The sequence below is a fragment of the Danio rerio genome, chromosome 12, assembly GCF_052040795.2.
Source record: "Danio rerio strain M-AB ecotype USA chromosome 12, GRCz13ab, whole genome shotgun sequence".
NCBI classification, from domain to species: domain Eukaryota; kingdom Metazoa; phylum Chordata; class Actinopteri; order Cypriniformes; family Danionidae; genus Danio; species Danio rerio.
The window spans coordinates 13,928,320-14,072,498 of NC_141032.1; the positions used below are offsets into that span (position 1 = coordinate 13,928,320).

General features: G+C 36.3%; 6 protein-coding genes and 1 long non-coding RNA gene across 15 annotated transcripts in view; 5 read left to right on the top strand and 2 right to left on the bottom strand.

Moving 5' to 3' along the window:
* Window positions 1–2,625: 2,625 nt before the first annotated feature.
* Window positions 2,626–59,294, bottom strand: pelo (pelota mRNA surveillance and ribosome rescue factor). 2 transcript variants are annotated; one of them, NM_201136.1, is given in 13 exon segments: window positions 3,215–3,414; window positions 3,490–3,521; window positions 3,610–3,684; window positions 6,771–6,842; window positions 6,990–7,063; window positions 7,163–7,209; window positions 11,055–11,216; window positions 11,303–11,363; window positions 12,515–12,678; window positions 13,435–13,525; window positions 14,378–14,528; window positions 14,646–14,738; window positions 17,509–17,658. In NM_201136.1, coding segments are annotated over 13 exon segments (1,158 nt in total). In that variant the 5' UTR covers window positions 17,550–17,658; the 3' UTR covers window positions 3,215–3,319.
* Window positions 18,051–33,511, top strand: ppp1cab (protein phosphatase 1, catalytic subunit, alpha isozyme b). Of its 3 annotated transcripts, NM_212710.2 has the most exon segments (8): window positions 18,051–18,373; window positions 19,535–19,666; window positions 19,759–19,989; window positions 21,062–21,166; window positions 22,010–22,233; window positions 24,762–24,896; window positions 32,413–32,636; window positions 32,663–33,511. In NM_212710.2, coding segments are annotated over 7 exon segments (999 nt in total). In that variant the 5' UTR covers window positions 18,051–18,318; the 3' UTR covers window positions 32,530–32,636; window positions 32,663–33,511.
* LOC147841328 (uncharacterized) lies at window positions 37,390–40,540 on the top strand. Its single transcript, XR_015503964.2, has 4 exons — window positions 37,390–37,540; window positions 37,896–37,965; window positions 38,261–38,374; window positions 39,335–40,540. It is a non-coding gene; the product is annotated as an uncharacterized LOC147841328 (long non-coding RNA).
* A 1,765-nt stretch (window positions 59,295–61,059) lies between the features above and the next one.
* Window positions 61,060–79,131, top strand: atp2a1l (ATPase sarcoplasmic/endoplasmic reticulum Ca2+ transporting 1, like). Of its 2 annotated transcripts, NM_001077533.1 has the most exon segments (24): window positions 61,071–61,327; window positions 62,247–62,264; window positions 62,389–62,471; window positions 64,609–64,713; window positions 65,039–65,177; window positions 65,966–66,046; window positions 66,677–66,762; window positions 67,883–68,180; window positions 68,383–68,549; window positions 69,993–70,081; window positions 70,181–70,283; window positions 70,370–70,501; window positions 70,590–70,706; window positions 70,846–71,064; window positions 72,104–72,215; window positions 72,315–72,538; window positions 72,631–72,851; window positions 73,016–73,218; window positions 73,297–73,382; window positions 74,186–74,319; window positions 75,577–75,694; window positions 75,777–75,894; window positions 76,176–76,219; window positions 78,825–79,117. In NM_001077533.1, coding segments are annotated over 23 exon segments (2,976 nt in total). In that variant the 5' UTR covers window positions 61,071–61,209; the 3' UTR covers window positions 76,181–76,219; window positions 78,825–79,117.
* Window positions 79,132–97,881: 18,750 nt separating this feature from the next.
* On the top strand, window positions 97,882–122,083 carry irf9 (interferon regulatory factor 9). 2 transcript variants are annotated; one of them, NM_205710.2, is given in 10 exon segments: window positions 97,882–97,962; window positions 98,899–99,003; window positions 99,880–100,002; window positions 103,037–103,217; window positions 107,041–107,180; window positions 107,332–107,404; window positions 107,500–107,559; window positions 109,863–110,267; window positions 118,396–118,508; window positions 121,561–122,083. In NM_205710.2, coding segments are annotated over 9 exon segments (1,287 nt in total). In that variant the 5' UTR covers window positions 97,882–97,962; window positions 98,899–98,946; the 3' UTR covers window positions 121,696–122,083.
* Window positions 122,084–127,123: 5,040 nt separating this feature from the next.
* emc9 (ER membrane protein complex subunit 9) lies at window positions 127,124–134,163 on the bottom strand. Its single transcript, NM_200126.1, is given in 6 exon segments — window positions 127,124–127,486; window positions 127,560–127,654; window positions 127,734–127,803; window positions 127,887–127,963; window positions 131,743–131,937; window positions 134,016–134,163. Coding segments are annotated over 5 exon segments (618 nt in total). The 5' UTR covers window positions 134,016–134,163; the 3' UTR covers window positions 127,124–127,305.
* A 477-nt stretch (window positions 134,164–134,640) lies between these two features.
* psme2 (proteasome activator subunit 2) overlaps window positions 134,641–144,179 on the top strand; it is a 13,927-nt gene continuing 4,388 nt past the window's right edge. The window contains exons 1-9 of one of the 4 annotated variants that reach the window (XR_015503271.1): window positions 134,641–134,778; window positions 135,085–135,117; window positions 135,212–135,274; window positions 135,443–135,529; window positions 135,622–135,667; window positions 139,816–139,913; window positions 140,000–140,068; window positions 142,227–143,906; window positions 144,076–144,179. The exon at window positions 144,076–144,179 is cut by the window's right edge and continues 1,127 nt beyond it. Coding sequence is in view for 2 of the 4 variants with exons in the window: in NM_131374.1 (NP_571449.1) it covers window positions 134,731–134,778; window positions 135,085–135,117; window positions 135,212–135,274; window positions 135,443–135,529; window positions 135,622–135,667; window positions 139,816–139,913; window positions 140,000–140,068; window positions 142,227–142,294 (512 nt within the window). In the remaining 2 variants the exon portion in view is untranslated. 4 annotated transcript variants of the gene reach the window in all.

The window sequence follows — 144,179 nt, forward strand, 5'->3', positions numbered from 1 at the left end:
GTAATGTCCAGATTCATCAAGATTATATCATTGCTGACACTCATGTACACATACCAATGGTGACTTTTTCTTTGTTTGTGTGCTGAGATCTGAGGTTTGCTGAGAGGAGTAAATGCAGAGGTCCACTGCTGTCACAAATGAGAAATCTGCCTGTCCATTCTCTTTATAAAACTTACCATCAGATTAAAACATAATACATTTAAGACACCTTATCTTTTGAGGGGAGACAAACAGTTTTACACGATCTTCACTAAAAAGATTAGATTTTTCTCATATTTATTTCATTTTTTTTAAATATTTTTTTTCTGTGGGAAGCATTATGATGCATCAGTTAGACAAAATAAAATAAATAGAAAACTGCACATGGATTCCTGGGAGTATAAAACCATCATGATTTCTAACACCTTATGTGCCTTTTGTGGTTCAACTGTAATCATATGAAGCTCCAAGAACACAAAAAACCCAGCCTAATCTCACAAGAAAACGTAAGTGTTTTACGTTTTGTCAGTTTAGTGGCTAATTCGTATGAATATACGATTTTTAAAAGGTGTGGCACCCAACCCTACCTTCACTGGTTGATGAGCAAATCATAACAAATTGTACAAATTAGATCGTACGGATTCCAACGAATTAGCCACTAAATCAAAAAGTTTCGAACTGCAGCAAGATTGGTTTGAATAAACCCTGTAAAAATCACTTTGTTGTTCAACTATGCCTTCTGTATCAAATAGGAGAGTGTTCATTATGTGCATTATGATGCTTGTTGCACTGCCAACCTCATAGAAATATGTAGTATTGACTATAAAACACATATGCTGACCTGACATCTTATCTTTTTTTTTTTTACTTTGATTATATATGATACTCAGCTAACATGAAAACAACTGTTATATTTTTTATTTCCTTCGAAAGGCCCGCCCGACAGAGGCTCTGGATCAGGAATGTCAAACTCAATTCCTGGAGGGCCGCCGCCCAGCACAGTTTAGTTCCAACCCTAATTAAACATAGCTGATCAAACTAATTGAGTCCTTCAGGCTTGTTTGAAACCTACAGGTAAGTATGTTGAAGCAGGGTCACACTAAACTGTGCAGGGCTGCGGCCCTCCAGGAATTGAGTTTCACATCCCTGCTCTGGATGGTCAGCTATCACCATGTGCTGTGATTAGCGGATCGGCTCCACATGACCAGGAAAAGAATCACATGCTTTTGCGCCTTGTAAATACTATGTCAGAGTAGCTGTTAGCCGTATCAGTTTGAGCCTTAATCAAACAGAAAATGAAAAGGACACAACTGAACCTCACTTCTGCTCTCTATAGTAAAATGTGACAAATGTCTTTGACATATATTTGGAATAAATAGGTATAAGAAATGACGTTCACATACCTTTCGAGAGTTCATTATTTGAGATGTAGAACGTAAGGAAAGCAGCTGCTTAGAGAGACACTGCAGAGCTGGTAAAGATTGTGAGTGTTTGCAGGGGTTTGCCTGATAAATATGAAAGCTAAATTGTTAGCGGTGCCAAACAGCATTTCCTGTAGTTTACGTCCTTGCTAAAATATACTATTAACGCTAGACACTACACATGTAATAGATTCTTTTTAACAAATAAAAATTCTTACAGGTTGGGGCTCACAATCTACAGCTTTGTCTATCATAGCTGGAGCTGCTCCTTTATTGAGGAGTTTTCGCAGAAATCAGCACTGAACTGGGAGAGATTCCGCAAGCAATTCTGTCAAATTATGGCTATTTACATTTTTATTATTTTCTGGAACATAATTCAAATTAGGGCAAAGCAGTGGCGCAGTAGGTAGTGCAGTCGCCTCACAGCAAGAAAGTCGCTGGTTCGAGCCTTGGCTCAGTTGGCTTTTCTGTGTGGAGTTTGCATGTTCTCCCTGCGTTCGCGTGGGTTTCCACTGGGTGCTCCGGTTTCCCCCACAGTCCAAAGACATGCGGTACAAGTGAATTTGGTAGGCTAAATTGCCCGTAGTGTGTGTGTGTGTGGATATTTCCCAGAGATGGGTTGCGGCTGGAAGGGCATCCACTGCGTAAAAACTTGCTGGATAAGTTGGCGGTTCATTCTGCTGTGGCGACCCCGGATTAATAAAGGAATTAAGCCGACAAGAAAATGAATGAATTAAAATTTAACTGTAAGCACGTCTCTCTTTGTGTCATGTCCTTTTGGAACCCCAAATACAGAAACAGGACAAGCTTCATGGAAATAGCAGCATTTGGACGGCATTTTAGCTTTCTCTGCTATAACCATAGTGCCTCTTTTCTGTCCGGGGTATATGCGTGTGGTGAATGCACATAACCCAAAGCATTTGTGATCTCCCTAGCTTGGATGTATTTTTTTGTAGTCCCCTAACTTTGTTCACTGTAAGCTAACTCTGTAAAAGCCAAGTCTCTCCCTTTGCATTGAATGTTAAGCAAATGACATTTAGAGATGTTTGTTCACACAGCTACATTACACATTAAATAAAATTTTAAATATGACATCATAGTGGACCACCCTTTTAAGTGTTTTATTGATTTGGCTCATGTCCAACTTATCTTCATTCAGAGGACAATCTACTTGTTAACTCTGACGTCATGCATCAGTTTCTGGGTGCAAATGAGCAACAAGGGGAACTAATATATGCTTTTATTTATGCAATGACTGGGCACTATAATAAAGTTATTGTTTTGTTTGAAATACATGCAACATGTATGCAAATGAAAAAGTGAATCTGACTTGTATAAACAAACTTTATCCGAAATCATTAATGAAATCATACTAAATCCATTCTGATTGGCAAAGAAAAGTATCTTCTGAAACTTTGTTGCGATTATGTACACTTAAATATTGTTTCTAAGTCACTTTTTCTGTGTGGATTTATGCATCTTTAATGATATAACTATTTAAGGTATCACACTATAAAGGTTCAGCATGTTTAATAGTCAAAGTTTTGGCCAGCTTTAGTTTAAGGACTACTCTAAATCAGTGTTTCTCAGCCACATTCCTGAAGGACCACCAGCTCTGCACATTTTGTATGTCTTCTTAACCAAACACACCTGATTCAGAATATCAGCTCGTTTGCAGTGACTAAAATACCTGTAACAGATGTGAGAGGCAAAGGAGATGTCTAAAACATGCAGTGTTGATGGTCCTCCAGGAACGTGGATGAGAAACACTGCTCTAAATAACCATATCTATTAATTTCCTGTAAAGTTTAAACTGGTTTTAAATCCTTTATTAAGACCATGATGCATTTTCATTTCGTTTAGTCCAAAATGTGAAGCACTTGTGACCTTTCTTCTCAAATCCTTGCGCACATTTAGTGTCAGTCTTCGTCAGAGCTGCTGTTCTCTTCAGGCTCAGATGCGTCAGCGATGGGAAACCTCAAGATGGCTGCCACTCCACTCAGCTGATTCAACTCTGAAGAGACAAATCCATGTCAGTGATGATAACTGATACAACTCTCCGAAACAATACTCTGAAGAAGAAACTTACGTTCTCCAGACACGTGCAGGCTTGAGAATATTCTTAAACAGAAGGGAAAAAATAAATTTTACACAACAGAAATCATTCAAAAATGGACCTTTCTTGACCAAAAAAGTCATATGTTAATACCTGACAGTTCCTCCATTTTCTTTCACGTTGTCCACAAGCCGGACATACCGGCCACGGGTGGCAACATCTTGATGTCTGTCATAAACAAAACAAATATTTTTCTGTTTTAAGTACTACAGTCATGGCCAAAGGTTTTGAGAATGACACAAATATTAGTTTTCAAAAAGTTTGCTGCTAAACTGCTTTTAGATCTTTGTTTCAGTTGTTTCTGTGATGTACTGAAACATAATTACAAGCACTTCATATGTTTCAAAGGCTTTTATCAACAATTACATGACATTTATGCAAAGAGTCAGTATTTGCAGTGTTGGCCCTTCTTTTTCAGGACCTCTGTAATTCGACTGGGCTTGCTCTCAATCAACTTCTGGGCCAAATCCTGACTGATGGCAACCCATTCTTTCATAATTCCTTCTAGGAGTTTGTCAGAATTAGTGGGTTTTTGTTTGTCCTCCCGCCTCTTAAGGATTGACCACAAATTCTCAATGGGATTAGGATCTGGGGAGTTTCCAGGCTATGGACCCAAAATTTCAACGTTTTGGTCCCTGAGCTACTTAGATATCACTTTTGCCTTATGGCACGGTGCTCCATCGTGCTGAAAAATGCATTGTTCTTTACCAAACTGTTGTTGGATTGTTGGAAGAAGTTGCTTTTGGAGGGTGTTTTGGTACTATTATTTATTCATGGCTGTGTTTTTGGGCAAAAATGCGAGTCAGCCCACTTCCTTGGATGAGAAGCAACCCCACACGATTGGTCTCGGGATGCTTTACTGTTGGCATGACACAGGACTGATGGTAGCGTTCACCTTTTCTTCTCCGGACAAGCGTTTTTCCAGATGCCCCAAACTATTTTAAAGGGGCTTCATCAGAGAATATGACTTTGCCCCAGTCCTCAGCAGTCCATTCTCCATACTTTTTTGCAAAAGATTAATCTGTCCCTGATGTTTTCTTGGAGAGAAGTGGCTTCTTTGCTGCCCTTCTTGACAACAGGCCATCTTCCAAAAGTCTTCGCCTCACTGTGCGTGCAGATGAGCTCACACCTGCATGCTGCCATTCCTGAGCAAGCTCTGCACTGGTGGCACTCCGATCCCGCAGCTGAATCCTCTTTAGGAGACGATCCTGGAACTTCCTGGACTTTCTTGGTCGCCTGAAGCCTTCTTTACAAGAATTAAACCTCTTTCCTTGAAGTTCTTGATGATTCTATAAATTGTTGATTCAGGTGCAATCTTAGTAGCCACAACATTCTTGCCTTTGAAGCCATTTTTATGCAACGCAATGATGGCTGCACGCGTTTCTTTGCAAGTCACATGGTTAACAATGGAAGAACAATGATTTCAAGCATCACCCTCCTTTTAACATGTCAAGTCTTCCATTTTAACCCAATCAGCCTGACATAATGATCTCTAGCCTTGTTCTTGTCAACATTCTCAAAGTTAAAAAGGCGATTACTGAAATGATCTCAGCAGGTCCTTTAATGACAGCAATAAAATGCAGTGGAAAGTTTTTTTCAGGATTAAGTTAATTTTCATGGCAAAGAAGGACTATGCAATTCATCTGATCACTCTTCATAACATTCTGGAGTATATGCAAATGGCTATTATAAAAACTTAAGCAGCAACTTTTCCAATTTCCAATATTTACGTAATTCTCAAAACTTTTGGCCATGACTGTAGACATACAGTGCTAAGCAAATATTTGAGTACATCCCATTTTGAAAATGAATATTTGTATCCATTTCTCGGTGAATGTAAGCAATGTATTGTCGTGCATTTAAACAAAACAGATTTTTAAAACAAATATATTTATACAAATTATATTTTAATCACCAAACATATTTAGAAATGAAAAGATAATACAATTCAATTCAAGCAAAATAACGTAAAAACAATTACAACTTACAAAATTTCAACTAAATTTTTACATTTTTCTTCTCTTGATTTTCCCTCTTTTTTTAATTTGTATTTAATATTTTTCTATAACATAAATGTGGGTGTACTAGTTTTTGGACTGTTATCATAAGTTATTTTGTTAGATAAGCTCCAGATTTGGCTTCAGTACTGACTAATCTAGTATATATACAATTATAATATTGTATAGATTCCTATTAAAAATATGAATTTAAAAGATAGATTTGGGAGTTGTGTATTTGTATATGCTGAACACTGTACGCTGATATTCATATATTCAATATATCGTGTTTATGAACTTGCGTGATATTAATATTGTGGGCACAAACTACTCTACCAAGTAATTATTTGAGATTTCAATTTTTAGAGTGCTTTAAAGAATAGTCAGATTCTATTTGCAGTGGTTGTTTTTCACACCACCAAATGCTGGAAGACTTAATAGAAGATTTATTTTCAAACATTAACATGTTTATGTTAATCTGACCAACGAAATTGAAAATTCATTGACTTTTTATAGGCTTTTTGTTCATTAACTCTGTACAGTACAGTTAAATGTTTTAACATCAGTTAATTTAAAGTCAATGCAATGACAACTACAAAAACATTTATTAATCTTAGGTGATCTTAGTTTAAACTAAGAAAATAAAGTGAGAAATTCTAGTTTTAATAAATGAAGTTAATAACTAATTAAGTTATATTTATTATTAACTTTAACATATAACTATAATACGGCCATTTCTTATTGTTGATTGTAGTGCATTACCTAATGATTACCAATGAAACTGTGTTACCTATAGTACTTTATCATCCTTTTGCAATTAAATATAACCAAGTATATGCAATAAATCAAAACACTAGGTAATGTTTGGTAATTATACCTTTCAACGTAGTTGCGATAAGTATTGTAAGGTATAGTGATAATATCATTTATTATGATAAAAGCTTTAGCAATTAATTGCAAATTCACCCACCATAGTTTAACCAAAAAAGAATGTTTACTTTCTATTTACTCATGCTCAAGTGGTAAAAAACCCGTAACCACTGACCTCTATAGTAGGAAAAAGAAATATGAAAGTCAATGGTTACATGTTTTTAGTTTTCTTCCAAATTTCTTTTTTTGTGTACCAGATTTGAAACCACTTGAGGGTGTGTAAATAGAGAGTACATTTTCATTTTGGGTGTACTATCCCTTTAAGTACACAATAAACAAGACAATACATTTATAAACAGAACATTTAATAGGGATTTTTAAAAGTACCTGAATAGTGTGTCACTGATCAGCAGGATATCAATGGCCAAAGCTTCACTTGCTCTTTCCACATGAGCCAACCTGTAGAAAACCAAAATGAATGCAAATATCTCATAAATAATAAGTTACACCGATTAAAAAAAACACACACACAAAAGTTTTTATCCTTATTAAGGTTGAGTGTACTACTGATAAGAGTTGCTCATTTAAATGATAGATTGTGATCACCCGTAGAAAGCTCGATCAGGCTCCTGTTGAAGCATCTTGTAAAAGTCCTCCAAAGCCTTGACCTCTCCAGCTGCCTAATACAGAAAACAAATATCACACAGCAATAAACCCCACCCTGTGCTTGCAGAATGCCAGAAGTTATATTTGCAATTGTACAAACTAAACCTAGTCACCTTGGTGTCAGATAATCGAGCCGTGACTGCTGGATCACACAGCACCTCTATAAAAGCAAACATCTCACATTGAAACTTTATAAAATATGTTTCTAAAAATAAACTTTCAGCATTCATTTATTTTCTTATCGGCATAGTCCCTTTATTAATCAGGGGTCGCCACAGCAGAATGAACCGCCAACTAATCCAGCATGTGTTTTACGCAGCGGATGCCCTTCCAGCTGCAACCCATCACTGGGAAACAACCATACACACTCATTCACACACATATACTATGGACAATTTAGCACATGCTTCTGAACTTGTGAGCAAACCGACAGGAACACGTGGAGAACAAGCAAACTCCACACAGAAATGCCAACTGAACCAGCCGAGGCTCAAACCAGTGGCCTTCTTGCTGTGAGGTAATCATGCTACCCACTGCGCCATCGTGCTGTCCCATAAACCTTAAACTGATTCATAAATGGAAACACAAATAAACATATAAGTTAATACACTTTTAAAATGTATTTCTTAATAAAGATAATATTTAAAATCCATGTGAACTGGAAGATGCTGAGACTTCTTTATGTGGATGCACTCAAAACTAATGAAATAATAAAGTAGGGGGCGGGGTTTTCTTTTGTGCATCATTCCCTCATAACAAACTAACGGTAAAAGTTATTGCACACTGATGCCTCATTCACACTAGCAGGTCTGTGTAGGTCTCCAGCACGGAGAATACAAACGGCCTCTAAGCGAGCTGAAGGAAGATGACATGAGCTCTACTGGTGCTCCTACTGGTTGTCGCTCAAAAAAAGTCGCTCTTCATTTGCATAAAGTTGAAGGATTCTCAACTTTGTTTTGTCACTAGACACGCCCACCTGTTTGCCAGCGGTCACTCGCGTAGACGAAGGTCGCCGGAAGTCGCTCACTCTCCGTTGAAATAAACGGTTGCTTGTTCCTCGTCATGTAAATGAGGCTTGAATCGGTTTTTGTACGTTAAAAAATTAATTGGTAACACTTGATGGCCCATTTGAGTATTAGAAGATACAGTTGATACAGTTTTGATACAGATATTCAACAGACATTTGACTGACTATAAGAAAGTTTGCAAGTACATGTCAACTTACACTAACTCTAACCCCAACCTTACAGTCTACTTGTAATTTAATGAGAATTAGTTAGCATGTAGATGCAATGTAACTTAAAGTTAACAAACTGACCATCAAAATAAAGGATGACCAATTAATTCAACCTCATGTTGTGTGAATCGTATTGACACAATGCCTCCAAAACTTTTGTCCATTATAAAATCGAACCGGGTTTGATTTTTTTCCACTTTTCGCATCCGAAAAAGCACTTTGAGAGTGTTTTGACAGTTCAGAGCCACCAGCTATGTTTCCATCCAAATATTCAAATCAATTTCATGAGCAAAACTGGAATTTCACAACAAAGACGTGTGAATAAAGCAGTGTTTCTATCCAAACAGTCAAAGAGAACAAAAATTGTCACTTCCAGATTAACTGGAGGCAAATATCTACAGTAAAAACGATATTTGCTACGGTAGAAGCTGCGTCAATCTTTTACTAATTTAATAAATGGCTTGCGCTTCAGAAGACGATGCCGACGCGCATTGAACAAATGGTGGTGTTTGAATGCGTGAAATTGGGGGCACAGACACTTTTGACAGTTCTGGAGGTAATTAATAATGTAATAACACTAATACTGAAATGGTTACGACAATTTAGAACAAACAAAACAACTTTTCAAATGATTTGTCTATTTACACACTTTTTTATCAACACATGATCTCTTATAACAATAATCACATGCGCATACTGAAATTTGTGCGGTAAAAGTGTTTCCATCATAGTTTATGCACATATTTTCTTATCGAATAAAATGTTTATCCTACTCACTTATGCGCATATGTTTTGTATGCACATTTTCAAAATTTATGCGCATCTTGCCGTTTCCATCAACCTTTTTTTTTTTATGCGCATATCCAAAATGCACATAAAAATAGGTGGATGAAAACAGCTACTCTACAAGCAAAAAGCTAAATACAGACTGCTGTCATTTGAGTAACAGATAACTTTATGACAAACACAGTGCATAAAATGACAAAATGTAGCAGATAGTTCAGAACCCCTATATCAGGGATCACCAAACTTGTTCCTGGAGGTTCGGTATCCTGCAGATTTTAGCTCCAACCCTAATCAAACATACCTGAACAAGCTAATCAAGGTCTTACTAGGTATACTTGAAACACCTAGGCAGCTGTGTTGAGGCAAGTTGGAGCTAAACCCTGCAGGGCACCGGACCTCCATATACAAGATTTGTGACCCCTGGCCTATATGCTGGATTCAGTGACTGGCGCACCTCTGCCCTGCTGCTGTTTGGCGTGTGTGCGTGTATGTCCATACATTTGAAGTATTGCCCTAAGATATAATATAATATATCCACTTTCCGGTCCGTTGCTTCAACACGTCAATGTGCCATCTATTATAATTTCCAAGCATACTGCCAATCTCTGTTCAGGATCTGTTTATGTATGTGAATGTGTGAAGAATCACAAGCAATCTATCAAAATTCCACTGATTTCAAGAAATAAACTTTGCATTTCGGGATAATTCAGCGCAGCTCTTTGATAATGGGCTGAACTCTCCTTCCTTTCCATCCAATATTAGATGAACACAATATGCTGCCAATTCCTTTTTCTACTTTGGAGAAGAGAGAGAAAAAAAAGTATCACTGCTAAAACTGACTCCGAAAATGTTTAAAATGTTTTCATAATGGATTAATTAATACGTATCAGGCTCAGTGTGCAAGGAATTTTTCGCTTTTAAATACGAAAAAAAACACATACTAAAATTTTGGACTTCAGTGTGCAAAAATCTTTAGAGAGGGTATTAATATGTAGTTGCTATGGAGACCCTCAGGTTGAAGTGAACTGAAGGACCGCAACTCCATAAGCGAAAGGGTCAAACTTTCATTGAATATTACCAAAAAACAAAATAAAAAATTTCAGTGTATTAACTTGCACAGATTAATGATTTACCTTAAAAAATAATAATGTGAGCTAGCCAAATATACACAGTAAACTTTGATTTCACACAGACATTAATCATTTATATTTTATATCAATATAAAATAAAAACAGGCGGTGCTGAGGCGCAGTGGGCAGGGCTGTCGCCTCACAGCAAGAAGGCTCTCTTATATTTGTTCAACCTACACTTTAGGACTCTATATCTCCTACCAGACGGAAGTAGTTCATAATGTGGAAACAAAACAATGAATTGGATCATTCAGAATCCTTTCCACCAAACTGAGGACACAATTCTCATATAAAACTTGAGAATTAAAATATTCATCATGCCCAACAATTTTCCATCCTGTCCTTAAGAAATCCATAAACTTAGATTTACACTGTACAGATAGATCTGTACACAGATCTCACACTGTGATACCATATCTAACAATGCTTTCCAGAACAGCTTCATAAAACAGCATCATAAGCTTCTTTTAACTCCAAAAAAAGATGTAACCTCTGTAAAAAAAAATACAATCTACACACTCTGTGTGTTTTTCATGTAAAAGAACTATCAAGGTAAATGCCCAAGTGCTTATAGGTCTCTGACTGAGTGATAAGAAGGTCATGTACAATCACTTGATGATGGTCACCTATACTTTGGGTCAAATACCATCTCTTCAGTTTTCTTAGTATTTATTTTTAGCTTATTTTTATCACACAAATCAACAAACCGGCTAATTTCTTACTGGTAGATAACACTAATATCTTCATTCTTATAAAGTTGTCATCTTCTTTCAGCCCTGATTAATAAAGGGACTTAGCCGAAAAGAAAATGAATCAATCAATCAATCAATTTAAAACGAAATTTGAATATACCTTTGAGAGAATACTTGTGTCCGGACGAGGAATGAACCACCATGAACTTGGATCTGTTCTCCAAAAGAAGCTTGCAGTCTTGTCTCACAGCCTCTTTAAAGAGGTACGAGATGAACTGATCTTTCACAAAACCTGGACTGGCCACCAGAATACACTTCACCACTGAAAAACACAAATACAGTCAAATGCCCGTGTTTGTTTATCCACTTTCTATCTTCATTATTAATAAGTTATAATAATAATGATACCATCAAAGTTGAAGTGTCTCAGAATGCCCTGCATTACAGCCTCATAAAATCGCTCCAATGCCTGGAAGAGAACACAGTGTTAGTATGCAACAAGCATCTTATTTTGAGATATGCAAATACTGAGAGACATCTTTTGTAACAAGAACTGTTTCATAAAAGCAAGTAACATCTTATTGATTAAAGAAAAACTTGGACTTAAAAAACATCATAATAATGCAGTAGCATTAATAGAGTAAGGAGGTCTGAGTAAGGTTATAAATATCTGAAAAAATGAAAATGTTCAGCAATGAGGACCCTTCATTGGTCAATGTGACCGGATTGACATTAGAACAGCTAATGTGTAGAATTGAGACCTTACAGTTGGGCTGCACAATTCTGGCTAAAATTAGAATCACATTTTTTTTTTTTTGCTTAAAATCAAGAATCACAATTTTCTCACGATTGTGTAGACATTAAAATAAAGGTTAATACGAATAGGCTATTATTTTTGTTATTTGTGAAACATATGGTAAAACAACAATATAAGGCCTATGTGTAGGTCTAATGTTGGTTAAAATGCTTAATTCGGTATAGACTTGGAATGGTGGACTTAAACAGACATAAATATGTCCTGGTCATTAATGCACAGTGTGATGACATCAGAATACAACCATTCATAATTCTAAAGTTGGATTATAATATTCAAAAAAAAAAAAAACATACAATCTAATCATACCTTCTCCGCAGCTCCCAAATGACCACTCTGTGCAACAAACTGAACGCTGTTTACAACTTTATTACCTGTTATTCACACTCTATGCAGGTTTTGTTCACTAAAGTTAACATCATTGGCGGGCTAGTGTCCTATCAGTAGTAAACATCAGATTCGTCAGATTAGGGGTCATTTCTTAGCCGCAAATACGTCATTGCATTATGACAGTAACAACATTTTTGGGTGAATTATACCTTGTAGATACAGTGTGTGACACATTTATGCCATTTGGAGGTGTCCATGTTGCTGAGCAAAGTATGTAAAACAATATGAAGATTTGTGCAACTGCCTTTAAGCTTCTCTCCTCACCATGAAAATATAACTGGTAGAAAAGCTGAATTGAGATTGTGTGTAGGATCGAGATCGCAATCTTTTTTCAATTAATTGTGCAGCCCTGCCTGTAAAAAAATTATGAAATACATAAAAACTATTTATGACACAGAAAAAGAAGTTTGGTTCACCTTGTCATGTTGAGTGCAACTGCCTTTCCTCTTGCGAGGGATGGTGACCTCAACCTTCGCCCTTAGTAAGGTCATGGCTGGAGTCACAAGAACCAGATTGGCCAGACCTTCCTGCATCACGACAGCGGCTACATCTGCTTTCTGAGCAGGATCACATGCCTGCTCTGTTGATTAAATAAAGGTAAGTTTAGAAATTATTAAGGCTGGGCGTTAATTTAATGTATTTCACGTAAAAATAAAAATTTAAGAAATAGGCTTTGTTCACCCCCCAAAAAAACTCGAATGACTTTGTTCACCAATGTTTCCAAGGTGCGCATATAATACAGGCAGTATGATGTTTTGGCATTAGAGTCGGCAGAGCAACACACAAGCATTTGGAACCACAGTAAATAATGAGTAAATTAAAAAATTTTGGATGAACTTTGCCTTTAGGTCATAGGTCTCAATCTCAATTCCTGGAGGGCCGCAGCTCTGCACAGTTTTCTTCAACCCTAATCAAACACAGCTGATCTAGTAGTGTCTGCTAGTCTTGAACAGCTTGATTTGTTGGATCAGCTGTGTTTGATTAGGGTTGGAGCAAAACTGTGCAGAGCTGCGGCCCTTCAGGAATCGAGTTTGAGACCTATGCTTTAAGTAAATGTAAAGAGCAAAGACAAATTGTTTTTAAAGCTTGATAGATCTGATTGCTCTGCATTTTTATGTGCCCAAAAGAAAGCTGAACGACTTTACAAAACACTCTTTGTTTACCAGAAGTAAAATAAACTAATTATTTGAGCCACTAAATATTATATAATTTTTTTTTTAAACAAAATAATTCTACTTTTTATTTATTGAAATTTTCACAAAGTACGCAAAATTTGTACAAGCAAAACTAGTTTAATTCAGTCAGAAAATGCAGCAAAAACACACCAACACATTACCAATTCTGTCCAACACCACGCTGTCCCAGACTTTTTTGGCGAGGGTAAACTTCCTGTTGAGCTCCAGCTCTATGGTATGATAGGCACCCATCTACATATGACACAATAGAAGCAACAAGTCTCATTTTAAAGCAACGTTCACATTTCTACTATGACAACATAAGATAAGTGAGGGTGAATATTAGCTATAAATATATTTTCTCAGTTATTTAAAACTTTATTTTTTGCCAAGTTCAACAAGTTTTTACTACCAGCCATGTCACTGACAATTAATTTGTGCACTCCCTTAGAAAAAAATAATAAATAATTTCTGGAAAAATGACAATCATTTCAGACAAAATTAGACAAAAATGTCTGCAATATGCATATAAAACTTAATTATAAATAATAATATTATTATTAAATCATATATTTAAGTTGTAAGTGTAATTTAAAACTTAAATGACTAAAAAACGACATCCAAACTTAAATAAAACAAGGCATAAGTATGAGTGAAGCCTACACTTGCATTTGCAGATAAGAACAAAAAGAACATAACCGAACGAACTGTCATTTTAGATCATATAAACACGAGCAAGACTGTATAAACATAATTCAAAACTGTAATCTTTTATTTGTGCTATACCTACAATTACAACAAAAGATTGCGGTATTGCTAAATATAGAAAGCAAATGGTGACATTTCGGTAATCCAAGTCCCCATGATCAATTTTGAAAGCAATTTTTGGATAAGAATAGACTATACATTACCTAATTTGTTTGCAATTTTCAGGTTCATGTAAAAAAATGTATATTTATGTATCTATATGGTGTTTTTTTTTTTTAGGTAGGACAAAGAGTGGAGCAAAATATTGATTGTATGATTGGTCAGGACTGCAATCAAATGCTGGGAGAGCTAAAGTTAATTACAAAGTCACGAAAACAAATCTAAATGCATACTGACCTTAACATACTGGTTCTCCTGGATGTTTGTTCCTTTGACTCTGAGCTGGCAGGCTTGGGAATCAAAGTCTATGGTTTCCACACAAAGAGTCAATGTGGTGCGCACACGTGAACTGCCCACACTGCCAGTGGAAGACTCTGTCTGCACTTTCCTGTTTGTGACATCGAAATATTTTTATTAAGTAAACAAGTGAAATCTCTGATACTAAATGTGCTAAACCAAAACCAAAAAAATAAATAAAATACAGTGTGATACAATTAAGACCGACCTGATGGTTGAAGCTCTGAGGCTGTCGCCCACCTGCAGTAGGTTGTAGGTGTGCCACATATCCTCTGCTTCGTCAGGTATTAGTGTCACCTGACTAAAAAAAACATAAAAATAGAAGAAATTACAACTAGGAGCCTCGGACTGACTGAAAAGGGAAATACTGAAATCTTGAACACCGGTTTTGCAACTTAAACGAAAACTAATTAAATCTAATCTGAATGGTATTATAAATGTATATTTGTGTATTATACTCTATATACATATATTAGTACTATAGATGCTTAAAGAATTGTATAATAACTATTTATTCTAATTTAACAGACTATTGTCGTTTAATAAAAGAAACAAACTCTGAAACAAACAGTTATCATTAGCCCATTTCCGCCAATATTGTTTAGAAGAAAAACAAACTTAAGAAAAACTCTATCTATCTGAGACTAGGCATGGGCCAGTATTAGATTCTGATGGTATAACCTTGGATCAAAATATCACGGTTTCACTGTATTGTGATTATTGCTCTAAAACATATTCTTTTCAAATGTCTGAGTAAAAAAACAAACATTTTCCCCCTTTAAACAATGTATTTATTTTGAAAAACTTTTCAAATATTTTAGGAAAGTAAACATATTAGGCTGAATAATTCAAGTGAATCGTGGACTTCTGCTATCGTCATTAGTTTCAAAAACACTGATATATTGACAATTTATAAAGCATCTTTGGATGTGTGGAGTTTGCATGTTCGCCCTGCGTTCGCGTGGGTTTCCTCCGGATGCTCCGGTTTCCCCCACAGTCCAAAGACATGCGGTACAGGTGAATTGGGTAGGCTAAATTGTCCGTAGTGTAGAAGTATGTGAGTGGATGTTTCCCAGAGATGGGTTGGGGCTGGAAGGGCATCCGCTGCGCAAAAACGTGCTATTTCATAACTGTAACAAGAGACAATTCAATCATAACCTAATGTTAAAATACCCATCAAAACAATATTTATCAATATGTATGGGTCCTCGGAAGCTGTAGAAATTATGTTTACATCCCTCAAAATGGTTAGGATTAGGTTGGCTCGGAAGACACACCCCTTACTAACGAAGGCCCCGAATTTACCCCATACATGAATATAATATAATATAATATAATATAATATAATATAATATAATATAATATAATGTGTATTTATATACACTCTAAGTGCTTCACAATCATGAGGGTGTCTCTCCACACCACCACCAGTTTGTAACATCCACTTGGATGATGCGATGGCACCCACAGGACAACGTCGATATTTTACACTGCCGATATTTTAAATGACAATATATTTACTAAATATTAATGCAAGAAACCAATCCAAAACTAAAACATTACTTGTATACTAAATAAAAATCTATTAAATCTAGCTAATTCAGCAGCCTATAGAACAACAAAAATAATAGTGTTGCCTTGGTTACTGCAGTAAACAAAGCAGCATGATGTAAAATCTAGCAGAATTTTATCGATTTCACAAACTACACAGAATCCTGGTATTCGCAGATTTAATTCAGGCACAATTTATCATACAATCATATATTGCTTAATCAAAAATGATATAAAATTTAATACCTTGCAAAATAGCATTTAAGACTTTATTACTTTTTAAGGGCCTAAATTTTCTGTAAATTGATTTATCAACTTCTAATACTTTTAAGACCCCGTGGACAGCCTGAACAATCTGCTTTAAGAGAAGTCATCATTTGCTACTTCATTGTTTTTAAAATAAAGAAAGCATTTTACAGGTAACGTTTATTCTAAACCTTGGAGCTTATTCTTGAAAAAAAAAGCAATAAAAGTATGTAAAGCTCCAAAAGTGGACCATATTACAATTGATTTGAATACTATTTTGGCTATTGTTGTCATCCATGAATTTTCAAATGTACTTTTTTTTTTACAAGAGAGGCAAGACAACTTGTGAAGCTCTAGGTTAAAATCTATAATATAATTATTATTATGTTTTAATTCATTTTTTTATTATTATTCAAATGGCCAAATTCTAACTAAGGACTGTTTAATGTGCTGAGCAGTTTGTTATGTGCCTAATAAATGACAATAGACTACAGCTTTTAAATTAAAAACTTAAACAGATTCCTATTTTTTTCTAGTAATATACGATGTGATAAATATGTAAATACAAATATTAAAAAAATATATTATTTTACATTTCTTTATTCCAAATCTTTAGCAAATATTTTTGGTATATCAAAAAGTGTGGTAACCATCCTAAAAAATAATGCTTAAATGTTAAAATGCCGTATTTAAATATTATAATTAAACAGAAAACGAGAAGCATAACTGCAAAAAAATGAAAAAAGACCCCTTTACCAGACTGGCTACGGGCCTGTTATATATCAATTATTTATATTACACTAGTCCGTGTGTTTATCTTAAAATGGTCATTTACTTTAAGCATATTATTTCATTAACTATATTATCTTATCTTTTCCATTTTCCAAACAAAATTACACATCCTTCTTTGTCCTCGTAAAGACCCCAGTTTGAAAACACCGGACTATAAAAGCGCAGGTGGTCAAAGGGGGGCGCTACAAGCAAGGCAAACGCAATTTTGGGGCTGTGGCAATGTGAAACAATCCTGCCAAGTTTGAAAACACAACACTGGGTAAGCAATACAGCCAGCATTTTGGGTTATAATGGTGTCGGTTCTACAAACAGAAAAGCTCAGTTATTACGCCACCATGTTTCATTTATACAAAAGTATCAGATTATTATATTGTATTGTCATATAATACCAACATCGCATCATGGCACTACAACCCCACTCAACTGGTAAATATAATGCCCAAAAGTGGTGTACATGTAGACTCGTGTTCACAAACACTCACCCGGCATTATCCTTCTCGATGTCTTTATGAACCAACTTCATGGTCAATGAGGTTAACTATTAAAAAACAAAATACATCTTTGATAATGAGTAATCTACTCTTTCTAATAGTCTGTTTTTGGTAACGTTTCCGCCTCAGCAATAGCACATTCTGCTACTTTAGAATGAATCAGACGATTCGCAATGTCGCTCTCTGATCACGTCATTTGGCCGATAGATTGCGTCACCACGTCATTTCTATCTATGGTTACTTCCGTGGGTTGAAAGAACGTATTCCTTTATATTTCGAATATTGTTTAAACGCGACATTTTCTGAATTGATTTCAATCGTTGCTAATGAAGTATGTTAACTATCCAGCCTAAGAAGATTTAGCATGTCCATCATGACGAGGATTACAGTTTCAAAAAGATTATCCTGTGAATCTGAGATTATACACCGTGTTTAGTTCGACGAATTATATAGAAAAAGATTGACACATTAAATATCCTATTGGCTCTTCAGATCTCATGTTTGAAGGCTCGTCATGAGACGAGAATAACCAATCAGACACGCGCTTAATGTCTACCCCCACCCCTTTACCGTTTCCTTCAACCGTAAACGGTCGTGGTGCTAGTTTACCTCACACAACGAACTACCGGAGGGACCATTCGCGGCAATAACATTGTAAAGTACACTCAGGAATACCAACAGTAGTATGACTCTTTTGTAACGACGTTTTTATAAAGTATTGTCGTGAATTTGTATTGGGCGGGTTCCCCAGCGGTCTCGTTACTGGCACTGTTAGCCGGCTAATCTCCAGCGCGCGACAAAATGGCCGAATCGGACAAAATAAACATCGATTCGATCATCCAGCGCCTTTTGGAAGGTAATAAACTTGAATTCTTGTTGATGTATATTGCATAATGTTAAATAAGTGTTTGAACGAGTAACGTTATATAGTTTTACTTGTGGTCGTTGTCGTCTCCAGTCAAGTCTATATATGACTGTGTATTGTTATATATATAAGTTAAATGCATATCTCCGTTGATGTAATTAAAATACTGTTGTATAATTGGCATATTTATTACATATAATCCGAATTATATTTAAGCGCATGCGCATTTCGTTTGTCGTCGCGTTTAAAATCCCACTAAGATGTCGTCATAGGTCTTTATGCCAAATTTTGACTAGGATATTCAGGTAAAAGAAATAGTTGTATTGTAGAAATTAGATTATATACAACTCATTTGCCTTCTTCATACTTTCCAGTGAATATTAGCGTTAGTTAACCTTAAAGTGAACAGCAGTAAACCTAAAAATAAATATCTATCTATCTAACTCTATCTAACTCTATCTATCTATCTATCTATCTATCTATCTATCTATCTATCTATCTATCTATCTATCTGTCTATCTGTCTGTCTGTCCAAATGAATTGTGATGAAACGGTAAAATGTATAAAGGTAAATGTCTGAGCCTTGCTATTGTTACTGTAAATGAATATGCTGCCCCGCAGTAAATGATTGTTGTTTCTGATGCAAGCTTCAGTAAAATTAGATTTCACTGCATTTGGATCACAGACAGGTCTATATTTACTTTTAACTCTTTAAATATCTGTTTGTTATCTGCAACCTGCATTTGGATAATGCATTTGCCCTTTAAATCAGGTGGTTTAAGACTGCCTACTAAATGTGAAACAACCAAAGAGCTGGTTAATAAAAAAAAAAATACTTGCAAGGTGTAGCATAAATGATTATTTTCTCATCTTTTCGATTTTTACTTGCCTTTGAGGCTTTTTATTTATTTAAGCTCAATATGGCTGTGGAGTAAATTTACTTGGTTAGAAAACAATACTTGCATTTTCAAATCAATAAGCATTGCTGTATGAATAAAGACATAAGGAATTAAAGATCCTCTAATACGTGAAAATTAACATCCAATAATGTTTTAATTGTTAATTCATTGTCAAAAATATAATTTTTAATAATAATAATTAAAAATACAAATTTTTAATTTTATAATAATTTTTCACTTTCTTTTTTTCTAGTGAAGGGCTCAAGACCTGGTAAAAATGTTCAGTTAACTGAGCAAGAGATTCGAGGATTGTGTCTAAAATCTCGAGAAATCTTTCTTAGTCAGCCAATACTACTGGAGCTGGAGGCACCCCTCAAGATTTGTGGTAAAGATCTGATAGCCTTTACACTCAGATTTTAATTTTTCAGTTGAGCAAAACAAGCTTAACTAACTGAAATCTATCTATCTTCACTGCAGGTGATGTTCATGGTCAGTACTATGACCTGCTCAGGCTTTTTGAGTATGGAGGATATCCACCAGAGAGTAACTACCTATTTCTGGGAGACTATGTTGACAGAGGCAAGCAGTCACTGGAGACCATCTGCCTGCTGCTTGCTTACAAGATCAAATATCCAGAGAACTTCTTTCTTCTCAGAGGAAACCATGAATGTGCCTCAATCAACAGGATATATGGATTTTATGATGAATGTGAGTATGGTTATTTTGGGCTGGGTGGTATCTTAATATAATTAATTATAATTAATCTTAATATAATATAACATATTCTAACATAACCTTTATTTAAAAAAGAAATTGCTCTTTAGTAAAAAAAAAACAAACAAACTTGGAAACAGTTTGAGTTTTGTGTTGTACAATTGGGTTCAATAGCCAACGTAAGGAACATCAATTATTGTGTAATATTTATTAGGGTAGTTCACAAATGAACACATTTAATAATAATGTTTGTTTATTAGAAATGTAGTTGACAGGACCTGTATCCTTAATTGGAGATGTGTATCAAACAGATTAAATTATTGAACTAGGCCTGTCACAATAAACGTTTTTTGTTGTCCAACATATTGTCACTGAAATGATTAACTGTAGGTCATCATAATGTTTCGTAATCCATACTAGATAATTGGATTTTGCTAGTTAGCTACGATTAGTCTTATTGTAGTAGCATCTTGTTCGATATCAACAACATTTGGTAAATTATCTTTAACAATGTTATCTCAACATTGTTTAAACAGAAATGACTTTACAGTCAAGAAGTGGATTAAATAACTACTTACTGCTTGCTATTGTTGGTTTTAATAGCAATTTATTGTTATTATTCCTTTTATTTCAGACTTCTAGGTCCATATCCAAAAACATAACACATCACCAAAAAACATATAATACAATTATAAATTCACATATTGCAACACATTAAAAAAAAAAAAAAAAAAAAAAAAATATATATATATATATATATATATATATATATATATCCACACACACACATTACAATTTACAAACTAATTTGCTTGACCTTACAATTTACAACATTGGTGCTCTACATCATCATCATCATTGAAATAATCTTAAAAGATGTGATACAAATATTCAACTTCACTCACCATTAAGGCTGGGCGATTAAGGTAATTACTTTTATAGTAGGTGTTGTCCCTTTCTTCAAAATCAGATTGGGTTGTAGATTAAATATTACCATTAGAAATTATCATTAAATGTTATCATTTTGCAGTCCTAATATGCAAGTTTTCTTTTTCTTTTTTTACAGGTAAAAGACGTTATAACATCAAGCTCTGGAAAACATTCACAGACTGTTTCAACTGCTTGCCAGTAGCTGCTATTGTGGATGAAAAGATTTTTTGTTGTCATGGAGGTAAGTTTTATTTATTTTTTATTTATTCATCTTTTTCCCTCTTTACCCTAAGACTAGATCTAGTCAAAGGTTAACCTGTACACTAGATCTGCATAATGAAGAATTTGTTTTACTTTAGGCGAATAATCTAATTGAATGTTTAAATTGGAGAAACACTTTTAACTGTTTATCTGGAAGGTGTAATTTGTCATTCTAAAAATGGATAAATGTAGTTTAGTGTTTTTTACACTAATGTTCATATTTACATTGGTTTTAAATTGTTGCAGAAATGATAGGAAATACCACACATAAACACTTATAAAGAAAAGTATTTTAACCTCAAAGGTTTTCTCCTTTAGGGGAGGCACTTTTAACCACTTCAGAGACAAACCCATGAACCACACACTAAACTGTTTAAAGAATCTGCTTTGCAATTTTTAGTGATTATTGTAGAAAAAAAGTTGTTGTTTTTTTATGGAAATGCGATGCTTACAATATGTATATTCAAAACACCTAGAAGCTAATGAGTTGAACCAGTTATTTTCATTAGTGAGATGACTGGAGTTGAAAAACAAGGTCACCCTTCTGCTCCAGCCCTATTTAAATGCATTTAAACCAGCTAATTAAGGGCAGTGTCTTATTCAGTCTTGCCGTCATGTGCTCTCATTATACGTCATCAAGTTCCGTTCCATTACTTAAAGAACTTGCAGACAAAAGAAAGACCTTTGTGTTTTTGATATGAATGATTTATCACATGGATGTAAATGTGAAACATCCAGGCTAGGAATTTTGGAGTTGTGTTCCTTGATGTGCTAGATATCAAAACATCGAATTCGTAATATTAAACAATGTTCTTTCACTCAGGTCTTTCTCCAGACCTGCAATCAATGGAACAGATTCGGCGTGTGATGAGGCCTACGGATGTCCCTGACCAGGGTTTGCTGTGTGATCTGCTCTGGGCTGACCCTGATAAAGATGTCATGGGCTGGGGAGAGAATGATCGTGGTGTTTCCTTCACCTTTGGGTCTGATGTCGTGGCCAAGTTTTTGCACAAACATGACATGGATCTCATATGCAGAGCCCACCAGGTAAATAATTTACTGAATGTATTCTGATCATTGTCTAGACCATGGGTCACCAAACTTGTTCCTGGAGGGCCGGTGTCCTACAGATTTTAGCTCCAACTCTAAACAAACACACCTGAACAAGCTAATCAAGTTCTTACTGGGTATACTTGAAACATTCAGAAAGATGTGTTGAGGCAGGTTGGAGCTAAACCCTGCTGGGACACCGGCCCTCTAGGACCGAGAATGGTGACCCCTGGTCTAGACACTTACATAAGTGTGTGCGTAAATTTAAAACAGTCAAAATAAAAGTCTTTTTATTCAGCAAGGCTGCATTTACTTGGTCAACATATAAAATTGATGTATTGTGACATTTTTAATTGTTTACGGTGTGTAAATGTTCAAATGTAATCAAGGTTTGCCATTCAACCACCTGTGGGGACTCTGTAGAATAGGTCCCTAGCATCCATTTCATGATCACAAAAGTCGACTAATGAGGGTGACTACTTTACCACATGTTGCCACATAATGCAAAAGACTTTTGATGATTCAGACATAGGCTATACATTCCCTTCAAAATACGAAAGTTGCCGTTTTGCCATTTTCTTCCTAGCTTAAATTAAATTACATTTTAAACTAGGGATACACCGATGTAGATTTTTTGGCCAATACTCATAACCAATAATTCTTCAGACTTGGAGGTCGATAGCCGATATGTATAGGCCGATAATTATACATATTTTAAATTGTTATATTTTTACACAGCAAACTTCATAAAAGATTGAACAGCTCTTATGAAATGAATAGTCTATACTTAAAGCAAAAAAGCTATACCTTCAAAATTGCAAGGTGATAATAGACCTATATTCACAATTTCACATAAATCAGCATGCAAAAAATTATTTCCTTTTCTTCATAGCAATTTAACATGCAAGTAGATTGTTGCATAAAAATAACAGTTTAAATAACAAAATGGTATTTAATCAACAAGCAAGTTAAATATATTTAAATAAGATGAAAATAAAAGAGATAAGGACTGAAACCAGCTCAAATGGTCATGAATAAAACGTGTTACAGTGATGTACACATGTACAAATATGTCATGTCCAAAAAGCCTTTTTAGAGGTGTTTTGACAGTGTAGAGCCACCGTACAAGCCAACAGCTAAATAGTACGTTTTAGTACGTTTAGAAAACGTGGCACAGATTAATCCTATTTGGCGTTTTGACATGTCACATGTAAGTGCTGCTTGTCAATCAGACAACTCTTCTGTGCTCGTTCTTGCCGTCAATCGTGGGAAAATGTTCGATGAAAATTTTATGATAAACCGCTGAGAGTTTTACTCAACTGTAGAGCAAAGTTGCCATCAGTCAGCTTTTGATACAAAACCTGCATTGAGCTGACTATGACAAACAGAGCAGAATGTAAAGATGGAATGAGCGGCTAGTTAAGAGCCCCTTTGATTGGATTTATCTCTCACCTCTCTCCCGTGCTACAGTGTGTGTGTGTGTGCGGTGAGCTCTCACGCGAGCTCGTTATAATCAATATGAATATTCCGATCAAACTGAATACAATCTTACATCAACAACAAATGACCAGCAACGCGTTGATAATAACAAATAATCAGATTACAAACAACCGTTATGTTTACACGTGTTGTAAAATGTTGGGCTGCAGTTTGGGGTGTGTGAAGCAGAGGGAGAGAGAAAAGAGGAACGTTTTTTTTTCGCAATGAGACCATTTTCTGTGATGTTCCCTCTTTGGTAACTTATTTGTTGTACCACACGGAAAGTAATAAATATTTTGGACCAAGTTACATGTGTCCTCTTTCATTCACCAGCTGCAACTAAAAGAGTTCACCCCGAAACTAATATTATTCGGCCCTGGAGTAATAAGTGAATCTCCCCTGCTATCTCTAACACTACAAAGAGACAGAGCAGGCAGGTCTGTAAAATTACGTTATTTATCGGCTTAAATATATCGGCCTAATTAAGACATCGGATCGATAATGATAATCTTAAAAATAACATTTATCGGCCGATAACGATATGGGCGCCGATATATTGTGCATCCCTATTTTAAACCATTTAACTGCTGGTATTAATCGGTCAAAATTAATTTGTCAAAATGAGCATCGCTAACCTGAAGCACAGTGGTTGACTTAAGCGCAGAGAAATTTCTGTTGATGCTTCATTTGGTCTGTGTTTTTTCACTCTTGCTGCCTCCACAGAGATGACATGATATCATGCGGCTGTAATAGTGTGAGCAGGATAGTCACTATAATGTCTTGAAAAGAGTGTTTTGTATGTTTATGTTTTATGCCTTTGTCTATCTGTTGTTCTTAGTGTGCGTGTGTGCGTTGCGTTGTGTGCTTGCGTTTGTGTGCGTGTGTGGGCGTGTGCGTGTGTGTGTGTGCGTGTGCGTGTGTGTGTTTGAATCATTGCAATAGATCATTGCATTTCTAAAATTCAGTTCTGTCCTCAGCTTTAGTGATAATAGGATGGACATATATTGCAGAATTTGTAAAGCATAGATCGTCTGCTCTCTGAACAGGTGGTGGAGGATGGCTACGAGTTCTTTGCGAAGAGGCAGTTAGTCACGCTTTTCTCTGCTCCCAACTACTGCGGCGAGTTTGACAATGCAGGTGCCATGATGAGTGTTGATGAGACCCTTATGTGCTCATTTCAGGTTAGTATGTGCCTATTCTTTGTTTTTGTTTTATTCTAATTCTTAAAATCTAAAATTTATTTAAATGTTACATAACGTACTTTTAAATGCGTTAGAGTTTAAAGAGCACTTTAACTGATGAGAATTGATTGAATATTTGTAATATTTGCATCTTAACACTAATTGTGAACAGGGTATCTACAGGGTAGAGCTGCGCTATTCTGGCTAAAATGAGAATCACTATTTTTTTGCTTTAAATAAAGATCACGATTTTTTTCACGGTTCTGTAGATTTAAAATAAAGGTTAATATGAGTGGGCTTTTATTTTTGTTATTTCTCAAACATACAGTAAAAAAATTATGTAAAAAATATTATAATAATATTATGTGTGGGTCTACTGTTGGTTAAAATGCTACATTTTGTATAGACTTAGAATGGTGGACTTAAACAGACATTAAATTTGTCCTGGTCAAGAATGCACAGTAAAGTGATGACCACAAAACATTTTCCTATTTCAGATGTTGAATTATTATGTTTGAGACATATGTTTAAAATCTGTCATTGACAACAATATTAGACAATTTTTTTTTCTACTGGTAAAATCAGATTCCCTCTTGCATTTTATTCAACATGATAGGCTACAGTGGTTATACTGACACTGTTAACACTTTTTGTTCACTAAGAAAGAAAAAACATATCAAATGCTTAACGCAATCATAACTCTATAATGAGATATGATTATTTAAATGACGTGCTCGCTTTCGGTTTCATTTTCACTGCTAAGTCCAGTTCATATTTCCCATGTGGTTGCCCAAATGATCACTCTGTTCCACAACCTGAATGTTGTTTACAACTGTATTACCTGTTATTCACAGCCTCTGCAGGTTCTGTTCACTTAAGTAGACTTTATCTACATGCGCGCGCTCACCCTCTCTGTGGTAACAGGTCACGGTCAGGTCATGTCACGTGTGATTTCATGGCCGCGAATACATCATTACATGAAGACAGAAATGGCATTTTGTTTGGTGAATTATACCTTGTATATACTGTATGTAACTCTTTCAACACCATCGGTGTCCACGTTGCTAAACGAACGTATGTAAAATAATGTGAAGATCTTGAAGTTGAAAATGTGATTGGCAGAATCATAGAAATGCTGGATTAAGATCGTCCAAGGTGTCGAAACAAGATCAGGATTTTTTTTCCGATTAATTGTGCAACTCTACTACAGGGTTTTAAAAAGTGTTATTGTCTTAAATCTCTAAAGGTAATTTTAGGCCTCAAAAATCTTAAATCTACTGAAATATTGTTGCCGTTAAATACAAAGACATAAACTTATTATTTTTAATTTGTGCACAATAATGGGTTATATTTCTGTCTTAGTGATCGCAAACAGATCTTTCCTCCAGTAAGCACCCTTATCCACAAACTACTTTTTAAACATGCCTTATACCCCCCCTGACTCGAAATAAACCAATGTATACTGTTATTCAGTTATTAAAACTAGGGTTGGGCTTATAGAAGGTGCCATTGTCCATAGATGATGACCAATAGACAACACGATGATGAGCCGGCATCGGCGATCCTCTGCCCCGCTCCCGTCGCAAACCTGCTCGCTAAAAATACACACTTAGGCCCCGTTTACACTAATACGTCTATTTTATAGTTTTAAAATGCCATTTTAGAACAAAAATTATCCACATCCACTCCATGTTTTAACAAGCATTTCTGAACAGCCCTCCATCTGCTGAAAACGCACATCATGTGACCACACACACAGCCATAGCCACACACACTGTCTGAGCAGTGCACGTCGGACAGTTTATCAAGGATGTTCTGCTGGATCGCGTCTCATTATAGTTGTTAAACATGATATTTAATCTTTTCTCGACTTAATCTTCAAACGACTCTTTGGTCTTTTGAATTTATCAGGTAATGTGTCACAGCATCAGTACACTGCTTTAATCTTTCACTTTCACGCTTGTCACTTTTTTACCAACCAACCTCCCACGGAAAAAGTGATTGACAGGTGGTATTTTGTCTGCAACTTATCTTTATTTATTTATTTATGATTCGTTTATGGGTAAAACAAAGACCATACTGGTCAGATAGTTGAAAGTGTAGCATACAAATAATACATTTTTTTATGAGTTAATTATTCATAAATAATGAACTCACCTCCACTTATGACGACGATGCCATCGTCCATCGCGCAACCCTAATTAGAGCAGTACACTGAGATCAGATTCGAGAAACAATGAACCAATAATACTGCACATGTGTGATTTAGTGAACCGAACACAAACAGTACATGACAGCCTGCTGTGACTAAACTAAACTTTGTACTTGTATGGTGAAATGTAAGTTTATTCCATAAAGTCGAAATGGAATTTAATTAAGTTAATCATGCTTCAGTTGGGTTGCTAAACTTAACTGAGAAATGTTTCAGATTATAGTGATGTTTTAAAGGTGCAGTAGGTGATCTTCCACAATGCTTACAGCTTAGAATGAATCTCTGAATCACAGTCCCTCCCCTGCTGTCTAGAGCCACGCCTCATTAAACACGAGCACAGCAAAAGAACCCTCTCTCATGTGTTAAAAGCGACTAGTGCTTGTCCTGCGGCGTGCAAGCCAAACAGACATGCGATTTCAGAGTGAATATTAGAGTTGCATGGTAAACAATATAGGGAGAGACTAGGCGGAATATCAGTACTTTACTTGTTTCAACAATTAGTTTTGTTGTTAAACTAATTAAAATCTGTATTATCGATGCTGTAAAAGGTCCTTTATGAAACTGAAAATAGTCTTGGCAATCTTTCATCGGACGATTTTAGTGGCTGAACTTCACACTTCTGTGAAGATATAACCCATTTGTAATAGCAACATCTAACGTTACTTCAGCTTTGCGTGAAGCTACTCAGTTTTAAAACAGAACATTACCTGTCTAAGAGAAATCCTTCAGCCATTGTGTCATCCTTTCTCCAGCGTGCAAAGGTAACTCCAATATTGCTTCAGGTTTTTAAAAATTTTTGATTCAGCAGGTGTTTACCGATCGCGCGCATGCTCTCTCCCTCTCTTGTAAACGCGCAGCACAAACGGCGGTCGGCGAAGCTGCCTACAAATGACTGCGCAGTTGTTCAAATCTGCATTTGCTGACAGACAGTTTAAGCTACTTATCAGAATTATGAGAGATGTCAGTCCGACTCTATTCAATTGGATGAACATTTTTTTAGTTTTATGCCTTACCCAAAATTTCAAAATACATATAAATACATTTAGATCATTTACTGTAATCATCGCTATTGGACTGTGAAGAGACTTTCAACCAACACAACAAAAACTGCTTTTGAAGACAATCACCTACTGCACCTTTAACTGACTGAAATTATGATTGCTGGCTAAGTTTATTTAGTATGTTGAGTCCTAACATAGAAAGATTGTTACAAAAGATTTCGTTTGCACTAAAGATCTGAACTTCTAATCTTTACTGTGTATCTAACCTTAGAAGCAGCCTTGCATAGGTACAGTATTTTACTTAAGGCTGCTGTCTTGTGGGCTGTTGTATGTGAATTTGAGGAAGGGTAGATGATAGTGGTCATGCTTCAATACATGTTTCAAACAATGTATGAAGTTTTTTTTATACAATAGTTATTCAGATGATTTCGAATCTTGCACCTAACAAATATCCTTATTTAGAAAAAAAACGCAACTAAAACTGAGCAATTTCAAAATATGGAAAATAGTAAATCTGCCTTTAAAAGCTAATTAAAACCAGAGGTGGAAAGAGTAATAAAATCTTTTACTCTAGTAAAAGTACTGTTACTTACAAAATTTTTTACTCAAGTAAAGGTAGTTACATGTCTATAAATCTTAAATCGGAAACCCATACACACTCATTCACACACTACAGACAATTTTTAGCATACCCAATTCACCTGTACCGCATGTCTTTGGACTGTGGGAGAAACCAGAGCACCCGGAGGAAACCCACGCATACATGCAAACTCCACACAGAAATGCCAACTGACCCAGCTGAGGCTCGAATCAGTGACCTTCTTGCTGTGAGGAGACAGCACTACCTACTTTGCCACCGCGTTGCCTGTTGTTATAAAGTGTCATAAAAATGCTGCTATATTGATGTACATAGCTCATATTCTTATAAAGCTTGATGAGCTTACAGTTCTTCATGATATATCATGATATATATATATATATATCATGATATATATTTATTTGTAAAATAAAGAGTTGCAGGTTAAGGAAACTCTAAACAACATGTGATAAAGTTACCGCAGATCCTGGTGCAGATGAAAAGAAACATAGAAAGATAGTAGAGCTGTGAACCTACACTAGTCTCACGGTTTGGTTACGATTATCATGCCATCGATTCGGTTCAATTCGAGATTTCTGTGCATCACGGTGCATTGACGGTGCTTTCCATACACAGTTTTATATTTTCTTCACAGCAGCATTTCTTGTATTAAAATGTATGAATATATTTATATTTATATACTATTTGTAATACAATTTTGTCATTTAATACAGTCAGATATATAAACTGTAACTTTAAACAAAACGAGGATTTAGCAAATAATATAAACAAATATAAATATCCAGTTTAATTTCTGATCCTTGTCTATTTCTCTTACACCGCTTTGATTGGTCACACCCTCAAAAAAAACGGTTGCGATTGGCTTTTGCGCACTGCGTTCTTCACAGATGAGTGATACTGATAAGCGGCAGGCGGCAGCGACGATCTCACAGCTGATGTATGATAGACACGGTGGAGAAAACTCTGCAGACATGCGCTCGTTTCTGTATGCAAAAGTAACGCTTTAAAATAGCTGAGAAGAGATGAAAAGCCACGCCAGCAGGTCAAATGGGCCTCTGTGTGTGTGAGAGAAAGAGAGAGAGAGACAGAGCGAGAGAGAGAGAGAGAGAAATGGAGTAGGCTACTTTCATTCTCTCGATCTCAGTGAAATAGGGGCTATTGTTGTATATGTCAGTGAAAGACTGATCCAGCAAACACACACAGTGAGAAGTAGTTAAAGCGCTGTAAATACTCGCGATCGCCTCCCTCGCGACAGAGCGCATATGAGGTAAATGACATCAGTAATAACCGGTTATGATTATTACTAAACCGATACCGAATTGTCCGCGTCTGCATCGCAGTGCACCGAAGAAACTATTAATTTTGACACCCCTAGGAGATAGGCAACTAGAACAGACAGAGTTTAGGTGCGCTGGATATTATTGGATGCAGCCAGTAGGCAAAAGCAAGATTCATAGTCTAACAAGTGCAAACATTACATTAAACAATGGACTGGAGATGCTTTTATACTAAGCGGTCTAAACTTTCCCTGAGTTATTTATTTATTTTCTGCGTCATTAAGTCATAAAGTTCCATATCACACCAATAAGGGCACAGGCATGACTAAAATTATCAATGAGGCATACAGTAGCTTACCTTGTCATTTCTGGGGTTGACAGGTCTTTTGCTAATAAACTGATACACAAATCCAGCTCCAGCAACAGTAAATAGTAGGGATGTAACGGTATTGTAAATACCGTCATACCGCAATATTAATTTTTTTCGATATTACCGAAGTCGCATGACTCGGTAAAACTATAGGTCTTCTGAGAAAATTTGCTCAGGCGAATGAAGCGAACGGGAGGTAGCTTAAACTACATTTCCCATCAGCCCAGGCGTGGCCATAATCCTTTGCGGTCTGTTGTCGCTACAGATCCAGTAATGCGGAAATGGAGTGTGCTTCTAGTAGCAGAGATGAAAAAAAGATGGAAATGATCGAACCTAAAGCGGGTGTTGTCGCCGCGCGCATACTGAATAGCAGTGTTGTTGCGCGCGTTCTGATCAGCTGTGTTGTCGCGCGCGTTCTGATCAGCTGTGTTGTCGCGCGCGTTCTGATCAGCTGTGTTGTCGCGCGCGTATTGTAAAGCGCCGAGGGGGGGTTGAGCGCGCATACGCAAGAGCGGTGTTGTCTACTGAAGGGCTGGACGGAGGTTGTGTCGCGTCGCGGGGGCACTTTTGATCGTTTTGGAAGGGCATTTTCTATCCAAGACTAAAAAGGGCATGTGCACTGCACAGGTTGAGCCCTATGTGTGCACATGCCTGCAAGTTGGGGAATATGACTAATAGCAGTCATGGGGACTGCACAAACACAGCACACTGTTCAGATTGATGCAGACATTGACTTGTACCGCAAAGAGCCCTCTATCTCACTCATGGTTTGTCTTCTCAAGTGGGGGAAAGACAATGCACAACGTTACCCCACTGCTGTCAACATGGGCCAAGTCATATCTCTGTCCCAGAAACCTCAGTCCCAAATGAGAGGGGTTTTTTCTGTTGCAGGGGACATTGTAAATGCCCAGAGATACCAGCTTTTACCAGATTATAGTTATATGATAATTTTCCTTTAAACCCATCTCTATCTAAGTAAGTGAGTGAGTGATTAAATGTTGAATGTGATGAGTTGTCAACAATACTTAATTGAAACTTTATTTTTTTTTTACATGGTTTAATAATTTTTTGTTATTAAAATTGAAGTTCCAGTTTCAAAGCATACAGATAGATGGCTAATTTGTATGTCATTGACACTTTTGGCACTTTTTTGGAGTATTTTCATTAGTTTTGTTTTTCCTGTAAATGGTTCAATAAATACCGTACCGTGACATTCATAACGAGGTATTACCGTACCGTGAAATTCTGATACCGTTACATCCCTAGTAAATAGGCAAGTTTACCGCAGATTTTTCTCACACTGCGGCTGCAGTGACGTGGTTTCCAGGCGTGATTTCCTTTTTCCGTTGCATTTCCTTGTATATTTATTTTTTTACTCCGTAACGCATGTGATTTAAAATGTAGCAAAGTACAATACTTTAGGCAAATCATACTTGAGTAAAAGTAAAATGACAGATTTTAAACACTACTTTAAAAAGTACAAATTCTCAAAAAAACTACTTACAGTAACGTGAGAATGTAATTCGTTACTTTCCACCTCTGATTAAAACAAACTGAATTTGAAATCAAAAAGTCAAAACAAAATTTAAACTAATTAAAAAATCTAAAACTATTATAAGTAACCTTGATTGCTACTCAATCCTCGATTGATTGATTGCTACTCCATCTGTCTCCTACAATCACCAACAATTCCAATCTCAAACGTTTAACTCTTAATTTAAAAATAACCTTAAATACTTTCCTTACAGTAACATTTGTTTAAAGTTTCTCCATTTATGTACTGCTAAAAATACTGACCTGACCTAGATTTTTTTTATTATTACATTATTATTGTATTATTAAATGTATTGAATTATAATTATATTTTGATAGGACAAGTGAAAATCTTTTCCTACTGGCATATTCAAATAAAATCCTTAGCATTTAGCCCTGTATAAGTCTAACATTTAATTTATAAGGGTCTTAAAAATGTCTTTGAAACCCTTCAATTTAACTTAGTAAAGAAGTTAGTGCCTCATAATACATTTTACCTAAAGAATTGTTTCTCTGTTTCTGCAGATTCTGAAACCAGCAGAGAAGAAGGTGCTGTCGTATGGCGGCGCTGGAGGATTTGGGAACAGCAGACCTGTAACTCCTCCTCGGAACACAGCCAAGGGTGGCAAAGTCAAGAAATAACATCAACTACTGCAGCATGCCTGAATATCCTGTCCATCATTCTACCTCTCCTTTTCTTTCTCCTCTTCTACTCCAAACACCAAACTAGTGCAGTGCTTTTTTTTTTTTTTTTTTTTTTTTTTTTTTTAAGGTGTCTCTCATCAAGACAAGAATGCTGGGAATCTGAATGGTCATCTGCGTGAATGAAATGCTTTTGTGGAGTTTGTGGGTTTCTATGTGAAACAGCATTGTGTGTGTATTTGTTGAAAGTGAGTTTGTTGTGAGATTGTATGCAAGGTTTTTTTTTTCTTCTTTAGTAATTACGCACCTTTTACTGCGTTTAATATTTTTTTTAAAGCTGTTCTGGTTGAGTTTTTTGTAATACGCATCTTCACACATAACGTTCTATTGCTTTTTAGGCCATCTATTGGACCTGCGCTTTGCCCTTTTCTTCAGACCAAGCCTCAGGGTCCAGATTTCTATGAACATTTTCATTCCCCTTCAGCTCTAAAGCAATCTGAACAGAGGTGATTGTGCTCTTGAATTGTGTGCAAATCACTGCCAGTCTCTTCAATGTGAAACTTTGTCCAAGTGCGTGTCTGTTTACAGTAGTTATTGACGGCGCCCTGCACATTTTGTCATATACTTTTATTTTGACACATCATTTGCTTATTAAAACTCACACTCGGGTAGTGTTTAGCCTGGCCTGTGGAAATGCTCTGTTTCTTTGAATTTTTGGCTTGAACAAATTGTAGTAAGTTTTTTTTTTTTTTTCCGATTTATATAAAAACGATGCATGCTGTGCAAAAACACCAAGTGTGAATGTCTACAAAGAGGGTGCCATCGCTGTTTCAGTTTGCACAGGAATGCACTGTTTTTTTTTTTTCTGATTGTGGCTTTGTGCCACTTTGTAAACTGCAAACCTCACTTTTTCCTGTAAAAAGGACTTTTTTTAGTAGTCATGAATTTAGCCAATAAAGTCAGAATCTGGTGCAATTTTTTACTTTGTGTGTCAGTCAATGATTTCATTGTATTTAAGTGTTTACTGTGGCTGCATTCCATTCCAAGGCTTAACTCTGTTATCCATTTGAAGAGTTCAAAGGCAAAGGGAACTATAAAGGGTGTAATGTTTTGTTTCCATTGAGTGGTCTGGTTCTGTTCAGGTCGCCCTGATCAGGCTTGCGTTTCAACTGACAACCTTTACTTGGTAGACATGCTGTACAGCTGAAAGCTGTAATCAACCTCATTCTTAGCTGTGTATTTAAAAATGTCACTTTGTGTTTTCATTCTACTGGCTTGTATGCGCAAGTGGTGATTCTTTTTTAACCGGTAGCTATTGGTAGCTATTAGCTATATGGTTTGCTATTTTGGTATCTTTTACAGTAGAAATGGACATTCACTTTATTAAGTACACCTTACTAGTACAGGGTTTGAACCTCCTTTGCCATCAGAAGTGCATTATTTATTGTGGCTTTGATTTAACAAGGTACTGGAAATATTCCTCAGAGATTCTGGTCCATATTGGCGTGATAGCGTCACACAATTGCTGCCGATTTATCAATGATGTGAATCATCGTTCCACCAAAGGTGCTCTATTGGATTGAAAAACCAGTCTGAGATAATTCTTGCTTCATGACATAGCGTGTTATCCTGCTGGAAGTAGCCATCAGAAGATGGGTACACTGTGGTCATAAAGGGATGTACATGTCAGCAACAATACCCAGGTAGGCTGTGGCATTGACACGATGCACAATTGGTACTAATGAGCCCAGAAGTGCAATAGTATCTGGATGCAGCCTTTATGATGCAAGCTGAGATTGCATCACTCAGCGATGCAATGTCAGACACAATGGACTCAATGGAGTGAGTGACGTTACTGTGACGCTTAGGAGTGGGGGTTAGGTGGGCACATTAAAAAGCATTGGATGCAGCTCAGATTGCACTGCACCAGGTCTGCATCCAGACCCCTCTCCAGAAGCGTGCCAAGAAAAATCCCCCACACCATTACACCACCAGCAGCCTGAACCATTCAGGGGTGATAGCGTTCCGGCACCACGCCGGATTTCCGGCGTACTGTGGCTGCGGGGAAAAAAAAAATCAGGTTCACGGATATTGATCTGTCATTTCTCTAGATTCACAGAATTCACTCACTGCTGAATGCGCCGGATTGGTTTTTATTAAGTGCCATTTTGTGTGCTCGTGAATCATCTTTTGAGTGTAGACGCCATGTAAATAAAAGATTAATTGTGTAATTTAGAGAGCTTTATAAATTATAACGGATCTTTGTAAGATCTCTATGAACTAAGATTAGTGACGCTTTTTAGTGATAATAAGAGGAGCGTGCTTTGCACTTTCCAGGCTATAATCTATTCAGAATTTGTATGAAACTTTCGTTTTCAGCACATATACGCTGATATGTTTTGGGAATGACATCTGCATATTTACGCTGGGTTTATTCTCGAAATAACGGTGAAGCGATAGACGGGACAAAAATATATTTCCCCCTTCTCCTTAAACAACTTAGTGTTTCAGCTATGAAATAGTTCAGTTTTGTATGTATCTTAATGGTAAAGTGTTTATATTTAGTTTCGTTTTTTATTCAGCTTATTTAGAAAAACGTTTGGGGCATTTTTTATTCGTTAAAAATAAGTTTTTTAACGAACAGCGCCCAGCGGAGGACCATCATTGTCTGTTTGATCAGTTTGCCTTCTCAGATCTCCACGACTTGCCTAAAATAAAAGATATAACAGTTCAAGTATAAAACAATGGTAGCTTAAACGTTAAAGAATGTGTGCTATTAGGCGCATAGTTTGCTTATAAAAAGCTTGCAGGACATCGAGGCGCCAGAGCAATCACTTGCATTTTTTTCAGTGGGAGCAATTTAAAGTTATCCGTCATTTTTGCTCACAAAGTACAAGTAATACATCAAAAAACGTTACAGCGTTTTTATAAAATAAAGAAAACCAAAATTATGCGCTTTCTGTCGTCTGGTTTTTGAACAGGAGCGCTTAACAAAATGAAGCAAAATGTATATGCCTCACAGACATCATAAATATATTTATAGAAAGCTTTAAATTATTACTTAACGAAATAAAACAAATCGAAAACAAAAAAACTCCTTCATGTAATCCGTAAAGATGATTTTCTTTCTAAAGGCGAGTCCAAGAGGAGATTGCCAGTCAGGATCTTTGCGACACTGACTCAGAATATGTAAATAATAAATTAAAATAATAAAATAAAAAAATAAAATAAAATAATAAATAATTAAGATATGTCCTTTCTCTTTCCTCGACACATTCATTGTTATTTGTTTTTGCCGGTGCTTGGGGCGAGTTTTAGCTTATTGTGTGCGCTTGAACGCGGATTTACAGTAGCAGTTTTAACATGGAGTGACACGACATCTGGCGTACAGATGACACTGGCACAGTCCGGTTTTCCACTGTCATGTGTCACTTGCTAGTGGCATGTGTAGTGACCTGTGCAGGGCTCGAAATTGCGACCATTTTAGTCGCATATGCGCCCGAAATTTAAGCTATGCGACTCATAATATATATTGGGAGCATTCGTGCGACTGCATATTATGGTTATAGTGCGATCTGTTTTTTTTTTTCTAAAAACGTGGTAAATTCGCTCTTCCCTGCCGCTATATTGGTTATTAGCCGTCAATCACTCAAGACTTTCCGCTGTCAGATGACAGGGAGGGAGCTTTTGTGACCGCGGGGATTGCAAACGGCTGAAGAGTGAAAAGTACACTGAATCTCGATGCGTTGTATGCACAGCGTTCAGCCAACACAATCTCACGGCAATTCATAACTTTTTCATACGTTTCCTCGTGAGCAGGCTGCAACAGCGCAAATGTCCGCTAAAACACCATCGCCAAAGAAGCTTGCCTTTACTAAGTTTGATCTGATGCGGGTTATAACAAAGAACAGTATTGCGCCGGTGGGCATCGGGAGAATCCTGCTCTGCCCCCCTCATATATTGGGTCGGCTGACTCGCATGCTTTTCCACAAACACAGAAAAATGTAATTCAGCGCATAACGAGGCTGAGCATTAAAACGACACGAACCGAAACCAAAACTTTTAAAAGTGAGACTTTTCTTCCTTTCTTTTGTCCGTTCTTTCTTGAGGTCTATATTATTTTTCTATTTAATTACTGATGACTGCTTTGCAGCTTTCAGCATTGGATTAAATTATTTATTATATTATTTCGTTTGTTTTGTAGCAGAAATATTATTTATTAAATTGGCATGCATATAAAAACAATAGTACAAAATAAATATTTCTTACTACAATGCTTCATTTGTGTTTGATGCAAACCATCAATTTATTTTTCATTTTTCATAAATTAACAGTAGGACTTTATATAGCAGATAACTTGCATTAAAGCACATTCAAGGCATCATGATGATGAGAAATATTATTCATTATTAGTATTATTGTCATCATCATCATCATTAATATTTTATAATTATTCAACATTCATTTTGGAATTATTGCACAAATATTAAGTCATCACAGCATTAGTTAGTTGTTTCTGGGTTTTGTTAGTCCCAATTGATGTTATTTTCAAATACAATAAATCCCTTAATATACAACTTGTCAAATATATAAGTAACCCAGCCGGCACACGACCGACCTTCAACGTTGAAATATGGTTGAAATAAGGTCAGATGTGTTTTGAACGTTGAAATAATGTTGATAGAACGTTTAATGTTGAACGGTTGAAAAACAGCCTGCATATGACAAGGCTTCAACGTTGAAATGTGGATGAAAATACGTCAGTTGTTGCTTTAATGTTGAAACAATGTTGAATGATAAATGGTTGAAAAAAGTTACAGAAATCCTTGTACAAATCAACGTTGACATTTTTTTTATCATGGTCTGTATGTTGAATTAACGTCATGGCTTCACCCAATATTCAACATGTTTGGTTACCATGGTATCGGAGGACTCGGCGCACGCGACCACGCGCAGCGCTTCACTTCACTTAATTACGAACACCTGACCTGCAGTGCAGCAGAATTCAGAGGTAAGCGTGTTTTTAGATGCTTTAATGTTTTATTTACCCCCCGATTTTGTTTTACACACATCTTAAATGTGACTTGGTGTAGTGTTTCGAATTTTGAAGCATTTAAAACTTTCCAGTTTGTTTTTAGTCTTGTTTGCGCTCCGGTGACGCAGCTAACCTCGAGGTAATGTCACATGTTTAACGTTAGTCTAAATGAGCGTTTTTATGGCAAATTCAAAGCGATAAACTCCAAACGCAGTTTAAAGTTACTGAGCAACGTTATAAAACAATATCAATTTTATACGCTGTATTATTAGTGTTATTATTACAAAGTGAACTGCTGTCGTTTCACTGTTGTTGTTGTTTTTGCTTTTAGACATGTAACGTTAACTTACTCCAGAGACGCACTAACTTGCACAGCATTGAATGGAAAAGGCTTTGTCCATGTAAGTTTACTTTACCTTTAACTAAGCTATCTGTTAAATCTTCTTAGTGCTTTGGTTAACCAAAAGCATGGTGATATTCTCTTTCTAATATGTTTGTTTATTGATTGTTAGGCTATGTTGTGATATTATATTGTTATATTGATATTATTATTGTGAAATCATGTTGTGATGTTATACTATGTGACAGTGTTGGGGAACAAATATGTATTTAGTGAGAAATTAATGCTTAAATTACACTTTGTATAGTAGCAGATAAAAGGTGTAATGGGTTTTAACTTTCTGAGTTTTCTGGAAGGTCCAGTTGAGGGGCATCAAGAACACGCAGATAGCCTACCTGGACACTGCAGTTCTGCTACTCCATGCCAAGGCTTTTGTATGGATGTCTTGACTACTACTGTGTTCTCTAAAGGTATTACTGGAGCAAAACAACAGCACCTGTTACAGTGAAATTTGTATTAAAAAAAATAGTGATACATGTGTAGCAGGTCCAGTACATGTGATGTCATTGAGAAGTTGTTTTTATTAAATGTCATTAAAACAAATAAATAAACATGCTATTTAAATAAATCTAAATATTAAAAACTTGAGGATTAAGATGACAAATGAAATGCATCATCTGTCTTGCGAAAAGGGTCTACTTAAGAATTCTGGTGTTTTCCAACTGAAAGGGATAGTTCACCCAAGAATGAAAATTTACTCACATTTTACTCCCCAAATGGTTTAAAACCATTATGAGTTTATTTTGTTGAACACAAAAGAGGCTATTCTGAAAAAAAAAAAACTAAAAACCTGTAAACATTGACCTCCATAGTAGAAAAAATACTATAGAAGTCAATGGTTAAATAGATTTGCAGCTTTCTTCAAAATATCTTCTTTTGTGTTCAATGTGGTCAGTAAATGACGACAGAATACAAATTTTGAACTATCCCTTTACTTCTCTGTCCTACATGCAGACTTTTGCAGAAGTGCTACTCCTTCTAGAGTTTTTCTCAACCATGTCTAAAAAGCTTTAAACAGCTTTTACAGTACATGTAATGGTTTACAACAACTTGTAATTATTAGATGTGTTGAATGTTTCATGATTCTTTACTGCAGCCTTGGTTAAAAAAAAAAAAAGCAATTTTTTCGAGAATCTGAAATTTGAATTCTGGAAATGTTGGCACCAGTAGTGGCGAAGGGCTTCCTGACGACATCACACCTAATTCTTCACTTCTCTTAGTTAGGAATATTCAGATGGATGAGTCAAAATTATTGAGTGTGGCGATATTATAGGACAAATTTGGATTCAATAAAAAATAAATATTTGAATTTCACTTTGTATAATAGCTGATACCAACTTAGTTGTAACCTCATATTTCATTTATTGCAGGTTTTCTGGAAGCTCCATTTGAGGGCATCAAGGACATACTGATGGCCTAAACCAGTGTCAGCCTAGACAGACAGACATCTATTGCAGTTCTGCTACACAAGACCAAACTCTCTGCTTTTGTATGGATGTCTGACTAGTACGGTGTTCTCTAAAGGTATAACTGGAGCAAAACAATAGCATCCGTTACAGTGAAATTTGTGTTCATAAAAGATAGTGATATGTGTAACAGGTCCAGTACATTTGTCATAAAGGTTAAATCACAGTAAGTACTGTAAAAATAACTTGTTTGCCTTTGCCACAACAGGTCATGGTGTGTGCTTACTGCTCGTAGTAAACACACATGCTGATCTGATGCGGGAGAGATATACGCAAACACATTTGTATTTACTGTTTTGTTTTGCCTCACTAAAGTGTTGTTGGAGCTTGGTATGTTCACAGTGGAAATCACTGAAGTCACATGGAACGTTTTGACAATGTGTTTTGTGCCTTATCTTGACAATGACCATCTTGGGACCATTGCTGTCTGTAGAGGATGAGGCATTTAATCTAAAATATTTTAGTTTGTGTTCTGAAGATTAACAAGTCTCTGGGATGACACAAGTAATTAATTACAGAACCTATATGAAAACTTAATGTGACATGTAATAGTGAAATAGTGGTCCTACATTCACAAATGTGAGCCATTATTATAAGACCCATGTGAACATGCAATTTTTATGATACTAATAATAATGGAATAACAAATTGCTATTACTCTTATGTTTGTGAGAGAGAATCAAACCATATATTCTACACATTTTCTTGATGATTTACTGAAATATTTGTCTATGTTCCACTGTCACAGGTGCTCAGTTTTGCTGCAGTAATGCTAAACACAATAGATGTACTTTATACAAAAAAAAAAAAAAAAACTACTAAATATTTAGCATGCAGACCTGCAAAGTGAAGGAGTAATGTCAGGATTAGATTATAGCATGAGTTTTCACTATTGTGAAAGTAAAGCCATTCATTCACAATGAATTGGAATAGCAAACCTCATTATTGATTTTGTAGGAAACTCACCTGGTGTTTGAGAAATAAATATGTATTTAAGTGCTAGACTGATATAGATGTTTTAGTGTTTTACACTTGATTCTTTGTCCCCAGTGCCATCTTTTACCTCAAGTGTTTCTCTCAACCTATAAAACCTCAAACAGATGTAATGTATTTCACTTGTGATTCTTAGTTGTGAGTGATGTTTTTTATTTTATTTTTTTACTGCAGCCACTTTAAAAATGGGTATTTTGTAAACTTTGTAAACAGAATTGAAGCGTAGTTTAGTTACTTAGTTTAATTTAGTTAGTATCTGTCTTTCTGAAGACAGTAACACTTTACAATAAGGTTGTATTAGTAAGTGTTAATGTATTTACTAACATGAACAAAGAGCAATGAAGCATCTTTCATATAAAGAAAGTACAGTTCATGTCAGCTCAGTGCATTATGTTAACAAGCACACATTTTGATTTTAATAGCATCGGGACATATTTCAATTAATTAAATGATTAATAAATGCTGTACAAGTATTTGTTCTTTGTTCATGTTAGTAAACATTAACTTTAATTCATGAAACCTAATTAAAAAGTGACTTTAATTGTATGCCTTTTTTCTGTATTTGAGTGTACAGCATGTATAGTAACCTGCATGGTTTTAATGAACTATGTATGCTGTAAATGTTGCTGTATATTTAGAATAATTGAAATAATGAGGTGTGTATTAAATAAATTAATACACAGACTAAGTTGTGTATTTGTGTCGTGTATTTTTTATTAGTAAAAATTGTTTGCTATAATTATGGACTTTGCGTTGTATGTAGTTTCTATTTAACTTACGTTGAAATGTATGACGGTGAAACAACGTCACGGTATCAACGTTGATCCAATTTGCAAAATCGAAAGGTAATTCAACCTTCATTCAACGTCTACAAAACGACCACAATTCACCCATGAAGAAGGTAAGAGTGAAACAACGTTGTGATTTCAACGGTGAATCACCGGTGGTGGTCCGACGGTGAAACAACGTCACTATATAAACGTTGATCCAATTTGCAAAATCGAAAGGTAATTCAACGTTGATCCAACCATAGACCTGACGTTGATTCAACGTTGAATCACCGTTGAAATGCCGGCTGGGTAAGAAAGTTAATTTCGAGCCCTGCTGTGTCACTCAGAGTGTCGCGCTGCATGTCACTGCAGTGACATCGACACCCGGCGAAGCTTATGACATTAATTAACACGAGCAAAACCATATTTAATCATTACGCGACTTTTAACCTAATTTATCGCGTCGCAAGTTAGTTTATTTGCTGAGCTACTCCACGATGTTTTAATTTAAACGCATTTATTTTATGTATTCGTAGTCATACTTCCGTACGTAATATAGTCATTTGACAGTACATGTCAGTCAAATTTATTGTGGCATGCTTATGTATGGGAGGGGTTACACTTATCTGTTGTACTGTATATTATTGCATCCTGGCAGTTCCTTTGTTCCCTACAATATGGACTTCTCTATGTTTTTAATTCATTCATTTATTTTATTATTTAACTTATTTTCATTTTAAGGTATTTTAAAAAATATCCTTTAAAAAGTTATAATAAAATGCATGTTGAAAACTCATAACATATATGCATGTAAGATAACAGGTTTCATTTGCCTAATGATTTTTAAATATTAAAGCAAAGAGACTTATAAGATTAAGGTGCTTATAACGTGCTTATACTGACACCTACTGGCACATGTCACAAGATCACTGACACTGGCATGTGTCACTGACATTACTGGCATGTGTCTAAAAAGAGCCACTTGACAATAATGATGATTAGGGTTACACATAGGCTGTTAATATATTTGGGCCCAGGGGCCCACAAGTTATGTGTTAAAAGTGCGTTGCATACATAGTACCCCCACCCCTACTCACCTCAGGGGCAAGGAAAAAAAGTTCAGGCTCAGGAATTTTTTCCACTATCAGCCCTGACCATTTCAACTGACACAAGGCAGGATAGATCCATGCTTTCATGTTGTTGGCACCAAATTCTGACCCAACCATCCGAATGTTGCGGCAGAAATCGAGACTCGTCAGACCAGGCAACATTTTTCTATTTTTTATTTTTTTATTTTTAAATATAACACTGATAATGAACAGTATTCTTTCAAGCACAGCTCGTGTATTTACTCTTTTCATTCTTTCATTTTCTTTTTTGCTTAGTCCGTTTATTAATTCGGGGCCCCACGGCGGAATGAACCGCCAACTTATTCAGCTGGTTTTTATGCAGCGGATGCCTTTCCAGCAGCAACCCATCTCTGAAAAAAATATTTACTCTTTTTAACTTGTGAAATTAACACATTTGTGAAAGTGACAACAATTATAGCACTAATGGAATTTATGGCTGCCTAAATTACTAATAATTATAGTACATGTTAACAAACATCAGTAAATTAACAGTTATAAACAATCTGAGCTAATTTACTCTACTAAGTGAAGCCTGCAGCCACTGATCTTTTGAGTAACTTTGTAAAAATAGCTGAAATTAGCCAAATGTATGTTAAAAATTGCTAAACTTGTGGCTAGGCTGGGTCCTTTTGAAAAAAAAAAAAAAGTTTCTAGGGTAGTATGAAAAGTTGCTAAAGCTAGCAACAAACTTGATAAGTTGGCAACACTGAGTGGGATCTTTAACCTGGAGATGGCGCTCTCGTGTTGTATTATAGTGGCCCAAAAATTACTTCATGCAATCTTACTGGAAGAGACGGCTGAAATGATGATATATTATAGGCCAACCAAGGTGGTAGAATCTGCCTTTTTTCCCCTCATGTTCCCAACCTGTCTGTGTGAGTTTCCTTTTTTTTCTTTTAACCAAACACCTGTAACCATTACCTTACATGGTATTTGTTTTCTTTATGGAAGAGCATATGGCTTATAAAGAAGGAAACCCATATAAAACCACTTGAGTCAAAGTAAATAGTGAGTAGATTTTCATTTTAGTGTGAACTATGCCTTTAAATCACCAACTTAAGCCATTCCTTTTCACAACTCTTAAAAGACCTTTAGGGACTAAATACACCACATGATGAAATGTTTCAGGTGTAATTTTATCCCATTCTTCATGCAAACAAGTTTTAAGGTAGGCAATAGTTGTCACATTTTATGTTTTAAATACACCATACATTTTCTATGGGGACAGGTAGAGACTGCAGGCAGGCCAGTCAAGTACCTGTGTCCTCTTCCTCCACAGCCAGGATATTGGAACGTGTATAGAATGTGGCTTTGCATTGTCTTGTTGAAATATGCATGGGCGGTGGAAAAGAAGGCAGCATATTGTGCTGCAAAATATCTATGTACCTTTCAGCATTAGTGGTGCCATCACAGAAGTGCAAGCTACTTTTGCCAAGGACAGTGACACAACACCATACCATGACAAAACCTGCCTTTTGGACTTGGACTCAGTGGAGTTGTTACTGGCATTTATGGATGTAACTATGTATTGTGGTAGTTGACAAAGGTTTGCCAAAGTAGTCCTGAGCCCATGTGGTGATATGGCTTGTGAATGACTGGAATAATCAAAGATCATGGTAGTTCAGCTTAGGCTTGCGCCCTTGTCCTTTAAACTCAGAAATTCCTCCAGATTCCCTGAATCTTTTAATTAAATTATGCACTGCTAAAGGGGAAATTTGCAAATGGCTTCCTGTCTTTCTTTAAGGAACATTGTTTTTAAACATTTCAATATATTTTTTTTAAATATTAGTTGACAAAGTAGTGATCATCGGCCCATCTTTGCTCCGATGGGACTAGACCTTTATTGGATGCTTCTTTTGTAGCAAATCATAAAATCAATCACCCTTTGACACCACCTGTTTCTAATCATATTACTATTTCAACCAATTTACCTGATTACTAGCTCTAAATTGCTCCTGTCCCAACCTTTTTTGGAATGTGTTGCAGGTCTAAATGACAGGAAAGGATGTATATTTATAATTCAAATGAATTTGACCAGACAAAACATAAAATATTTTGTTCATATTGTCTGCAATGAAATACAAGTCAAAAAATTTTTTTTTTTACTTTTCATGAGAAGTACTGCATCCAAGGACCAGGGGGCGATCAAAGTGTTTTGGCTTTACTTTTTAGAGTCACACTTGGAATCGCACCACTGTTGCATGACTTCTGTGTCACCACTATTAAGCGTCTGACCACTCTTTTAGTTTTCTTTTATCTTTTTCTTTTGCTTAATTTGTCACAAAATACTTTCTTTGGGGATCCAGAAAGTACATTTTTCCCTGCTCCTAAATTGCCAATGTTGTCTTCAGAAGAAGAATGATCTTTCTCAGTGAATACTTTAGCACACCAAAACATATTTTCCATTCATTATTATTTGGTATTTAATATAAATCATTGTAATATAATATTCATTAGTAATAATTTGCTAATTACTAATAAATATTAGCTGAAACTCACAAGGGGCCTTATAAAAATGTACAACTATGTCTGAAGTTTCAACTGTGTCTTATAACTGGTGTGGTCTTCAATGCTAGGTCTAGAGTACTCATATTTTTCTGCGCATTTTGTATGTTTCTTTAATAAAACGTGGCTGATTCGACTCATCAGTTCATTAGCAGGGGACCTAATGATCCAAAATTGTCTTTTTAACCTAGAGAAAGATTCAAAATGAGTACTAATGGGCACATTACAGGAACCGTCATTTGGGAACCACTTATCAAAATCAGTGGAAGTACATTTAAATTAAAAATTTAAAAGGGAAAGGGAACACAAGCCTGCCAAGCCCACACTGGGACAAGTTTCAATGCAATCCTCTGCTCAACAATCAAAAAGCAATTTTGCCACTGAAGCAATTAGTATTATTTACAAGAGGCTCAAGTTTTTTTTCATAGACCATTAAAACCCCAAATGTTGCTTTGATATTCACAATTTTCACAGTGATTCCTTAAACTATAATTTAGCAAGTTCAGTCTCACATTTCAAAGCAAGTGTTACTCCTAAATCATTTTAGAGTACATGTGGCTGTTAGCTCTTAGCAGAATGGAAAACAACTTTTATTCATATTGTAAATGGATTATATGCAACATAGGCTAATTCTGAAAACGTAGCACAATATACATTTCTGGAGATTGCGAATGTATGTATGTAATTATGTAGCTAAAAGTATTAATGGTCGCATTTTTTCTTTCAAACGAATGCTGTGGGGTGTTATGACCCCGTTCCTTTCCTTGCTAACCAGCTGACCTCTTACTTGTGGACGGCTTTCTCACTGTTACCAGTTTGTCAGGTAGTTTGACACGTACGTTGACAGACTTGAGATGCAGAGAGGAGTTGACCACGACGACAGGTTTCGAGTATGGTAAGGAACGGTTGCAGAAAGCAGGTAAGACAAAAACAGAAGCCAAAAATCAAACAATTAAATAGCACGGTGAAACTGTGGTAAAATCTGAAAACATGGCAAAAAATAAGGTGGCTTTCCTTTTCAAAACACTGCAGTTGGGTTTTTGGAAGAGGGTGGGCGGATCAATAAATGCTTTTCAAAATGGTATTGGTTGGGTTTAGGGAAGTGTTGGTCGGTTGGTCAGTGAGTTAGTCACCAGTGACTTCTGGGGAATTTATGTGAGAAGAGCAGGCGCAAATGGTACTTTGATAGAAATTTGAGATCTGAAAAAGCATACACAGCGGCCTCTGGTGGATTCGCAAAAACAAAAGCTGCACAAAAACATAGCTCCTGGGAAGTATTTTTCACTCTCCAGAAATGTATATGGGGTACGTAATTGAAATAAGCCTAGGCTGATTATATGCTGAAGATAAACTCTTACTGTAGCTCATGTTATAATGAATAAATTTGCCTACTCAGCACAATATCTCTCTTATTAGTGTTGATTGGAATTTGTAGACATTTACATGTAGAGCTCAAACTGATTTTTTATGCAATCTATCAACTGGGATACACATTAAAGCAATCTGGTGTGGTTCTGTGTTCTTTTCACACCTTGTCAGAGTAATAAAATCCTTTGGGTGTATTTCCTCTACTCATTTACTCAATTGAAAGAATTCTGATTGGCCATTGTGTGCTACCTATATGTGTTTATGCATAAATACAAAAAAGAAACAATCATCGTCATACAAAAAGTGACTGTTCACAGTTGGTGTTGACAAATATAATCATAATCAAGATTTTATTTTATTTAAATGCCCCAGGCAATTGATTTTGAGCCTAATCTTTTCCAAGCCAGGCTCAATGGAGAAATGCCTAAAGGCAAGATTTCTGCTAAATAAAACACTTAAAATATAAATCTTTAAAATATCTAATGCAATCTGACAGCACTTCAAAATTATTTTGCTTTAGTGGTTAATTCAAATTGATTTGCATGACCTTATTCCCAGAAGATTCATACATTTAAATATGAATTGGCCCCTTTTTACAATACATAAAACGGTTACATTTTCCCATGTGATTGCCTTGAAATAACAGAAGTAGTACTGGCAGCTTATTACCCGGGGTTTGTTCCATAATTCACATGACATCCCAGATAGTATAAACTACCAAAAAATCAATAAAAGTGCCTTTGTTCAAATTCAGACTGTCTGAGGTTGTCTAAGTTCAACATATGACGTGCTCCTCCATCATAACCTTCCACCAAACTATTACATTTCACCTACAACTTTCACCTCTAGACCTCTTTTCATATTTTTGGTTTAGTCTTTCTCCAGTTTGATGATGAGTGTAATGTTCCCCATCTGATACCTATTAAGTTATGCTTACTATAAATATTCCAGAACTAAGTGAACTTTGTGCTAGTTCTCTTTCCACACAACGTGCACCTTAGAAAAGGTTAGCCTGTTTGTTTGTTTGTCCACTTTGTTAACTGTTCACTTCAGTACAAATTCTTTCAAGTGGAAAGCAATTCCAGCTGCAGTGCCTATTCAGATTTTCTGCATTGTCCGGTCTTCATCCATCCAGTAATTCTAGGGGATTTTTTGGGGAATGACAGTTTCAGTTTCCTTTAAAACAGCTTACTATCTTTCAAAATCAGTGATAATTAAAAAGTTTATGCTGAGAGTTAAATAGGGTTTGTCAGATAGTTAAGAAAATTACCACCAGATAAACACTAACGTCTAGGACGTATCTGAAACTCTGTTCTCTACTTAATTAATGAACTTTTTCAAATATTTCATTGTTTTTCCTCCTCTTCAGAATATAAATAACTCATGAAATATGCTTAAAATTGACTTTTTTATTATAAGGTAACTTCAAGGATGGATCTCTTAGAAGTTTTAACAAAAAAATGTAGGTTGGGAAAGTTTTTTTAACCTAATAATAATAATAATAATAATAATAATAATAATAATAATAATTATTCTTATTATTATTATTATTATTGTTGTTGTTGTTGTTGTTATTGTTATTATTATTATATTATAGTATTATTATTATTATTATTATTATTATTATTATTATTATTATTAGTCTATGTTGCATTTTTCATACCAGATAACTAATTTCTCTATTAATATCTTGTGCATCAGTTGGGCTTAAATAGTTCCACACTCCTACTACAATACTCCTGTTTGCAGCCAATACATCAGTTTGTCTTGGGAATGACAAATACAAGCCCTGCTCAGAGGCCAGAGGGATTTTTAGCCATTCTTCTTGCAGAATAGTACCCAGGTCACTACATGATGCTGGTGGAGGGAAAAAAAATCCTGGCTCACTCCTCCAAAACACCCCTAAGTGACTGTGACTTCACTTTTATTGTCATCAAACCACTGTCACCAGTCTTGCTGTGTATATTGATGTAATATCATCTTGATACATGGCACAGCCTTCAGGATAAAATGTTTGAACCACTGGATGCACATAGTCCTTCAGAATGGTTCAGAAATTCTTGGAAGTTTTGCGTTTATAATTCACAAGTATTAGGCCTGAGGGAATGCCATAATATTGCAGCCTAAACCATCACTGATCCACCCCCATGCTTCCCTCTGGGCATGCAACAGTCTGGGTGATACGCTTTTTTGAGAGGGTCTGGCTGCAGACTCGGTGCAGATGCAATCTGAGCTGCATACAATGCTTTTGAATAGGCTCACCTAACCCGACCTCTAACCCTACCCGTCACAGTGACGTCACTAGCTTCTTTGAGTGCATTGTGTCTGACAATTTCATAAAGGCTGTATTCAGGTACTATTGGCTTTTTTGGGGTTTCTCCACACCATAACTCTCTCAGATCAGGGAAAAGACAGTAAAGGTGGACTCATTAGAGAACAATCCATGTTTCGCGTTGTCCACAGCCTAAAGCCCCTTTCACACATACAGACCTTTCCGGAAAATTACCGTTCTGGCTATTTTCCGGAAAGAGATGTTGTAACATTACCAGTAATTTGCCGGAATGCAGAAGGAAGATTGCTGGAAAGAGCGCGTCCACGTCTAGAACGTGCTGACGTGAGACACCTGCTTTAGCCAGTCAGACGCGATACGCGGTTTATGAGAATAAAAGCCTTTGAATATTTTCCAGACACCTTTAGCTGCTAGATGCTAGTCAGATAATGTTTCTATGTTCCTTCTTAATGCTAACTGTGTAAATAATTATCGATAAAGTGTTTATGATAATCCGTTGTTTGTTTACCTTCAAGCTTTGCCTGTGCCCGTGAGCGCCCATAGCGCCAGCACACACACATATCATGAACATCTCGACATGCGAAAGTGTTTTTTTATGTTTTCATTAGAGTTGTACTCAATACTGATCCATCCGAAGAGTTTGTAATGTAGTCAAATGTTTACAAACACAAGTGCAGCCGTTTAGAGGTCATTTCTGGTTAATGATGTCAGAATTTACCGGCATTTTGCGATGGATGTGTGAATGCTCTTTTCTGGAAAAATTCCGTAACGTCCTCGCCTGTGTGAACAGCGCTTTTTTGAATATACTGGTAAAGTTGTTCCGGAAATTTTCCGGATATTTACCGGTATCACTGTGTGAAAGGGGCTTAAGATGTTTGCTGCCGGCACCATTAACACTGACTTTTGACATTGGCATGAGTGAGCAAAGTTTCGGCCATAACAGCCCTTCCATGTATATTGACACTGCTCAGGACGAACAGTTTTGATGGTTGATCCAATAGTGTCTGGATACAGTCTTAGACTTGCAATGTCAGACTCAATGCACTTAATGGAGCAAGTGACATTACTGTGAGGGGTAGAGTAAAGGGTGGGGTTAGGGGTGCGCATTAAAACCGTTGCATGGGGCTCAGCTTGCATCTGCACCAGGTCTGCATCCAGACAACAGAAAAATACTGGGAAATCTCTGTAGACTGATGGCATTTCATGCTGTTCAGACTTATAAATCTAAAATGTAAGCAAAACCACCTGCTTTGTCATCACTTTACACATTACGCTATAGAGAATACTACCAGCTCTAAAGTGATGTTGGTGAAGTAGCATTGGTTTCTGCTGATGTCAGATGTACATGTAAATGAATGGCAGAAAAAAGTAGTTCCTTAAACAAAAGTTTTTAGACTCTCTGTGTTTGATTTTCTTTTTTATACTCACTATTATGGCATCAAACTGTTGTATAAATCGTACACTGGTAGCATATTGATATGGCTGTATATCGTCACTGGTGGGACTATAAGGCATGCCTCCCACCAGTGCAGATATCAGCCATATCACACTGCTACGACACTAAAGAAACCAGGTTGCTGGTTCGAGCCTTGGCTGGGTCAGTTGCAATGTCTGTGTGGAGTTTGCATCTTCTCCCCGTGTTCATGTGGGTTTCCACTGGGTGCTCCGGTTTCCACCACAAGTCCAAAGACAATTGGGTATGCTAAAATTGACTGTAGTGTGTGTGTGAAGGAGTGTGTATAGATGTTTCCAAGTGATGGGCTGTGTAAAACATATGCTGGATAAATTAGCAGTTTATTCCGCTGTGGCAACCCCAGATTAATAAAGGGACTAAGCTGAAAAGAAAAAATAATTAATTAATTTAATATGCTTGAGACATTCTGAGATTTGGTTTAAAACGCATTTTTAATGGCAATAGTAATTACACATTATACTTGTGTGACAAGTGAAATTACAATGTCATGTCAACAACCCATATATATCTGCCACTGCAATGTGGGGTTAAATCCACAAAAGCAGGGTCATAACCCTGGATTAAAAGAAGTATTAAGCCCCTTTGAAATCTGTAGTGTGAAACATTGACTTACCAAGGGGTAAACAGTTTAAAACACCATAGCATAAGGTTAAGCACAGTGTAAAAACCATTTGGAGTCTTTCATATGTGTCTATGCTTTCTATGATTATAAGCAGGCCCGTATGTAATTTTCCTCCGAGAACCCAGTGACATTTAACTCAATATGTCTCAGGATAGACTATCCTCTTCCCTGCCCAACATTCACAGCACAGGGGATTAGCTGTAACCAATCCATCAATCTTAGTTTACTCTTTCACACTTACAACCCATGATAAAGGTACACCGTATTCTTTCAAGTTTTTATCACAAGCTAAAACACATGCTAATTTGACAATTTATTCAACTCAAAATGTTTGAAATTATTACAATACATAAAAACAAAACATTTTTATACATTAAATATCACAATGCAAAACAATATAATATACATATATTATGTATAGAAGGCTTTGCTTTGTTTAAATGATCATTTATTCTTCTTTAATTCCTCATTTGTTTGTTTGGAAGTGAAACTTGTCATACATGTTCCTGACACGATTTTACATCGAGTAAGGACATCATGAACTGGTCTTGTTTCCTTTTGCACCTTCTACAGCTTGGCGCAGACACATTTAGAGTTGCTTAAGCCGGTGTTCCCTGTTTCTGCTGACTTAGAACAGCTGAGCTACATGTAATAGTTCATACCACCATCAGAACACAGAGCTATGCTATATGTCATTGATAATTTTTAACTCTCACCTCTTATAAACCTGATCGATTTACATTTGTAAATAGCGCTGTGACTTGTATCTGGCTGCTTCACTTGAGTATTATCATGAATGGAAGCTTTGAATCAGGGAAACTTCAGGGATAATTGGAATAGTGGTAATATACACATTTGTGACATTGGGCTTTATCTAAAAATAACCCAAGATTCACTTTACAGCCTCACTCGTCTTTGGCTATCTATTGCAGAATATGATATATGTATATAAGGGATAGTTCATCCAACAGAGTTAATTGTGGCATCCTTACTCCCCCTCCACATGGTCCAAACCTAATTGAGTTTCTGTTGTCTGATAAACACAAAAGAAGATATTTTAAAATATGCTGGAGACTAGATTTTTGTAGTATTATGTTTAAAGTTGATGTTAATGGCTACCAGTGCCCAACATTCTTTCAGATATCTTATTGTCAATCTTATAGAAAGAAAGAAAGAACGAAAGAAAGAAAGAAAGAAAAAAAGAAAGAAGGAAAAGAAAGAAAAACCCTTTTAAAGGGTTCACCTAGTAAATCATGAAAATTCTGTCATGATTTAAACACTCTCTACTGTTCCAAACCTGTTTGGCCTTCTTTTTTCTGTTGAAGTGTTTCTGGAGTAATTTTGTCCAATTCCTCTACAAACAAGTCTTAAGATGCACAACAGCACAGGGTCTTTGTTGTCGCATTTTGCATTTCAAAATTCACCACACGTTCTCCATTGTAGACAGGTCGGGACTGCAGGCAGGCCTGTATCCTCTTCCTCCACAGCCAGGACTTTGGAATGTTTACAGAACCAGGGTGGACTGGCCATAGGCAGCACTAAGACATTTCCCGGTGGCATAATGGTCAATGGTAAATCTGGCCTGCCCCACAACCCCATCACTCACCCACCCCCCTTTTCACTTACCAATCACACCCCGACCTCCCCCCAATGATCAACTATGATCGCCCAACAACTCCACCTCTTTACTTATTTGAACACACCTCACCCCCTATTCATCTATTTCCCTGGAAAAGAAAGCAGCATATTATGCTCCAAAATCTTTATGTACTTTTCAGCATTAATGGTGCCATCACAGAAGTGCAAGTTTGCTTTGCCAAGAGCACTGACACAACCCTATACAATGACAGACACTTGTTGAACATGAACTTGTTGCTGGTAACAGTCTGTAAAAGTAAAATTGGGAATCAATACTTTCTTTTTTATTTGAGTTTTCCATACTATCCCAACCTTTTCTGATTTGGATTTGTATCTTCTTTAGTGATCAACATAATACAGAAAGTCAAAAAGGTTGGGTACCACTTAAGGCTGAGTAAATAATGAGTTAATTTTCATTTTTGGGTGAATTATGCCTTTAAGACTTGCTACTGTACATGGGGGAAAGAAGCATTTCAAATAGTATGCTACATTTATTCTATAAATGTTAAATTGTTTATTATTTAATTATAATCTAATTTTGTTTAGGAAGTGAATTCATTTTAAAAACTAAACTCAAAAGTCAAGGTGAGTGTATTATACAGAAACAGTAATTTGTTGTGCAGAAACTGACTGTGAATAACTAAGCACTAACAGTTCCTTTGTACAATTAGCACTTCTTGAGTGTATTGCCTCTTCTTACTGAATCGCTGAATGCCTCCTCAATTTCAAGTTCTCACTTCTCACTCACTATCCCGAAGGTCTTTTGAAAATCAGGGGGTAATGTGAGCAAATATCACGTGCGGAGATGAATCTCTGACAACAAGAGGATCCAAGTCCAATTTAATAAGAGTATTGGTGTAAGCAGGCAATGGTAAAAAACGAGGTAAAAACAGGTACATACAGTGCATCCAAAGTATAGCCAAAAATAGGTATAAGGTCAAAAACTAGGCAGCGGTCAGAATATAACAAATTTAAGATGCGGAACACGGCAGGTAAAAACAAATAGCAAACAAAACTAACACATAATGACTGCAAACATGACTTTTGTGTTTTTGTGGAGTATAAGTAGTCCAGGGGATCAGAGTTGACGAGATTCAGCTGTGTGTGAGTCATTAGTGGTGAACAGCAACTGGTGTGTGTGAAACGGCATGATGGGAATTGTAGTGCGTTATTGCAGGGGTTCCCAAATGCTTCAGGCCACGACCCCTAAAATTACAGTGCCAGTGACTTGTGACCTCCAATATCCTCTGAGGTGGTTTTTAATATATAAACCTTGCACACAACGGCATGCACATACCAATAGGCCCAAGTCTATTCATCGTTAAATTTTGGTGATTGCCACTCAGAGACCATGTTCACATGTGGCCTATTTATTTTTAGGGTGCTTAACTAGTGTAAATGTGTCTTTTGAACTCGGGTGCGCACCCAAGAACTGTATCCAAGTTGACCTGAAAGAGGTGGTCTGGGTTGCGGTTCAAGCAAACTCTGGTACAGTTCACTTCTGGTATGAATGCAATCGTAGCAAATAACAGAAGTGAACTGCCAAAAGTAAAACATAACGTTAATTTGTGTGTGTCTGTGTGTCATGCACTGTACCTTGGTGACAAGCGGGACTGAGCCAGGGCAAGCACAGTGATAATGTCTGCTTGTCTCCTCCAAAAAACAGCTTCTGCAGACATCGCGTTATGTTCTGACTGTTTATAATATGTTTGCGGCAGATAGACGTGAATCGCTTTCTGTTTTTCCAAAAACAAAAGATTCTGTAAAAGCAGAATGACCACGATGTGCAGACATCTTTCCATTTTGCCGCTTTGCTTTCGTGTCCGTCACCTAGCAACATCAGTACACACAACAGCAACTCGATTACGCAAGTGTACCGGGGTTCAGAAGGAAAAAAGACCAACCAAACCAACCGAGAAGGTGGCAAGGGGAACAATCGAACTTGGTATGGTCCAGGCTATTGAACCAAGTGTGAAAGCACCCTTAATGTACGTCAGTGCCGTAAAGGTGTCAGATATATAACGTTAATATAACGTAATCAACCCAGGGGTCACAAAAAAAATAGAAAGGCTGATGTTTTTTATTTGCATGTTGTTGTTTTTAATATATCTATTAACTACTATACTTCTAATAGTTTAATAAAATGAATTAGACATTTGGAAATTATCAAGCGACATCAATTGGCGAAAGTGAATGATAAAAACCTCAAGAGAAACCAGGCTCAGTTGGGCACAACCATTTGTCCTATGCTCAAACGCCTTGTACAGAGTTGCAGTCTAGGCGCCGAAGGCTGGAGAACACTCGATGTCTGCGAAGACTTGGCTGTCCCTGTAGTGTCACAGGAATCAGACGCATGTTATCTACTCCTCCATGACCACCAAATGTATTTGAATTTTTATTACAATATATGTTCTTTTATATTTGATGTGTTTTTTGCTATATGTGCTTGTATTTTTAAAGTACCCGATGGGTGTCAAAACCACAACTCATGTCTTATTTTGTCTGACTTCACCTGTTGTGCTTCACGGGTCAAGTTGACATGACCTAGTCTTCACCCTGACCTAACTTAGGTGCTGGAAACATCTTGTAAGTTGCAGGCTATTAACCCAGTGCACACATTTGTTTGACCTTTACTAATCAGCATAAACATCTGGTGCTGACACAGGAAGATATAAGTTCTCCTGCCTACTGTACATAACTCATGAAATTCTGCCTGTCCTCTCTCTTGCTCTCTTACTTTTCAGCACATGCTGCGAAGGCCTAGGCTTTTATTTTCAATAGGATATTAAACTCAGATCTCAGAGTATAGTACTAATACTTTCTTAAACTGATTTGTTATTTCTACTTTTGAACCATTGCAGCATATCTGTTTTTGACAGTACAGTTATTGATTTTTAGATTGCTTTTTAAATTAATTAAAATTTTTGAATTGATTCAAAAAAGACTTCGACTGGATCTTATCGCATCAATCTCTTCTATCAGCCTACTACAATAATCTTGTTATCAGCACTGACTTCTATGGTGTTAGGATTAGTGTTAAGTTGCTTCACTAGCATTCACATATTCTGTCAAGTGGCCTAAAAGGGATAGTTATAGGTGTATTATATGTGCACTTAAGAATGTTTCATCATACAGTATATGCACTTCAAAATGTAGGTCATCTAAGTACTTTATGTGTTTTTTTACACAAAAACATACTACACATGAAAAAAAAAACAACTGAACTTTCAAAGCAAACTGGAGACCACATGTCCAGACAACAAACACAAGCTGAAAATTAGCCATGAGCCACAGTCTGGCTGTCACTGAGCACCTGCTAAGCTAATTTTTAACTCTCTTTAGTCAGGTTCATACTCTCTGCAGTTTACCCAGCTAAGGATGTTGAGAATTTTGACTCTGTAAAGCTGCATTGAAACAAGTTGCGTTGCATAAAGGTCTACAGGGTGATAAAGGTGACTTGATGTATTTTACTATTGATATGTACTGATATAGAATTGATAAAAGTACACTATATTATCAAACGTTTTGGGGCAACTCTCCAAATCATTGAATTCTAATCACTTCCATGGCCACAGGTGTGTACATTTAAGCACCTATAGGCATGCAGACTGCTTCTACAAGCTTTTGTAAAAGAAAGGGTTAGCTGTCTAAGAAGCTCAGTGAATTCCATTTTAGATAGTCTGGCATCTGTGCAGTAAGTCCCTTCATTAACTTTCCTTATCACTAAATATTGCTGAATTCTATTACTTTCTATTAGTGATATCTGCATAATCAGACCTATAAACTTTGTGTGGCCTTCAGATTAGCTCAAAATTCATGCATAGTGAGCTTCATGGAATAGGGTTTCCATCACTGAGTTCAATGCAAAGCATTAGAGGCAGTGGTGTAAAGCAGGCTGCCACTACAATCTAAAGATGTGTTCTCTGGAGTGACTGGAGTGCATTGTGTCTGAGATTGTGTCTCAGCTTGCAATTCTGCAGTTAGATACTATTGGATTGCCATGTTTGCAGACGCACTGTCTGGTCTTTTTAAACTTTGTTTCCATTGGATTCTATTAAATCAGGGATGCCCTTAATTAGTCCTGGTGGGCCGGTGTCTTGCAGAATTTACATCTGGCATGCTTCAACACATCTTGCAGGTAGTTTGTTGTATACCTTAAACTATGAATATGAAAATGAAACATTTTTGTTAACACTGGCTTTATCATAGATATTTACATTAGATGTCACCTATGGTATTGTTGTCTGTTGGAAGGAATGCGTCAATAAAGCTGTTTTAGTACAGGGTAGCGTCTTTTGAAGGCTCCTTTGTGATCAAGGTGTAGTGGAGGACTGGCCAAGTTTGTAACATACAAAATCGTAAAAAATGAAATGTTACCTATAAAATGTTTTGCCTTTATGCTTTATTTTTCTTGTTTGCTCATTACTACACCTGTACACAGTGCAAAAGTCTATCATCTTCAGATTGCCTTTAGTTTTGATTAGTGACATTTGTCCTGGGGGCACTGTACAAATGTGGCGGTGGTGTTGATGCATGTTCAGGGCCCATATGCGATAACTAGTGTATATATCTATAGGACGTTATGAAGTGCTCTCAATCAATCCCACAATGCAAAGCAATAGTGAGTCTGCAACCCATGTACACTCAAAAGCTAAACATGCAATGTCAGAGTTTGTGAGATGAGCTGCATGCAATGTTTTTTTAAGTGTACCCCAAACCCTACACCACACAGTGACGTCACTAGCTCCATTGAGTGCATTGTGTCTGACATTGCATCTTTGAGACATACAATTCTGCTTGCATATGCAAGTCTGCATCCAAATACTTTTGAACTTTGTGCACCGAAGAAGTTTCCACATCTGACCAAAAGATGACATCTAAAGCACAATCCTATCAGTGTGTAGTTAAAAATAAGTATTATTTAATCAAAGTAACCTTTGTATAAATTATATGAATTTAAAAAAACAATGTTTCATTACCAATAGACAGCTCGCTAAGTTTTATCACAGGGTCTGATCAAGAAGTTGATGATTTAATCTGTCTCAAAGATTTATTAAAAACCAAAACACAAACAAAACAGCATCCCTATCGGTTCACTGAGTGATTCATTTTCATTCACTCCTTCAAGTGGACTATATTAGTGGACTTTGTAGGGGTGATTTCAAATACAGCATAGGCTTCTTTACTTGCTTGCTGCAGGAAGTTTGCAATATTAGCTTCATTAGCATAAGTTCTCTGTGGAATACTTTAGGTAACCCAATATGGACTAGAATGCAGTGTTCAAACTAATGGGTCTTCTCTCAGACATTGTGGTCTTGATAGAATTTATGCAAAAAACAAATAAGCTGCTTTTGACCTGTCTAAGCTTATTTTTTTTCTATATCTATTTTATAGCTTGTGCATCAAAGTGTTAAAGTCATCGTAGAGAATTGATAATGGCAAGTAAACTCCACAGTTAGACATATCATTTTCAGCTTCGCCTCACAGCAAGTAGGTCACTAGTACTTACCTTATCTTGGCATTTCTGTGTGGAGTTTGAATGTTATTTTTGTGTTCAAGTGGGTTTCCTCCAGGTGCTCCAGTTTCCCCCACAGTCCAAAGACATGTGCTATAGGTGAATTAAATAAACTAAATTAGCCGTAGTATGTGTGTGTGAATGAGTATGTATGGGTTGCAGCTGGAAGGGCATCCACTGCATAAAACATAAGCTAGAATAGTTGGCAGTTAATTCCACTGTGACGACCCCTGATAAGGGATTTACAAGAAGTACAATGAATAAATAAAAGGTTACCAAGGCATCTGTCCATTCTATATATTTTAACTCTAGTCTGTTTTTGGTCTTGTTGATGGTGTTGGTCATGGTCTCAACTAGTCATGGTTTTGGTCTTGATACATTCTGGTCTCTGCAATGTCTTGGTCTTGATAGTCTCCAGACTTGGCAGTGCATTGTTTTACCTTGAGTGAGCCACTGGTATATTACAGCCTCTCACATCCACTACATTCAGTTCATTCTGGAAAATTGGTTATTCCTAGAATATCAAAATAAACTGTAGGTGGTAGATACTTCTCATATCTGGTGCCTAAACTATGGAACAGTCTTCCTAGAAAAGTTCAGAGACAGACACACTCTGCCAGTTTAAATTTAGACACATCTCTTTCCACAAGCATTCATATTAAACACAAACACAAATTTAAAATCCAAATCCTCTAAAGCAATGGTTGCAAACTCAATACCTGAAGGGTCGCAGCTCTGCATAGTTTAGCTCAACCCAAGCTCATTCTGGAAACGTAGCCCCGCGGACGTTTCTGGAGACCGCGATTTACGTGGCCGGAGGTACGTATGGACGCGTTTTGTTTTTTTCGAGCGAACGCTGCAGGGCGGTGTGGCACCACTCCGCCCCTCCTCTTCGCGCTCGCCGGCCGACGGCTCGCCTCCGAGTGGAGGACTTTCCCGATGTAACCAGTTTGTCCGCTTAGCTCACAGCGTTGCGTCGGCAGAGCGGAGGCCCCAGAGGAAGAGGAGGAGCCGGCCGTGGTGGACGACGACCGGGATTGAGTCCGGGGAACAGCGTTTCCGGAAATCAGGTAAGGCGAAAAACGGAATCCAAAAAATGAGGGCGAGAACGCGGCGGGATCCGAAAACGCGGTCGAAATCGGAGACAAGGGCTTTTGCTTTTTTTTTTTTTCTCGGGTTTAGGGAAGGAGGAGGAGGAAGAGGAGGGCGGCCGAGTCGGCCGATCCGGCAGCTTTTCGCTCGAGAATGGCGCGGACACGAACGGCGCGCGCTCCCGAGAGGTGCCTGAGACACAAAAAAGCGTGCACAGCGGCCTCTCGCGGATCCGCAAAAACAAAAACCGCTCGAATACATACCTCCCGGGACGTATCTCGCTGTCCGCAGAAACGTCTGTCTGGCTACGTTTCCACAATGAGCCCGGGTTGGTTTAGCTCCTACCAGCTCCAACTCACACCAGTATAATAGTCTAGTAATCTTCGACACCTTGATTAGTTGGATCAGCTGCGTTTGATTAGGGTTGGAGCAAAACTGTGCAGAGCTGCGGCCCTCCAGGAATTGAGTTTGAGACCAGTGATCTGAAGGATAATTTGGCATCATTAATAAGGGCAACCAGAACTGGAAACACCAAAAAGACACTGTAATTTGAAAGACATCCATGCAGAGTCTGTCTATTTTTCATTGTCAGGAGGATCGCATAATAGTGGATCTGACCTGTATTCAGAGAAGTTGGTTGTTGTGGTCATCATGAGTCAAGAGCACAAGAGTGATTCCTGCATAGACCCCAGTGACAGATCTCTGCATTGATCCCGTTGGCTCGTCTGAACACCCACTCGGTGACCTACTTGGCCCTGTACCTTCTCCAGGACAGATTGTTCTCAAGCCCTCTGATGTCCAGACTGGAGCTTAGCTGTTTATGTTTGGCCGGAGGAGAACTGGATGCTCTGGCATAGCCTGTTATCTTCCCAGGTGTGATCTCAATTTCCAACTATTGGTGGAGTTTTGGTTCCTTGTAACTGTCATTTCCTGCTTGCTTAGTTGGGGCTGGCAGAGCTGGAGCTGCTCTTCATTTGCATCATCATTCAATAGTGACATTTATATTAATCTGAAGTCAGTCAATTTTTAATCGACAAGAACAACAGTAGAATTCTACCACTACCTTCCTGCTTGCCTAGCATTCTGAAATGATCCTCGATCTGGACTAGCTATGGCTTTTTTATTATCTTTTGTTATCTATTTTAAACTGCTTTTGTACATTCTACATTGAAAAAAGCACCATATAAATTAAAATGAATTGAATTAATATGTTCTTGGACTAGCCCAAGGGTGTCAAACCCAGTTCCTGAAGGGCTGTAGCCCTGCAGAGTTTAGTTCCAACCATGCTTCAACACAGTAATGCTGCAGTCACTCTAGAGTTTAAGCTTGCGAAAGTCGTACGGCACTGCGAAAAGGGGCGGGATTAAACAAGATGATTAGACATTTCAAAAAGTAAGCGATTGGTCTATATTTTAAATGTCTGTCCAGAGAGGTCATGTTTTAATGCTCGATTGGTCTCAAACAGTCAAGTAATGTTATTTCACAGGTCAGAGTTCTGGTCTGACGCATTCGCGTGCATATGAATGGAAGTCTATGAGGAGAAAAGTACAGTGTGACCACAGCTTTACCTGTGGGTTTTAAACAAGCCTGAAGGACTAACATAGTATGATCAGGTGTATTTACACCTGTGGTCTAGTCGGTGTTAACTACAAAACTGTCCCATGCCTGAAGAGACCTAACTAATTAAGCTAACTAATTGAATTCCTTAAATCTAATGTAAAGCAAGATCTAAAAAGGATAACAGGAAATGATGATGTTCTTGTTCATACTACAGCAATGTGCGGATACCAGAGGGACGCTCTCTTATTTAAGTCACCCATGTAACCACACTCCTCTAATTCTTGAACCAAATTTACCTTCCAGCACTCCTCAAACTCCCCCCTCCCATCAGCGGCCATTTGGCCTATCACTCAATGTAACTCTCTCACCTTCTCCACTCTCCTTATTCCACTGACCATGCATGTTCCAAAAACAGATCAACTTTTGATTTCAGTGCTACCCCCTATGTACGCTACCCACTTTTTACCCACCAAGTAACCCCCCCCTCTCACACACACACACACACACACATCCTCAAGTCTGAGACGAAGAAGATGTTTGACCCCTAGACTATAACTCAGTACTGCAGAGCCAAACGCAACTGACTGGAATTTCGGGGTGTGCCAATGGGCGACTTTGACCAATAGGACAGCTGGCAGCAGTATAAAACGCTGCACATGTGTCAATTTATTCGCTCTTTCTGTCAGTCCATCACTCCTGCAAGGAGGGGGTCCAAGTAACAGGGGGCAGATTTTTTAGTTCAGACAGCAATCAAAAAAAGGAACGGACAGACCTGTTTAACTAAGCTTTTGCCACTCCTGAAGATCCTTCACCCCTGACAGGATGGAGGACGCACACACCAAGGGGCCGGCTGAATGTCTGGCCTACTTCTCAGTCAGTGAGACTACCGGTCTTAGCCCTGAACAGTTCAAGAAGAACTTGGCTAAATACGGCTACAATGGTGAGATTTTGAAGACGCATGCGGGTTTAGTAGAACAGCAACGACTAACTCTGAATGATGAAAACAAATCTTTTTAGGAAGGCACTGAGATAGTGTTAGAGTTTTTGAATTAAACTTTTACATAGTGAAACTGTATATGAAAGGCATAGGTTTTATACATTCTTGGCTTTGGGATGAATACATAATGGATGGTTTATGATATTCTAAAATAATTAGATGCTTCAGAGGCATTTCAAGTGACACTGATATGTTGTGGTGCAGAAGCGTAGAAGCTGGGATTGAAAATAGACTTTGGCAAACAGGGTGACAAAAAGAGAGTCTTGCTTGGATATCTGAGAGGTCTTGTTATATTAGCAGTATATCAGACAGATGGGGGAGTTGGATTCTTATGAATCATAAGGTCGGCCTGGGAGATCAGATATGTTACTGGCATTACCAGAACCATTTGTACAGAGAGCATGTGCAAGCACTTGTTCAATTCAAATATAATGTTTCTTAAAGTATCAAAATATCTCTTGTTAGAAAGCATGTTTCACATTTCTTTTAAGGGTTGTATTTTAATTTTTAATTTGTCTTGTTAATTTATGCAATTAAATTATCAATATTTAAGAATTTATGTCCATTGAAATATATTTGAACATTTGCATAAATACTGAAGCTACTCTTGAATACTGTTTATATTGTATAGTTAAAATATGCTCATCCGACGTTCAAAATGAAGTACAAAAATATCTGCACAGCAGTTCTCGTATGAGATATTGTTTATACTTTCTGTAACTTCTTAAAATACCCCAGGTTTCATATGAAATCAGAATTGAATAGCTTAGTGAAGAATTGTTCATGTATTGTTGTGCTTTCTGGTCAGATTTAAACTTACCATTTCTTTTTCTCTTTCTTTCTTCTCTTCCTATACTCTTAGAGCTGCCCGCTGAGGAGGGTATGTGTCATGCTAACTAAGAAATAACATGAAAAATGTTTTAAATCATAAATGATTGAATTATTTTGTTATGCTACAATCTCAAAATCTTTTAAGAATTCAACTATGTTCTTATTCCTTTTAGGTAAATCCATCTGGGAGCTGATCATTGAGCAGTTTGAAGATCTGTTGGTCAGAATTTTGCTGCTTGCCGCCTGCATCTCTTTCGTAAGTCACTAAAAAGTGATTCAAAAAAAACACTGCATCAGCAAACACTAAGAAGCATCTTTGTATTTCGAAGGCGATTTACATTTGCAACAAATTACTATGACCTTAAGTTAGTGCCTAAATGTTTTTTAAACATAAATGAAAAAGTCATTATTTTAATGACTGACTGTAGCTCATATATTTAGTTGGGAGTAAGTCGACACCTCAACATAATGGTTGTTGTCATAGTGATGTACATACACAACAAATCAGCCACTTTGATTGGTGTGATTTAATCAGATCTGTCAGCATATAGTTACAGAGTGTCACATACTTTTAAGCGTAACCTTTTAAACTTCAGTAGTGTGTCACATAAACAGCTGTTGTAACATAATGTAGGTTGCTATATCATACTTAACACTGTAACATACACCACTGCCATCTATGGCGTTATGCAACAAGGCACACATGCTAATTTGCTTATTATTTTAGTGGCATAGATCTGTTTAAAATTGTAGTACTGTAAGTACAGCGTCTTCATTATGATATGTGGCAGCTGGCAATGTTGCATCAAAAAGTTCCCCATGGACTTGATCAATCTTAATTTATTACCTATCATGCAGGTGGTGTTATTTATCCCAGATTTCTAAGCAGGAAAGACTCTGTAAGATGGATGTTTGGGGGTTCAGAGGAAGTTAGAAGTGAACATGGGGGGTATTAATGTCCAACCCCACCACACTCTATCGCAACCAGCTGTTCCAATGGCCTTAGAAGGAAAATACTGGGGAGCTCAGAAGACGTGTGAGAGGGAGATGGGGGTTATTTTAAGAAGGAGTCAAGTTGAAGACAGAAACTCTATCCTTTGAAAAGGTCAAGATAGATGCATGAGAGAAATCAAAGCGAGAGTAGATAGAACAGGGGGCCTGTTGTGCAACAATATTGTGAAATAATGTTTGGATGGGATTTTATGTATGGATGCACTGCACAAGTATGAAAATGAAGCAACCAGTTTAATGGCATCAGACTGTAAAAATAGCAATTCTCGTTTCTTAGGTTTCTCAAAACAACCTAAACCTGCCCCTGATCAATTTATTAAATTGATCAAAATATATTTTTTTAAACAGAGACAAGTATCTTCTAGAATATTTGCCACATTTTAATCCCAGATTAAATTTTTCCCATAAAAAAAGATTATAATGTACTGTACTGTTGAAAAATATTTTATTTGAGTATATTTCCTGCATGATATAAAACTACATATATATTATCATACTTACATAGCAAATTATCTCTGGCCCAGCTCTGGCCCACACAATCAGCTTTTTCTTGGCCCACATGCCACAGTGAATTACGGTACATGACTGGACCAGATCTGGCTTCCAGACAAGCGCCAAACAGGGACCATATCTGGGCCAAGTTAATAACCCATAACTGATGTTGAACTGGGCTAGACCACAATGAAATTGATAAACCCATGAATCATCAACTTCAGGCATGCTATGGGTGTGCTTTTTCTCAAAGTGACCTGATTGGTAGAACTTTTTTCTTTATTTGAAAATAATAAAAATATATATTTAAATGTGGATCAAGATAGACCAAACTTACATGGCCAACAAATCAATTATTAACATCTGGGCCAAATACTACATTTTACATCTGGCCCAAGTATTGTGTGCCACCTTAAAGATGGTGCCACCTCTTCCAAACCAGGGCTATGTTTGGCCCACATGCTGTATGCTAGTGCCGGATGAATGCTTGCTGTGCCAGATTTATGCCAAATCTAGGCCAGAATTCTTTGCTACCTGGATAGCAATAAATACATATATTTAATTTTAATGAATTTATTTAATGTCATTTTTCTTTTGGGAAATTAGCCGGGGATTACTTTACAGGTACACAGTGCATTAATCTATCCATAACTCAAGCACATATAATGGTGTGGTAATGAATGAAGAACTAAGTCATTCATTACTAAATGAAAAAGACTTGAGATTTAGCTGATTAAAAGTGATGAATGAATTGGTTTTTAAATGCCATTATGCATTAATTCTTTATCAATATCATTTGAACAAATTGTCAAATATTGTAATTTGAAAGTAAATCAAAATAAATAAGTATTAATAATGGCTTTAAATGTCTTTCTTTTTGTGTTTTGTAGGTTCTGGCCTGGTTTGAGGAGGGTGAAGAGACGATCACTGCCTTTGTTGAGCCTTTTGTCATCTTGCTTATTCTCATCGCCAATGCTGTCGTTGGTGTGTGGCAGGTAACGCAAAAACACACACCAATAATTTATCACAGAAACAGAGGTTGCACTTTATTTTGATGGTTCATTTGTTGAATTTAAGTTATATTGCATCTACATGCCAATTAATTCTCATAAGACTATAGGTAGACTGATAGGGTTGGGGTTAGGGTTAGTGTAAGTTGACATGTACTTGCAAAGTTTCTTATAGTCAGTTAAATGTCTGTTGAAGAAGCAGTGTCAACAGATTTTAAGCAGACAGTCTAGTAATGCTCAAATTGACCATCAAAATAAAGTGTTACCGCAACAGATACATGCAGATGATTGACAAATGTCTGCAACACAGGAGCGTAATGCAGAGAGCGCCATTGAGGCTCTGAAGGAGTATGAACCTGAGATGGGAAAGGTGTACCGCTCTGACAGGAAGAGTGTCCAGATGATCAAGGCCAGAGAGATTGTGCCTGGTGACATTGTGGAGGTGTCTGGTAAGACTCCTTTATGTCCTTCAGTCTTTGATTTGGAAAGGCGTTCTTATTATATTTTGAATACTTTTTGAAATTATTTATTACACCAAATCAACTTGAAATAATACATTTAGTGCTAAGGTTGATGTAGATGCGATACAACCGGGACGGATCCTAGCTGTTCAGATCAGTTGCTGTCTGTCTTGGTTATTGTAGAAAAAGAATAATTGTGGAGTAGTATCGTAAGATCTGATTTGCTTACTAAAACTATAATATTACTATATGACTATTAATATTGAATATGAACTATTAATCAAACTGGCCTTGCAAGATTTAAAGTCTTTGTGAAATTAAAATTTATTTAACGCACATTGTTTTTCTTTACAACAACAATTTATCTGTGCAAGTTAATCCAATAAAAAGTGGCAGTGGAATGGCAGTCTTTCTTTGTTGACATTAGTTTGATGGCTTTATCCACAGTATTCTAAACTATACCCCTCTTACTGTTAGTTTGCTACTCATTATTCCATCTCAGTTGGAAGCACATCAACATACTGAAATAAGTCTTAGCAGCTTCCATTCCACATAGATTGGCAGCATATATTTTTTATAACATAGTTCACCAAAAAGATATATTTGAAGCATATATATATATATATATATATATATATATATATATATATATATATATATATATATATATATATATATATATATATATATATATAGAAGCATTTATTTGATGTATTAATATTTACCAATTATCAGTATTTTGCCGTAATGAAAACTCTCTCTTTCATCTTCTCTAGTTGGTGACAAGGTTCCTGCTGACATCAGGATTACTCATATCCGTTCTACCACCCTTCGCGTTGACCAGTCCATTCTGACTGGTTAGTATCTTTAATAGTGTACACTTATGAATTTTGAATAATATACGGTCATTGTGGTTGTAAGTTATATTGCATTTACATGCCAACCGTGGGGTAATCGTCCCCCTAAAATTTCGAAACAGACCATTTAGAAGCAAGGTGATTATTAATTATATAAACATAAAGAGTAAACATAATTGGGTTGGGGTTAGAGTTAGTGTAAGTTGACATGTATTTGCAACATGTACTTGTACTTAGTCATTTAAATGTCTGTTGAAGAAGTAGTATCAACAGATATTAAGCAGTCAGTCTACTAATATTCAAATGGACCATCAAAATAAAGTGTTACCTAATATACTATTGCACTTCAGGCCAGCCAGTGAGTTTCTGAGGCATCATAGGTGTGATATTGTTGTGTTACAAGTGGTTTATTATGAATGGAAATTCATTCATAAAGATGCTTTACATATCTGTAATTACATTAAGATAATTATATCTTATAATTCTTAGGGCCACATATGCTCGGCAGAACTTTAAAAGTGTATCACAGAAACATTACTATTATTACACAGCTCAGGTCAACTGTCTTGGTTGTTTGAGATTAACTGTACTTGTAGACATGTGTTTGATTGTATATAACTCTTTGCATAGGTGAGTCTGTCAGTGTGATCAAGCACACCGAGCCTGTCCCCGACCCTAGAGCCGTGAACCAGGACAAAAAGAACATGCTTTTCTCTGTGAGTTTTTATACATTTATTCTTCCAACTATAATACCCTGCTGTACTGCACCAAAACAAGATTATGAATTGAAGTTTCTAACATGATAGCCCTATCCCGATGTTCAAAATGAACACCATGATATTACCCAGGAATATCTAGCCAATTCCACGCGTGTTCAATAGTGTCAAAAATATTTGTAATTTATTGGATACAAATAAATAATTCGATTCACCGAATTCTGGTATCCCTAATGCAGTGCAAGAATTACATTGAGGAAGTGTGCAACAATTTTAATTTCCTGATCCCCACTTTTATACGCAGCTGATATTAACAGGTGGAGCTTAGTGGAATTCGTCACTTGTCAATCTTTCTTCAGTTCTCTGTTGGCCGCACCCATACATACATCCTCTTTTTCCACAAATTCTCTACACAATGTAGACTTTTCAACTGCATTTATGCTGTGTTCAGTTTTAACCCATCTCTGCTCACAGGAAGTTTAGCTGCAGAGCTCAAGTTAATTTTAGAAAGTCAGGCCTTTGCAATTCTACTAGCTTCATCTACATCTGCAAAAGTGCTTCATTAGTATGCAAAGCATATCACACTCAATAGAATTTTGGTTAATATTACTTTAAGCAATACAAATACAATTGTTTAATAAAAAGAAAAAGAGATAAAAAGAATAAAAAATATATATATTTCCTTTTCCCAACACAACCCTAACCATAACAACCTTATCATTAACTGCCCGCAAAATCCAACACAATCTCATGGCAATTCTTAACTTTTTTAGTTACTGATTTAGTGGCTAATTCGTTTGAATTTATACGATTTCGTTCATACAATTTAGTATGATTTGCTCATCCCCCATTGACGGTTGGGTTTAGAGGTGGGGTTTGGTGCCCCCCTCCTTTTTAAAATCATACATTTTTATACAGTATAAGTTATCCACTTAACTGACAAAACATTAAATAGTTAAGTCTCATGGCATCAGTCTGCAAAATCTATACTAAAGATTGTTAACACAGTTGTTCAAACTTCAAATCCAAAATAATATCTTTCTGTGTGAAAGCAATATTGCTCCATGTGCAAAATTAGTAAAGAATTAGTAAAAAAACTAATTTCTACTTCCACCCACAGGGCACAAATATTGCTGCTGGCAAGGCTGTTGGAGTTGCTGTCGCTACTGGTGTGGCCACTGAGATCGGTAAGATCCGTGATCAGATGGCCGCCACAGAGCAGGAGAAGACCCCTCTGCAGCAGAAACTGGATGAGTTTGGTGAACAGCTCTCCAAGGTTATCTCTCTCATCTGTGTCGCTGTCTGGATGATCAACATTGGTCACTTCAATGACCCCGTTCATGGTGGATCCTGGATCCGTGGTGCTGTCTACTACTTTAAGATCGCTGTCGCTCTGGCTGTGGCTGCTATCCCTGAGGGTGAGCCTGATAAAACATGCAACATTTACCTTGAAACTGAAAACATTTTAAACCTTATGTTCACAACTGCACTAAAAGGTTTACCTTAATTCTACAATTCACATAATGGATTGCAAATATACTTGAATCTTGTGATATAATCATTATTATAAATGTTATCAACAGACATTTATCATTCCATAAACTCCTCTCCACCTGTCAGGTTTGCCCGCTGTCATCACTACCTGCCTGGCTCTTGGTACCAGACGTATGGCCAAGAAAAATGCCATTGTCCGTTCCCTGCCCTCTGTGGAGACCCTGGGCTGTACCTCTGTCATCTGCTCCGACAAAACTGGCACCTTGACCACCAACCAGATGTGTGTGACCAAAGTAGGTGTTGCATGTGTTTACATCCACTAAGACAAAAATACAACACAGACTCATTCTGAAAGCGTAGTCCTACGTACGTTTCTGGACACCGCAAATTATGTAGCCAAAGGTACGTATGGCTGCATTTCATTTTTTTTAAACAAATGCTATGGGGCGTTGACGCAGTTCCTTTTCATGCTTGCCAGCTAACCACTTACCTCCGTGTGGACAGCTTTCCCGCTGCAACCAGTTTGTCCAGTTAGCTTGTCATGTACGTTAGCGGACTTGAGATGCAAAGAGGAGTCGACCACAATGACTGGGTTCAAGTCGGTTTCAAAAATCAGGACAAAAACTCCAAAAAATTAAAAAAAACAAGTTAATAAGGGTGACAATGTGGTAAACGTAGTTTCGAAAAACGTATCGAAACAAAAGTATCGAAAACGTGGAAAAAAATCAGACGAGGGATTTTTTTCTGGATTGCTTTTGTAAATTGTTGGTTGGGTTTAGGGAAGTGGGTGGGCGGGTCAATCGATAAAATCGGTTTGATTTAGGGATGGAGGATGGTGGGTCAGTTGATTAGTCATCAGCCAGTCAGTCATTCAGTCAGTGAAACAGTCAGTCAACTGCGGCGTCTGATGGGTTTACATGAGAACAGCAGGCACACACAGCCTGTGGATTCGCAAAAAACTGCAAAATACGTACCTCCTGAGACATATTTTGCAGTCTCGAGAAACGTAAATAGGACTACGTTTTCAAAATGAGCATGGGTTGCAACAATATGCTATTTTTATTTCCTGCTATAATGAAATCAAAATTAAAGATCAAAATTTCAAAAACCAACTTTTGCCTCAGTTTAATCTACTGAGACTGTGTCCAATCCTGCTAAAAGGGGGCCACTATCTAGCAAAACTTAGCTCAGGCCCTAAATAAACATTCCCACAGATTTTCCTTCTTATTCAAGTCACTTTTAACAGCATATAGTGGTAATGTACATGCTTTAAATAAATGACAAGATACCCTAGGGTTTTTTACTCTATGGATAACCAGTACCTAAGGATAACCAGCACCAGTAACTAACGCTATAGATAACCAGTACCTAAGGATTCACATGAATTGCGTTATGTTACTGACAACCCCAATTATTTCTCACTCATAATAACTTTGTTGTGGCCTTTATATGCATTCAACTCATAAATACAATTTATGCGACATGCCTTGAATGCACCATGAGAGCAAAAATCTGCAGGATACCGGTTCACCAGAATCTATTCATCAACTAAAATTGAGAAGTTACCTACTTGCAGTTTGAAAAGTACATATTTCTACAGTTCCCTAAAGTGCATATTTTTTTGCTGAATGAGGCCAGTGGTGTAGGAATTTCCTCTTTAAACATGGATACTGTTCTCTCATGTATGCTTTCATGCTGAAACTCACAGACTAAGATGAAATTCTGTATCGTTACAGATGTTCGTTATTGACAGAATTGATGGTGATCACGTTGAACTTGATAGCTTTGATATCTCTGGCTCCAAGTACACACCTGAGGGTGAGGTGTAAGTACACAGTTAAACTTCCTCTAAAATGCTTTGTTTAATTATCAGGCTAGCAGCATGTTCAAGTCATAAATGTAATCTGTCATATCATTTCTTCAGCACAAAGTTGGGTGCCAAAGTTGACTGCAGTCAATATGACGGTTTAGTTGAGTTGGCCACCATCTGCGCCCTGTGCAATGATTCCTCCCTTGACTACAATGAGGTGAGAGATGTTCTTTCAAACTTCTATCAAAAGCTTTTATCCATATATGTCTAAAAAAAATGTATCATATTTCTCCACTGCTGCAGACCAAAAAGATCTATGAGAAGGTCGGTGAGGCCACTGAAACTGCTTTGTGCTGCTTGGTTGAGAAGATGAATGTTTTCAAGTCCAATGTCGGCAACCTGTCAAAGGTTGAGAGAGCAAATGCCTGCTGCAGTGTAAGTAGTGCTTTAAACCTTTCTAAACATCAGCAATGTAGCTTGGTGCTGATATCTCTGTAACTATTTCCATTTTCATCTTGTGCAGGTTGTGAAGCAGCTTATGAAGAAGAACTTTACTCTGGAGTTCTCCCGTGACAGGAAATCCATGTCCGTGTATTGCACCCCTGTCAAGGGCGATGCAGGCAGCAAAATGTTTGTGAAGGTATGTTTTTCATTAAATCATCCAGTAATTTCTAGTGATCTCCGAATTCCATGATTTATAAATATGGTAATTTTTTACAAAATGTTGAAGTTCCCTTAATAATGAAAGTATTTCCTTGCTTTTCATTTGGTTACCGTAGGGTGCTCCAGAGGGTGTGATTGACAGGTGTACCTATGTACGTGTTGGTTCAACTCGCGTGCCCCTGACTGGTGCTGTAAAGGATAAGATTATGAATGTCATCAAGGAGTGGGGTACAGGCCGTGACACTCTGCGTTGCCTGGCACTGGCCACCCGTGACTCTCCACTGAAGGTCGAGGAAATGAACCTTGAGGATTCTACTAAATTCGCTGACTACGAGGTGAATACAAATATTAAACTGTTAATGCTCATTTAAGACCAAATTTGATGTGTTTAAAAGAAAACCCACCATGATTGACATGTTTAGATGTTATCATAATATTTTTATTTTATTTTTTTTGTATATGTCTGTTTAAACAAGCACCCAAAACTCAGAGTGTCCACTTTCGCTATCACTCATGTCGGACACGCACCGCTACATGAACTGACTGTTTTAAGAATTGCATAGGAGGGGCAACGGCACCTGTAATGGAAAGAAAGGGAATCCTGCAGTTTTTATATTTATTTAAATGTATTTTTATGCTTTAATAAAATGAAAGCACAAAACAGATTCACATTTAAGATCAACGGGCACCCCCTGGTAGTTCGATGGTATAGGTATTGGCTCTTTGATATTTATTGCCACCCCTCATAGAAAGATTAAAAATACGAAAGAAAAACAGGAAAAATTCCCTTACGGGATGATAGTGAGATACAATTGTAAAATACAGGAGAATCCCAGGAAAAATGGGATGGTTGACAGGTATAACTATGCATACAGTTGGATTTGTCATTATATTATTAGCATTTTACTATTTAATTACAGAGTATTTTATTATTATGATTAGGTTTGCCTATAGTTTTAGTATTCTGGCTGCATCCAAATCGCATACCTCCATACTATATATTATGCTAAAAACAGTTTGATGAATGAGAATTCATGAGAACAGAGAATTCATGAATGGGAGTGACGCGACGAAACTGACGGGGGTAGGTCACATGGTCATGACAAACTGGCGGATGTAGTACGCCTGAGTTCCATTCGTACTACTCACATTAATACTGTATTGAATGTACTTTTTTAACGGCCAAGTAGTACATTTAATTTCAATTGCAGCACCTACTGAGTAGTAGGCGATTTCGGACGCAGCCATTGTCACAAGCTTGTGTTCAAACTTTTCATAAGTTAAAAAATTGCAAAACTCATAGACAGATGTAAAAAATTGACCAACAATTTCTGTTTTCATAACTTTATCTTACTTCTTCAATGTCTTTGTCAGACTGACTTGACCTTCGTTGGCTGTGTTGGTATGCTGGATCCCCCCCGTAAGGAGGTTACTGGCTCTATTGAACTCTGCAGGGCTGCTGGTATCCGTGTTATCATGATCACTGGTATGCTTTTTATCCATCCTTTGATGAGTGGTTTCTTTTAATTTTTTGTTTCAAGGCCTGACCTGTCAACCAAATGACTAAAAAATGTCAAACCTTCAGGTGACAACAAGGGTACAGCTGTGGCCATTTGCCGTCGTATTGGCATCTTTAGTGAGGATGAGGATGTGACTGGCAAGGCTTACACTGGCCGTGAGTTTGATGACCTGCCCCATTCTGAACAGAGTGAGGCTGTCCGTAGAGCCTGCTGCTTTGCCCGTGTCGAGCCCTCCCACAAGTCTAAGATTGTTGAGTTCCTTCAGGGTTATGATGAGATTACTGCTATGGTGAGATACACAAACAATCACACTTTACACTTTAAGCCATATGACATGAAAACCTGTCTGTTTAAGTAAACGCTGTCCTTTCCATCCTCTAGACTGGTGATGGTGTCAATGATGCCCCTGCCTTGAAAAAGGCAGAAATTGGCATTGCCATGGGCTCTGGCACTGCCGTTGCCAAGTCAGCCTCTGAGATGGTCCTGGCCGATGACAACTTTTCTTCTATTGTGGCTGCTGTTGAGGAAGGCAGAGCTATTTACAACAACATGAAGCAGTTCATTCGTTACCTGATTTCTTCCAACATTGGAGAAGTCGTCTGGTAAGAATCTTGGAAACAAGAAAGGCTTGTTTGAGAATCACTGATATAAACTTGTCTATTTAATCATTGTTCTGACACATCTTGACTGTTGTTATTAATGATTTTAGTTATTTATAGTTCTAATTCATGCTTGTCCATTTGTCATGTCTGTTCTCCTCTGATAGTATTTTCCTGACTGCTGCTCTTGGTCTGCCTGAGGCTCTGATCCCAGTCCAACTGCTGTGGGTGAACTTGGTGACAGACGGTCTGCCCGCCACTGCCCTGGGCTTTAACCCCCCTGATCTTGAGATCATGGGCAAACCTCCCCGCTCCCCCAAAGAGCCCCTGATTTCTGGCTGGTTGTTCTTCAGATACATGACCGTTGGTGGTAGGTGTGCTTGTTATTTCTGTGGAATATCTTTAGTAACATTCTCTGTGGAGGTTTGAATAAACTGATTTCCCTCAGCCTATGTGGGTGCTGCCACTGTGGCCGCTGCTGCCTACTGGTTCATCTATGATGAGGAGGGTCCTCAGGTCACCTACTACCAGTTGGTGAGAAATATCTCCATCAATTTATGAGTTTAAGCTAAGTCGCTTTAAGGCAATTCGTTTCACTCGGCGGCCATCTTTGAAACGGCTCTCGGGCATTCTTTCTGAAGCATTAAATTCTTACAATTACATTACATATTTTGAACCACCAACCGTCTCATCAGGTTTTTAGGTTGCCCAAGCTAATGCACATGTGCACATGAAAGGAACGAGATCACGACACCAGTCTCATTTATGATCGTTCTACACATTATCATCTTCTGGTAATGATCGTCTGATCTTGCTGCTCTTCTGAAGTAATTCACAAATTGGTTTTAATGGCGAATCTCTTCCAGAAATTACAGTGACTCTTTGTTTACAAGTTTGTGGGCATTTAAGCAGTTGCTGTCAAGTGATGTGCGTTTGACAAGAAGGACTGTACCTCCCGTTCATTTTATACAGATTACAAAACCAAAAAACTTTTGTTTTCAAGTGCACTTGGTTCATTTAAAAGCACATATTTCAAGCTTTATTTGGATATACTTTTTATGTCTGTGAAGCACAACTTTCCACCAAATTGTCGTAAAAGCACACGTCTCGTCCGAGCCTTGCCCCTGGCGAAACATCAGTCTACAGCGATCGATGATTGGCTACTGTACTAGTAGGCGGGGCTTCATTCATTCATGCCATGTCGACCGTTACATTTTTCCACATTTAAAACTATACGAGTGACACGTCTTGTGTTTTCTATAGTCTTTGGTGTCAGTAAACCTGGAAAGTTAATTTGATAAATATGTTCAAGCCTTCAATTTATCTTCCTTCTGTAGTCTCACTTCATGCAGTGCCATGAGGAGAATGAGGACTTTACCGGCATTGAATGTGAGGTGTTTGAGGCTTGTCCTCCCATGACCATGGCCCTGTCTGTCCTGGTCACAATTGAGATGTGCAACGCCCTCAACAGGTTACACCTTTTATCTACACCTTATATTTTAAAACATTTTGTTTTACATTAAGTCAGGGTCCCTGCAACTAAATACCCATTATCCAAAGTGAGCTACCTTGCTGATCTAACTTATTAAAGGTGCCATGCAGTATAATGAAAATCTGAATCTAACTAGGTATAGCTAAATAATAAAAGTTCTGTATGTGTATATGACATATCGAGAGCCTCATTTAATATTGATAATTTTAGTGATGAATTAGGATTATGACAATGTAACAATTTCAATTTCCTTTTGTATGAATCTCTTCACAAAGCTAGTCACAGTGCATTGTCATTTCTGTGGCAAATACATGCATTGCAGGACCAAACTAGGCCTCCTAAAATGAGTTGTATTTCTGATGTTTTTCACCATGGAATCAAAAATTATATTTCTCTTTTATGCAATATGCATTATATATTATAAATTTTATTTGTCTCTAATGTATCTAAAATGCACCAGCAAAAGAATCTGAAAATGCAGTTAGATTCTTAACATTCATCTCAATGTAATACATTTGACAGTTGCTATGAGTGTATTTAGTCCATTTACTGAAAAAAAAAATCAAACCATTTTAGAGGAAATTTCCCAAGTAGCAAAGAATTCTGGCCCAGATTTGGCAAAAAGCTGGCACAGCAGGCATTCATCCGGCACTGGCATACAGCATGTGGGCCAAACATGGCCCGGGTTTGGCAGAGGTGGCACCGTTTTTAAGGCGGCACACAAGATCTGGGCCAGATGTAAAACGTAGTATTTGGCCCAGATTTTAAAATTTGATAAGTGGGCCATGTGAGTTTGGCCAGTCTTGACCCACATTTAAAATACACTAAAATCATTTTTGAGTAAAGAAAAAAAATTCTACCAATCAGGTCACTTTGAGAAAAAGCGTGCCCATAGTGTGCCTAAAGCACATCACTCCATGGGTTTATCAATTTCATTGCAATCGTGACACACCAACCTATCTGGCCCAGTTCAGGCCCAGTTATGAGTTATTAACTTGGCTGAGACTTGGCCCAGATATGGTCCGTGTTTGGCCCTTGTCTGGAAGCCAGATTTGGTCCAGTCATGTACCGTAATTCACTGCGGCATGTGGGCCAAGCAAAACCTGATTGTGTGGGCCAGAGCTGGGCCAGAGAAATTTTGCTATGTGGGTTGTTTGTTTGGTTTGAGAAGCCATACAAACTCATTGTATCCTGAAATTGATGGTTCCCTCTCTGTGTTTCTGTCTTTCTACTTAGCTTGTCTGAGAATCAGTCTCTTGTGCGTATGCCTCCATGGAGCAATGGCTGGCTGCTGGCTGCCATGACCCTCTCCATGTCCCTCCACTTCATGATCATCTATGTGGACCCCATGCCTGTACGTCTCTCACCTTTATGTCACTGTGTTCTTTACAACTGACTATATCTCTAAGCTGGCCACAACCTTTTCTCTTTTACAGATGATTTTCAGGTTGACTCACTTGAACACAGAGCAGTGGTTTGTAGTACTCAAACTTTCTTTCCCTGTAATCCTCATTGACGAGATGTTGAAGTTCCTTGCCCGCAACTATGTGGATGGTAAGTTATTCAACATAGCTAAATACGCAAAGTAATTTAATACTTATTCTATATTCAAACTTATACTATTTACACTTTATTTCTAAACATGAACCTTAATGTATTTTTTTATATAATGTTTTCCTTTTTACTATACAGTATATTAATTGCACTTTTTTTCCTCATACAACTTGTTTCAACTAAAAAGAGTGTTTTTAATCAGATCTAATTCCTATTCCCATTTTCTTATCTTTCTCACTCATTTAATTGATTTCCCACTAACCAACTATATTCATTTCTAGTCTAAACAGTTCTCACCTCCCAGATTTCAAGTAACAGAAGCAAGGTATACAACACCCCAGCTGCTTTTCTGTGTGTGTCTGTACATGTCTACAGGTTTCAATCCTTTTGCATGTTTAGTGGTTAGATTGATGTTGCTTTGTGGTCTTAAACCACTCTGTATTTTAACTATGCATGACGCCCTTGTGAAAGTTATACTTAATTATACTTCTTAATGGCAAGAGCTTTATCTAGTTCATAATTTGCACTAACCTGTGATTACTGTCAGCCTATAGGACTAATTTCTACTTCTGTCATGACAACTATAAGTGATTTAGTATGGTAACAAATATGTATATAGAAGAAATGGTGACAATAGTATTTGGATGCAGCCTGTTGATGTGTTTGATCTTGGCAAAATATAGAGTATAATTTAGCATAATAGTTATGAGTACACTACCTGACAAAAGTCTTGTCCCCTATCCAAGTTTTATGAGCAACAAATAATAAGTTGACTTCTAATTGATCATTTGGTATGAGAAGTGGCTTATATAACAGGCAAAGGCCTCGAGATTATGCTTACCAAAATATAATATGATCATGCCTTTTAATTAGGACCGTAAGGTCCGACCTTGCTTAGACAAAAGTCTTGTCACCTTACATAAATAATGTACAATACAGAATATAAAGTCATGGTGCAGTGGATAACTGCATTCATACATCTCTGCAATGACTCAAATAACCAACAAAGTCATCTGAAATGGCAAAGAAAGCATTCTTGCAGGACTCCCAGAGTTCATCAAGATTCTTTGGATTCATCTTCAATGCCTCCTCCATCTTGCCACAGACATGCTCAATAATGTTCATATCTGGTAAATGGGTTGGCCAATCCTGGAGCACCTTGACCTTCTGTGCTTTCAGGAGCTTTAATGTGGAGGCTGAAGTATGAAAAGGAACACTATTCTGCTGAAGAATTTGCCCTCTCCTGTGGTTTGTAATGTAATGAGCAACACAAATGTCTTGGTACCTCAGGCTGTTGATGTTGCCATCCACTCTGCAGATCTCTCGCTTGCCCCCATACTGAATGTAACCCCAAACCATGATTTTTCCTTCACCAAACTTGACTAATTTCTGTGAGAATATTGGGTCTATGCAGGTTCAATTAGGTCTTCAACGGTGTTTGTGATGATTGGGATGCAGTTCAACAGATTCTTCAGAAAAATTTGCCACTTTTCTTGACCAACCACAAGTCAAGTTATAAACTGTTGCTCTTACAACTGAGATAGACAACAAGATTTTGTCAGGTACATAGAATATTGTTTGATATAGAGCACAGCAGAACTATGCTGCTGCTTTTTTTATTAGTGCAGAGCAATTACAGAGACTTGCTACTGTCAGTATAATCAAAAATATTCTGTCTGAGAAAATAATACACTGCTGTAAAAAAAAAACTGAAAAAAATCTGTGAAAATTAGACATGTGGTGCAGTCATAATGTATCATACATCAACCCTCCTGTTGTGTTCATATCCTGCCCCTTACTTTATTATTTTCAGTCAAAATGGACCGGTCTGTTTTAACTGCTCTTGAATTAGAGCAAAAAAAATCACCACCAAATTTTAATTCAACATTCTTTAGCTCTGAAAAATATCTCAAAGTAATGTTTAACTTAATTGTATATAATTAGACATAAAAAAAAACTGCAGTGAAAACACAAATAGGCACTAAAATGTACAATGAACAATACATGACAGAAACCAACATACTTTGTTTTAATATAGACAGCAGAGTCTGACCAAAGAACTTAAAAATTTTGAATCTATCTGAATGATTTATCAATTAGCAATTACCTGTGTGCTGAGTACTCAAATTTTAATTCATTCCTTTAAGTGGACTATATTAGTGTACTATTGTAGGGAATAGTAACTGAGATGGATGGTGAGTATGGACACAGCTAGCACTAGTTATATTTTGGTCATTTTTGAGTGAGATGCTAATGGTCTAATCCAATAAAATAATTGATGCTAAGCTAAGCTAAAAGTGCTCCTGGTAGACCCAGAAATTGGCTGAACGAAGATTGGCTGAAAGAAAGAAAGAAAGAAAGAAAGAAAGAAAGAAAGAAAGAAAGAAAGAAATTAGTACGACTTGAACTCAAAAATTACGAATTAGCAACTTAACTGACAAAATGTAAAATAGTTATGGTTCCTTGTGAGATCAGGCTGCAAAAAAACATTGTTTAGTTTGTGAGTGAGTGAGTGAGTGAGTGAGTGAGTGAGTGAGTGAGTGAGTGAGTTAGAGTGGTGTGTATGGGGATGTTTTCTGTTTGATGGATGAATATAATCTGGATACCCATTTATTTTCTATGGTGGTCACTTTTGATGGGGAAAACCACAGGTGTAACAATGTTTGATTAAAATAAATGGGAATGATATAGGTGATTGTCACTTTTATACTGTATGTTCAATTGCACAGTGTGGAGGACATCATAAGGCCTTGAGGCAATCAGACGTAAAACACAACATTTATGAGTGTTTTAAGTTGTAAATCGGTCAGATTGACCCGAACACAACAGGATGGTTAATATATGTTCTGATAATACATATTTTAGTGTGGTTTTGCAGCAATTGTTAATGCTTGCTCAGTGTTGATATCTGATCTTTTTGTGATTTTCAGCTATAGCTTGAAGTATAAAGACAAAGATGGTGAAAAACAGCAGAGGAGAACAGCAAGAGAAAAAAAAAAAGAGGAACAATGGGAAAAAGAGAATTTACATCCGCTGAGACAGAAGCTCCCATGAGCCCATCCACAGAATGGAGAGCACAACATCACTGGAAAATATTTAAAGAAAAAAAAAACACAAAAAGTTTAGGGACAGAGATTAGTATATAGCTAAGCCCTTCCAAATTAGAGTTCGATCGAGGAGTTGTTTTATTCTTAAAATGACTAATAAGTGTATTAAACGTTTTTTGTTAAAATTGTATCCTTTTTCCAGTCTTTTATTTCACTGCATTTACATAAACATACATGAAAAATTTTATTATTATATAATAATAATATAATCATTATTATTTCCATTGGTTACTCGCTTTCAATACACATGAAATATCTATCCTAAGTCATGAACATGCAATTTTTGTTTATTATTAATCATTAATTGATAAGATTTAGAAGGATTTGTGAAAAGGAGTACTATTTGTTGGCAAAACAGTATAGTATAGATTTTTAACCCAGATTTTATAAATGGAAAATGCTCCATTTTATACAAAATTAACGCATCTGGATGAAGTAAAGGTGTTTAAAAAAACTAAAAATGAAAGGCAATGCAGGCCTGTATGAGTTTGGATGGTTTGAAAGACCCAGCCCTCCAATAGTATCTGGATGCAGCCTTTATGATGCAAGCTGAGATTGCATTTCCCAGAGATGCAGTGTCAGACACAATGTACTCACTGGAGCTGGTAACGTCACTGTGAGGGGTAGGGTTATGGTTATTTAAAAGCATTGCATGCAGCTCAGATTGCATCTGGACTGAGTCTGCAGCCAGACCGCTCTCCAGCCCTTACTGACAAAGGTCCAGAATTTGTCCCAGACATGAGGTCATTTGTCCTATTTTGACTGCTGCATAGATTGCAGCATTTTACATCATAAATAGTAAAAAAATAAAATAAAATAAACTATGAATTAAAATAACCCATCAAAGAAGACTTTTTAAGACCAAGTGGAATCCTGTGTCAGCTGTTGATTCTGTGTGACTTCTGCCTAAAATCTGACTGAGGAAAGTTGATGGTAGATAGTATTAACTACTAGAAATAACAATAAAAACAGTTGCTTCCAGTCCTCAGCCTTCACGCCCTATTCACACGGGGCTTTAGCGTCAACGCTTGACAGAGGGCGTGTCTGAAGTTGGAGCTGAAACGATCGTCATAGAAGCGTCAGCCAATGAAATTCAGTCAGCAATAGGCCACTGTCTGAGCTGGTGTATTTGCATACAGCGATCTGATTGGCTGACGCTTCCGTCGGCGCTTGAAAAGTTGAGCTGGTCCCAACTTCTGCAGCGAGGAACGCTTCTGAAGCGGCGCCGACGGATCCACAATGCAGTTCGGCAACGCCTGACGTCACCCATTCAAAGTGAATGGGAAGCGTTGACGCTGACGCCCCGTGTGAATAGGGCGTCAGTTCCACTCAAGATCTCTGTGACCTCTGACCTAGTTTGGTGGCTCCTGAAAAAGTTACACGGAGACAGGCAAATGCACTGAACATTCTTACATAAAGCAGTATGTTTAACTTATTCATTAGTTTAAATAATTTCAAAGTTGAATAGTCATTTAAATAATAAAAAAAATCATATTTAATAAAGATAATGAGAAACAGGAAATGCGAAAAGGATAAACATTGATCCATGATTAGACAGATTGGAAGGCAGAAATCTGAATCCTTCAGAACAGTTGATGGTGGCTATAACAACAACAAACGGCAGTGGATTGCGAGCTCACAAACTTATTTACATCTGTAAACAAAGCGGCACGCATCGCAATTTCAACCTGGCTTTAGACACGATATTAGTATTTGAAGAGTTAACCAGATAAAGTAAACGCGGTTACAAGTAACAAAACACAATTAAATACACAATTCGCAAGCTAGAGAAAACAAGGAGGCAACCATTTTAATCCCACTTACTTACACTTGTGAAATGGAGGAGAAAACTGATTCATGAACTGTGTACTGTAAAGTTCCTGTCAAGCTCTGACAAAGCCGCATATAGTCTTTTCTGATCCTTTCTTAAACAAACGGCCAATAAATCCCCCCGTTGTAAGGATATAGATTAATGAAGGACTATTTAGGTAAGTGATGTGAACACAGCGCAAGGCTGTGGCTGTAATGCTGAGGTATTTTTGCAAAAATATACTTCAACCTTGAACAGGTTTTAATTTTCCTGTTAAACAAATGGGTAGGGTTTGAGTTCCGTATCGACGTCACGCCGACACAGCTAAAGACTCGTTACACCGGAGATTCATTCGAACCACTATGAGTCGACTAATTTATAGATGAATCAATAGTTTTAAACACGGTGCACTTTCAGATTTAAGCCTTAGCTGAATATTTCACTTCACTTAGAGCGGTGTTACACACTACATGGAAGGTCAAAAACCCATAATTTGGGCTCTAGGATGTGGAAAAAACAACTTGATTTAATCTATTTCTGGAACATAACATTATTAGAGCGAACCTGCCTCCAGGGGTGGACTTAACCAATAAACAAGGTAAGCGGTCCTCAGGGCCCCAGGAAATTAGGAGGCTCCAACCAAGAATTCTATATTAATCATATAGTTCTTTTATAATTTTTTTTATCATATGTTGTCAAATGTGACTATTACCATTAAGATTTTTAACATTATTACTTCTTTTAAAAACCATTGGGGGCCCATGAACAGTGAAATATTCCTTCCACGTTCATGTGTAAGATGTGAGCGGTTCAAGTTTATTTACAAAAAAATAAATGAATAAATCTACAGAGAAAAATATCTATTGAGAAAGAGAATGTTTTGAGTTTCAATGCTAGGTCCCCATACATGGAATTGCTTAGGATCCCCAAATAACCAAGCCTGCCCGTGCCTACCACCTTTAAATGGTTTGTTGTGTAAAATTCATCTACTTTCTAAAAGTTGTTAACAAAAGAATTCTGAAGTCTTTCTGAGTTATTCAGGTTCAAGCGTTTAAAGTTACAAGCAGTTTGCAACAACAGAGGAAATACGATGGTATGTCTGTCTGATAAGACTCTTTCATGCAGTTTTATAGATACTGTTGTCCTCCTCCCTTATGGTTTGATATTACATACATCTAGTGGTGGAAAGGGTCCTGAAAAATCATACTCAAGTAAAAGTAGTTGCTCAAAAATGTAGTGCGAGTAGAAGTATCTGTTGTAAATATTACTTAAAGTATGTTTAAAAAGTAGCCCTTTCAAAAGACCTAAAAAGTAGTGAGTGGTGGGTATTACGCTGGAAAAGGCTAATGCATTTACATGTAATTTGTGGATGTGTTTAAAAGTAACATTCTGTAGTGCATTTAGTTATTGTCCAGCAGGCACACAATAGCCTCTTTCACACATACAGACCATTCTGTAAAATTACCATCAGTTTTCTGCAAAGGTCTGTATGTGTAAACAGGCTGTTTTACGGCTATTTTCCAGAAAGAGAAATTGTAACATTACCGGTAATTTGCTGGAATGCTGCGTTGTGTGAACGCAGAAGGAAGATTGCCAGAAAGAGCATGTGCACGTCTAGAACATGCTGACATGAGACGTCTAGTTTAGCCAATCAAACGCAGTAGACGTCCATGCAGTTTATGAAAATAAAAGCCTTTGAATATTTTTTATAGACACATTTAGCTACTAGATGTTAGTCAGATAATGTTTATGTTCCTTCTTAATGCCAACTGTGTAAATAATTATCAATAGGATGCTTATGTTAAGCTGTTGTTTGTTTACCTTCAAGATCTGCTTCCATTAGTTGCTTGACGGGTCGCGTGTGCCTGTGAAGCAGCCCGTGAGCGCCAGCACACATTTTACAATACTGATCTTTCCACAAAGTTTGTTACTTAGTCAAATGCTTACAAATACAAGCCCAGCTGTTTAGAGGTCATTTCTGGTTAATGATGTCAGAATTTACCGCTATATTGGAATGGATTAAATGGTCTTTTCCATAATATTTCCGTAACTTCTTGCCTGTGTGAACAGCACTTTTTAAAATCTACCGGTAAAGTTGTTTCGGATATTTACGCTATCACTGTGTGAAAGAGGCTTATGTCATAAAGCATTAATATTAAGTTTGGTTTAGGTTATGACACTAGTTGACCATAATTCAAAGTCTAGCTAGCGTCTAAGGACAACGTTCTTCTGATGTTCAATAATGTCATCAAATGACATTTAATTTGTAATAAGTTACTTTACACCACTGTAAACATTATATCTCATTGTGGTGGCTTGAGAAAGCCAACATACTGTTATATTACATAAACATATTATTATTCCATCTTCTTCTTCTTCTGAGACTAATTTCTATATGCCTCTCCTCCAAGACTGTTCATATTACAACCTCCAAATTGGTCTGACTCGGGTTGCTATATCTTTTACAACTGATCCGACTTAAGGTTTTCCGATAACTGAGCCAGAAAATTGAGATAAGTCGCATTGACTTTTTCAGTGGCTGACCTGTTCGGCGAAATATTTTACTGTGTGCCTCCGCATCCCAAATGACTTAAACAGTATAACTAAAGCAATCTCCACTGTGCTAAGCGAAAGCGTTTACTGAACAGCGCATCATCGATGACGTAAGCATGCCCAGTCCCGAATGTAATGTGAGTAAGGGCTGTCGGGGAGACGGGAGGGGGGACAAGCGTGCTTTGGCACGGTTCAAGACAACTGTGTATAGTGTGAGTATGCCCTTAAGGTTGGGCTTATTTAACTCAGACTACCAATCTGCCAATCACTGATAATCTTTCATCTTATTAGCCACACTCTAGCAACAACTTACGGCACTTTGGGAACTGTTCCAATATACTAATACATACTATAAACATACTAGAACATACTTGTCAAAATAGCAACATGCTAATTCATGCTAAATTCATGCTAACATCATGCTAATTTATGTTAGAAACATGGTAATTTATGTTAGCAACTGCCTAGCAACCACTCAGAACATCTTAGCAACTGCCTAGCAACACCTTAGCAACCACTCAAAAAACCATAGCAACCACCTAAACACCCTAGAAATTGCCTAGCAACCACTCTGAACACCTTAGCAACTGCCTAGCAATACCTTAGTAACCACTCAGAACACCCTAGCAAAACCTTAGCAACTACTTGGAACACCGTAGCAACTTTATAGCAACCACCTTACAATAAAATGCCAATCCATACTAGAAACAAGCTAACCTATATGTAGTTATCTATCTATGCCAACTGCTTCAAACCTCTAAAAACTTAAAGTATTTATTTTTAAAGATATTTCAAACTTTTTAGACTAGGCTTTCTCAAGCCCATAAAGTTTACCTGCAAACTTTACTTTTCCAGTTAATTTCCACAGTTTGATCACCAGTCTTATTTTCTATGTCCCAGCTGCATCCTGCTCCCCAGACCAGGCTGACGTATTCCCTATCTACAGTTAGTTAATTGTTCTTTAACCCAAGTCCACCCTTCCAATGACATTCACAAGCAAGCCTCTTGTGTCTTATGAATAATAGCTTCTCTATGATCTCAGAGATAATACGGGTGCTTTGGTTTGGGTGCCTATAAGGACAAGAGGGTCTGTAATGATCTTATAATGATTTCCCATTTAGACATGTCTCATCTCATAGCCTATATTCCTAATAGAAGCTGCAGGAAACATGCATCATATACAAGATGAAAATCACTTGTAGTGCTGAAATAAGTGCATTATAATAATACATGAAACATATACTGTAACAAGCACACTTCCAATAGAATAAAAGTATATGTTTGAGCAGGATCATATGGCTTTGGAGTAATGAGTGTATTGGCCAAGCGGCAACCTCCAGCTCTTCCTCGGGAAGCTAATATGGAAGTAACTAGTTTTGCTAGCTCCATCAGGGCCGGCCCGTGGCATAGGCAGTATAGGCAAATGCTAAGGGCGTTGTGCGTCCAGGGGGCGCTAGAAATGAGCACGGTGAAGTTGGTTTTGTTTTCAATATTCCTGACACATTCAGTGATAGATGGCAATAACTCAAAAACCTCTTACCCTAAAAAGATCTAAAGTGTGTTTTCTACAAAAAGACAAAGCTGGTTATGTTTCACAGCTGTCTTTTTTTTTTTTCGCAACAACAGTTACTAAAGTAGTCGAATGCTTCATTCATTCATTCATTCATTCATTCATTTATTCATTATAGATCTGTGCATTCTTACATTACACCTCTGTTATCAAACAAAACACAATGAGAGATTCATTTGCTGCTCTTCACTAAATAACTATAGTAACTTTAATCAATATGCAAATACAATTACAAGTTAAATAGATTTTATAGCTTTATTTAATTTCTGTATAGGCCATTGATTTTAATAGGTTAAACCTTTTATTTTATTGTCAATATTTTCTATTGTTTGCTATGTATTCTATCATTTGAAGCTATTTGTTGTCCCATATTTTAACATCCCAACGTTGATAGATATGGCATAACATTGAATAGCTATAGTGCTATCTGTTAGTTTTATGTCAGCTAATGTTATAGAAGGGCATAGATGTTTTGGAAAATAGTAATATTAATGTAACTACCCCATCATTCCTTCCTCAAGCAAATGTGTAAATATTAGATCCATTCAGCAATAATGGTAATTGCATTAGCATATTTATCTGACATTTTCCCAGCTTGTAGTAGTCGATCAAAAAAGCTGTTTAGTTTCTTATGACTTTACACTAGCAGTGGAATTTACAGCGATGTGACGGGGCGCCACCTAAAATCTTGCCTAGGTCGCCAAATTGGTTAGGGCCGGGCCTGTATAGCAAATTTCTATTGTGCCCACTGTTAAAATGGCCAACTTTACAGCAGAAAAAAAGTCTACAGCCTGGTACAAAGAAAGATTTTGGTTCATATATCTAATATTCCCCTTCATAACAACTGTGAGGGGGTGATTTTTTTTATATCTCATCTGTTTTCTTTATATTTGGTTATATTAAGTCTGCATAATTAAGGGGGCGTGGCCACTTAAGTGACAGCTAGGTCTCGCTGGTCACCGTCACTTCACCTCAGTTGATTCCGGCTGATTAGTCAATGAACTCAGTATATACATCGTAATTTTATTTTGTTTTAAGTGGCTTTACACAGACAGTTGTCTTTTAGAATAATTTCTTACAATTATTAGATGATATGGCATATTGTGTGGTCATTCACTTGGCCTCTGTTTCCCAGGTAAGTGAAATTATAGACTTATATACCAAATCTTTAAATGTATTTGTTTTATTTAAGATAATTTATCATTTATAGTTTTAGACCTGTAATGTACTCTAGAATCTGACAGATTGATTAGCTGTTGGCTCTAGAGCAGTCATCTGAAACATTGGCATACAGTCTTACACCTGGATTTCATCAATACCCTTGCATTTGCTAACACAGACTATAATTGAGGTGACGCAGTTGTGCAGCAGGTAGTGCTGTCACCTCACAGCAAGCAAGTTGCTGGTATGAGCCGTGACTGGGTCTTTTGCCGTTTCAGTGTGGCGTTTGCATGTTCTCCCTGCTTTCGTGTGGCTTTCCTCCGGGTGCTCCGGTTTTCCCCACGAAGACATGTGGTACAGGTGAATTGGGTAGGCGGTAGACTAAATTGTCCGTAGTGTAGGTGTGTGAATGAGTGTGTGTGGACGTTTCCCAGAGATGGGTTGAGGCTGGAATGGCATCCGCTGCATAAAATTGTGCAGGATAAGTTGGTGGTTTATTCCGCTGTGGCAACCCCGGATTAATAAAGGGACTAAGCCAAAAAGAAAATGAATGAATGAATGGCTATACTTGAAGTGTTTGGAAGTAATTCACGTTTTCCTCATGTCAGGCCCGGATTGGCCAATCGGGAGGACCATGAGAGTTCCCGGTGGGCCGGTCTGTTTTTTGTCCGCGAGGGCCGGTGTTTCTAGCTGCTTGCACTCTCAGCAGTCACACTTTTTTTCATTTATTTAGGTATTTGACCATAGCCTCACTCTTTTTATTCATTTTTTAGCACCAGCTCCGCTCTTCTTATTTATTGTCTCGCAGCCCCATGAGTAAAATGCAGCCTGCAGAGTAATGATGATCTAACTATCATTCCGGCCACAAAAGTGTAGCAGCGTCATTGTGGACCAGTGGTCAGCACATTGCGTTACAACTTTCGATCCTCACCTGAGTAGTTCTTTTTTTTTTCTTTTTTATTGTAAAGACATATAAAACTGTAAGGTTGTTGTAATTTGACGCTCAAAAGCAGCTGTTTTCTTGAAAAAGACGTGATAGTGTAATTAGAAACTGAATTGGAAATGACTTTATTTTAATATAGTCAGTTGTGAACTGAGGTGGGCCGGTCTAATACTTGAAACTCTAGGGGTCCCACTCCGGCCCTGCCTCTTGTAGAAAAACGCCTCCTGTTTTTAAAAGTCTAAACGCTTTATTGATATAGTGTACAACCAAGCACATGTGGTCAGAACACAAACAAGTCACAGGTAATGAAGTATTAAGTGTTTCTCCCATAGGAAAGCCCATCTAAGCAAAATGCTAGCAAGATTTTGTAGCTCCGCTCACGCTCTGCCTCTTTGCCCTTGTTTGGTATCCCCTGGTTGGTGTGATGATGCATGAACAAAATGGCGACGGTTGGCCATGCCCACTGGTTCTTCTGAAACCTATGGGTGACGTAGGTCTTTTACAGACTATAGTAATGACTTATACCTTCATTAGCACATTCATAGTCAATTATAAACACTTAAATTTCACAACAGGCCTAAAGTATTTTTTTAACAACGTTGTTCGCTGTGTGTGGGGAATATGTATATGCTGACTTAATGCTAAGTATTATAAACAGAAAAACCCTAATAAAAATTTGAAAAAAGCTGTTAATATTTGAAAACAGTATTCATAAACATACAGAGAATGGAGATTAACTGACACTGCCATGCAAAACAATACTTTAAAAGGCATATTTTCTTAAAACTTAATTTGTAACATCCATAACATTTTCTTTTTTGGCTTAGTCCCTTTATTAATCAGGGGTCGCCACAGCGGAATGAACTGCCAACTTATCTAGCATATGTTTAAACTTAGCAAATGTTCTTTCCAAAACTGGAAAACACACATACATTCTCACACATACATTACAACAAATTTTGATTATTCAATTCACATATAGCACATGTCTTTGGACTGTGGGGGAAATCAGAGCACTCGGAGGAATTGCATGCGAACAAAATGAGAACATGCAAACTCCACACAGAAATTAGTGTGTTAGTGTTAGTGTTTCATCTATTTATAAACTTTAAAAAAGGCAGTAACAATGTTACATAATGCTAGTACTGTCATCTCTTCACATTCCGTTTAATACATGTGTTTCTGTCATTTTATTCAACTGCTTGTAGTGATCAATCAATCAATCGGTCTTTCATAGACTATGTATATAGTAAATTGGAACTGGTTTGCAAATTAAATCAATTTGCATCAAGAAGTGAGTGACATGCCATGTAACTTGAACTTGAACAATGAACAATAAATTTATAAAGGTTTTAACTCATGTTTGTTAATGAACATACTGTTATTTATTGTTAACATAACCAACGTCAAATTTTAATTATACATTAGTAAATGTTGACCTGTAAACAATATTATACTTATGGGAACTGTTTGATTCAATTTGAGGGATCAATATAATCCAAGTGCACTCTTTACATAAAGCACTAATTGACTACACACTACCCACACATACCTGAGATTTTGGTTTTTTAAATTGCAGCATCACAATTGCTAGATCTTGGATGCCCAATCCCTATTGCAAAGCACCATAACATGCAATTTTGTAAGGTATATCTGAAGATCTATGTGTAGCAAGTACGATTGATTTGTCGCGATAGCGTATTTTTCAATGTGGGCCAATTGGTCAGAAGAGAAAGAACGGCTACTGGAGAGAGAAAAGCAGCACAGCAGGTGAGTGAATAATCAGACACAGTCAGTTTTTTCCTTCAATATAGTTTATATAATTAGAAATATGTTATGAGTTTGTGAATTTCTGTCCAATAAGCATAAGTATTTTTGTATATATAGGTTCGATTATAAATTATAATAATAAAAAGTAAATAATTCTCTTTTTTTCTTTACAAAAGATGAACGTGAAGTCAATATACAGTTAAAACAAAGTTGTGATCAAGACAGTTGAGAAATTTCAATTTTGAATTTTTCGAGAAATGACTAGGAATAATAAACGGAAGAAAACGGTCAAACTACTTGCTCTACAAACAAATGTTTGCATGACTATATAGACCAAGTAGAATAATAAAATAAGAAAATATCAAATATCAAATTGCAACATCAAGCAGCGTAATTAGCAGTTTTTAACGTCAAAAAAATGAATGGAAGTGAATGAGACCGGAAGTCTTAAGCCAAAAAGATTCAAATGGCAGCGCCCACTCGTCGGCAGAGAATAAGGTGAATAGGTTGTTTTAAACTACTAAAATGTCAAGAAGTCACATTGTTTAACTGCAGCACAGAATTTTCAACTTCTAAATTTAACAGAGCAGAGATCAAGGTCCCATAAAGCAATTCATAACCATAAACAGATAAACCCGTGAATCCCAAAATAAGAAGACTATTAATTAATGTATATTCTTTACAGTATAGATATGTATTTTTTGTTCATATTATGGCCTTTGTTCTTTTCTTTTTTCTGTTGAAATATGTATATTTTTGTATGTTTCATACAATTTTGAACTTTAGCTTGAGAGTAGGTAATGATGTGAAAAAATGTGGTATGATGTGACAGCTACAGAAATAGTCATGACTTCATGCAGCTCTGCTTCAAGTCTGACACTGATCTGTCTGCTCAGACCATGCCAATTAGAAATTTTGATATGGTGCTAATGCTCGCCACAATCCTGATTCAGCTCACACCTGACCAACTCATCTGCTCATTAGTGGACTCCCGGTGCATTCCAAATGGGATATTGCCTCACTTCAAAAGGAAATTTGTTGTGAAAACAATCATGATCGCAATATTGAAGTTTAATTTTACACTGAAGTGCCCAAATGTGGCTACTTAAAATGGCTCATTGCACTGAAGAATTTTGCAGTGTACAGTTAGCAGTTGTGGCTAGTCTTGCGTAGCCAGACCTTAGAATGATGGCTGAAGGTCTGGAAAATTTGGCCGCTTTGAACAGTCAACATAGACTTTAGAAGACACAAGGCATGCCACTTGTATTTTAAATGTGTAAACAAGAGTTTCAAATTTATAATGTATTCGTAAGCAAACAGTTTTTGGAGAACTTGATGTGTCCCTATTCAGACAGAATGCTCGAGAAGAGGCGTTTCAAAGATGGCCACAGAGTGTAATGACTTGCTTTAAAGGGTCACGAAACACCAAAACACATTTTTTGAAATGTTGACAGTCCTACGCTGTAAAAAACACTATTAGCACACATATATTTCACAAAAAAAAAAGTGAAAATTGAAATTTAGAAGCTATATCACGGCGAACAGATCCTTAAGTAAATTCCAGCATGTAGACTGGTTGTTTGTACCAGCTGGGACACGGTGACATCTTTGAGCTTTCATTGTTAATTCAAGAGACAGACTTAGTACCTACCAATCAGCGCACTCTATTGTGAATGAGGAGCAACTTCATTAATATGCATGATAGCTTCGAAGGCTGTTTTTACCTGTTACAATGTTCAGACAACAGAGACGCCATGTTTTGTTGCCAACCGTAATTTAAAACAAGTGGAAAAAGAAGAATTGTTTGGAGACATGGGCCGTCAGTGTTGCGTTTATATGCTGTGCTGCAAAGGTTTTGTTTTCAATTCCCTGCTATGAAAGTGCAGCTGGACTCATGTGTGGATTACAGTGGTCTGCTAACATGCAACAAAAAACGTTTGTAAGGAACTTTTTTTTTTTACCCAAGAGCTTTTTACATCTGGAAATGGTAAAATCCGAATTAGCAGTTTATCTTTTTTTTTAAAAAAGACACGGTTTCAGTTCGTGTTGATTCTCTTGTCTCTACAGATTTGGTAAGTGGGTGATCAGTGTTCTTTGTTTATGTTTATTCAGAGATCAGAGTTAGTTAGTATCGTCAGCAGTACTCTTTTAATTTTTAAAGACATTACTTAGTCAAAAAGATTTAGTAACTAAGTTTACAGTATGTTAATATCACTACAATATTATGGACTGAAAGATCCTGCAAATGCTGCTCTCCGAATGTAAACATGTAGTTAAACTACAAATTAAAGATTTGGCAAATAATTCGATTACTGATGTCCATGTAAACAGTCACTGTCTTTCTCCCCTGCGTTTCTGTGTGTTGTTTTGCCTCTGTGAAAATCAGCATGTGTTCGAACTGAAACTCCCCTTTTCATGCAAACCTTTCCATCGTTTGCCACCCGACACTACCACCTTAAGCTAAACTCACCAACTTTCCTGACTTTTTTTTAAACTAGAGGTGTGAAAACACCCGGCTGACAGAGGGGTTTCATGGCCCTTTAAGGCCGTTCTCACACTAGGTACAGCTGCCTCAAACCGGGCCAAAGCACGGTTGTCCCCCCTCCCGTCTCCCCCGACGACCCACACTCACACCACAATTGGGCCTAGGCACGCTTACGTCATCGCTGCTGCGCTGTTCAGTGAGAAGCGCTCTCATTCAGCAGCACAGTGGAGATTTCTCTAGCTATATTGTTTCAGTCCTTGGATATGCCGTGACATGCAGTCAAATGTTTCGCCAAACAGTCCTTAGGGATGCGGTGACACGCAGTCAAATATTTCGCCGAACAGATCCGCAACTTTTGGCGCTCATAAACAATCAAGCTCTCGTGCTGCAGTAATGAGGAGGTCTGCTGAAGGTGCAGATCTGTCGTGAAGTGAGGAGTTTGTGTCTTTAATAAACTACGGCAGATTGCATTCACTGAACAATAATAATGATTAATAAATCAATATGAAACAGTCCCTTAAAAGTCACGTCTCGCTTTCAGTTTCGGGCTTTGGCTCATTTTGCACTCACTACAAACGCACCGCGCAAAAGCCCAAGTGAACCGCGCTCAGGCCGACCTCTTCCAACCGGGCCAGGGCCGGTCAAGTGAACCGTGCTTGAACCCAATTCAGCGCACTCACATTTCTCAAACGATCTGGGAAACGGGCCTGGGCACTTTACGGATGGCATAGTGTGAGTAGGCCCTAAAGAGACTTTGATAGTGAAGAACTGCCCACAATATTTGACTGACAGGTTATGCAACCAATTAACTTTTGTTTTGTTTCATGTCATGTTAAGGTGGGTGAAAATATCCACAGAATACCAGTCAAGCTAGCACCCAACTGTGCATAATTATTATTTTTTTTTATCCGATAAGGCTTGTTTTTTAGGTTAAGATTGCTGCACACTTGACTCCCGAAAATTCTGTATATTTAAAATATTTTGTGTTTCCAGAAAAGTCTACCATATGCATCAGACATTTAGCTACAGGTCTATGGGTGATGCTTGGCATGACATCAGCATTGATGTGCACATGGGAGGCGTGGTGGCACAGTGGGTAGTGTTGTCGCCTCACAGCAAGAAGGTTGCTGAATTAAGCCTCAGCTGGTCAGCTGGCATTTCTGTGTGGAGTTTGCATTTTCTCCCCATGTTTGTGTTGGTTTCCCCCACAAGTCAAAAGCTATGCGCTATAGGTGAATTGAATAAACTGAATTGGCAGCATCTGCTGTGTAAAACATATGCTGGATAAATTGTCGATTCATTCCACTGTGGTGACTCCTGATTAATAAAAAGACTAAGCCGAAAAGAAAATTAATGAGTGCACATGTACACATGCTTAATCATCTGCAGCTGTATCCCTTCAAGACTTTACAAAATGTGAAAATAATCTATTTTGGGCCCATGTGATCTTTCTGAAAGCCAGAAAAACTTGTCAATAATCATTGTACCAGAAAAATACTTTCACTTTTGACAGAGCCTGACCTTAAAGCTTGTCCTCCTCCTCAAAAAAAAAAAAAAAAAAAAAAAACATACAAAATAAGCATAAAATCATACAATTTAATGATAGAACGCACCTTTGATCACTGTCAACTTCTCCTCCTTCAAATGATGTCACTTACTCTGAGTCATAGCAGCACATTTTCGTAAATTGATTATAATGTTGAGAAAATACGAGCTAAATTATATCCATTTCATAAGGAGTCTCTTTTTGCCTGCTCACTATTATACAAGCACAACTTCCCTCCTAACTAATATTTTATTTGGAAAAAAACTAAATATTGTATACAAAAACAAATCTCTTTTCTTTCAACGCTGGTTTAAAGTAAATATTCTGTATGTTAGTCAATTACTTAATGCAAACGGACATTTATCAAAATTTTAAAGAATTTCTTAATCGATTCAATATTCCCATCCCCGCTTAAAGTATTTGCTGTTGTATTTGATGCCATACCATCTGGAGTTATTAGGTTTTTCTATTGTATCCCCTATTTTTCTATTTCCCCCCTTTTAGACCCTTCTACTACAATAGTTGCAACTTCTTCAAACTAATCAAAATGATCTTCATTAATGGAATTGTATCAGTTCCAAATGCTACTTTTTATTAGAATTATTTTGTTTCTGATATTGATTGAAGAAAAATATGGCTCATCGCAAACAGCTACTTAATTACTATAAGATAAAATAAGTTTCATTTAGAATTATTCATTGTACATACCCAGTAAATACTCTCTTATTAAGATATAAAAAGATATTGATACTAATTGTTCATTTTGTAAGCAACTCTCAGAGTCCCTAGTTCACTTACATTTACATTTAGTCATTTAGCAGACGCTTTTATTCAAAGCAACTTACAAATGAGGACAAGGAAGCAATTTACACAACTATAAGAGCAACAATGCAAACAAAAACAAAAGCGCTGTAGGCAAGTTTCAGGTATGTAAAGTGTAAGAAGCAAAACATTAGCATTTTTTTTTTTGTAATACAGTAAGCGGTGAAGCCAGAGAGGCAATTGCAGATTAGGAAGGAAAGTGGAGAATAAATAGTTGAGTTTTTAGTTGTTTCTTGAAGACAGCAAGTGACTCTGCTGTTCTGGTGCAGTTAGGGAGTTCATTATACCAACTGGGCAGATTGAATGCGAGAGTTCTGGAAAGTGATTTCTTCCCTCTTTGGGATGGAACCACGAGGCAACATTCATTCACAGAACACAAGATTCTGGAGGGCACATAAATCTGCAGAAGTGAGAGCAGATAAGAAGAAGCAAAGCCAGAGGTCGCTTTGTAAGCAAACATCAGAGCTTTGAATTTGATGCGAGCAGCAACTGGCAGCCAGTGCAAATGGATAAGTAGCGGAGTGATATGTGCTCTTTTAGGTTCATTAAAGACCACTTATTTTGGCAATGTAGTTATTCTAATTTGCTTTGGAAATATTTTTCTCTTTTTGTAATTGAGAATGTTGATAAAGACTTTTCTTTACTATAGTGAAATGTTTTATTTGGTTTTGCTAATTATAAAACAGAAGCCTTCCATAAAACAAAATATATTTTCTTAATCTTTTTATCTTATTAACAAAATTTTAAATACATAGATGTAAATTTTCAAACCAAAAACCCTTTTTTATTTTGCTTACTGGAATGCAGTATTTCCTTGAAACAATTTCAAACTCTTTTACAAAAAAGGCTTTTAAAAAATGAAATTTATAAATGATATGATCTTTTTTTTAATGTGTGATGTATATAACCCTTCTTTTTGTTTTTTCTTTAATTTGTGTTGCTGTTTTCTTTTTTAAAAAAAGGGTTAGGCTTTATAATTTACTGTGATTGCAAATTCTCACTTTTCGCATAATAAATAAAATCATAAATTGTTTTAATTGTAATGAAATGCAGCATGTTTTATTAATTTGTTTGCTTTGTGTGAAAATGCAGCATGTTTTTTAAAAATGTGCTTGCATTATGATAATTTGCAGCACATGTGCTGTCAAACAGTGACCGTAGTATTGCATGCATATGTATTTATTGTAAAATTGACAGGACTGACAGAAGCATGGGGACTATTGTAAAATAGTATAATATCTAATTTCATGTTTTTAATCAATTGTGATCCACAGTGTATTTTAAAGGCTTGGTTGTGTTTATAAGATGCAAAGCAATAGCTGCGTCCCAAATGGCACACTATACACTATGCACTCATGCACTATGTACTTATGCACTTACACACTCAACAGGATAGTATATGTATGTAGTGTTGTCCCAAATGGCACACTAATGTTTTTTTACTAAGCGGAAATTCAAACCGTTTCCCTGATGACGTTTGACTGTTGCCAAATCAGTGAAATAAACGACTGAATTATCAAGTAATACCTGCCGTGAGTATTGCCGCATTCACCATCGGGAGGCGCTATAATCACTCTTGTAGGAGAATTTTGCTCTCACCATCCAAAATAAATAAAGTTATTCAACATGTGCGTCAGATAGCTCCGCCCCTTCCGCTACGTAAGCAAACCTGCGGTCGTTGAGTGCGTGAAGTGTCCATCATTACACACTTCATTATACCGGCTGAATGAGTGCATCATCCGGGTAATTAAAGTGCACTTATTATTTTGAGAGTTTTCAATGTGAACACACTACTTACACTATTTATACTACAAAATGGCGTAAAATAGTGCATAAGTATGCGATTTGGGACGCAGCTAATGTGTGCTCATGCTTCACTTATAGAAAATCACGTTATTTTTTCATATATCGTACTGAGATTATATACAGCTACTCAGCTAATATGAAAACGACTATCATATTTCCAAGTGTCTCTGAAAGGCCTGCTCTCAAGTGGCTCTGATTGGTCAGCTAACATAATGTGCTGTTTTTTGCAGATTCATTGGCTTCACGTCATGCCCCCACAAGCGTGTGCCTTTGCGCTGTGTAAACAGTCAGTCAGAGCAGCTGTTAGCAGCGTTAGCTGTCTGAATCAGGCAGAAAAATGAAGAGCACACATCTGAGCCTCACGCCTGCCCTTTAAAATAAAACCTGACAATTGTCTTTCACATATATTCGGAATAAGCATGTGTAAGTAATATAAAACGTTCTCATATCTTTTGCTTGTTAGTTATTTGAGAAGTAGAACACAAGGAAAGTGGCCACATAGAAATACACTGCAGCGCTGGTAAAGATAGTGGGTGTTTACAGCGGTTTGACTTATAAATATAAAGTTGCAGCTAAATTATTAAAAATGCCAAGCAGCATTTCCCATTGTTTATATTCTTGTTTACGTCCTCACTAAAGATACATTTATTGCTAGAAACTGTGCTTGTAGTTGTTCAATTTTGACAAATAAAAATACTCACAGGTTGTGGCTCACAATCCACAACTTTGTCTGTTGGAGGAGTTTTTAGCCGAATCCAGTACTGAGAAAGATTCTGGAAGTTCTCCTTTGTCAAATGCTAACTATAAATTTTTTATAATTCTTCAATTGGAACATAATTAAAATTAGACTCTAAGCACTTCTCTTTTCAAGTCATGTCCTTTAGAATCCCAGAAACAGAACATGTTCTGTGGAAAAGCAGCATTTAGACGGCATTTGAGCTTTCTCAAACTCTTTTTTTTTCAGCCCTTGTGATCTCACTAGCCCTGATGTATTTTTTATAGTCCCCAAATTCATTCACTGTAGGCTTTCCAAAGCTAACTCTATAAAAGCCAATGTCTGCCTTTGCATTGAACTTTGAGCATCTTATATTTAAAGATGTTGTTTATGTTCACACAGCTACATTACACATTAACTAAAGTTTAAAATATTATATCATAGTAGACCACCCCTTCAAACTTGCTATTTCTGAATTTTTTTCTAAATAACAGTTTTTAGCATAACAAAACCATTAAAGCTGTATGTTTAAGTGGGCTAAGGACGAGGACAATGACAGGATTTTTTTTTTTTTTTTTATGTGTAAAGTGTTTTTAATGTTTTTTTTTTTTTTTAAATCAGAGAACCAAATGGATGTACATTGCTTTACAGAACAACTCAGATTTTTTATACTTTTTATTTCAAGGACAGATAATGTAAGTTATATACACCAGCAGGGGTCGTATTTAACAAATAGGCTAACAAATGGTGATAGACTAATACAGTAAGAGGAAATACAGAAACACTATCCTCACAGTTATACTGTGACCATTGTTTTATTCTCTCTCTCTCTCTCTCTCTCTCTCTCTCTCTCCGTATATTTCTCTATAAAATATGCTCTCTACTTTACAGTATATGCTGTATAGGCCTAGGACGAGATAATTAAGTAAAAAATTTAAAGCATTTTATTTGTGTTAGGCAGTAGCCATGATGAAAATCTAAGTTTAAATAGAATATCAGTAAATGACAGCTAAATCATGGAATACTTTGCATTTCTTAGTTCAACTTTTTTCACTAGATGCCGATTACTGTTTTCCGCTTTTTCTTTTTTCTTCCTTTTTACATTTATTTATTTATTTATTTATCTTCGTGTAGGCTTGTATCATAGGCTGGAACCAGAGCTTGAACAAGAAATCCGTGCTATCACGTGATTTCTGGGAAGAGCGGCGTTTTTTTGAAATGAATGAAACTGGCAGAAGGGAAACTGACAGAGTGAGTCACTAAAGTGGGTGTTGCTTTAAAAGTCCTTACGCATTAAGGCATTTAGACTTATTAACCAAAGAAAATATAAAAATAATATTACTTAATAATATATCAATCTAATTAATTATATCAAAATAAAGCCTACGTTCCAGTACTTTACGCATACGCAAAAACAACTGAAGGCTGCGGCACGACGTCACGTGGAACTGTAGACTTTTCTCATTGCTGTTGAAATCGATGTAGTCACAATTGTTTAAGACGGACGAGAAAAGTCAATTTAAAAAGGGATTTTACAGTACACGTTGTCAATGTTTGTATCCTATGCCTTGATCTGAATAAATTATATTGTATTAATGGCATAATAATAATAATTTGGCACTGTGAGCTGCCGAGCGCCCCTTCAAAACTGAGAGGCATTTAACTAGGCGTAAACAGCCTGGTTCGCTCCACTGCTTTTGCTTTCAGTATTTTTTGTGCGATGGGCTGGATGGACTGTGGTCTACAGAACGACTGATACTGCACAGGACCGACACTAAAGGTAATTAGAAACAATTTACATAATGTCTATTGTCTAAATGACCTTAATCTAAACTTAGAGTTGTCCATTAATCTCACGTACAGCATTAGAATGCAATTATTTGATGTAAATGTTTTTAAAAGAAAAAAGTTGAACAAACTAAATACCAGGTAACGTTATTTCATTTTCACGCATTGTTTTATACATGTAACTGTAGTAGCTCATATTGTTTACAGACATACTGTGGTAACTTATTGCAGTTAGGTGTTTATAACTTAGTACCGCCGCTCCCTATAGTGCGCAGGCTTCTTAGGGCACTATAAAGTAGCAATTCTATCGGTGACTCTATTGATTTCCACAAATGAAAAAAAATAAATCGGTTTAAGTCGTAAACGCAGTTTAAAGGAAATGTGAATAGTATAGTTCTGACTGGTCAGTTTTAGATTTCTGGTAACACTTTACAATAAGGTTCATTAGTTAATGTATTTACTAACATGAACTAATCATGAACAACACATGTACAGCATTTATTTATCATAATTGAACATTTACTAATGCATTATTAACATCCAAGTCCATGCTTGTTGACATTAGTTAATGCACCATGAGTTAACATGAACTAACAATGAACAACTGTATTTTCATTAACTAATGTTAACTAGCATGAACAAATACCGTTGTAAATGTATTGTTCATTGTTTGTTCATGTTAGTAAATGCATTAATTAACATTAACTAATGAACCTTATTGTAAAGTGTGACCAGATTTCTTTATTGTTTTATAGATGCTGAAAGTATCAAAGATTAAAACTAATCCACATTCCAATTCGATCAGTTCTAAAATTGCTTGGACATACTGCAAAATTGGAACTCAAATGAATTAAATTTCTTATTTTTAATAAACCATTATGAATTTGTGTAAATTAAACAAATACATGGTATTTTTTTATTGTTACAGGTGTTACAATTACCGTAACTGGAGCTGTCATTGTATGATTCTTTTCAGATGGCATCTGGAAGGATACGCTCCACACGCCGTCTGCGTTCATGGATAGTAGAACAGGTGTGTAAGGAGTGTGAATAACAGATAAGAGTTCATAGAATCATGTGAATTACATAAGTTAGAAGGAAGAGCAGTTCATTTCTCAGACATTTAGGTTCAAACTGGCATGATAAATGTTTAATATCACTTATAGCCTCCGTTTTAAAGCTACATGCCGCAAGTCTCCCATTCCGCCACCAGTGTTCTTTAGATGGCGACATGGTGACTCTGGGGTCATTTGAGGATAGTCAACTGAACCTGTTAGCATGTTCAAGCTACCCGCATTATTTGTGATATGAGATGTACTCTGGTAGTAGCCATAAGATATAAATATTATATTTACAAATGGATGGACATAGTAAAAACACTCATGTTAGTTGTTTAGTGGTGCTTAAAAGGAGCTCAATGTGTGCCAAAAAAACATCTACCACATGTCCAGCATCAGCCTGAACTGCCTATACAAGGAAGGGATCAATGTTTTATGTAGTTTACATCAAATTTCGACCTTACATCTGCAGGCCAGGCAACATTTTTGAATCTACTATTGTTAAATTTTGGTAACCCTAGACTCGGTTTCCTGTTTGTAGGTGATATAATTGGCACACAGTGTGGTCTTCTGCTTTTGTAGCCCATTTGTTGCAAGTTTTGGCGTGTTGTGCATATAGGGCTTTAGTTATTGTTTAAGATACAACTGATCATGTCAATCAAACACATACAAATTTCAACCTCTAATCCTTACGTCAGTAAATACCACATTCTGAGAAGTAGTTTTAGATGTTTTTACTTTTTTAAACAGCAAAGTCATGCAATTAATTTCTTGCAAAGCTGTCTAATTCTGCTGTAGTTTGCTGTTGTTGATGTAGATTTTTTTTTTATTGTGTGTGCTGTGGGATGTAGGTGAATAGTGGGAAGTATCTCGGCCTGGTTTGGGACAACCCAGAGAAAACCATGTTTCGCATCCCATGGAAACATGCAGGAAAACAAGACTTTCGCAGTGAGGAAGATGCAGCTATTTTCAAGGTACAATGTGTTTTTATTTTCATTTCTCGTTTATCTTTGTTTCTGTCTTTATGGAATTCATGTTAGACAACAGTTAATTCTGGAGTTTCATTGGCTGTTTCTTTAATCCTGCAGTAGTTATATCTCTATAACGAGCGCATTCACCAATTAGTGCAATCAATTGCTCAGACTATGACTTTAAGTCAGGAAGTTTGTATTGAAGGCACAATATGTAAGTTTTTTTTTTAAATAAAATAGTGTTTTTATGATACTGGAATTTGATACCAGTCAGTAATGATATTTTAAACATGTCCATTTCCCGTTTACATTTGAGCGTGTTCTTAAACAGCGCTAATTTGCCATTGTGTTCACAAGCCCAACAGAAATGACTGTGATTGGCCGTGAGGGTCTTTAGATCACCAAGCTCACCACAGTGTAAACTATAGATACAGGGACACTGGAGCATTTCAAAGTCATGAAGATCAGTCGATTCATCATCGAATCGCTCAAATGTCAGCTCATAAACAGACCAGCTGATCTTTGTGTTGTCTGTACCGCTTGCTTTCACTTTCAACAGATTATTAATTGGCCTAACGTTAACCGTGTGCGTGTGATCATTCTTTGATAATTACACACGGTATGTATTTCACCTGCTTTCTTTTGCTTACAGTTATTTTTATTGATTTGGTTCAATTAGCATTTTTTCAATAACATTGCTTTAATGGGACATTAACTCCCCATTTATGTGTAGCTAACTGGTGATCTGAGAGACCTTTATCTAGGACAGATTACTGTGCATAGTTTTAGATACATGACAATAATTATTTTTTAAAAGTCAATTGTTTTTCTTTTTTTTTCATAATTTTTTTGTTAAATAAAAAGTACAGTATACAGATATATTCTGCTTGTTTTGACACATTTAACATATGTAGCTAAGAAGTAATTATTGTTTGCTGTGGTCAGAGATAAATTAGGTAAATCCTTAATTTTGAGCTCTGAAAAGTCATGTGAAATAATTACTAATTGCAATATAACTATATGAAACCATGACCCATTTGCTCATGCTCACTGAGCAAGCTCATACACAAACACACAAAAAAGAACACAAAATCTAAATCAAGTAACAAAACAAAATTGTGGCTAGTGAAAATAGCACTAGTAGTTTTAACATTGGAAAACCACCAGCCACAGTGGCTGGTGATTAAAAAAGTTAATGCCAAGCCCTGATCGTGACAACACTACAAAACACTAGAACAGTTATATATAGTATGGTGACTTATGTACTTGCAGTATCCCAAATTCTTTGAAGAATGTTCACATCCAGAGAATTAAGAAATTTTAACTAGTGACATGGACTGTGTGTCGCATCATGCTAATTCCAGTTCTCGAGACTCCCTGCCCTACACATTTTGCATGTCTCTCCTATTTGATACAAAAGGATCAGTTCCTGGACCTCTGTGTTAACATGCTAATGATCCAAATCAGGTGTGTTAAGTATGGAAGACATACAATATGTGCAGGCCGAGGGGTTCCGAGGACTGGAATTGGTAACTACTATTATAGAAAACAGGGAAGCACCAAAGAAGTTTTAATATGTTGCGCTTTTATTAGACTGCACAAAGCAGCATTATAAGAGAATCTTCAAACGTATTTAGTATTATTAAACAGCGCTGCTTCTTCCCCACATGATCATGAATGGAAGAATCAGAAACCAACTGTGTCATAATAAAAAAACTGCTGCTTTTACACAGCATCACACTTCTCTCTCACCAGCAATTGCAGCAGTTGTCTCATTTTGCATAGATGGCTTGAGCCTTAGGAGTCGATCACACTGAACATACTTTTTGCAATAACAGGAGGCCTTTTTATAATGATTTACAAACGTCTGCGAGCATTTTGCACTCTGCTTATGCGTGCCTTTTAACTGCCTGCTGCGCCTCGCGTTTTTGCTGTTGCACGATGTGCACTCGCAGTTGAAAAAAGTCAACTCTGAGTGGAAAAAGCACTTTACGTCATTCACGTTTTTTCATTCTTCAATCAAATAAATCAGAGGTGGGGTTTCCATTGAGGCAAAGAGCATAGAATCACCAGGAGGCGACACTCTAGTGCAATTTGGGAAATAGCCACTAGATGGCGGGGCGGCCATTTTGGAATAAAAACTCCAATAGAACAACAGCATATTATAAGTCTGTAAAATAAATTATTAAAAGTGCTGATGATTGTGATTGTAAGTCTTGTATCGTCGTTGTATCTCAGCTTTGATGCACTTTTTAAATAAATAAATAAATAAAAAACAAAGCATCTGCTTGGCATCGTGACAGCAATAAGATCCAATGGAAAGCTGATCGCTTTCACTCCAAAATGGCAGAATCCGGGAATGTGGCTGGGCGCTGCTGTTGCAATGCAACGTTCTATAGAGTGTCGCCTCTTGATCAATCAAAGCTCTTTGGTTCAGGTGACTGCAGTGTTTGTGTTGTCAAGACAACTACGGAGACTTTTGAAGATGGAGGAGACACTTGTGGTTGCTGTTTTGAGTTATCTGGTGCTGTATGACTCACAAATCTAGAAGTTCAAAATATAATTAAATATTAAAATTAAAATGATTAAATACCAATATCAACAGCAACACTCGTGCATAATACCCAGCTGATTCAGTCATTGCCTAGCAACATAAATGGCACACCACGCTACTTTTTTTGTCAACAAAAAAGGCAGTGTGGTGTGCCTCACGTTATTAAAAATGAAAAAGCAAGTTTGGTGTGATCAGCTACTTACTTTACTTCATGATAATAAGCTTTAAATGCACTCAGTCACGCCATCATCAAACTATGCTTTTGTTTATTATGAACACGTGCCCTCTACTGGTAGAAATTACACACTGTGCTTTTAAAAATCAAGTATCTCTTGAGTAATTACATACTAATGATTAATACATTATATTCATTACACATCATAATATTTATTTTTTAGATTAGAATTAATTTAGTACTTATACTTTAAGCACTCAATCTTTTTACTTTGAACTAAATAATAATTTAAACTTTTCCAATCATAGGCTTGGGCGGCGTTTAAAGGGAAGCTCATGGAAAATGGAAATTCGGACCCTGCGTCCTGGAAAACACGCCTTCGATGTGCCCTCAACAAAAGTCCAGAATTTAGTGAGGTCACAGAAAGGTCACAGCTGGATATTTCAGAACCCTACAAGGTGTATCGCCTTGTACCACCAGAAGAACAAGGTAGTCAACATGTGCTACACATTCTTTTGTTACATTAATAGTTTTTCTGAGTCATACTTTCAGGATGTTTCTCTTTCTTCTTCAGGCTCTTAATCTCTCTCACAAAATAATATAACACCTCAAAGTATGACTGGTCTAAAGGAACAGGATTCAAATGAATTGTTTTTCATCTGCTTGGTGTAGATAGTGCTCTTTAATGCCTGTATCTTTACATGAATACTTACAGATTTAATCAAAATGAAATTATTCCAAGAGAGATGCGGTAGCTAAGTGGTTAGCATGGTTGCAAGGTTGCTGGTTTTAGTCCTGCCTGGATCAGGAGGTGTTTGCATGTTTGCAGGAGGGCCAGATTAACGTAAGGGGCCCTTAATTGGCTGAGAAATGAATTTGGGCTGTGATGCGGGAAATGCCTCTTTTCATTATGCGTTCTCTCGTCGATAATGTGAAGTATCACATATAAAAGTTCACTGCTGTTCAAAAACTTACGCCGGTGCTAAACTGGGGCTCAGAGTAACTGTAGCCCAATCAGAATATTGAATAGCCCTTTTTTAGTCACACATAAGGGTGATCAGATGTCCCAATTTTCCCAGGACAGTCCCTTATTTCGGCACTACTGCGAGAACTGTCCAGTCAAAGGCAGGCTAACCAATCTCGTAGTGGAACAAAAAGTAAAATTTAAACAGTCTTTATCGAGACACTGGTACATGTAGTGACAGAAGCTGGGATAGGCAGAATCATACTGAATGGACTCACAACTGAATTGTTGTTTCGGCCGCGTGGCAGTTACAGCTGGAATCAAACACGCGAGCCCGCACAATCTTTCCATCACACAAAATAATTGAGATTGAGATTGAGTGCAGGAACAAATCAAAGAGCCTACACAAGCAGTTATTACAATATCCATCGTTTGCTTTACAGTAAGTGCATCGTTAACTGAACCAGTTAGAAAGCAAACCTTTTATGAATGTTTACTTTGCCCCTTTTAATAAAACGCCAGTAATAATATGGAGCAATGAAATATTGCCACTGGCGTTCATCAGACATTGTATCTGATGCAATAAATAAATAAATACATGAAATAAAGATGCTAACCTTCTGTAACTCAGAAGACCACAATAAGCTATTTTGGAAATTTGAGGCATGGATATTAAAGAATTTATATCATTAGGCATTTATGGTCAGCTAAAGTTCTAAATAACATTTTTAAAGGTAACCCCCTATTTAAAGTATTTATTATAAAGCACTAATTTAGGAAGTATTGCAAATGTTTTTTTTTTTTTTTTTTTTTTGCTGAAATTTGCAGCCTGTTTTGAACTTTAAAGTTCATATTATGTCATTACTTAATTTTGTATACTTGCAAGCATATTGTAATAAAATTGAAAAAATACATAATAATCAAATATAAATCAAATGGTATAAAATAAAAAATGAATTAGTAAATTATTATTAATAATAGTAATAACAATAATAATAACAACAAAAATGTACATGCACACACACACACACACATCCTGTGGGTGCTTTGGTTTCCCCCTCAGTCCAAAGGCATACGATATAGGTTAATTAGCCATAGTGTGTGAATGGGACAGTGTTGTGCAGGGCATCCAATAGTTTTTTCTGCTGTGGCCACCTCTGATAAAATAGGGAATAAGCTGAAGAAAGGTAAGTGAATAGGTCAGTGCAATCATTGTAGTATGTTTTAAATAGTTTAGGTAGGACTCAGCACCTAATTTAGCTGTAAGAGCACAATTATTTGCATAGATTTGAGCTATTTTCCAAAATAAATTGTAATGCAATTTAAGTAGATAGTTAAATAAGTTAAAGTGTTGAATATTAGGTATTAAATATCTTTAGAAATAATTACATAAATGAGCAAATGAGAAAACATAATACTGCTGTGGCCCCGTGTATATTGGTGATTTCATGTTTATTTAAATACTCCTATTCATGATACAAATAATTTCAAAGGAACTTTACCAAAAGAAACCATGCTTCTACTTTAAATTTTATAGTTGTGTGATTGTTTCCCAGTACTGCGTTGTGGCTAGAAGGGGATCCGCTTAGTAAAACATGTGCCAGAATAGTTTGTGGTTTATTCTACTGTGGCGACCCCTGACAAATAAGACAAAGGAAAATGAATGAATGAGCTTGTGGTTATCAGAGGTTAATATGTCAAAGTAAATACTGCAGAACTCAGTTCTGGCATACTACAATCATTTAAGTAATGACAGTATTCAAGCAAAATGAACACGATTAAAGTCAAGATTACTTTCTGTAAGTTGTATAAGTTGGTTTAGGGTTGGCATTGTATGAGGTCCTCACAGCTTCTGTCATCATATTACATGTATCAGCTAATCTAAAATCATCACAAGAGGCTTGTTCCAAACTCGAGCTGCACAATCTCTAGTTACCTCATGGATATCCCGAGGTTGAAACAGAGTTGCATAAGAGAGTGTCACAGTATATTTTATGAGAAAGCATAGCTAAAAAGATATATTTTTAATCTTCATTTAAATCTAGAGATCGGTCTGAACTGGGGCTGCATGATACTGGGAAAATATGCAATATTGTTTTTGTTTTAAAAATGTATAATTTATTTATGTTATGATCACACTAATATAAACAAGTAATAAATTTTTTTTAGATATTTAATTAAAAAAATGTAAAAAACAATGTCAAGGTGCAAACATTTTGGACCCTATCATACATCTGGTGCAATAAGACGCAAGATGTGTTTGGCATGATTTGTTGCTACTTTTAGGTCCAGCGTATCCCTAATCTTCACGTTTTGCACCACGTTGTTTAAATAGCAAATCCATTTGTGCCACTTTGTGGACTCATGGGTGTGCTGATCTAAATAGAGGTGTGTTAAGGCGCATCGGTGCCACGTTGCTATTTTGTAGAACTGAAATAGGCCACGCCATTGACCAACTAAAAGGTTTAAAGTCCAGCTCAGAGCATGTTAGTTAAGCGCCTATGTGGGTTCAGACACTTACACATTGCTTAATACACACAGGATGTACGGTAATACACAAATATCTTTACATATGAAAAAAAAATTAAGGATTAAAATGTTACAAAAATTATTATTTTCTACATAAATATAAAAACCACTACCTCCATGCCTCATTTCAGGGACTTTTTTCAGTTTATTCATGACAATTTGCTTTTGTATAATGTTATTATTATTAGCAGTATTATTTATTATATGCGTATTTATATTTGTTTTAATAAAAACAAGTTTAGATTTGTCCACCTCTCTGGTTTTGGACATGACTGCGTCACTATATGGAGCGTAAAAAATATGACGTGTGTTTGGATATAACTCATTATTTTGACCAAACTTCGTTATTGTTCATTTATTTGTTTGCTGGAAATATAACCGAATTTAGAAATAGTTTAGAAACAAATCTTTGTGCTTAACAACTGAAATTAAATATGTTGGCTCAAATTTGAAATTTTATTTGGATTTAGCTCAGTCAGCTTGATAAAGGTGTTCACATGAAGACTTTTCAGTTCGATTGAGTCATGAATCCAATTACTAACAGATTTTTTATGGTTATTTGCAGAATATTAGGGAAGTATTATGCTTGGTGTGGACTGATGTAAATCTGTTAAAGGAAACCTCCACATTCTGAAACCATTAAAAATAGAATTTTTATATTTTATGCTGGTTTAAAACTCTGCTGGTTTTCTTGGCACCTCTGGTGCTTTAAAAATGTTAAATATGTCTTGTTTTATCCATTATGAAATGTTGAAATTAAGATGCCTGTGAGAACGGCAATAAGTATGTAAAACATTTTCTCTTTTCTTCTTACCATAGGAGTGGTTAAAGTTAAAAAAGAGAATGGTCAGAAATCAGTGAGAAACAGCAAGAGGAAACACAGCGAATCTGAGAATGAACAGGAGACTGAAGGCAAGAAGATCAAAGAAGAGATTGTTGCACCACAGGCCATCAACATGGTGAGGCATGCCTAACTTATGATGTAGTCATGCAAACCAGAAAAACTTACCCTGCGTATGCATAATTTGATCAAGATTGTGCATAAAGATAAATTTTGCACTCCACTGCTCAGTTTTTGCTGACTCTAATCCTCCTTTCTGATTTTCACAGAGTGCACAGGAAATCTTCATAAATACAGGAAGTGCAATAACAATTGAAACAGGGATGGAGAAGAGTGACAACAGTAATCATCTGATTTGATTCTATAAATTGTAACTGTTCTTTTGTGGTTAATTTATATATTAATGCAAAGTTTTATCATTGTTTGATTTTTCTTAGACACAGAAGATATCCAGTTAAACTTCACCATTGAAGCTGTACCTCTGGTCGAAAAGAGAGGTAATTAAAAAAATGATTGTTTTATTTTTTTATAACCCAGCAGACACAGAACGTAAACATGACGTCAGATTAATGTTGTACATTTTGGCTGGAAATGAAAATCGGTTGAAATCAGACCCCAACGTCAAACTGATGTCAATGTCCAATGTTGGACAGACGTTGGATTTTGTTCACTTTCCAACGCAACCTAAAAACAATCAAATATTAAGATCTAATGATGTTACCGATTGATGTTATGTGGACGTTACCACTAAGACGTCTATCAGACGATGGATTTTGGTTGCCATACCTGATAAATAAATGTCAGTATTTGACATCAATATGACGTTGGTTTAAGATGTTGGCTCGACGTTGGATTTTGGTCACTTTCCAATGCAACCTAAAACGATAAAATATCAACATCTAATGATGTTACAGATTAATGTTGTGTAGACGCTACCACTATGACATCTATCAGACAATACATTTCGGCTGCCATACCTGATGAATAAATGTCAGTATTTGACGTCAATAATACGTTGGTTTAAGATGTTGGCTTGACGTTGGATTTTGGTCACTTTTCAACGCAATCTAAAACATTCAAATATAAACATCTAATAATGTTACAGCTTGATGTTGTGTGGACGTTACCAATATGACGTCTATCAGACATTGGATTTTGGTTGTCATACTTGACGAATAAATGTCAGTATTTGACGTCAATAAGACGTTGGTTTTGGATGTTCACTTGACGTTGGACTTTGGTCACTTTCCAACACAATTTAAAGTCAACCAAATATCAACGTAATTTGATGTCATTATTGAACATCAAAATAATGTGGTGCTTAGACACTGGCTAGACATTGAATTCTAGCCTAATATTATCATCTTATGATGATGTGTGCCTGCTGGGAACATACAGATAAAGTCAAACATTTACATACACCTTGTAAAATCTGCAAAGATATTTTGTTTACGTATAGCCCACAAGAGAAAATAGTTACATTTACATACACAAAAAATCTTTCTGTATTTTAGTGTACTTGAACTCTTTCCAAAGGACTACTTAGGGACTTTATATTACAGATTGTTCAAATCCTCACTGATGCTTCAAAGGGGTAAAAAAGTATGCATTAAGAGCTTGGGTGGAAACTTTTAATAACCCAAACAATATTGGGGACTTAAAAATATTTTTCTGAAGAACAATGGGCAGTTTAACTCTTAAAATGTCTTTTAATTAGTTAAATTTCAAATTCAAAATTTTAAATAAAAAACATAAAGCCTTTTAGGCAAGTCTTAATGTTTCTATGTCCATGCATAGCTACCCAATCTGGCCAACGCCCATCCAATCACTGTCATTCTCAATAAAGGTTTTAGCGAAAGTTTATTTATTAACTCTACATACCAACTCTGTTTATATTTCTATTTATATACATATTGTTTAATTATTTTCCTTACAATAGCATTTATTTTAAATGTTTTTTTAATGTTTTAAATGAGTGTTTAGAAAAACTCCTTGGAGTTTAGAATTGTGTAAGTCTGAAATTTCATTCATAATGGTCTTTTAAAGGTCTTAAACTATATATAAACAGAGCTATTATATTTAGACACATATGTACATTTGTAATTCGAATAGTTGGAAAAATGTATGAATAAAAAATTGATATTTTTCAATATTTTAACATATATGTTCCATGTATGTACATTTATGGCACTGTTTGGAAGCATTGAAAATGCATTTTTTTTAGAAAATAATAATGAAATTATTATTGGGTTAAAATCAGAACCCAACGTCAGGCTGACTTCAATGACCAACGTCTAACCTAAAATCAACCAAATATCACTGTCTAATGTAGTTACAGCTTGACATTGAGTGGACGTTTTCACTAGGACGTCTATCAGATGTTGGATTCTCTACAGAATGTTACGTTTACACACATCCAAAAATTACATGTAAATGCATCGGCTTTTTAAAGAATAATACTCACTACTCTCTACTCTTGAAGTCTTTTGAAATGTCTACTTTTTACCCATACTTTGAGTAATATTTACAACAGATACTTGTACTCTACTTGCACTACATTTTTAGGCAAGTAATAGTACTTTAACTTAAATATGATTAACTTTCCACCATTGTTAATTTTTCTTGTGGACTATAAGCAAATACAGTTTATTTAAAATAATGTCATGTCAGTAATAAATAAAACATGCCTTTTTTAGGATTCCTCTAATTTTGGTTAAATAACTAGCATTTTGTATGCAAATGTGTGACTTCAACTGTGTTTGTTGGCCAATAGTTTCATAAATCTTCTCTTCTTTGTCAGCACTGCACACTTTTCACATAACCGTGCACTACATTGGTCAGGAGGTTTTGCGGCAAGAAGTAATGAGAAACGATGTCCGGATCTCTTACCTACCTCGCTCACCTGTTCCTCCATCTCTACCATCTCTCAGTGGCTCCAACTTCCATCGAATCTTTCTCCCGGAACCTCCATCAGATATAAGCACAGACTCTAGTCTCGCTCCACGCTTGAATGCTCTTAAATCCCTGCTACCTTTCATGGAATGGGGAGTAGCGCTGACCTCCTTATCAGGAGGCATCTATGCCAAGCGCTTCTGCCAGGGACGGGTCTTCTGGAGAGGACCACATAGTTCCACCACAGGACCTTGTAAAATGGAAAGATCAGGCACGCCAACCCAGCTGTTTAACCGGGAGATATTTCAACAAGGTAAGTGTTTCACAAGCATCTACAGTATTTAGCTTTATAAAACCCAGGCTTAAAGGTTAATAAAAACATTTACAGAATACAGTTTTTTCATCTGGGGCCATATTCACGAATCATCTTGTTTGCTATATTTATAGAACACATTTAAAAACAACAGATGTTGACCAAAGTGCTTTACAACATGACCAACATACAAAATCTATACTTATATAGATTTATATAGATATATAACAAAATATGTAAAAAAAAAATTTAATTAATTAATTGCAATCAAAAAGCAAGAGACAGAAGGTGATTTTTTAAAATGAGACTTAAAAGCACCTGTTTAAAGGCAGACCATTCCACAGACGAGGGGCTGTGACAGAAAAAGTCTTGTCACCTTTTTATTTTAACCGTGATTTGGGAACAACTAGCTAAACTAGTTTTCCGACCTGATTGGCCTCAATGAAGTATGCTAGAGAAGAAGCTCAGCAATGTAAGTAGGTGCCAGACCATTCAAACCTGTAAAAAACAAATAGCAATAACTTGTATTGAATCCTAAATTTGACTGGGAGCCAGTGAAGGGATGATAAAGCCGGTGAGATACCACAACTTTTGTTTGTCCCAGTTAAAAGCCTAGCAGCTGCATTTTGAAGCAGCTGCAGGTGCACAATTGAAGCCTGCAAAACTCCTGAATGCAAAGAGTTCCAGTTGTTCAATCTGGACATAATAAAAACATTGATGATGGTTTCCAACTCCCAAAAAGACAGAAAAGGCTTCAACTTGGCTTCAATGTTCCTTAATTGATAGAAACCACTTCTGACGACTGAAATTATTTGATTGTCAAACTTTACCTCAGTGTCAAAAAAAACTGTGGACCTTAGGCTTAAACAAACCAAATTGATTAACTGTGGATTCACAGACACTCGGAGGGCCAAACACTAGCACTACAGTTTTGCCAAAGTGTTTCCCAAAGTGTTAAGTGTTATATATATATATATATATATATATATATATATATATTTTTTTTTTTTTTTTTTTTTTTTTTAATTAAGCTACATCACAATTGTGTTTTTTAAATAGTTGTTTTTAAAGAAAAGTTATGCTGAAGTTTTGTCTGGCTTTTGACATTGTTTAAAATATTTGGCTAAAAATGTCTATTAACTTTTGGTGAGGCCAGTGAACAGTTTGGCAGGGCAAGTAAAAATCTGAACCATTGGCCCAATTAGACCAGTAGAAAGAATCCTTAGCGTTGAACCCTGTAAAATAGTTTTTTATATATGGGTGATATATATTGCATCATCAAAAATAATTGAGGTCATGTCCATGGGTTGTGTGATAAGTCCATATTTTGATTATTATAGAGCCTAATTTTAAAATCATTTGACCATAATGAGCTTATAAAGTTATCACCTTAATTGTGGCTGCTTTCCCTTACAGTAAGAATTATGTTTTCAAATACATTTTTACATTTATTTGTAAATAAATGTTTAAAAATAGCAAAAACACAAATATTGATATAAGAAAATATTTTAAAATATATTAAAATGTTTAAAATATATATTTGATTCTCTCTATTTCCGGCTGGACCAGTCCAGAGTCCAGATGCTCCAGTTTCCCCCACAGTCCAAAGACGTGGTATAGGTGAATTGAATAAACTAAATTGGCCGTAGTAAATGATTGTGTATTGATGTTTCCCATCAATAAAAAAAAAAAGAGGTTGCAGCTGGAAGGGCATCCGCTGTATAAAACATATGATGGATAAGTTGACGACTCATTCTGCTTTGGCCACCCCAATGAATAAAGGGACTAAGCCAAAGGAAATTGAATGAAAGAATATTCTCTATAAGAACATACATATAATTGTAACATTGGATGAAAGAAACTCTTTATTTAATGTCTAACGTTCTAAAAGCAAAGAACATACTTTTTAGAATCTGATTCTTTCCTTAGTGTGTATTTCAAATCTTTATTTTAATGTGACTTGAAACCTTTGTTTGAATATGGCCACACAATATTGCACTCTCTCCTCCCCTCCCAATCAGACAACAATGTGTCTGAAGTTAGTAAACATGCTGACATCATTCATTGCAACCAGGTCAACCCCACCCGTAGACTTTGCCTCAGCTTCAGGTTTATGAATAGGTTTTTAAAGAAAACTAGCTCCAATTTTTTTTTACTGGTATTTATGAAAACTCTTAGTAGTAAGATAAAATGATTTATGAATACTGGCACTGATTTGTCTGACAACACATAAGAGTCTGGTAGAAACTTATTTAATCCATATGATTGTTTGAAATATTCTTGACAAGGCACTGTTTTTCTTTGTGTGTGTGGTTCATAATGTGTACTTATAGTTTTAGCAGTATTTATACATTGCATTTCTATTACCAACCAATAAAACGGCCTTTAATTTGAACTTAATTTGTGTTATGTCAATGGCCACCTGCTTGTGAGACATTTCTATTATATTACAACCTTGTGCTAAAAACTTGCTGCATAACCATACCTGCTATATAGTGCGCCATAAACGTCCTTATGTACACACTCCATCATTTATTTACACCACTCAAACGTTTCTTCCTACTGCATTGAAGAGAACTCTTGTTGTTCTGCCAGTCATCATGACACTTCTAGTTCTTTGCATAATAATAAGAGGATGATGTGCTATCTTTATAAACATTCAACAAAACAAAACACATACAGTGCATCCGGAAATTGTTCATAGTGCTTCACTTTTTCCACATTTGTTTGTTACAGCCTTATTCCAAAATGGATTAAATTCATTTATTTTGAAAATTTATTAAAAAAAAAACAAAAAACTGAAAAATCACATGTACAGAAGTATAAAGCTTTACGTAAAGCTTTAAATTGAGCTCAGGTTCATTCTGTTTCCACTGATCATTCCTGAGATGTTTCAGCAGCTTTATCGGAGTTCACCTGTGGTCAATTCCGTTGATTGGACATGATTTAAAAAGGCATATACCTGTCTATATAAGGTCTCAGGGTTTATAGTGCATGTCAAAGCACAAAGGCTGGAGAAGGTTACAGAAACATTTCTGCTGCTCTGAAAGTTCCAATGAGCACAGTAGCCTCCATCATCCATAAGTGGAAGATGTTTGGAACCACCAGGACTCTTCCTTGAGCTGACTGGCCATCTAAGCTGAGTTATTGGGGGGAAAAGGGCCTTAAAATAACCCGGTGGTCACACTGTCTGAGCTCTAGCATTCTTCTGTAGAGAGAGGAGAACCTAACAGAAGGACAACCATCTGTGCTGCAATCCACCAATCAGGCCTGTATGGTAGAGTGGCCAAACAGAAGCCTGAATTTGCGATAAGGCATCTAAAGGAAAGAAACTAAATTCTCTGGTCTGATGAGACTAAAATTGAACTTTTTGGAGTGAATGCCAGGCGTTACGTTTGGAGAAAACCAGGCACCGCTTATCACCAGGGTTATCCCATCCCTACAGTGAAGCATGGTGGTGGCAGCATCATGCTGTGGGCATATTTTTCAACAGCAGGGACGAGAAGACTAGTCAGGATAAAGGGGAAAGATAAATGCAGCAATGTACAGAGACATCCTGAATGAAAACCTGCTTCAGAGTGCTCTTGACCTCAGACTGGGGCGACGGTTCATGTTCCAGCAGGACAATGACCCAAAGCTCACCACCAAAATATCAATTGAGTGGCTTCACAACAACTGTCAATGTCCTTGAGTGGCCCAGCCAGAGCCGCCCAGACCTAAATCCTATAGAACATCTATGGAGAGATCTGAAAATGGCTGTACACTGTCGCTTCCCATCCAACCTGATAGAGCTTAAGAGGTGCTGGAAAGAGGAATAGGCAAAAATTCTCAAAAACAGGTGTGCCAAGTTTGTGGCATCATATTCAAAAAGACTTTGGTCTGTAATTGCTGCCAAAGGTGCATCAACAAATTATTGAACAAAGGCTTTGAATACTTATGTACATGTGATTTTTCAGTTTTTTTTAATGTATATAAATTTGCAACAATTTCTAAAAATCTTTTTTCACATTGTCATAATGGGGTTTGTGTGTAGAAGTTTAAGAAAATATATGATTTTAATCCATTTTGGAATAAGGCTGTAACATAAAAATATGTGGAAAAAGTGCAGCGTTATGAATACTTTCCGGATGCACTGTATAATTAAAGGCTTAGTTCACCCAAAAATGAAAATTCTGTTAATTACTTCTTTAATTAATTCATTTATTAATTTATTCATCATCAGAACCCAAATGATGATATTTTAGATAAAAACCAAAACAACACTCATCCTCCATAGAATAAATCCCAAGATGTTAAAAATCCAGAAAAGGGACCAAATTTAGAACTTCAGTGGTTTAACTGTAATCATATGAAGCTCCAAGAACACTTTTGTGCATCATATAAACACTAAAAATGACTTTGTTCAACAATGTCTTCTCTTTCTAGTCAGGTTGTCAGGGTGCATGTTTACTACATGTAATACAACAAATTGCCATTTGTGTCAGCAGCACAACACACAAGCGTTGCATTACCCATAGTAAATACACAACCAATTGAAGATGGAAGACATAGCAGACAAAGTTGTTTCTACTGTTTTAATAATAATAATAATTTCTTACATTTACAGGGTGATTCAAAACGAATATCACAACTTTGAAAATCTGTATTAAATTAAAGAAACGTGATGGAACCTTAATTAATGTGAAGAGTACTTAAAGTTTTTTTCAGTACAAAACAAGTTCATAGATGTTCAATATAAGCCCCTCCAGACACTCAAGTGATATCAATCCGATACTCAAACTTGTTCCACAATCTGTGTAGTATCTCGGGTGTAACAGTTTGAATAGCTGCAGTTATTTCCTTTTTTAGTTCCTCAATGTGAAACATCAGAGCTTCCTTAAATCGATGACAGAAAGAGTTTAGCTCTCCTTTTCTTCTTTGCAGAGTTCGTGATTTTCAAAGTCGTGGTATTCTTTTTGTATCACCCTGTATATAGTGCTTTTCTGGACACTCAAAGCGATTTTACGCATTTTTTGGGTGGGAACTCACTAACACCACTTCCGGCAGCATGTCTCCCATGTCTCCTATTCAGATACTGACCAGGCACAGCCCTACTTAGCTTCAGTGGGTGACCATGTGAGAGCTAGCTGCCGGTGCACAAAAGTTTTCTTGGAGTTTTGTATGATAACAGTTGAACTACGGTCAGAATGGAGCCCAATAATATCCAGCTGCAGGCCCGCAGAACCACACACGTTTTAGGCACACACAATCTAGGACACACAATCTAGGCAAACCATATATGGTTACGACGGATGTTAATGTTATAACGTCTTTTTGGACATCGTCATCGATATATTTTGATACATATGATTAATAAATATTGTACACAATAAACAATAGTGTTTACTTTATTTCACAAATATTGCGATTGAGACGGCCGAATGGGGAGCATTGTTTCTGATTGCCATTCAATATAATAGAGTAAACAGTTTTTAATCAGTCATTATAGCTGATCAGTCATTATTATCTGACAATAATAAGGCAGATACTCGTTTGCTGGCCTTGCTGAATGATCTCATTTGGACAGGTTTTATTTATATAATGGATTAATCTATGATGAAGGAAATAGTAGCAAGTTAATATAGGCAATAATACATTATATGTAATAAAAATCTTTTTACATGTAACAAATGTAACACTACAGTAATATTTTACTTAAGCGATTTAATAATGTTTATTAGCTTAATTTTCTAATAACCTATTAATTAATGATTTCCCACATTCAATACTGTAGTAATTTAATACTACAGTAATAGGAAACAAATAGAAACAAATTAACTATTAATAAAAAAATCATAAGTGTATATATAAATACACACACACACGCGCACACACACACGCGCACACACACACGCGCACACACACACGCGCACACACACACACGCACACACACACACGCGCACACACACACACGCACACACACACACACACACACACACACACACACACACACACACACACACACACACACACACACACACACACACACACACACACACACACACACACACACACACACACACAGTCAAATAGCTATTAACTTTTTTTTTTAGGTGGGGCCAGTGAAAATTTTGGCCGGGCAAGTAAAAATCAGAACCAAAAATCCTTAGCGATGAACCCTGATATATGGTTTGCCTAGATTGTGTGTCCTAGATTGTGTGTGCCTCAAACGTGTGTGGTTCTGCGGGCCTGCAGCTGGATATATCTCCAATGGAGTGTACTTCTTTTCTGTGCTTTAAACTTCTCAGGGCAGTTGCTGTCTATCGAGGGTCTGAGATCTCGCTGATAAAATCTAAAATATCTTGTTTGAATTTTTTTTTTTTTTGATTGATTTTCAAGTATACACATTAACAAACCCCACAGCCCTTACCCAAAGTAAAACATACGTTTTCTAGCTGTCAGTTACTTAAGTTTTTATTTACTTGAGCTCAGCATAATTGAGTGCACCCCATTTTGAAAGTGATTATTTTTTTATCCATTTGTCAGTGAATATAGGCAGTGTATTTTGTTGCAGTTAAATAAAACAGATTAATTAATAATATGTATTTATTAAAATAATGTTTTAGTCACCAAACATTTAGAAATTGAAAAAAAATACTTTTAAATTCAAGCAAAATATTGCAAAAAAAATTACAACCTACAAATTTCAATTAAATTTTACTTTTTACTTTTTTTTGCTTCTTTTGATGTTTTCACTTTTTAAAATTTGTATTTAATACAACATATAAATTTGGCTGTACTCATTTTAGACTATTATTGTAAGTTATTTTGTTAAATAAGCTCCAGATTTGACTTCCGTACTGACTAATCTAATGTGTATGCGCAAATATATTGTATAGCTTTCTACTAAAAATATGAATTTAAAAGATATAATTGTGAGGGGTGTACTTATATTTGCTGAGCACTGTATAAATACATATAGACACTTTCCAACATCGAAAAAGCAAAAAATTCTAGTAATAATAAATATATACAAAAACAGAAACAAGTATAAATAAAGTAAATAAAAATAAAATATTAGTAGGGCATTACTTACTATGGTCAACATAATCAGTAAAAGGGTGCCATATCTTATAAAATTGTTTTTTGGATCCGCTTAAAAAATATCTAATCATTTCAAGGTAAAGACAAGCCATCATCTCTCATCTATTGAATAAAAGTGGGTGGGAGGGGATCTTTTTATTTGAGCAGAATTGTTTGGCTTGCTAGTAAAGAAGACAAGCCAAGTCCTTTGGAGCAACTCCAAATAATGCCTTAAATGGTCCTGGCTCTTATCTATATTGAAGAACTACAGAAAGACTGTCAAATATCGATCTAGAGTTAAAGATTTCAGATGTAAAAACCTCTAAATGCCATGTGCAATGTTCTTCTAAAATGAACAGTTTTTTCGGTTTATCTTTGTTTATATTTAGTTATTTCACTATAACATATTATTACCATAAATGTAAAAACTAAACTGGCAACACTGCCCAAGACATGTCACTCCAATTATTTTAAATCGGGAAAATTGTAACGATCAATATGGTAAATGAAGCCCTGCCTTCTGGCACAGGAGCCAATCATCCATTGCCATAGACTGACGATACTCCGAAGGAGGGGCTAAGACCAGATGCGAGTTTCTGCAGATTTTGTGTGATCCAGACGTTTAGAAATGATACTAAAGAGAGAGTTGTTTAATTTTATTGGTGATTCCTAATATGAAATTCAATCATAAGCTTGGCAAGCAGTTTTGGAGAATTTCATGTTTCCCCATTCAAACCGAATGCCCAAGCATACTGCCCTAGAGGCCTTTCAAAGATGGCCACCAAGTGAAATGACTTGTCTGGGCCTGGTTAAATGTGCTCATTTTAGAAAAAAAAAAACATTTCAGACAAAACAAAGTTCCTTGATTATTTCACCAGTAAGAAACATTTCCCAGCCATGTTGTGTTTGCAATGTGTGGACATTGGTGAAAAATTAGGAAGTATTAATAAGCAGTAGTGTGGGCAATATTGTCAGCAACATTAGCATTGTTAGCAAGACCTATGACTTAAAACTAGAAGCTTCTTTGTATAATACCAAATTTCTCTTCCTCTTTTTTTCCTCTCAGAGTTGGAATGTTTCCGCAATGGAGGAAAACAACCTCAAAGTGAGATCATTCTGTGTTTTGGAGAGGAGCTCTTGGAGGAAGATAACATCTCTGATAAACACATAATCATTAAGGTAAATGCGTAATTGATGTACATATATAGATCATTACTACATTTGTCATTTAAGTTAAAGGGCACCAATGATGAAAATTATCTTTTGTAAGTGTGTTTGGACAGAACTGTGTGTAGTATGGTGTGTCCACTGTCATATTAGGGTGAGAAAAAGACAATAAGTCTCTTTTTTTTATTTCCTGGTGATAAATAGGATCCAAATCCAAATCACTTCCCATTTTGAGGCCCACCACAACGTTACGTGGAAGGGCAGTTTCCTCACGCACTGAATTGTTTGACAGCCGCATATTAACATGTCTTCAAAGTAACACGTATAAACATATCAACAAGGACAGAATGTGCACAAAGCAACTGGGATTGAGAGATCTGTTCAGCCTGCCGAGATCATCAATCATCATCAAATGTGATCAAGAATGAGTTTTACAAGTTTAAAACGTTTTCAAAACAGTGCATGTTTGTAATGATTACAGCAATTTTACCATCTTTATCACCACAGCCGCGTGTCAGTACAATTATAAAAGAAAACGCTTCAATCCCAGTTTGTGGGAGTTAAGTCAGGTTTATTTTGTACATTAAAATGACGGATTTCCATACAGCAGTGGATATTAACGTGTATCCTGTCACATTTGCCATGTGAAAACAGTGCAAAGTTAAACGCATACACTGTGTGTATGTGCATGTGAACTTTGTAATGACATTGTGTGTGACTCATCGTTGCGACTCCACAACAAATACAACAAATAATCATTGGGAAAGTTCTTACTGTAGTATTTCTCACAAACGTTTGTGAGATATGCTTCCCTCATGTCTGTCACTGTGCTGTCTATCTGATGCAGCCGAGGCAGAGATTAAGGCACACTCTGACCGGTACGTGGGAACAGTGGGCAGGGAGATCTAGCATTAAAGGCACAGGCAACAAAAACAGCTCCAATTTGTTTAAAGCAGAAAATCCAATATTCTGAAAGGTATTATGGATAATCTGATGGGTGTTTTAAGCTGAAACTTTACAGGCACATTCTGGGGACACAAAAGACTCATCTTAAATCTAGAAAAAGGGGTAAAAAATGTGCCCTTTAATGTTTAAGCTGCTATCTTAAATTTGAAGAATTTGAAGAGTAGGTGTTAAAAAAGTGTACTTTCAAACACAAATGATGTTTTGCTCATTGTCTATGCTCCTTGATATAATATAGAGAATACTGATTGATCAACTAAACAAGTTTAAACAACATTGTGATTTGTGACCAATTACTATATAAATATGTAAATAGGATAATTAATAAGACAGTTAACCCAGAAATTAAAATTTACTGAAAAGTAAAGTGTCTAAAAGTCTAAAGTGCATGGCGCAAAAGAATTAAGTGCATGTCCGAATCGCTCTGCACCCTGGTGCATGGTCTAACAGGGTTGTGCTTATTTTTTTAATGAGTTATAGGTGTGTTTTGAGCATAACAGGCATTAAACCAATCAGGATCTCATATCCTATTCCCTTTAAAAGTCAGTTGCGTTGCGCCATGGTGCATTTGCTATTTACATGGCAGACTTTTTAAGTGGAAAAACTAAACACTTTACTACTGAGAAAACAGTTAAACAGACCATCTGCAGCGCGAGGATAAAGAATAAGCCTCCTACATTCTGCCTCTTTATTTTTTCTTTCTCTTGACTTTTAATCTTTATTCCTTTACTTTCATGGGGTAAGGAAACGGTGTTGTACTCACTTTATTGAAGACATCCATAAGCCTACATATTCAATTTTGTTTGGTAACCACGAAGATTTGTTTAAAACTATATCTTAATTCAATTCTAATTTCCAGCAAACGAACGTTTGGTCAGGGTTATACCCAAACATGCCCACATTTTTAAAAATATTTTAATCCTTTAATTTTTTTCATATGTAAAGATATTTGCGTATTGCTGTACATGCTGCGTGTATTAAGCAGTGTGTACGTGTTTAAGGCATACAACTAACACACTCAATTGCGCAGTCCATTTTAGTTCTTCGAAATAGCAACGCACCAACAATGCGCCTTAAAACACCTTTCTAGACCACCACATCCATAAGTGGTGCCAATGGATTTGCTATCTAAAAAGCGTGGAGCAAAATGGAAAAAATTGTGCTGGTCTCAAAATAGAAACACATCAGGCCAAACACGTCTTGCACTTTATTGAGCCGCCCGGGTGTACGATAGGACCAGAAGCTGTAGGGGTGTCCCAATTCTCTTTACCTTGAAGGAGTAGGGCTTAGGGGAATGGTTCGATAACCCTTGAAACTGAGATTTTCAGGACCACACTCGAAACCAAGTGCTAAGAAAATTTTCCAGAATACATCATCTTGAGCGGCAAAATGGCTGCACTCAGAAGTCAGGAGATGCACAAATTAGTTTCATAGTAGTTTCAAAATATTTCATATTTTGCTATCTATAATCCCTAATAACTCCAGTATAGTAGTACCACAACATACTTTCACATCTGTCACTTGATGACACTCGAATACCCTGTCAGAAAAGTCTAGTGGCTGGGAATGAGCTTTTTACAGTGTCTGCTATAATATTAATGTTGTTTTCATATGATGAATATGGCCTTGATGTAAATACAGTTTACAGTTAGGAGCTTATTGCCACATTATGTCATTATGATAACATGATATCGTTGCCTTCTGTGATTTCCTAAAGATAAATTCTAAAAGAAATCACGCAACTAGAATAATTACAGCAGTCGCTGTCTTCAATCGCTCATGAAGTAAGAGCTCACAATGACATATGATGACCTGTGCAGGTGTAGTAATGCTGTCCCATTTCTTAGGCGTAAAACTAATAGCCCTTACCCTTCACAATGTTTCAAGGCCCCAGGAAAGGGGTACAGGTAAGAAATAGAATAGAGATTGGGCCTTTGAAGAAAGCTGAAAACCTGTAACCCTTGACTTTATGGAGGAATATCTTATTTTGTGTTCAACATTGCTACGTTTAAATATTTAGACTAAAAAATGGAATGAATGTTTAGCTTGGGCCAAATTTAAGGTAAAACTGAAAGAAAATGTCATTATTTGCTTCTTCCAGATATCTCTCCCTTGGGCTGAGGCGCAGATAGAAGAGGTCAAGGCCTTCAGAGAGTCCATTGCAATTCTCAAAAGTCTGGCCAGCCAGTCTCCTACAGGGGAAGTGACACTGAATTTTGTTGAAGTATCGGAATAACCAGTAACAAACTTCTGAGAAAACACTCACTGCATTCTTGACATTATGGATCAAAATCACAAGCAAAATGACTTGAGACAACTAAAAGTAACATTGTCCAGTGGTAGTGAGTGTAAATGCTACATTTATTAGCTGCTTCAACTACTATATAAATATATAATCCTATCGCACTATTTATAAGTAGTTCAAAATGTTATTAGTCAGTGTAAGATTGTGTTTCACTATTTGTAATTTGTAGCACTGTACAAATCTTGTGCTTTAAGAGATTTAATCGCATTAAATGCATTAATAACAATGTACACAATTTACTACAAATGGACTGTTACGTTAAACGGTACAATTTCATCCAACGCTAATGTATCAATAAATATATCACTCGGCTAAATCCAAGTGCTTTTTTTGTGGATTGCCTAAATTTTATAAATTTTTTTTTTATAATTTTTTTTGCAGCGCTACTCTGAGCTCCTCCCAGGTGACAGAGCTCCTCACCCTGCCTATAAGGTTGCGCCCTGCCAACCTGCGAAGTAAACTCATTTTGTCCGTTTGTATGCGAGATCTTGTCCTTTCGATCATGACCCAAAGCTCATGATTATAGGTGAGAGTAGGAACGTAGATTGACCGGTAAATCGAGAGCTTTGCCTTTCGGCTCAGCTCTTTTAACACAATGGAACAGTACATCAACTGCATTACTGCTGCCCCTGCACCAATCCATCTGTCTATATCACATTCTATCCTTCCCTCTCTCGTGAACAAAACCCCAAGATACCTGAACTCCTCCACCTGGGGTAAGGACTTTCCTCCAACCTGGAGAGGGCAAAACACCTTTTTCCGGTGGAGCCATGGCCTTGGACTTGGAGGTGCTGATTCTCATCCCAACTGAGTCACACTTAGCAGCAAACCGCCCCAGTGCATGCTAAAGGTTCCTGTTTGATAAAGCCAACATAACAACAACTTTTGCGAATAACAGATGAAATCCTGTGGTCCCCAAACCAAACCCCCTCCAGCCCAAAGCTCCGCTTTAAAATTCTGTCCATAAAAACTATGAACAGAATTGGTGACAAAGGGCAGCCCTGCTGGAGTCCACCATGCACTGGAAACATGTTGCCGGCAATGCACTGTTCATACAGGGTCGAGACAGCCCTTAACAAAGCACCTCTGACCCCATACTCCCACAGCACCCTCCACAGAATGCCACAAGAATGTCCTCTCACGAGGTTTGTAATGTAGTAGGCAGAACAAATATCTTGATACCTCAAGGCATCCACTCTGCAGATCTCTTGCACACTCCCATACTGAACGTAACCCCAAATCATGATTTTTCCTTCACCAAACTTGACTGATTTCTGTGAGAATTTTGGGTCCATACAGAATCCAATAGGTCTTCTTCAGTATTTGTGATGATTGGTACGGTATTGGTAAAAGAAAAACAAAGACTTTCTGCCACTTTTTAAATTGATCAACTTGAAGTCAAGTTGTTATTTGTTGCTCTTACAACAGGAATCGACGACAAGACTTTTGTCAGGTAGTGTATATTGTTTTTTTTTTTGTTTTTTCTGCCTTTAAAGAGTATGGCAGGTGAAGTCCACAAATAGATCCTCAAAGTTTGCCAGGCGAGTCTTATTATGTCTAATTATGATCACCCACTTAAGTGTAGTGTAACAATTTTGGAAGGGAAAAACTGAAAAGCAGATCCATGTGCAATAGCTTCATAATATTTCCAAAGAGGACAGCCACAAGGAAGTTAAAGCAGAACAAATAACACAGTCCTCACTGGGCACCAAATGCCTCAAAGTCTCAAATGCCTTGGGACCTACAGTTGAAATCAGATTTATTAGACCCTCTTTGAATTTTTTCCTTTTTAAATATTTCCCAAATGATGCTTAACAGAGCATGGACAATTTCACAATATGTCTGATAATATCTTTTTTCTTTAGAAAGTCTTATTTGTTTTATTTCAGCTTGAATAAAAGCAGTTTTGATTTTTTAAACACCATTTTAAGGTCAAAATTATTAGCCCCTTTAAGCTATATTTTTTCGATAGTCTACAGAACAAACCATCGTTATACAATAACTTGCCTAATCACCCTCACCTGCCAAATTAACTTTCAATGTCACTTCGAGCTGTATACAAGTGTCTTGAAAAATATCTAGTAAAATAGTATGTACTGTCATTATGGCAAAGATAAAATAAATCAGTTATTAGAAATGAGTTATTAAAACTATTATGTTTAGAAATGTGTTGAAAAAAAATCTCTCCATTAAACAAAAATTAGATACAAAAATTAAAATCGGGGTATATAATTCTGACTTCAACTGAACATGTAGGTCTGGACGTGGACAACATAATGGCAGGAGGTTCTGACACAGCGGCCATGATGGCTGAGGAGTCTGGCATGTTGGCCATATTGGGATGGTAGCCATTACAGAAATAGGCTTCTGCCAGTATTAAATCTTAATGCAATGTATAATCACGATATTGCACCAAGCTGCAAAAAAAGATTGTTTTAACAGCTATAATAACCAAACTTTACTTAATTTTTTACTTAATTTAAAAATAACCAAACTTTAAGTCTTAATAATAAATGTTGGTAAATGCTTTATTGTATTTATATAAAAGTTCATATATAAATACAATATTTATATTAGTAGTTAAGTTTGTTTAATGAAACATTTATTATTTAATTTTAATGCGTTATTAGACATTTGTTAAGAAATTATTAATAAATGCTTTTGCAGGTGCTATTACATTGTTGACTTCAGTTAAATTAACTGAGGTTAACAAATGGAGCCTTATTAGTGTACAATGAAATATAACATGTAAAAATAGTCAGACTTCTCAATATCGTATGACATTGATGATTACGTAAGTTTTAATGTTTTAAAATAAATTTCCTATTAAGTTGTTTGTTATTTTGTGCTGTGATGAACAACCACTGTTAATACAGCAATCTGAATTTTCTTTAAAGGCACTACACACAACAAAAGATTAAGTATTATTCACTGTATTTTGATGTGCCTACAATATCAATATTGAATTCTGATGTCTAAAAAGGACAAGATTCAGTAGTGGGACCATGACTAGAAAAAACTCTGGAGTTACAGTCATAACAGGAAGATAAAAGGATCCACAGCACGTCTGAAGTACTTAGAAATAGGTCCTACCAGTATTTTACTTGGCTTTAACCACCCTAGACCTACAGTGCTTAGATCTCAATCAGCTCCCAGTAGAATCAGTAGTCAGGTCAAGACACTGATTAGACAGTCTGAATTTGCACTGAAACGTTCGCTCGCTTACCGTGTTGGGGAAGTTTGGAAACACCAAACATGAATCACAAGAACTAAATCATTGAACATAACAAACCAGAGAGGCTTTTGTCAAATGACTTTTTATTTATTAATTTAACAAATAAAATGTATTGTTTTCTATTTATATTTAACATAAGCATAGACAGAGAGGATAAAAACAATCTAGCAAATATTTATAATTGTTTAACAGTTGAAATGTTGCTGGTATATAAACCAATCAAATTATTTAGCTGTAATATACTTCTTAAAACTTTGTTAAAAATTTATTAGTTCTGCTTTTTATAAATTCCAGTTTTTTAATGTTGTACAACCTGGCATTGGCCGGTAAAAGATTTTGACAGGATGATAACCTTGGATAAAAATATCACAGTTTTACGGTATTGTGATTACTGCTCTTTTATTTTGAGAGACTTAAAATATTTTGGAACAGTAAACATATCAGGCTAAATAATTCAAACCAATCACTAGCTATGTTTCTATCCAAAACTGGTATATCGTATAAAAGACGTACAAATAAAGCAGCCATTGCATCCAACGAGTCAAAGCAAACAAAATAGTCACTTCCTGATTAACTGGCACCAAATATCAACAGTAAAAACAAAATTTGCTGCAGTAGGAAAAGCTGCGTCAATCTGCGTCAAACATAGCCTTCGACTTCTGCTGTCTTCATTAGTTTCAAAAACAGATTTCATTACAATTTAAAACAGCATCTTTGGATATCTTTTTTTCTGGACATACTGTTGTCCTAAAAAACTCAAAACGTGACTAATAAACTTACATTTACCGTAGAAATGGTATAGCAGAACATATTGACGGTTTTAAAAAGTTGACTTTTCCAAATCGCGGTATACCTTGAAAACGGTTATCGTCCCATGCCTATGTACAACAAAGTTGTGCTCACGCCACAGTCAGTGTCCTAAATGTGTAGTGAAGCAAGCTTCCTGCATGCCTTTACCAGCAACCGAATTCATGTACACGACCAACTGACCTACGACCTCTGAAGCTAGGTAGCTGATTGAGATGCACCACTAGACATATGTATTTAAATTAAGAATGACAGTAATCCTTGGCTCTGGTTTGATTAAACAATGCGTGATTGTGGTTATCGTTCCATTTAAATAAACAAGTCAGTTTTTGTTATAAATTAATTGTCCCAGTTGTATGCAAGTGTTCTGAGCAATTACATAGGGTCTCTTTTGGCTTTAAAGAACCTACTATATATTTTAAAACACTTAGGGGCCGATCACACTGAACGTGTTTTTGTGTTGAGAGTTGGCTTTCTTGAATGATCAACTAATGGCCAAGAACGTTTTGCGTGTTGCTTATGCACCCTGCACGCCTCGGGTTTTAGGGGCTAATCACACCGAACACGTTTTCTCGTTGAGAGGCACCTTTTTTGAATGATTTACTAATGGCCACAAACGTTTTGCGTGTTGCATATGCACCCTGTGCGCCTCTGGTTTTAGGGGCTAATCACACCGAACATGTTTTTTTACGTTGAGAGTCAAATTTTTGGATGATTTACTAATGGCCACGAAATTTTGCCTGTTGCTTATGCACCCTGCGGGCCTTGGGTTTTAGGGGTTAGTTAAACCGAACGCATTTTTACGTTGAGAGGCAGCTTTTTTGGATAATTTACTAATGGCCACGAACATTTTGCGTGTTGCCTGTGCACCCTGCATGACTCGGGTTTTAGGGGCTGATCACACCGAACAGGTTTTTCGCATTGAGATGTGGCTTTTTTAAATGATTTTACTAATGGCTGCGAGCTATTTTCGTGTTGCTTGTGCACCCTGCACGCCTCTGGTTTAAGGGGCTGATCACACCAAATGCATTTTTGTGTTGAGAGGCACCTTTTTTAAATGCATTTACTAACGGCCACTGTATGATTTGCAATATTAATATTAAATATTAAAATTATACCAATATCAACAGCAACACTCTCGTACAATACCTAGCTGATTCAGTCGTTGCCTAGTGACATAAAAGGCGCACGGCACTTCTTTTTTCTCTTGTCAATAAAAAAAGAGTGGAGCGCCTTGTGTTTTTTTAGAACGGAAAAGCATGTTCAGTGTTATCGGCACCTTATAATGTACTGGCAGCAACTAAGCAAACAACATGGTTTAATTACATATTTATTTAATGTTTAGACAGATAGATAGATGTTAAATAATTAATAGCTTAAATGACTAAAGATGACAGATGTAACAGGATCAAAGTAAAAAAATGTTTTAAATCTTAAAAACACTAGACTTTTGTGTTGAAAAAAAAAAACTATTATATGAGCTGATTTACTCTATATTGTTAAACATTTCCATTAGCTGGGGAGACCAGCTCCATGATCTTGGCATTGAGTTTCTGATTGGTCCAATCTTTTGTGATGTCATCCAAATGGCTGTCGAAATCCACCAATAATGCCTGATCGCCAGAGCTGAACAACTGATTAACTATAGAGCAGGTTTCCTCCCACTGTCGAAGCATTATTCTATTGAAAAGAAATGTCATTTAAAAACTGCACTGCAGCATTATCATCAACGCATTGTTTGACGTTTCCTTACGTGTGTTTGTCTTTGAGAGCCCAGCGGGTGTCTTTGCGTTCATACATGACGATTGGAGGAACGCGGCAGCCTGGAAACATCTTTTCTCCATCAATCTAAGACATAAACATTTTCCAATTACAAAATGGCTTTTCCCAAGAAATGTTGGCACCCTGGTCATATTTCCTAAATTACCATGAGTAATACAGCATTGTTGCACTGCTCGAAGATCTTCTCTGCAATTTTCAAAGCACATGGTGTAGGGCTGGAAAAGGCAGTAAGAGAAAGTGAAATGAGGAGGAAAAAATAAGAAACTCAAACATAAGTGAAAAAAGATTAAGGGAATACCTGCTGTCTGACACACAAGCATTAGCTTGATAATACCCCACAATCTTCTGCTGTGTTTGTGAACACCAAATATCGACCTAGAATAGAAAATACCAACTGTATTCAACTGAAGAAGCACGTAAATGTCGAATTGCAGACAATGTCAAACACCAACCTCTCTGCAGCATTGGTAGAATCAAAAAGTGGAACAGGGTCAAATGTATAAACAGGTGCATGCCGATAGGCGGCTGCTTTCAATGCTCCTTTGATTGTTTGCATTGCATTCAGATTACATAAGCACTCAGTGAAGTGTGTCAAAGTTTTTCTTCGCAATGTGTTTTGCAGCATTCACAGGCCAATCACAGGCATGTTTGTTGGGCATGTAAATGAAATATTATAGTCATATTAGTTAGAAAAGAGTCCACTAAAAACATCTAATTCCAGGAGTAAAAAAAAATAAATGTAAACTACTAAATTAATAGAAGTTTCTAAAACAAATTCGCTACTAGCTACACACTGCTACTCGTGTGATATTGCTATTTGTACACAGTTGAAGTCAGAATTATTAGCCCCCCTGTTTATTTTTTCCCCGTTTTCTGTTTAACAAAGAGAGATTTTTTTTTCAACAATGTAATAGTTTCAAAAACTTATCTCTGATAACTGATTTATTTAATCTTTGCCCTGATGACAGTAAATAATACTTTACTAGATATTTCTCAAGACACTTCTATACAGCTTAAAGTGACATTTAAAGGCGTAACTAGGTTAATTAGTTTAAATAGGCAGTTAAGGCAAGTTATTGTATAACAATGGTTTGTTCTGTAAAATATCGGAAAAAAAGATTCCGATTATTTTGACCTTAAAATGGTTTTTAAAAAATTATTATCTGCTTTTATTCTAGCAGAATTAAAACACAGAATATATATATATGTATATAACCATATTTAAACTTCCTAATTAAACTACGGCCTAATCCTGGATACATCTAAACTCTGTCTGTTAAACCAGGCCTTAGTGCTCTGACTAAGCTTACTTTTAGCTACAGAATGTAAGATAGCAACCCTATTTTTAATAACAGAATAGTTACATTCCATCATTCAAGTAGGGCTGGGTGATTTGGCCTAAAATCAAAATCTAGATTAGTATAAAATTTTAACTTGATTACAAATAATGAACAATTATTTTATTTATTTATTTATTTAATGTTTTTGCCCTCATAGTTCACTAACAAGTTTTGTACAGTAAATATGCACACATATAACAAGAGAGAGATTTCTGAAGGAAGGAAGCATTACTTCATTTTAAAATAATTGAAGAAAACAATATCTATGAATATTTATTGAACATTAATGCTGAACAGCTAAAATTAAAACACACATCGTCTAAAACGCAGCTTTCTGCGCTGCCAATCCTCATCAACACTGCCTAACCGACGCAATCAAAGCTTGCACTACAGTTCGTTGTGACATGTAGTTATATTTTTTTGAGAGGAGTGCGGGTGTGCGAAGGCTGCTCTGAACCGTGCACATGCGCTTGGCAGAAGTATAATATCAGAATAATATAATAAGCTTAAATCTTAATTTAATATGTATAAATTAGCCTTAACAAAGTGGGGTCACATGACTCCCCACCCAGTAGTAATTTAAAACATTGACCTGGATAAATTTGATCGGTTATTTTTTCTGAATATCCAATTTGATTACTTTTCGATTAATTGCCCAGCCCTACATTTAAGTACATTACATTAAAATAAATTTTCAAATGCAACTTAATTGACTTTCAATGGGTGGACAAAAATGATTAATGTATTAAATGTATCCTAATTTGTGTTCTGAAGATGCAGGCAAGAAGATTAGTTTTGTCTTATGGATTTGGAACAACAGAAGGAAGAGTAAATTTTGCAATTTTGTGAGAAAAATAACCTATTAAGATATATAGGGATCAACTCCGACCTTCTTTCGGCATTAAAAAAATTAAAAGTACTGTCAGGATGCACTAAAGTAATGCATTCTAAAACTGCTGAATAGGCGTGGAAAGAAACTCATTAAATGATTCATGCAACTGTGGTAGTCAGTTTACTGGTATGTGCATGGTTATGTAATGCCCCACCCAAAAAAAAGAAAACCGTAACACATTTTGTGGCTGTGCTGTTGTTAGCAGATAACGTCAATATTATCACCATTGGCTCTGCTTGTTTGCAGCCAAATTTGCACTAGTTTATGCCTTGCATTAGGCAATATACACATTAGCTTTTGTGTTGGTGTTCTTTAATGGGCTAATTTTTGCAGCGATAAACGTCTGGTGAAAGGTTTATGTGTGTATTATTAATTTTCATAAGGTTCCTTTTACAGCGTTGATGTTGTAATGTAATTAAAGTAGATTCAGTCCAGTAGATTTCAGCATTAATTAAGCTGTTCAAGCATAAAACAAGAAGAAAGACAAACACAAGTGGCAGCATAAGTAACAGGTGAGTGCTGAAACTTCATTGAAAATACTATAGTAAAGTAAATTTCCATATTTTAAAGGCATGGCATGGAACTATGGAATTTAATTCAGTGCATCTTTTCTGGTCTGATACCCAATTTATATTGTATATCAATCAGGAATTGAATACATTTACATGGACACCAATAATCCGATTTTAGTAAGATTAAGACAATACTTTATTAAAGAGTCTACCATGTAAACAGCCATTTTTGAGGATCTTAATCTGAATAAAATCATATTCAAACTAAACAGAAATCAAATTAAGACATGAAGTATTTGATTTTAGTCACATTATTGAAGTGCAGTACAGACATGTAAACACCGCAATTTAACTATTACCGTCATGTAGGATTTTTCACTGCATTCTGCAACAGAAAATTCCATTCACACACTATTCTCTGCTCCTACTGAATCAGTAAAGGACCACAGTAAAATATGTTCCTTTACCACAGTAAAGAACCACGGCAAAATGCAAAGGTGTTTTTTCCATTTGGTGTGCGGGATCAAATTCCGAAACAAAACAAAACTCTTCCACCAGTTCTCACTTCATACTCGCATCCAATACGCCAATTTGTCATGAGGGCATGAATGAAATGTTCCTGGATGAAAGTGAAACGGCCAAACTGCAGTTAAAGTTGAAAAATTACAAATGAAACACCAGAAATTGCATGAAACTCCGGAGGAAATGTTTGATAGCATGCTAACACAATGATGTTAATCAATCTATGTGCTATAACATGTAAAAAGAGATTATGAAAGGAACATTCAAAGAGCAACACATGTAAACACCTTAATCATATTAGTGTGTTATTCAGATTAGGGCAAGTAATTTGACTACTGATGTCTATGTAAACATAGTCATTGATTTTTAAAGAAATCAGATCTTAAATGTGGTGTTTTTTTGTAATGGCATGACTGGAATTTACCAGAATTTATGAATGGTCAGTAGATCACACACACTATTTTTCAATGCTATAATTTCTTTAATGGGATTGCACTCTCAATTTGCCCTGTTTAGTAAATCAGCACCATGGTACCAACATAAAAGCTTTGGGGAACGTATTTTCAGACAGTTGTAGATATTGGTTTCTTTATCTGTGTCTATACAAGGACTAATAATGTAAAAAACAGTACCTGAAATATGCAAGAGGTCTATATTTTTAAAGATGTGTTTATTTTCTTAAATAAGTAGATGAGGAGTATCCAAATTAATTGCAAAAGCTAGTGAAAAACTAATGTTGTCTAGTAAATAAATGCCTAATACAGTGAATGATCATTTGTATTGGTCAAAAGGCATGTTTTTAAGCAAACCTACAAATAACATATACAATTGCAGATGAAGAAACTCTGTGTGCACATTCAATGTCCACTGGGAATACAGTGTAGTTACCTGTGTAAGCGCTAGCTGTGTGATTGGAGCCAGAGACAGGTGTGAGTGGAGCAGCGGAACACAGTCTGTGATGCATAAGGCTCCCCCTGCTGTACTGGACGACAACAGCAGGCCGTTCACACTGCAGCGTGGAAACTGACTGGCATGAAGATACATCTTGGCATAAGCCAAACAGGATAGCTCCACCTCGCCCATCTTGGGGGAAAAAAAAAAGATAAAGATAAAAAAAAATTTCAATAAAATAGTAAAAACAATTATATGAATGGAGAGTGTGAAGTACTATTAGCCACATAAATATAGGAATTTTCTGCATGTAAATACAGTTTTTGTCAGTGTTTTATGTGCATTACATTTAGATTAGATTAGATTCAACTTTACTGTCATTACACATGTACAAGTACAATGCGACAAAATGCAGCTTAGGTCCAGTTTAGGCAGTGCAATAGCAGCAAGTTCAGGATACAAGTATAAGTTATAAAGTGCAGTTATTGAAAAAACTATGGTGATATTTACAGATGGATGTTCTATCAACATTATATACCGGTTGTATTAGCTACGAACTTGCACCAATATACAGAGATTGATTGTGTCGACTGTGTCATAAAATAATAGAAACATACAAATAAATAAATACACAAATATATAAATAAATGAGTAAATAAATTTGTAATAAATTTAAAATAAATTCCTGCATAAATTAAACATTAAATAAATAAATAAATATGCAAATAAATAAATAAATGTATGTAAAAATATATAAACTCCTGCATAAATAAATATTTAAAGAATTAATAGTGTGGGCAGGTAAATATTAAATAAATTACATGAATGTTGGGAAAATGAGAAACTGCAAACTAAAAGTTTATTTTCCCTCCTTTCAAATGTTTATTAATTCTTGAACGCAGTTGCGTATTTTTCCTAAAACAAGCCAATGAGAGGGTGTCTGTCAATCAGTAGAAGGCTGCCTTTATGCCATCATTGGTTGATCGTAAGAAAAATGTTGCTTTTTTTGGGTTTTTTTTGACTGTCTTCAGTTCTGACAGATAGACACCCGCTTATTAGCATGTTGACATGAGAAAAAGTAACTATGTTCTAGAAATGAATATACATTTGAAGGGGAAATAAATAAACTTTCAGTTTAGCATTTTCTTATTCCCCCAACATTTGTGTAGTTTAACTCTTTTTAATGAAAAATGATATATATGACTATATATATATGACTATTTTTTACCACTTAACCTTTACTCTAACCTTCAATAATGTACTTTGTTTTAGAAGTTCTATGTATTTGTGTTTTTATGTGCTAAATGTTTGAAACAGATCAGAATATTATTACACAGGCCAAATTTGAGCAATTACTAAAGGGCTGTTAACAGCTAAATGGAAAACGGCTCTTTCAATTTACAGTTTTGAAAATGAAACCATGCCAACACTAAATCCCAAATTATGGAACCTATGACAGCATGTTTATGTACATGACAGCCATAATATGACTTTGAGTCGTTTTTGTGAATCGTTGTCTGAACAACTGAAGCAAAGTGGGAAAACACAATACAACTTTTATTTTTTAGCAACTTTATCCTGACAATGTTGGTGTTTTATTTTTGTGGAACTACTTTTTTATTTCACTCTGCTCTTTAAAAACCTGCATTTTCTTGCTGAGAGCTTCAAACTAACTATTTAAAATGTTTTACGTTTAATTTTAGACTTGTCATTTGGATTTGTATGTCTAAACTGTCAAGAAAATATTTTCTTCAGATACTAACAGTAACAGGTGCTTGTTAAACATTTACTCAAAAACTAATACACCACGTTATTTTAGATATCAAGGAGATCTTTTGCCAAGTTTAACAACTGCCCGTTTAAAGGCCCGTTTATGTTAATTTTGTATGTTTTTCCTGTGTTGAAGTGGGTTTCCTCTAGGTGAAGGTTAGATTAATTTGAAACAGTATTGCTTGTGTGTAGAAATGTGTATGTGTCCAATATATCGTTAGTCTTGAGATTGACTGCCAATCTGACCAGGATGTTCCCCAGCATTCAGCCCAGGACGACGGATAAATTCCAGCATCCCAGACACCCCCCTTAGACAAGCGTTTTATATGGAGGATGAAAGAAAATTGGCAGAAATTCCAAGAATTCACAACAAAAAAGGCATAATAAAATCTAAAATCTACGCAATCAAATCAAGGCTCTTTATGTCAATCGAAGACAACATTTAATTTAGCAGTAAACGCTTTATTCCTCATATAAAAGCTTCGTAAGAATACACTCACCCTTATATTGTTCTTCCCTTTTGTAGTAGTCAAATAAAAAAATCCACTGATTAAATCAAACAAATTAAAACAGAAATATTTTGCTGTTTACTTCATAAACACTTCATAAAAGCGAACGGACATTGAGGATGACTGCGGCGTTGTTTCTTCTTCGTGACGTCATGGTCGTGCTTTTGCACAAATCACGCATTACTGCCGCCTGCAGGGCTTGATTTTTCCCCAAAACGACCGTGCTTGAGGAAAAGGAGAAGCCATTATAACAATAATCTATATGAATAATAATTATAATAATTAATAATAGTGCATAGTTTGGGACATATTCCATTAGGATTTTGTGGCGCTCAATTTTAATTTTATTTTTTCTCTTTATCTTGTGTTCTGTCTCTGCTTTTACATAAACATAACGTTTAAGCTATTAATTGCTATTTGTGTTAATTATCAAGGCATTGGTTGAATGACGATTCCTTATTTCTTATAAAATTGTCATATTTCTGTATTAAATAAAAACAGATAGAAATGGGTGTTGTAACATTTTCGACAGTAATATGGAAATGCATATTTTTGGTAGTTCACCGGTACTTACCCAGAGTCCTGACGTGAACCCAGTGGGCGTCGTTTAGAAATCGAAAGTATCGCGAAGGGAAATTTGTCATCTAAACGTCTGCGTCTCTCTGCTTGCGACCTGCTTCGCTTATTAAGACAAATTGCTTTCATTATGTCTAAAGCTAATGTACTGAAGCTAAACTCTGATAATGCAGTGAGGGTAAGTTCATCTTTATAATCTTTATATAATCTCCGTTTACAAACTCGAAGTAAAAACCGTTTGTTTAAGCTGTGCATTGAGTATGGAACCTGTAAGACGTTTTAAAGGTCTTTTTGTCGAATGTATGGATGTTATCGAACGTAACAACTGCTTAATATCTCAATTTATATGTTACAAAAATCCTGAGTCACACTTCCTCATTGACAGTGAAAGTGAAAGTAACTTTACCTGAAGCGCGATGCTTGTAGAAAAATAATTTCTAAGATAAATAAATTGTAATTGAACGTTTGTCTTATCTTCATCCAGATAGAAAACTACCGCCAGTCACTGTATAAGCAGGTATGAGTTTACTTCAGATAATCCAAACATAGGCTGCATTCAGTCTTGTTGCTGCACTGTTGTTTGTGTTGACTGATAGTTCTTTTGTTGACAGGCAGAAGACCTGTTCTCCAATTACATACCATTGAAGATCTCACACCTTGACAACCTGCTGAAGGTATATTTTGCGAACATTTGATTATTTGGCAGATGTGACTACATGCTAATAAACACTAGGCTATATGTGTCTTTAAATGAACTCATCATTACCCTGTTCCAGCTCAACAGAGTTGTTTTAGCTTGAATTCAGCAACAACTGAATTAAAATATTTCTTTATGATTTTAGGGCGATGAGTTTAGTATCACTGACCTCTCATCTCTCCATGCACCCCTGGACATACCCATTCCTGATCCCCCTGCCCCAGAGGACGAGGTTGGCATGCAGCTCAATATTGATAATTATGCTTTCTGAATTAATATTACAAATATTAATTATGACAATATGTATGTAAAATATTTCAATAGGAGATGGAGACAGATAAAAATGAAGATGATGAGAAAAAGAAGAAAGGTAATGTGTACACACACACACACATACGTGACGGGTTTCACAATTTCTCCAACTATTACTTTTCAGCATGTTTGAACCACAGGAAGTAAAAACTATTTTTAGTAGTGGAATAATAGTAACTACCAGTGATGTACGTGTAAGATAAATGGCTGAAAACATGTAAAAACTGGCGCAGAAATTATGTGTTACTAAACAAATACCGTACTAAAAGCTAATGTTAGCTGCATTTACCTATTGGCAGCTAGTTACTAGAACCATATTTCTGCAGTTTAACTAATTATTGGCATGATTCTGTCTCGTAAGACAATGGAATCTATGCCATGGGATCTTTATTTGCTGAGTTACATCACCTGCTGTGACTATAAAACCTAATTCTGGAAGAGCATGTTCATTTGCAATGATTGCAAGTAGGTGCATCATGTGTTTTTGTAATTTTTAAGTTGAACCATGTTAATTTTGTAATACCTGTGTCATTATAAACATAGCCAAGAACACACACACAGCTGTATCTGGCTGGTCATGTGAACTCAATAAGGACAATTTTGTTTTTGGTGTTAGATGACAATGCAGATTTAGAGGATCTGTGTAGGAATTTGATCTAGTCTATTTGCAATGTCCTGTGTCTGATTTGTCTGGTGTTCAAAGCCAGTCATCAAAGTTTTGTCAGGGCACAAAAGGTTAGTCACCGACAAGTCTTTTCTGATTCCCAAACATTCAAAATCATTTGGTGTGTCCTAAATTGCACAATTATGCTCTATTCTGTTCAACCATGCCATACACTTTAGAAAAACACTCTTTAAATACCTGCATCATGCACTTAGGCCCAATCCCAATTCTATTTCTGTACCCCCACTCCTTTCCCTTGGTCCTTGAAACCAAGTCTGAGGGGAAAGGACTCCAAAATTTACCCCTTAGAATTGGTAAACCATTACAACACCTGCACACGTCATCATATGTTGCCGCGATATCTTCATATAAGATCGAGGATTACAACTGCTGTAGTTATTCCAATTGTGTTATTTTTGGGTATTTATCTTCAGGAAGTCACTGAAGGCAAAGATATCATGCTATCAAAACGATATAATGTGGCAATAAGTACTTTGCACTGTTACACAGTGGCCATATGCATAGACCCTAGTTATACCCCGACACCAGAATTTTCTGACAGGGTATTCGAGTGACAGATGTAAATTTATGTTGTGGGACTACTATACAGGAGTTATTATTATGGATTATAGATAGAAAAATTTAGCGGGGTTTTTTTTTTTTTTTTTTGAAAGTTTTTTTTTAAAGCATGACGGTAAAACACAAATGCTGTTATGAATGTATTAAAACATATGTTTGTATGTTGTTGACAAAAAATACTAATTCGTGCATCTACTGACTTCTGTGTGCATATTTTGTACCCATTAGTTAGGAGTGTGGTTTCGAAAAATCTGTTTCAAGGGCTATTTAGCCTTCAAGCTAAAGAGAACTTTAGTAAGGGGGGTAAGGGGAAGGGCTAAGGGGTAGAATTGGGATTGAGCCTTATTCAGCTGATACAAAGTGTCAGTTTTGAAAACGTTATGCACTTAACGCTTACAGCTTTGCTAGTGGAATGGAAGGCGTTATCAAGCTCTCAAGTTTAAAACAATTATTTTGAATTGTGTAAGCAAAATTGTTTTTACACCACCTCCTGGTGGTGACTGGGGTTATATTCAGGTACTATTTGGTAGCTTGCTAATTTATGGAAACTGTTTAATGTTAACTGGAAAACTTTAATATTTCTGAATAGTAAACAAGGGTGTCACACAGATCTTAAAACAGATTGTCAGAAAACAACATATATAATATGTCGTAGTTAATTTAACAGCATCTCTAGGAGTAAAAAGGAATGCAGCACAGGAGGATAAACAATTCAATTCATCTTTATTTCTATAGCACTTTCAAAATGTAGATTGTGCCAAAGCAGATTCACATTGAAGATTATTGTGAATTGAAACAGTGTTAGTTTAGTTGTCAGAGTTTAAGTTCAGTTCACTTTAGCTCAGTGAGGTTTTATTTTCACTCCTGAGAGTCCAAACACTGAAGTGTGAAGCTGCGGTCACACTAGAGTTTGTGTGTGCGAAATTCTGTCGTACGGCGTTGCGAAAAAAGACAGAACTAAACAAGATTAATAGGCATTTTCTGTCCAGAGAGGTCATGTTTTGATCCTCGGTTGGTCTCACGCAGTCACGTGATGCGATTTCGCAGGTCAGAGTTCACCAAGCTTGAACTTTGCACAGCCGCAACCTGCGAAACTTAACGCATGACCCTGCGTTTCCAGTCTGACGCATTCGCGTGCATATGAATAGAAATCTATGGGAGGAAAAGCCCAGTGTGACCGCAGCTTAAATTCATCGATGTGCAGCTCTACAAGTCCTAAACCATGTAAGCCAGTGGCGATAAACACAGGGTAGACATTCAAGACCAGACAGAAAGGGAAGAAAGGAACTTAATGCACAAATAATAACAATAACAGGTGAACAGACTACAAGATAACGAGGGAGGGAAACAGAAAAAGGAACCACATGACCAAACACACCTGAATCAAATTAACATGGAGCACATGGGGAAGTAAACACAACACAAGCACATGGTACAGGGCAAACACAGTCCAAACATGAGTCCTAATAAATGTTAGTGTTCCATTTGAAAAGCGATTAAATTTATACAGTAAATGGCTAAGTGTAATAGTGCATAATGTATTACATTTATTCATTTAGCAGACACTTTTATAAAAGCCATTTACAAATGGGGAAAAAAGAACTTTCAATCACCAGAGTGGCAACATGTGGATGCCATTCCAAGTCTTAATTCATTAAGTTGATTATCTGTTTGTTGAGTCTTTGTACTAAGAGTGTCTGGTGTGTAGAGAATGAGGAAAGAGTGTGTCTCTTACAGGTGCTTTGTAAACCTGTGCTTTACACAGGTACCTGTGTAAAGCACACCCGTGATTGTTGTTTTGATTAGAAAAAGTCTGGCACATATAGAGAGGAAAGAAAAAAGTGTTTCCCACAGGTTGTTTGTCAAGCTAATTCACCTGTGTGAAGCATATTCACAAGTGCACAATGGTAAACAGTGGTGTGATTATTTGGTGCTCCAGTTCTTTCAAAGCAGTGTGAACAGTGTCATCTGACACTTGGTGCACACTAAACAAAGAAACTCTGGGTTTCATTGAAATATAAATGTTACAACAGAATATGATGTTGCAAGGTTCACCCATCTTAGGTTCACAGAATGCTTGAGCATATCTGTTTTTTCATGTTTTAAACTCTTCACAAGTTCTTAACAAAGCAAGCTTACAATATACATAAATATACATATTTTATTGTTTATTTTTAGCTTAAGTCCTAAAAATGACAGTTAAATGAACCAGGGCTAATTTTTTTTTTTTTTCAGACCAAACAAATCAAGACAACTACAAGCGTGAACACACCTTAAATGTCTGGGAGGTTGACTTAAAGGGATAGTTCACCCAAAAATGAAACATTACCCACTATTTACTCACCCTTAATTTGTGTTCAAAAGAAGAAAGAAACATAAATATAACATAAATATTTGAAACCACTTAAGATATTTTGAAGAAAGCTGAAAGTGCAACAATCAACGTCCTGCAGTAGAAAAACAAATAGTAATTCAAAGTTTATGTGTGTTTATGTGTGTTTAGAAACTCGTAAAGCTTTAAAACAATCAAAGGGTGAGTTAATGATATTTGGGTAAGCTATTCCTTAAAGAGCAGAAATGACTGATTATAATAAAATACCTTGAGCAGGGTAATTATAATGAAATAACTTGAGCAGGGTTTAGTTATTGGCACAACAAAATTGCATAACACTTGACATTGCAATATTTCCTTACCTCACATTGTGTGTTCAAATAAAACTCAAAAATTAATAATTAAAACTAACAAGGTGTCAGCACCTAATAACCTGGTTAAAAACAATTATAACGGAAACTGCTTAGCATATAAAAATAAGTGTTCTTCACAATTTAGATGCAGAGAAATGTGAATCACAATGCTCACAATTAAAACCTGTGTGCTGTATGTACTGTATGCATGCTAAAGTATAATAATTGTAAAATGTTGTGGAGATATGAAATATTAATTGTAATGTGACTTTTTTTAGCTCCCAAGTGTGGTTTCATAAAAGGAAATGAAAGGATTGTGAAGTTACTTGACATTGTGAAACCAGAGATAATGGGTCTGAAGGAGACCTGCATCACTGTAAGTGGGAAAAAAGTTTTAGAAGAGTTCTCAGATTTGTCCCAGATATACAGTCATTTTGCAGTAGTTTATCATTTTTTCCTCAGGTTTCTTGCTGGATTGCTCATCTGATTCCCAAAATTGAAGATGGAAATGACTTTGGAGTTGCAATTCAGGTTATTACATTTTAACACCTAATTAAAGATAGCTGGTTTATATAAACACTGCCAAAAATGTGTTCCTTACTTAGAGTTTTTGTCTTGTTTCTAGTCCAACTATATACAATTCTTAACTCAAGAAGCATTTTATAGACAAGCAAAACATATTGTCTTAATAAAAGGTGCATTAGGTGATTGTCTTTAGAAACATTTTTTTTTTTTTTGCTGGTTAAAAATGATTAAAATAAATTATCTAAATGTATTTATATGAATAAAATGTAATAAATGTATTTATATGAATAAAAAAATATTCATCCAATTAAAATTTGCTTGGCCGACAATTTCTATAATTCTGATAAGTAGCTCAAACTGTTTGTCAACAAGCCTAGATTTATTTATCTGCGCAGCCCGTTCACGTAGATTTTTTTTTAATTGCTTAATCAAAATGTTTTCAAATCCTGAATCAATATTGAGTTAGTTTTGCATGCTGGAGGAAGGATGACATCATGGCTGAAGTATTTCTTTTAGACAGGTAATGTTATGTTTTAAAAGTATTTTAGTCACGCAAAGCTGATGTAGATTTCGTTGTCTTATGATTGGGCTATTTGCATGGAAGTGTTCCGGCGAAAGAGTGATATGACCATTTTTTAATTTCATACCTTTTACAGCATCGATAATGTAGATTTTTATTTAGTTTTAACAATGAAACATAAGTAAATAGCGCTATTCCGCCTAACCTGCTTTACTGGGGTAAAGCAAAGAGCATAGAATCACCAGGAGTCGACACTCTAGTTGATGCGGTGGCCATTTTTGCATTAAAATTGCAATAGGACAACATAATATTATAAATCTTTAAAATAAACTATTAAAAGTGCTGATGATTGTGATAGTAAGTGTTGTATTGTCGTCTTTTGGGTTGTATCTCAGCTTTAATGCGCTTTTTAAATAAATAAATAAAAAACAAAGCAGCTGCTTGCCATAGCGACAGCAATAAGATCTAATGGACAGCTGATCGCTTTCATTCCAAAATGGCAGGATTCAGGGCTGTTGCTGGGCACTGCTGTTGCAATGGAACATTATATTGAGTGTCGCCTCATGATGATTCTAAGCTCTTTTTGTGAAGTTGGTTTCACATCGGTTCATTTTTGAACAATAACAACCTTTGACGTGGCCCTTTATTGTGTAGCATGCTATTTTGAATATTCAATCTGAAATTGCATGTAAGTATGGCTGTAAGAGCCATAATTTGATTTAATATAAATTTATTAATAGTGCTCTAATTCATGCACACTTCACACGTTTAACTTATATTACGACATAGAAAAGTGAAAGGAAGAAAGACTGAGCAACACAGTCTTTTGACCGGAGTTTATTATTATGATGCTGAAAATTCAGTAAACATCTTTAAATGAAAAGAAACCTTTGTCAATTTATTGCCTGACTGATTTTGAAATTCTAATTGTACAATGGCTTAGTAATAAATGTTATTTCTGCACCCCGTCGGCCAACCACTAAGCATACAGTAGTCGCTTTAGAAAAAAAGTGCGTGAGAGAGTGAGACCAGCGATCTTTGCATGCATGAAATATTGCACATTATGACAAGTTTCTCTTGCTACACAACTGAAAACATTACAGATATAAGAGTTTTTCATTTGATTAGTAGTATGATAAAGTACTGTAAAGTTTTCTAACTGGCGATTGACATGATCTAGTGGGTTTTTTACTGTCATCTTTAAGGTGCACGCATTCGTGTTTCAGGAAGTGTGGCTTTGGATGGCAGTGGAGGAACTGTTTCAAAGATATTATGATGAATAGCATTTTGACTTTTTTGTTAAAACAAGCTGTATAATCTGCCAGTGGGGTAAGAAAAATGCTATTATAGTAAGTAAAAACAAGATCTTGTTTCTTACCCCATTGACAGATTGTACAGCTTGTTTTAAGGAAAAAACTCTCCTTAATTTTGGCATATTATTTCTGAAAACAAAATCATTTTTGCTTGTAAAAATGCCTCTTGGTTGATATATATATATTTATATATATATATATATATTTTTTTCCCTCGATATTTGGACTAGAAACTAGACAAAAAACCTAAGGAAGAAAAGCTTTTTTTGCAGTGCATTCATATTGTTCATTTTAAGATAACCAGTGGCTAAAATGACTTTTAATATTTTAGGAAAAAATCCTTGAGAGGATTACTGCTGTGAAGACCAAAGTCGAGGGATTCCAGACCAACATTAACAAGTATGAGCATTTTTTTATTAAATATTTTAGATTTTGAATTATATACAACAAAGCAAAGTAAAGCAAAGTCAAATATAATAAATAAAGTAATAGTTGGCTGTGGTATATTCCAAAATGTCCAGTACGTAGAGTTTCCAAGAAAGATCAACTGGAGTAGATGAAACCAGCCATATTTTCAGGATCGTGTTTTTTCGCAGAACAGAACCCTTATTTGGTGGATGGATAAGGAGAGTGATGAATCATTAATGAGGAGAAAAAGTAATGGATCACATTGGATCTGAGTTTTCATTAGATCTGATAGGTCTTGTACCATGGACCAGAATAATGCGATTTGAGACATTCCCAGAACATATGTTTATAAGTACCTTGTGCAGAGTTGTTACATAAGTGACAAAAAGGGTCTGATTTTCTTTTCATTTTAAATAACAGAAAAGGGGTAGCATAAGTCTTAAGAGCTCCAGTGATGAAAATCATCTTTTGTAAGCTGTTTGGACAGCACTGTGTGTAGGTATAGTATGTCCATGGTCATATTGGGGTGATATAAAGACAATATGTCTCTTTTTTTTTAATTTCCTGACGTTAAATTAGAATCCAAATCTCTCCCTTTTTGAGGCCCACCACAACGTGATGTAGGAGTGCAGTTTCCCCACCCACCGAATTGATTGACAGCCACGCATTAACATGTCTTCATAGTAACATGTATAATCATATCAGCAAGACAGGACAATAATAGGTTGTTGTATATAGCTCAAAATCTAAGCAGTAAAGCAACTGGGATTAAAAACAGTTGGGTTTAAATGATATGTTCAGCTCGCTGTGATCAGTAATCATCATCGAATGTGATCAAGAATGAGTTTTACAAGTTTAAAACATTTTTAAAACAGTGCATGTTTGTAATGTAAAGATACAGCAATTTTACCGTCTTTATCACTTCAGCTGCATGTCAGTACAATTCGTCACCAAGGTTCTGTCTGCGTTCTAAATGATTTTGAGATATTGAGCTTCAAAGTTTTTGCATTCCATATCGCAAACAACATGTGTGAAACAGTTTCTTTCATACATTACCATGACAGAGACCCTAACGGTTCTCTAATTGTAAATTATCAAAGTTCTCTTACATTTGCAAATTGAAGTAAAAAAAAACACAGTAAATGCAGATAGAACCTTCTAATTCTGAAAAGTAATTTTCCACTTGGAATTATAACGTTCTATCAGGCAGATCATTCATTGAAGCATTACTTTTCAAAAAGTATAATCAAAAAATATATAAGTTAGATTGTAACAATATGTTGATGCTTGAGAAAGTTAAATTTGTGCTTTCTATAACATTTTTTTCATGTTTTAGGATATTTTGTCTTGTTCAAATTAAGCACACAAGGCTGTGCTAATTTTTTTTTTCCAGAGCAGATGTTAATTGTATCTAATTAATATATTAATATTTATTACACTTTTTGCTTTATATGAATTATTGAATTATATTTATTGAATTATATGCCCCATGAATTAAATTAAGTATTTGCCCTTCAAGGCATATTATTAAATTTAACACTTTAAAAACAGATGATGACCAAATGAGTATAATAAACCCTGAAAAGTGTTTCACTGACTATATGTAAACAAATAAATATATTTATATATAATTAATATATTACTTTTTTAATATTCATTTCATTTTCAACATTGTCAAATTTTACATTTCATCTCAATGTCGGCGACACTGGCACAGTGGGTAGCAATATCGCCTTACAGCAGGTCACTCTTTCGAGTCTCAGCTGGGTCAGTTGGCATTTCTGTGTGGAGTTTGCATGTTCTCCCTGTATTAGTGTGGGTTTTCTCCGGGTGCTCCGGTTTCCCCCACAAGTCCAAAGACATGTGGTACAGGTGA

What these genes read in the sequence shown, in the direction of transcription:
- irf9 (XM_087274842.1), top strand. Translation starts at nt 98,947, where the DNA reads ATGGCATCTGGAAGGATACGCTCCACACGCCGTCTGCGTTCATGGATA. An exon ending in AAGATGCAGCTATTTTCAAG is followed by an intron (nt 100,003 to 103,036) that starts GTACAATGTGTT and finishes TTCCAATCATAG; the next exon opens with GCTTGGGCGGCGTTTAAAGG. An exon ending in CCGGGAGATATTTCAACAAG is followed by an intron (nt 110,268 to 118,395) that starts GTAAGTGTTTCA and finishes TTTTCCTCTCAG; the next exon opens with AGTTGGAATGTTTCCGCAAT.
- pelo (XM_087274835.1), bottom strand. Translation starts at nt 12,631, where the DNA reads ATGCAGGAAGGTCTGGCCAATCTGGTTCTTGTGACTCCAGCCATGACC. An exon ending in CTCGATTATCTGACACCAAG is followed by an intron (nt 7,064 to 7,162) that starts GTGACTAGGTTT and finishes TTTCTGTATTAG; the next exon opens with GCAGCTGGAGAGGTCAAGGC. An exon ending in CCTGATCGAGCTTTCTACGG is followed by an intron (nt 6,843 to 6,989) that starts GTGATCACAATC and finishes GGTTTTCTACAG; the next exon opens with GTTGGCTCATGTGGAAAGAG.
- atp2a1l (XM_087274980.1), top strand. Translation starts at nt 61,210, where the DNA reads ATGGAGGACGCACACACCAAGGGGCCGGCTGAATGTCTGGCCTACTTC. An exon ending in ATGATGAGATTACTGCTATG is followed by an intron (nt 72,539 to 72,630) that starts GTGAGATACACA and finishes TCCATCCTCTAG; the next exon opens with ACTGGTGATGGTGTCAATGA. An exon ending in ATGTGCAACGCCCTCAACAG is followed by an intron (nt 74,320 to 75,576) that starts GTTACACCTTTT and finishes CTTTCTACTTAG; the next exon opens with CTTGTCTGAGAATCAGTCTC.
- ppp1cab (XM_087274690.1), top strand. Translation starts at nt 18,319, where the DNA reads ATGGCCGAATCGGACAAAATAAACATCGATTCGATCATCCAGCGCCTT. An exon ending in GATTTTTTGTTGTCATGGAG is followed by an intron (nt 21,167 to 22,009) that starts GTAAGTTTTATT and finishes TCTTTCACTCAG; the next exon opens with GTCTTTCTCCAGACCTGCAA. An exon ending in TCATATGCAGAGCCCACCAG is followed by an intron (nt 22,234 to 24,761) that starts GTAAATAATTTA and finishes CTCTCTGAACAG; the next exon opens with GTGGTGGAGGATGGCTACGA.